We start from the raw sequence: 144,179 nt of genomic DNA on the forward strand, positions 1-144,179 counted from the left end.
AAAGTTGAACTTTTCAGATTATTGTTTTTCCAAAAACTAAAAATAAAGATTGACCATCGCTGAAATGCGCGTAACTGCACATTTACGCCGCAAACTGAATTTTCACCTCCATAATAGTGAGCGTGCCAAACAACTTGTTAATTTTCAACATTTTGCAGCAGCTGCGGTGCCACAATGCGTTCTACTCAAACACGAAGGCAAAGGTTTGAAAATTTCAAATGGCAATTTAGTGGCAATAACTTTTGTGCAGCTGGCAAGGGGTTTTTTGTTTATTTTTCCATCACACCTGCAAGCTCAACCCAGTAAACAAAAATATTTCCGAAAACAAGAGAATATGGGAAAGCAATTTTTTGCTCTATTGACGGCTATATGAGTCCCAGATAAAAATCTCAAAAAAAGTATTCCAAAGTACTTCAGCATCCCGTCGCTGTTGACCGTCCAAATTTTTAAGAGATATACTACCGAGCGCAATTCAATCCTGACTTCCATGTAGAATCCCTAGAGAAGGCCAGTTCCGCCAAATGGATGTAAGCTTCTCTGCTCTGAATATACTTATATAATCTGTTTCGATTGATGGTAATAGAGGCAGAAGAAGGCTTCCTCTCCGCTGGAAAGGCATGTGATCGCTGGACTTGATCCCAATTTAATGTGAATTTGTTGTTAAATTGCGTAAGAGAGAACGAATTAACGCCTTTGGTGGGTTTATCCTTATATCGGTAAGGCGGTCACAAAACCGGTTACATTTCGGTTACGTGGACGCGACTGTGGTTGAAACTGTTTACTGGTTGTTATTATTTCTAAGTTCAATTTCTTTTTTGTTTATTTTCACTTTGTTACTACTCTTTCTAACCACATTGTTTCTTCTATTGTTTACATTCACTTTGGCGCAAACTGCATTTCAAATTGCCATTTATTCTGTTTGCTTGGCTGTGAACTTTGTAGCTAGAGGAGTCAATACAAAACTTATCATTCGAACAATGGCAAAGGTTAAGTTCACGTGAGTTCAATATTCACGCCAGTTGAATATCAATTTTGCTTTCAACTATTGGAAAAGAACATACGTACCTATTTATTTGTATTGATATTTTTAATGGCTGAGTGCCACCATGGTTTAAAGAAGAGCTTACACTTGAAAATAAGGTAAAATCAGGCTCGTAAGTTTTTTGGGAAATCCAAACCTCGGAAGCATTTAAGACCTTTCTGATTTCAATGACAAAGAAAGTAGTACACATGTCTCACGCCAGAAATTAACTAAAAAGTGAGAAATCACAAGGGCCCTATTATTGAAAATCGCGAATTCCGCAATCCGCAGATGTTTTTTCTTTTATAATGGAGGCACTAGACTCCAACAGCTCCGATTGGCATTCGTGCAACAAGTTCTTCCATCGCTCAATATACTACCTCAAATGCAATTCTTTAACACCCCTTGCAGACGAATTGTTGAATTATTATTCAATAAGGTCAAAAATTTAAACTTTTTAAATATTAGACACCATTTTTTCTTTATTCACATTTATTTTTATAACAATTTAAAAGATTTGCTTTGAGCCAGCTCTCACAATATGTTATAAAAAAAATTACAATATTTATTTAATTATAGTTAAGCGGTTTCTTAGACACAATATTTATTGGCCTGAGGGCCCGCTTCATCAATGTTATTGCCTGCTATAATCGAGTTTGGTTTTAGGTAGGTAGGTGTTTAACCTGCTACAATATCCAGACTAAAGTAGCGTTAGGGTCACTCTAATTTCACGCGGCAACCCGTCGTCATTCACTGGAATATAATCGACGATGGTGTTGCTGGCTACACTGAGATGTGTGCTCACTACTCGTCTGAAGTTGATCGCTTCGGAAAAAAGTTAATGTTCCTAGGATGTGACTCCGCTTCAAGCAGACGACTTCAAGCATGATTTTTGTTGTTCACCTTTCTGCTAGGCCCGTGCGATACCTGGGTTTTGCTTAGAGAACGACATGTAATATTGAAGCTGTTGCTAAGTAAATTTTTCCCTAGTAATAAATAGAAAATAATATTATATATACGTAGTTTGGTAACTAAGTATATTTATACTCACACTTTTATCTTTCCGCTGACGCCATATTTAACATAGAGACATCGGAAAGGAAGCTTTTAATGTGGGATATAAAAAATTAAGTATTTGCCTTACTACATCATTTATTACTTAATTACTATTGAATATAAAATCACACATAAAGGAAAAAAATTCTGCTTTTCAACGCGGAGGCAGCGCTCAAATGTAAACAATGCAAACAGCTGTTGCAACAAATTGAACGACGAAGACTGATTGCCAAAATTGTCAATGAAATACATTAATTTGCATCAAGAATGATAGATACTCTATCATTCTTGAATTTGCATCACGTTCCGTTTTTATTCCTTGCACACAGTACATAATTAAGAGGAAAAATAGTTTCAATAATATACATTTGTTTTGTTAACTACTTTAGCCTTGGCTTATCCAAATATGAGTGGTATGACAGTGACATTACAAAGTTAATCGATAAGTATACTTCGTTATCGTTAGCTTTTACGGCATACAATTTTGCAAAAGTTTCATGGTTTATTCTTCTCATTATCATTACATAACAAAAAAACATTTATGATAATAGAGGCCTTGTGTACAATTTAAGTAAAATTTTTACAAAAATTACTGGGAATATTAACAACAACAACGCAGGCTGCAAATATAAAATTCTTATTGGGAATGGTTTGAAACCTAACTAAATCACTTTTAATTTACATTATTGGGCACTAATGTTATCTGTATTACATGGCTTGAAGGCTGCTATTTACAAAATTTTAATCATTAAAGATAAAGTATTTTTAATTACGAAAGCAAAAAATGTTTCGCCGAATGTGTGTGAATTGGATGGCTAAACATTTGTTAAATGCCAGATGCAACTCTGCGGAAACTTTCGTTCTATTTTTGTTTTGGTTCAGTTTTCAAGAAGAAGACTGCGGTGTAGGGTTTCTGCAGCTACTGCTTAAAATTTTTTTATTTTATTGGCTCTTATAATATAATTAATTGATAAAGAAAAAAATTTACGATTTTAATCGAAGCGTAGTAGAAACATTTTCGGTGTTACAGCCCTTTTCTGTATCAAAATTTTGTGTGATTTTAGTGAATTCAATCAAGCAATTTCGTGCGCATGCAACCCTTCAGTAGCAATTAACCAATCAGCTGTAAGTTAATAAGAATTTTCGTTTAGTTGGCTTTATTTGCAATTTTTGTTTTGTTGCTGCCTTTTCAATCGAACCTCAGCAACTAGCATGTAAAACGCGTATGACTTGTGACAGCATTGTGTGGTGATAAAGAAAAATTTGTGGTTGCGCATGTGAAATTTCTTAGCGTTACGTATGCATATTTCACGAATTACTTTCTGGACAATTGGTTTTTTTCGAAATTTGAATTTGAATTGCATGTAAAGAATAGCGGAAGTAGCACAACGCAACGGACATTGTGCATTACAGCGGATGCATTTAAAGCAAAACAAGGTAGCTGCGTCAAAATGATAAAATTTTCTTGAAATCTATAATATATACATTTATATTTAGGAAATTGTGAGCTAAAAAATTAATAAAATGCTTCAAACTGGCGCACCCGCCAACGGACCAGCAAGAATGATGAACCAAATACCGACGCCCATGGGGCCGCAAACGCCAACACAGTCTGCAGCAGCACAACCCAACAACCAACGGCGCATTGCGGAACCTCTGCATATACAACGACTGGAGGCGGCTTTAAATATGCGACCCTTCATGGAACACGCAAAAAAGGTGTTATCACAACCGCTCAGCAGTGGTGATGATTCGAACGCTACAGAAGAAGACGTACACCAAGGTACGGGCGGTACGGACAATTCTGATGATGAGGGTGGTGGTGCACGCAAAAAACGCAACCGGCGACTTGGCACCAAAGAAGGTATGATAGTAAGAAATAATGATAAATGTTCCACAGTAAGCATTATTAATATATATTTTAGAGCGCCAAAGTGTCAAAACGCATTTATTCAACTTCAATGACATTACAAATGATAGGGAGTGGTTGTACGATGTGTTGCTCAGCGATACTGATACTGAGACGGAAATAAGTGACGAAGATGATTATGTAAAAGAATTATTGAAAACGCATATATTCGAACAGAGACATCGCGAAAACTTCTACAAAAAGACAACGGTAAGGCCAAAAAATTATATCCTGAATAGGATATATATATTTTTTTTCATAACACCTCTCAGACCCTATAAAATATATTGCGGGCTGAGTTATTTTACACAACTGTCTGTCCGTTTGTATATACGGGAACTCAGTTTTTGAGATGTCGATGTAAAATTTTGCACACGTTCTTTTCTCTACAGCATATGAAAATCCTCCTTTAGTATGAAAAACTTTTTTATTAATAATAAAAAAATATCCCCATATTTGAAATGGATTATTGTCCAAAATAACGATATAATCTTCGAAAAAGATTTTTCTGATCGGACCATGTGTCAACTCGGCACCATCCTTCGAAATTACTTTAGGAATGTTTTGGTACTGCTACAACAGATGAAAATCAACTTTGTGTATGGAATTATTAGTATTTGTATTATAACTTCGGTGATATCGAAGTTAATGTTTTTTCTTGTTTCTTAATTATTTGTGCGCTCTTATAAAGTAATTTATATTATAGAATACTCAATACGCATATTACGGTGCTGGTATGCTCTCCAACCATGACATGTTTCCCGAACATCAACAATCCATAGTGGGCGTGCGTAAACGTAGGCGGCGTACTAAGAAGGAGAAACCCATAAAGCCGCCGAAGTTGCCGAAAGAGCCCAAAGTGCGTAAGCCACGCAAACCAAAGGTCGAACAACCTGAGCCTGGTGAAATCCCACCGTCCGAGTTGAATAATTATGCCTTTGGTGACACTTCTGCAGTTAATGATGAGGATGACAATATAACCGATGAAATGGATAGCACTTTAGATGCTAACTTATCACTACTACCACCTAGTGGTGTGCCACATAGCGGACGTGGACGTCGTCGTAAGAGTCAGCAAGCACGTACACCCGAAGTAATGGCAGCACGGCGACGACGTGTCTGGCAATTGATGGCCAAAAAGGAGCTTGGCCGCTGTCAGCGCGGCAAGGCCAACAATCACAAGGAAGTGCTGCAAAATTGCAAACGTGTGGCCACTATGTGCTCGAAGGTTGTGCGCCAACGCGCTATGATTTCACAAAAAGTCATGAAGGAGACCGTGTGGCGCGCCAAACGCCTCACGCGCGAAATGATGGGCTACTGGAAGCGCTATGAGCGTGTGGAGCGCGATACGCGCCGGCGCATGGAACGAGAAGCCGAGGAGCAGCGCAAGATGGATGTAGAAATCATAGAGGCCAAGCGGCAGCAAAGAAAACTAAACTTCCTCATCACGCAAACGGAGCTTTACGCGCATTTTATGTCGAAGAAGTTGGGTCAGGGCACTGAAGAGGAGCAGCTGCGTATACTAAATCAATTGGATGAGGAAATCAATCCGCGTCTCGCCGCTTATGACGACTATGATGCTGATCACTACAAGTCGTTGGCGCAGAAGAACGCTGAACTGGCTTTCTCTGCCGATCGCGATAAGACGCGGCGTTTCGATGTGGCGGCGCATTTGAAGCAGGAGAACGAGTCTACAGACAGCAGTGCCATGGAGAAAATTAAAAAAGAAGAGGATGATGCGGAGTCGTCCCTGCCAGTGACGCCGGCGAAGGCCGATGTGCCGCAGCCAGAAATGTTTAAAGGCACACTCAAGACCTACCAAATTAAGGGTGCGTATTTTTATAAGTTTTTTGACGAGAAATATTTTATAATATCGAACTATAAATAATTCCAGGTGTAACCTGGCTCGCTAATCTCTATGACCAGGGCATTAGCGGCATACTCGCCGACGAAATGGGTCTCGGCAAAACTGTGCAGTCCATTGCATTTCTCTGCCATGTGGCCGAGCGCTACGGTGTCTGGGGTCCATTTCTAATCATCTCGCCGGCGTCGACGCTGCACAACTGGCAGCAGGAGATGCAACGTTTCGTGCCCGACTTCAATGTCGTACCCTATTGGGGTTCGCCGAATGAGCGCAAAATTCTCCGTCAATTTTGGGAGCAAAAGGATCTGCACACGCGTGACGCCAGCTTTCATGTGGTCATCACATCGTATCAACTGATCGTATCCGACTACAAATACTTCAATCGCATCAAGTGGCAATACATGGTGTTGGATGAGGCACAGGCCATAAAGAGCGCCTCCTCCATGCGCTGGAAGCTGTTGCTCGGCTTCAATTGCCGCAATCGGCTGCTGCTCAGCGGCACGCCCATACAAAACAGCATGGCTGAGCTGTGGGCGCTCTTGCATTTCATTATGCCCACCCTCTTCGACTCGCACGATGAGTTTAACGAATGGTTCTCGAAGGATATTGAATCGCATGCGGAGAATAAGACGGGCATCGATGAGAAGCAAATATCACGTCTGCACATGATACTCAAGCCGTTCATGTTGCGACGCATCAAAAAGGATGTGGAGAATGAGCTGTCCGATAAGATTGAGATTATGGTCTACTGCCCGCTGACCATACGCCAGAAACTGCTCTACATGGCGTTAAAGAAGAAAATACGCATCGAGGATTTGTTGCATTTCACTGGAGGTGGCGCGGGTAGCGCCGGTGATGGGCATCATTTCGATAAGAATTTCACATCAAATCTCATGAACTTGGTCATGCAGTTTCGTAAGGTATGCAACCATCCCGAGCTCTTCGAGCGACGCGACGCAAAAAGTCCGTTTGCAATGCGCTGTGAGGAGTATGTGCTGCCGCGTTTGGTCTACTCCGAATGCTTGCTGCAACGCGCCTTGCCCAGCAAGCGGCATTTGCTGTACAACAGGTGTCCATCTTACTTAATCACTAAAACCCTTTTTTTAAAACTATATTTTTTTTACGCGCCAGTTACTCCATCTTCAAGGCGGCCTACGTGCATCGAACGCTCTTCAGTGAACCGCTTACCGGTAGGACCAAAAAGACCAGTGAGCACTATGCGCGCTATGTGGACTTGAACGCCAGCGGCAGTTGCTGTTTCAGTTTCGCGCGTTTGTGTGATCTCTCGCCGCTTGATTTGGAGGATGTTACCATCAACGGACTGATTGCCTAGTGAGTGCGGTGCTCTTTCCTTAACTGTTTTTAATTCACTCTACTTTTATTAATTCACCATAATTTAACTAATTCACCATACCTTTATTAATTCACCATACTTTTTTTAATTCACCATACCTTTGTTAATTCACCATACCTTTGTTAATTCACCATACCTTTTGTTAATTCACCATACCTTTGTTAATTCACCACATTTCAGCATATTACACTATCGCCGCCGATTGCTGCAATATGCTTTGCTCGCTTACCGCCGTCAATGGTGGCCGCATTATAAGTCCACGCGCTTTCAGCTCTTGGAACCGACGCTGGAGCAACCACTGCAGCCTAGTTTTATGCTGCAACAAAGTGTTTTGCGTAATTTCCTCTTCACTGGTGTGGTGAGTATATGAAAATTCATATTTGGACAGTCAATAAAACGGTAACTCAACTCTGAAAACCAATAGACGAGCCGCGAGAGCAACGTTTACGCCTTCGGTGGTTACAAAACAGTCAATATACAGGAAACGATCGAACACCGCGTTATACGCAGCAAATGCATTGGTGATCCGACGCAAAAAATGGCTCACTTGCGTTTCAGTGAAGATCTGGACATAAAAACGGAATATGATTTGGAGAGCAGCGTAGACGCCAGCAGCACGCCAGCCAAGTCACATAAGTCCACATCAAAGCACAAAGATGATGTCAGTAGCAACGCCAAGTTGCTGCCCGAATTTCCGCACGTGCCACGCACGCCCACCGTATACCAGTGCGAGGCGCTCGAAATGCCGCGCTTTCTCTACGGACTCAGTCAGCGCGTGCAGGCCGTCAAGCGAAACTTATAGTAAATATCTTAACATGTTTAGTGTACTAAAGTAATAATCCTCTTATCAAATTGTTTACAGTTGTGAGAGCCGCGACGCTGCTTGGGCTCAAATACGTCACCTGCAGTGTGAGAACGCTGTTGGTTTGCAGTTGGTTAACACTGCGCTGGAACTGTGTCGTCCGCGCTATGGCTGGTCGTCGATTGTTGTGCCGGATAAGCAAACGCTCGTGTCCGATGCCGGCAAACTGGCGGTGCTGGATAGCTTGCTGACGCGCCTCAAAGCGCAGGGTCACCGTGTGCTTATCTACTCACAAATGACGAAAATGATTGATTTGTTGGAGGTGCGTAGTGCCATAATTACTGCTAAGGATTGTGTCATTCAAAGCATTTTATGTTCTTTTAGGAGTACATGTGGCATCGCAAACATCGCTACATGCGCCTGGATGGTTCGAGCAAGATTTCGGCGCGTCGTGACATGGTGGCCGATTTCCAGACAAGGGAAGATATTTTTGTTTTTCTGCTATCCACACGCGCTGGCGGTTTGGGTATTAATTTAACGGCTGCTGATACGGTGAGTGCTGTTTTATTATTATTATATATTAGAGCAATTCACAATCTGGTGCAAATGGTCTTGCATAATGTTTTGTTTCTGTGAACTTAGTAAATTACTAATTGATAAGAATCGTTTGATTACTCATGTCCTCGTGTCCACATAAATTACATATGTTCATTTGGTATCTCGTAAATATTTTTGAGATGTCAGCCTTTAAATAAGCAATATTCTTTCTAACTAAGTGCTACAAACTTCGTGGCAAACTTAATATACCTTGTTCAGGGAATAATAATTAAAACAAATTGTAAAAATGTTCTCCTGATGTTTCTCGAGTGCAGTTCCGCCGCAATCAAGCTGCTACAAAGATGGATTCTACGTAAACATTTGGCAGACACTTCTCGGTGAGGAGTTCGCTTAGCTCCATAACTAAAAGCATGCAGACCTCATTATACCGTTGCATTTGAGGAGACAGCAAGAAGTATACCATAATTATGGTGAATTATTTGGTCAGGCTAAGAGCTTTGTCAACTCTGTCCACAGACCCTATCCAGAGCCACTATATTGGAACTGTCTAGTTTAGACCCTTACATTGGATTGTATGTAACCAACAACTAATCTTTGCCTTTTCTCAACTGCTGTCGAATAGCGATTTCAAGAACTTGTTGAGGGTCTGTACTTCGGTTGTTGTTATACCTAATACCGCTTGAGTGGAAAGTTTAAGTTTATTTTCATCGAAGTTTTCTGACGGCAGGCCCAGGAATCGTTCTGTTTCGAGACATCGGAACATAGGAAGGGGAATGTTAGATGAGTAACGATCGCTGGACAAGCAAAGAGGCACTCTTTATACGCTGGACATGCATTTGGTATGTCGTGGTCGATTTTGATTAGGAGTGAGTTTAATCTGCGTTAGTATCCAAAACCATATTTCTCTAGGGTCGCTCCGGTTTCTCGGCGTTACTCGAACTATTCCCTCTGCTATAGATGGTGATTTGGATCAAGTACACAATTCACTGGGAGAGTTGGTGAAGGTGTGGATGAATCCACTGTGAATGTCGGTCAGTGCGTGTCTAAAGTTTGTTGCGTCTGTAGTCTGGGCGACGTACTGTTCGAAGTCCTTGACAAAATCAAGTAAATATCTCTTTGGTGCGCCCAAGAGGCAGCTACACTTTAGGCAGACGACTGCAGGGATGGTTTCTGCAAGTTTTAACGACAGCTCTCTGCTCTGTTCTCCTTCGTCCAGTTAGTGAATATGGTCGCTGTAGACTTATTGGGGGAGAGTATTACCATCGATTCCATTGCCATTTTCCCTAATGTTGCGGGAGTTTAGCAATATAGCAGTTAAACAGTAAGTAGTAGACACCACCCCTTTTTAAATTCTCCTTAACTTAGAATTTTGATCTCGAAATAGTACGTATGATTTCCGACCGCTCAGATGGTCCACCTTCTGAAGCCCTGTATGGAGCTTCCATTGGTCGATGCCTTCTAGTAGCCTTCTATGATTGGCTGTGTCAAGTCCAACGAGATCGTCCTGTCACACAGTAGTGTTTAATTTAAACCCTGATCTTTCTGGGCGTTTATGACGCTAAATTCCGAAAACAATGTTGATAGTTTGTAGGACTCAAGTGATGAGGAAAGCCCGGCAGTAACATGGACTCAAGTGTCTTCACAACTGAGGAAGAACAGTTAACGAACTTAGCGGATTCTAGTTAACGGGATTCCCAAGTTTCAGTATTGAGACCACACTCCGACTTTCCACACGTCGCGTGTACTATGAATAGTAATCGACGACATGTTGAGGACCAAGTTAGGTAACTTACTCCCATCGGGCCTAGCTGCTTTAACATCAACATGTTTATCCCATCTAGGTCAATGGATGTCTGCGATTTTGTCTTCCTGAAGACACTCTAAAACTCCTCATCAGTGAAAGTAAGTTTCGCGCAGTCTTTTGGTATTTTTCGCCGCCGGGTGAAGAGTGCAAACTGTCAGCTAAAAGCTCGTGCATTTCGTGGAATTGCCGAATCTCCAAATTGTTTTCTCTTATGCGGGGATCGGCTTGGCGTAACTTTTATTAAAACTGCTGCTTCCCCTGGGAAATTGTACGGAGGTCCGAGATTTCACGTACTTCTTCGGGTCCGATAAGGTATAACCATCGAATTGAAATTCAACAAGGTCGCTGTGAGTCACTACTCGTTTATTTTTGAAATATGTGCAATTTTACACTCCAGAGGTCTAGAAGGCTGTTCTGAATGGCAATGACTTAGTGAAAGAAACAAAAATTTTAGACTTATAGAACACCTCAAAGGGAGTAGGCAACCATGATTCGTACAAACAAAACAAATTCGAAAATTATTTCCTCCGTAAATGTTCATACACAACAAAACAAGTGAAATTTGTTATTGTCAAAATGTGTTTATTCTTGCCTTGAACATAAGAATTTATTTACATGAAATAAACCGTATTAGTCAAAATTTTCTTCAAAATGCGTTCCTTTCGAACGGCAAGTAAAGAGGCCGATCGGCGTAAAGATCAACCAACCACCAGTCGTCGCTTTTCGCCCGAATGCCCTGTTGAAGTGCACAAGAACATTAAGAAACAACCGAAATTTCTACCCATGGGGAAGAGCGTGCCGTTAGCACCGCTACACTGCCGCTTAGCACACAAGTTGCGACTCGCCATCTACGAAGGCAACTCGGCAAATCAGCGACAAAATAGATTTTTGAAGACAGCAGTGCGCCGAGTGACCGAACAGGGTCTCTCCATGCATGAAGCGGAGCAAATCATCAACACTTACGCCGATACGCGCACCACGCTACACCGTCAACTGCTGCAAATACGCTGCAATCGTAGGATATTTCTCATCTGCACGTTGCGCTCGGTGCTTACGGCCGAACTGAAGTTACGTTTGTTGCCGTTGATGCGGAACTATAATGCCAGCTTCGTGCACGTCATGCACAACTTCTTCAGCAGCGCCACCATCGAGGCGATCATCTCGCTGCAGACCTCGTTGGATTTCAGCGATCTCGAGGGTTCGATAACGCGTGACGCGATCGCTTGCAAAGCGCAAGGCATTGAAATGGTCGACTACGAGACGGGCGCTGTCAACTTTAAGTGCAATCCGAGCGAATTGGAAACTGTGCTGAAGGCAGTCACTGCCAAGGGCTATACGGTGCTACACACCGAATACAGTTTCAAGGCGAAGAGGTGCATAAAGCTTGATGAACGCGAACGTGAGGAGTACAGAAGGTTTCGCACAAAGCTTTCCAAGGCGCACGATTTCGATAAGTTCTTCGATAATGTAGCGCCGCAGGAGATCATGGTTGAGGATGAGTCGGACGTCATAAGCGCCGACGCGATAGTTAAGCCGTTGTAGTGTGGATTTTTTGGGAACCGCGTTTTACTTGCTGTTCTATGTATTGACTAAATTTTCGCGAATATGTAGACTTTCTCAATTTCTCTCTCTCTCTCTCTCCAAATTATGGCATTAGTAGAATTTTGACAATTTTTTTTTATCGTGTAAGGTGTATCAAAAACGCGTTACAAATTTTATGTGAACAAAATTTTGAGAAAATGCATTGAAAAACGATATTAAATTTAATCAAAAAATTAAAAACAATAAATGTCTAAAAGCTATTGTACAACCGATTTTTCATAAATGAGGTTTTCTTTTATAACCTCCAATTAACTCGCTATTTCAGTTCTTGCTCTGTCGCAAGATCCTTTTGGCCCGAGGTCGATTTAGTGAGACCTTTGTCCTCAGTAAGGCAAGCCACTACCTAGTTGTCGGGTTTTAACAGGTCATTGCCATATCGGCGACCAAACTGATCCGAATGATCAAATCTAACCTCACTTAATCATTCGTTATGAATATTTGATGAACCGTGAAATATAAAAAAGAGATTTTGTATTATCCAATCTCGACTTAAGTATTTATAAATTCAATAGGTATCTTGTAAATACAAGGTTGACAGTGAAAACCGTCCATTTTGAGGTTCCCTACTTTTCTAAAGAAAAAAACAGAAACTTCAAATTTCTTGAGGAAAGAACATTCTTTGGTATTTTTTTTTTTTTGTAAAGATTATCCCTTTCAAATCGAAAAATTTGGCTCGAAAACTTCTTTTTGAAACTTTTCAAGAACCCATAAAGCGAGGCGACGTCGCTTGGGAAGGTCGAGCGTCTTCAGTTCTCGTTTCAGTTTAGATCTCGACGTAAAATGCGCCAAGTCGTTCTATACGTCAGTCCGAGTTGATGGCAGCGGCGCCAAATCGTCTGTAAACGGTCTACGGTCTTTGCAGCTACGGCTGCTATATTTTCTTCACTGCGTGCTGGACATGGTCTATTCGGTCGAATTTTATCCAATAATGAATGCTGGTTCTCAATATGGCTGATGGTATTGCGAATAAGTTGAGCGAAGCGCACGAAAAACATTCTTTACAGAAAATGAATTTTCGTAATCCTAAACAAAAATAACATGACAGCTTGACACGATTCACACGTTGTCAAAAAACATTGAAAAAGTCTATTTGACCGTTAAAAGCAAAGAGGACAGTGAGAATTATCAAAATCGGTTGACTATAACATGTATATGTACAGGGTTTGTCCGGAAAGTCATAAGACTGATTTTCTTTCGCCGCGAATTCGGAGCGTGCGCCCACCGTGGCTGATTGGTCAGTTGTCAGTTGCAGTGATGAAAATGCAGTTTGTTAGAGTAGAGGTACGCGATTAAATTCTGTGTGAAACTCGGTAAATCTGCATATCTACTGGTCAGAAAATGAATTTTCGTAATTCCTTTTTGGAGGGCTAAACAAAAATAACATTTTGAACAAGTATTCAATTTGTTAAATTTATCAAAATCTGTGGTCAAGTCCTATTACTTTTCGAAAATGTAGATATCCTGCAAATTGTTATGATAAACTTTTTCCGAATTTTTTTCAATCCATTTATATTTAAAAATTTTCCTATCAATGAAAATACGAAATCAATAACAATAATCCATTTATATTTCACTCTATCAAGCGAATCAAATCAGAAAGTCAAAATATTGTCACAATAATGTTTCAGAATTAAATATGTGTTATTGCTATTGATTGCCGTTTGGCATTCGTAGGCATTTCTACGCGTCGGCCAACCATTGACCCACCAACTCGGCTAGCTTCTCCTTTGAGGCACGCATCTCTGCTGTGTCGGCGCTGCTAATCGAACTGAAATCGGTGCAATGCGATGCTTGTGGTAAGATGGTGGCGCCATACTCGGCTGTATGGCCGACGGCACTCCATGGGTCGAGTTCGCCGTGTGTCTGATAAATATTTGTCACATCCGGTGCATAGCCGCCGAAATCCACATTGGTCTGCGCAACTTTGGCGTTGATATTTTCGTTGGTGTATTCATCGCCGAACACGTCTTTGCACAGTGTGGTCGAGAGTAGTGGGGGGAATTTGGTGCCGAAGGGTTGCTCAAGTGAAGTGGACGATTGATACCAACCGTATTCATTGCAGGTCTGATAGTACCAGGGACGGCCTGAGGGGCAAATAGTAGAAGTGCGATATTGATATGATATTTTAAAATTTATTTTATATAGAGTCATATATTATTTCAATTGATCTGAAGCTTTGGAAATCACTCTTCTAGATTCTCATTTATGTAAAATTAATATAATTGACTTATTTTTGTCAACAAATTTAGTTATTTTGTTTATAGTAATATTTAAAATAAAATAAAAAAATGTATTTTTTATTAATTATATATTTATAAAAATACTTTATGGAAAGTCTCAGTCAGTTTGATTTAACTGAATATACTAATATGCTGAGATTTCTTGGAAAAAATTAAATTTTGTTTTGAATTGTAATTACAGTCTAACAAATAGAGTTTTATTTTGATTATAATAGTTTTATTTTATTTAGCTTTAATATCCCTTATTTCTTTAATATTAATATTAAATCTTGTATAATTTTATTTAATCCGAAATTATTATTAAAATAATTTAATGCCGTCTGCTTTACTTTTTTAAACCAATGTTTGCTCTTAGTTATAATTGAATTCAAGTGGTTATTTTTTACTAATAATATATATAATAATTTTTTCTTTTATTATTTTTTTGTAATTTTATTAATTTTTTTTTTAATTTATTAACTAATTTTTATTATTTTATTTCTTAATATTATTATTTTTTATGTTTCAATTTATAATTTCTGTTTTGTTTTATTTTATTATAATTATGTTTTAAATTAATTTTTTTTTATTTATTGAAATTTTTTTTTATTAATTTTATTATTTTTTTAATTTTATTTTCTCAATTTTTTGTTTTAATTTAATTTTAATTTGAATATTAATATTTTTTATTAATTCATTTATGTCTTTTTAAATTTTTCTATTTTATTTTTTTATCTTTTTTTAATTTTTTTTATAAATTTATCTTATTTTGTAATTTTTTTTTATTTTTTTAATTACTTACATTTTTTACTTTTATTTTTTTTTATTGTTTTATTTTTTAATTTATTTTTTTTGTTTTCTTTTTAATTTTTGTTTCTATTTTTTTAATTAATTTTTTAAGTTATTTTTTTTTATTTTTTTTAATTTCTTATATTTACTTTTTCTATGTTATATTAGTTTACTATAATTTAAATTTGTTCGTACATTTTTATTAATTTATTATGAATAAAATCAGTTAAGCAGTTTAATTTCATGATTTTTGGTTGTATATCAAATTTATTATTTTTATTTTGAAAATACATATTTTATAATGTTGTTTATTTTTTTATTTTTAAATGAATTTAATTTTATTTTGAGTGGTTCAAGTACCTAGTATACTTTCTAATTTTACGGTTTTTATAAGATTAAAAAAATACTTTAATTTAATTTCGACATTTTTTATTTTTATTGCTTAATTAATTTAACGTATCTCATTTAACTAATTATTATATTAATTTCACCATTACAATTTTTATTTTAATTAATAATTTTTATATTTTGTTTTAATAAATTTAATTATTGCTTAAATTTGTATCATTAGTAATTTTTTGATTCATTGAAATTAATATACTTTGATTAATTTACCAAATTAATTAAAATTTCGGACATAATTAGTTAGATTTTTGAAAAGTATTCAATAAAAATAATTGAAAATTTTGATTCATTAAAATTAATATAATTTTATTAAATTGCCAGATCAATTAATTAAATAATTTTCATTAAAATTAATATAATTTCGTAAAATTATTGAATCAATTAGCATAAGACAACGTGATTAAAATTTAACAACATAATTAATTAAAAGAAATTAAAAGAAATTTAATTAATTTATTAAAATAAAAAATTTATTGAAATTATTATTAATTGAATTAGTTATTTTATTAAAAGCTTAATTAAAATAAAATTATTAGCCTAATTAAAACGGATATAAAAAATTAAAATTTCATTAATGTTTAAATGTTTTATTTTATTTTCATTAATTTTTAAATAATTATCTGATTTTCATTAATTGTTTAATAATTTTCTGATTTTCATTATTTATTTTTTTATAGTTTTACTATTTAATTTTATTAATCATTTAAATTAAAAAAAATATATTGAAAAAAGAAGAAAAATAAATTAAAAATTAACTTAATTAAAACGGATATAAAAAATTAAAATTTCACTAATTGTTAAATAATTTTTTTATTTTCACTAATTTTTAAATTATATTTTTATTTTCACTAATTTTTAAATAATTTTCTGATTTTCGCTAATTTTTTAATAATTTTCTGATTTTCATTATTTATTTTTTTGTATTTTTTCTTTTTAATTTTATTAATTATTTAAATTCAAAAGAAAATTGGAAAGACGAAGAAAAATAAATTGAAAATTAACTTAATTAAAACAGATACAAAAAATTAAAATTTCAATTGTTTTTGAATAATTTTTTTTTCATTAATTTTTAAATAATTTTTTATTTTCACTAATTTTTAAATAATTTTCTGATTTTCATTAATTATTATTTTTTATTATTATTATTTTTTATTATTTATTTAATTTTATTAATTAATTATTTATTTTCATTATTATTTTTTTTCGTTTTCATTTATAAATTGCAAATAAAGTTAATTAAATAATTAAAAATGTATTATTTTATTTACTATTTTTTATATTTTGACTTAATTAAAACGCATATTAAAAATTGACTTAATTAATAATATATTAAATATATAAAATATATATTAAATAATTACCTTTAGTTTTATTTAATACTCTTTTTTTAATATTATTTATAAATTTTTTTTGAATTTTTCCATTTTGTAATTTAGTGTATATTATGCAATTAAATTATGAATTAATTATTTAATTTATATTATGCTGCATATTTTTTTATTATTATTTTGTATTATTTCCATCTGTGAGATTACCTCTTTATCAACAACTTTGTTTAAAATATCTCTTCATATTTAATATGAATAATTATTCATGTGTACTCACTTGCTCCTTGTGCATAAGTGGAGTCCATGTAATAGGTCAGCGTGTCCTTATAGCTGAGGTCAACACAGCCTGAGCCGACATATAACAAAAGAAATTTCGCTATGGCTACCACATCATCCTCCTGAGCAAGCAAATAGTCACAAAGAACCGGCACATCGTCGTCGCTAGAAACAATGATTATGATCTTAAACACAATAACAATTTTCATAATGCTCCTCCCCCATATAAATGACCCACTCAACCTACGTCTGGTATTGTACGATTCCAGAGAAGAGATTCGATATGCTTGAAAATAGCGTCCACACATCCAAATCGTTATGTTCGTCGAAATTGTTGCAAATCTTCATCATGGCCTTTACCTCGGCAGCGCGACCATCCTGTATCATGGTCTCCAAAGTTTTTGTGCCATTCTGCACACGATTGTAGCACTGCTCGCTACCCAATTCGCGTAGTGCCCGACCGACGACCTCTTTGTACTCTATATGGTTAAGCAAATATTTTTGTTTTATATCAAAATTCATTGCTTGGCAATTTGTTGCATTGAATACCTTTGAAGTCTACCTGAGCCAAAAGTGGCGCGCTCGAAGCCCAGCCACCGGTTAAGAGCTCTGGATACAGGCGCTTGAACCACACAACCATGGTCGCTGCATATGAGCCGCCAGCCATTATGACCTTTGAATTCGCCAAACCCGGATAGTTCTCACGTTGATATGTAATGAAGTGTGCCAAATCGGCGAGCGCCTGCTTGACGTGCAAATACTTCAAGTTATCGACCGTGATGTCACTAAAGAGATTACCAAAGTCCGATGTTTTTGTTTTTGCATAAAAGTGATATATGTATAGAGCGCTGTCACTCACCTTGTTGGACGACTTGTGCCGTAGTAACGGTGCTCAGTATAGAAAAGTATGCCGTTATGCTCCTTTGCCATGTCGACAAAGTGACCACGTGTTATGGAGCCCGATGATATGGTCCATTCGCCGCCGACGTAAATGAATATCGGTCCACCCTCCGTAAAGTATTCATCGTTCTCCATATAACGCTACACAAAGGGAGAGAAGAAATCTCCATAATTAAATATTCTGAACAAGCACGTTTTCATTTCATCAATTCTTTACCATTTGCCATGTCTTTTCGTTGGTCTCATCGAAATGATCCAATTTCTGTTCGATCGTGTTGGTGCTCAAGGCTCGAGGGCTAGCTTCGCGGTTGAGCGCCCCACCTACGGGCGGCTCACGTTGCAAATATTTTAAACTTTGCACATAAAGGCTGCCCTTGGAACCGGTCGCATTGAAGAAGTCCGCTCGCAGTTTATCCAAATTGAATTTGGCCGTGGCCGTGGACGCGCACAGCGCGAAAACCAACACTAAAACTATTTGTAGCGACCTCATTTTGTCAAATGACCGCCCCTGACTAATAATCCAGCTATAAATACCTTCGGTTATCGATGTGTCCACCATTACGATTATACTTTGTATTTCCTCGTAAGCATTTCGGTAACTTTATTGCCCCCACTCTGATAAGAGGGGGCTGATTATTCTTGTGCTTAACTATTTTTTATGGCCAGCAGTTATCGTTTTCAGGTAACATTGTTGTTCCCCCCGGTAATACCCGAATTAATATATATTTGAATTATCATTTCTGGATTATGTAAAAGAAAAAAATTATGTGTTTTAACGATACTAATGGTTTATTCTGTCTTTAATACATACCGGTGTCAGCTGATAAGTAAAACTTCGGGTGATTGTACCATGATATTAAAGGCTGGTTGGTCGTCGGAAATTGTAAATAAATTCCAAAATATTTAATTATTCATCAATATTTATTTTGTCGTCTTCAAAGTTAAAGTTTGTAATACACTCATGCCAACAATTTTTCCAGTCCTCGAAACACTTTTCATAAGCACTTTTTGGTATGGCCTTCAGCTCCTTCAGCGAATTTGGTTTTATCTCTTCGATCGACAGAAAACGGGTTTCTCGAAGCGATAATTTCAATTTGGGGAACAAGAAAAATCACACGGAACCAAATCTGGTATATCTGCGTTTTTTGGTCACAATACTGGCTCGATGCTTTGGTGCATTATCATCGTGTAAAATCCATGAATTGTTTTTCCACAATTCCGTCCCTTTTCTACGGATGTTCTCACGCAAACGCCTCAATACGACCGTATATCGAAAAAAAAAACAATAGATGTGGGATCGGAATTCGCACGATCAAGCCTGTCCAAAGAGACTTGTTTACGATACTCTTTTTGAAAAAATCAGCTTTATTGGGACGAGTCGAGCAAGAACACATCTCATACCTAAAATATCCACCAAAATCATTCAAACGGACTCGCGAGGGATGTCGAGCTCTCTTGCCCTCTCTCCAATACTTGCCAGACGATTTTCAAACACCATATCATTCACTTTTTAATATTTGATAATTGTACATATATTAGGTATGGAGTCTAAGGGACCAATTTTAGCTATTTTTGGCAATACCACATACAATTTTGGCCGATATATGCGGTATAAAGTAAATCGGAAGCTCAAAAATCTTTGTATTAGGTATACGACGGCGAAGAGACGCCTTCATCCGATACAATTCATTTTTGACATACAGGCATACTGTGCTCCGAATTTCAATAACATGCCTCACAGACCGATAAAATGTTCGCTGTAGGAACTCGGGTCCACATGTAGTCCGATTGTGACAATTCTTAGTCATAAGGGGGCTTACTTTAAGCGTGGTTGTAGTCCGATTTTTCGCACTAAAATATAAGAATCTAAAGTTAACATTGCGAACGACATTTACTCGATATCGGTTGAGTAGGTCCTGAGATATGTGTTTCTCTAAATGTGGGTGGTGCCACTAATATCGTCTTATTTTGACCGAGGCTTCAAGAAAACCCTCTTGTATCATCTCTTGTGTAAAATTAAATGTCTCTGACGTATTTATTTGATTTATTGTGCCTGCAGTCGTTTTTAAGAGAATTGTTATATTTGGAGTGGGCAGGGTTATCATCCGATTTCATCCATTTTCATAATGCTTGTATTTGGTCTAAACGAATTTGGTTACTATAACTTGAATGGTTTGGGAGATATGTACATTAAACCTTTGAGAGGGCGGGGCCAAGCCCATTTTTTAAAAAAATTTTACCTACGTGTTTCTCGCTACGTTCATCTCCTGTGTCAAATTATAGTTCTATATCCTAATTTAGTGCTTAGTAATGACACTTTATAAGTTTTCAGTTAATGGCATCTTCTGGGCGTGGCAGTGGTCCGACAACGCCCATCTACGCTCTCGTCCCCCATTATTTTTTTGCCAAGGAACACTTGTACCAATTTTCATTACTATATCTCAATTTTACTCCAGTTACAGCTTGCACGTGCAAAGGGACGTCACATCGACAGTTACACGGGCTTCAGCTTGTGTTATCATTCTGATCATTTACATACATACATATATAAAGAGTGATCCATTTCGAGGTTCCCTACTTTTGTAAAGAAAAAGCACAGAAACTTCAAATTTAATGGAGAATATTCATTATTATTTGAAAAACCCTAATTTGGCACTTGTTTTTCAAAGATTATCTCTTTAAAATGTTGGCCGCGACTACGTCTCAGTTGGTCCATCCGCTGAGTCCAATTTTCGATCGAATCGATGCGCACAATGCATAGACTTTAGATTTTACATATCCCCACAATAAAAGGTCTAACGGTGTGATATCACACGATCTTGGTGGTTAATCGACCGGCCCAAAACGTGAAATTATCTGCTCACCGAAGTGTTCTCTCAATAAATCCATTGATTGATGCGATGTGTGGGAAGTGGCACCGTCTTGTTGAAATCAAATGTCACCGAGATCACGAGCTTCAATTTCAGGCATCAAATATCTAATAAAACGTTTCAAGAGCACATAGAGCGAAGCGATGTCGCTTGGGAAGGTCGAACGGTTTCAGCTTTTGTACAAGCTGTATTTTGTACGCTTTCCATTTAAGATCTCGATGGAAAATGCGCTAAGTCGTTCCATACGTCAATCCGGTTTGCAGCGAGCGGCGCAGAATCGACTTTTCACGGTCTTCGCGTATTCTCAGCTATGGCTGCTATATTTGGTCTATTCGGTCGAATAATGAATGCTGGGTCTCAAGATGGGTGATGGTGTTTCGAATAGTACGCTCAGCAGGCCTATTATGTTGACCATAAGTGGAGTGAAACGCGCGAAACACATTCTTTACGGAATGTGAATTTTCGCAATAAAGTTGAACGATTTGTAACTGTTGTTCAGTGGTAAGTGACTTGACAGCTTGACACGACTCACGCGTGGTCTTTCAAAAAAATGCTATTGAAAAAAGTACCTCGACTTGGTCCACCCATTAGGTTTAAGCAAGATCTCTATCAGAGTTATTTTTGGCAGAGATTGCCAGCTGCTATAGTCAAGCACTAGATGAGATAAAGGCACACTACAGATTGAAGAAGTCTAAGAAAGCTGTCAGTTTCTAAGGAGACTTATGAAATTCAATATATTCCTTAGATTTTAGTGTATAAATTAATTTTTCCGTGCGAAGCAAAAATTTCTACTAAAATACGATTAAAATATTACTCCTGTAGAAGTTGAACCAGTGGCTATGTACTTATCGTAAAAGTAGTGTCGATATATTCGAATACACCTATAGAGTTATCATAGTCATAAATTAAAAAAAAAAAGTCTGAATTTCATTGTATTAAATTTTATTGACACACGTCGCCTTCGTATTACGACAATCAGTCCATTAACTAACAATGTTTTCAAAATACCGCAATTAATTACGTAATTAGAAATTAGTAAGCTCCGTTAGCCACGCTATCGCTGCCGAGCCATTCGCGCACCAACTGGGCGAATTTTTCCTTTGACGCACGCATTTCGGCGCTGTCATTGTCGCTGAGCGCGCCAAAGTCTTTGCAATGCGCGTAGACTGGGAGGAAAAAGCAAAAATATGTATTATTATTCCAAAATAAATAAATAATTTTACTTACGCGGTACAATCGTGGCCTCGGTCGCATTCTGTATGCCCATTGCGCGCCACGGATCCAGTTGGCCGTGTGTGAAGTAAACATTCTCGACATTAGGTTCCAATCCACCGAAGAGTTCATTGGTGGCCGCCACCTGGCTGACTACGTATTCGATGGAGAAGCGTTCGCCATAGATATCCTCGCACATTTGCAAGTAGAGATACACAGGGAACTTGGTGCCGAAAGGTTGTTGGCTAGAAGCGGACGTCTGATACCAACCGAACTCATTGCAGGTCTGATAAATCCACTGACGCACTGGAAGCAAACCCATTGCCATTAAAATTAAGTTTGAAAAAAGTTGTCTTGCACCATTTACTTATGTTATTATCGAAGGTGGAGTCCATCATGCTGGCTATAATGGCTTTATAGGTTAGTTGATTGCAAGAAGCGCTACCGAATTGCGTTAGTAAATACCCAGCAACGCCGCTGATGTCAGTTTCACCCTCCATGATTTTACTGCAGACACGCTCGATTTGACCAGTGCTAGGTGGGGTAGAAAGAGAGCGAAAATTTGCAATATTATTATATTTCTTTAGCTATTCCTCTTGTCATTTCGGCACTCACTTGTGTGTCTGCACAACACCTGCAAAGATGTCGGAAATCTCGCTGAACAAGGTCCACAAATCTAAATCGTTGTACTCATCGAAGGCATCGCAAAGTTTGAGTATTGATTTCACTTCGGCACCGCGCTTGTTAGCGAACAGGCTCTCCATTTCGGCAATACCATTTTCAATTCGGTTATAGCAGGCTTCGCCACCGACTAAGCGTATGGACTGGCCGGTAACCTCCTTATATTCTATGGCAAAAAAAAAAATAATTGAAAGACTGATAGATAAAACCTTAAAAAGTCAACGGTCTTTAAGAGCATTTAACGGTGCGCCTTCAAAACGAGTGCTTTTAAAACAGATTGCTCTGATAGAATAGTTACAGGGAGTGCTAAATCTAGTCGGCTAAAGCATCTGCACCAAATTAATCGGAAACTGTTTCCTTTTCAGCCGCTTACGATTTTACTCTCCGGATTTATTTGGTAACTAATTGTAAAACAGTTCCAAAAAGAGCTCGTTTAAGAAAACATGTGATTATTGGCGAACGCTGAGAAAACCAATCCTTTAGCCCAGACCACACACGCTTTTCTGACTTATATCACCAACCGATTTTTAAATGCTATTCTTCGATCCGGTTCACTTACCGAAAAAATTGACCTTAGCAAAGAGTGGCGCACTCGAAGCCCAAGCACCTGTCGCCAATTCAGGATACAATTTCTTGAACCATGTCACCATTGTAGCCGAATAGGAGCCACCGGCTAGTATAACCTTCGCATTGCTGGCGCCAGGTATGGTTGCACGCATATGCTCAATGAAATGCGCCAAATCTGCCAAAGCTTGGCGTACGTCCAGGTATCTGATGTTCTCATTGTCCATATTGCTGAAAAGAGTAAATCGAAATTTCGGTAAATACACGTCTTCCATTCCTTATCATTACATGTATTTAATAGCCAACGACCCACCTTGTCGGCCAGCTTTTGCCATAGTAACGGTGTTCGGTGTAGAAAAGATAACCATTATGCTCTTTGGCTACGTTGTAGAAATGTCCGCCGGTGACATAACCAGTAGAGATTTCCCATTCACCGCCGACAAATATGAAGAAGGGACTGCCCTCTTGGTAGAATTCATCATTAGATATGTAGCGCTGTAGAATGACAAGAAAAATATGCATAAGAATTTCAACCCATACATCACTAACTATGCTCCCACACCATTTGCCATGTGCGCGTTTCGCTTTCATTGAAATTATCCAATTTTTGTTCGATCTCCAAGTACTCTATATTGGCGCGACTCTGTGACTCCGGTTCAGGTGGTGGCGGTTCCTGATGCAGCTGTCTAAAGGTACGCTCGAAAATTGTTTCATCCTTAGTGGCGGTGACGGCGCTGACCAAGGCAAACGCCGCAACCAAGAGTGTAAATCCTCGTGTCCAACTCATGGCTTCTTTTCTTGTCTGCCTTCCGCCGTTGTCGATATACGACTACTAAAGTGCTAGTTTTACTTCTTCGAGCATGTACTTAGATTAACACTGGTAACGGTATATTATTTATGGCCTACATTACATCTTATCACCATATTGTGCCGATTTTGTTTTACGTATTTCCCATGCTGAAGTGCCTTGCTAATCGCTTTCATGTGGCGTTTTAGCCCACTATTTCAGCTGGAAGCAACGTCTAGCGTATTTAAAGTCTCATTTAGCCTAGTATGTTTGCATTTAGTGTGGCCTTTATTCGTAATTTATTTCACATTAATTAATCTAGCCACTTCAGTCATATCATACTAGACTTACACTTACAGGGTGATTCCTATGACTGTGTCTTTTTCTAATGTATTTCATTTTCCTCGACAATATTGAGGCATTTCGTACAAGTCCAAACATGTTTTTTGAAGATTTCTGGATGGATCCAACAGATATCTCCCTTGATATTTCTCAAAACTTAGCGGATTGTTCGTTCTTCACGTCAATACAGCATAATCAATCAAATCTTGATTTCAAACTGTACAGAACTTAACGTGAAAAAGATCTTTTGTAGTGTGGCATTCTGCGGTATTTGAATCTCGTCCTGTCTCTATAGAATAATTGTGTCCAAGTTACCAATCTCTAACTTCGTATCTGATTTTCGCACAAGTTAGGCCGCATCTATTTCCCCAGATAAGTCAGAAAGCCTATTGATTTATAAGCCTTGTAGTGGTGAGTCAGTTGAGGCTAGTTAGTAAATAATACAGGGTGTCTGTAAAAAAAGTCGATGTTTCCTGGTTTCATTGTGGTTATTATAGCGCCAGAAAAGATTTCTTAAATAGTTTGGAGAATGCTGTCGTGTAGGCAGTCCTTGAACGGAGAACAATTCAGTATAGTTCTGGTTACGTAGACCCGATTGTCGTGGTACCGGTTTCTGAATTGAGTCTCACACATTCGGCTAGGTCAGCCACGTTGTATGTTAGTTTGTGTGCACCATAGAACGACGAGGACCCGGTATGTTATCCACTAAAATATCAATCTTTGTGGAAATGCTCGTTCTTTGCTTAATTTCGACCTTTTGCTTACTAAAAATCACTTATCGTCCACACTTATTTCTCGAGCTGAATACTTCTTCATTTCAAGCGATTTTATCACAAAGTTATGCTATATTCGGTTTTTAAACAATTTAACACTTCATAAATTCAAGTTCAGTCCTTATCTCATGGTTATTAACCATACGCACCAAACTGTTGGAGTTTATTCAACATATTAGTTGTAATCTATTGTTTTTTGTTATCACTTTTCTATAAGATATACAGCTTAATAAGGGGTAGCGCTATCAGTACTCAATACGTGATTATAAGTGGTTCCACATGCTTACTAACTAACTAACTAATCATGTTCTGTTTATATCAATTAGGTTATCTAAACAGTAATATATTGCGCTATTAGCTCCGATACTAGCAATTGTGAATCTTTACGTATACTAGTAGCCGGTATCTAACGAGTGATCCAAGCAGACTTACTTTTTTCAATGGCCTTTTTTTGACAGATCACACGTGAATCGTGTCAGGGTTTCATTTTTGTGTTGTAGGCATTTCATCATGGAACGTACGCCTTAAAAACGTATACAAATTGTGTTTCGCGCGCTTCGCTCAACTTATGGTCAACACATTCGGCGTATTCGCAACACCATCACCCATATTCAGACCCAGCATTCATTATTGGATATTATTCGATCGAACTGACCATGTCCAGTGTGCAATGAAGAAAATATAGCAGCCGTGGGTGAGAGTGTAGACGAAGACCGTGGAGTGTCGATTCGTCGCCGTCCCCAGCAACTCGGCCTGACGTAAGAAGTGACTTGGAGTATTTTACGTCGGGATCTGGAAGTGAAAGCGTACAAAATACAAAACTGAAGCCCTTCGACCTTACCAAGCGACATCGCCTCGCTCTAAGGGATCTTGAATTTTTCACAGACCCGACGTTTTCGAGCCAAATTTGCAGCATTTGGGACGAAGAGCAACCTGTAGAGATTCAAGAGCTGCCATTTCATCCAGAAAAAACAACGGTTTGGTGTGGATTGTGGGCCGGTGGAAGCATCGGTCCATATTTCTTATATTGTGTTTACATTTTTACAATAGTTTCATAATCTTTTCGCAATAACCACTCCCTGTTTCTTTTATTATTTGAAGTGAGATCGGAATGACTTTACCTATTGTAAGGTTAGCATGCTAATCAAACTTAATCATAACATCCACCAAAAATATGAATGAGATACTCCTGGAAAATTGCTAATAAATCAAATTGTGTTCTCTTTTTTCGATTACAACAGAGATTGAGAGTGTTGTGAACTCTACGGTGTTCATATTAATTGAACCTCCCCTGATATTCTAGGAAACTATATTATGATAACTAAAAACACTAAGAACTCAAACTATATTAAGTTTTAAGAAAATGTTGGGCTTCGGTTGAGAATTAGTGTTTCTAAAATCTATAGTGACATTTTCTAACGGTACTTCAGCAAGAAAATCATAATGACTTTAACAATGCGAACAATAGTTTTTCTTGAAACTCGATCCTTGACACCAAATGTGATTTTCCAAAGATTAAAAAAATTGTACTATGTTAGATATCACCTTGAGAACTATACATATAAATATGCATTTTATTTTAAAAAGTAAATATTTTTCGATATTCTCAAATCTCTTCTGAGATACAGCTGACTAAAGGGTTAAAAGGTTAAGATATTAACTTATTTATAGGACTGAAATATTGTAGATGATCGTTGTGGGAAAAAATGAGCAAATCTTCGCTTGCATTGCTTTCTGTCATAAATTTGCATTTTTGTGAACAGAATTGATTAGGATACCATTCTGAATGGAAGTCTGCGTAATGCGCTGAATAATAATATAGTCTCTAATGCACTCTTCGGTACTTCAAATGCGCCCGCTTTATGTGAATCCCAAGCAAACGAAGAACACGTGTTTAAGCATGCAAAACACGGCTTGCAATGCGAATGAAAATCAAAACTACCGAATTGGGGCGTCTTCCAACTAATTATTCGTGTAACAGATAATAAAGGAAAATTATAATTTCTGAGGAAATGCAGCCAGATATAAAGAGCAACAGGAAGCGCAGTGAATGAACGAAAGAAGGAAATTCCTCCAAGATCACATTGAACGTTTATTGAATATTAAAATATTATTGAATCATTACAACCCTTTAAAGATTTCACTCACACAAGCACAAACACACACACACACACAAGTGCGTACGCCGTTTGCCAGCCACTTGGCTGCTATGAAGCGGAAGTAATGCTACTACAAAGTGCCGGAGTACTTACAACTCGCATGAAGTGAGGGATTAAGCGAATTTTCAAAAGGACTGCTGCAAGGAAGTAGATACATATGCATAACTACTTATAATATACTTGTATTTATGTACATACCTACACATATATTGTTTGGTACGCTGCAGTCATTTCATATTTTTCTACTTACTCCATTTCCGCTTCCTTTTTCTCTCTACTATCGCATTCATGATTTGCTAGTCTTGAAATTTGTGTCTTCAACGTGGTTTGGATATTATTTTTTTATCCTAACTTGCAGCTCCTGTATAATTCCGATGTTTTGAGAAGTTTGAATTTTCAACTCAAAATTATATATTGATAGATACAAGTAGATTTAACGAGGGCTACTGCCAGTTGGATAGAGGCACCTTTGCTATAGGGTTTCGGGGCATTCTAGGTGCATTTTCTTAAATCGTTAGTCATTTTTCATACAGGGTCCGGCACTCGAAGTGTTAACTTCAGACCGTTCGCGCGGCTGTCGCACTGGAATCAGCTGTTTATAAATTTGCTGAATGACAGTTCGGAGTATTGTTCACAAGTGTACAAAAGCGTTTTGCCAAAAGTGAATAGTGTGATTGCTTTATATTTAGCTGGAAAATCCCAGCCATCAATTGTTCGTGAGTCAAACACCTTAATGTGAATGAAGACTTTTTTATCGCACCATCACTCGTTACAATGATACTGGTAGCATCGCAAAACGCCATGGAGGTGGTCATCAAAAGACTGCAACGTCACGTGAGGTGTTTCGGAAAGTGAAGAAGCGACTTGAGCGAAATGACAAAGTGCCAATCAAATGGCTAAAGAACTGAAAATATCCGACCGCAGCATCCGACGCATATTGAAAAATGAGCTCAAGGTTAAGCCTTACAAGTTCCAAAAGGCCCATGATCTCACACCGAAGCAGCAACAAGTAAGACTTGAGAGAGCGAAGCAGTTGCTTCGCTTGACCGAAAGCGGTCAAATTCCGAACATTTTGTTTTCTGACGAAAAAATTTTTCCGATTCGTAAACTCTCAAAACAATAGGGTTTACTTGGCCGGCCGTTCATACGAGAATCTAAGTCGGTTGGCCACCACTAGGCAGCACCCGCCACAAGTAATGGTTTGGGCCGCTGTAACCGCAGATGGGCGCTCTCCAATCGTTTTCATCGAGACTGGCGTCAAAGTAATTGCGACATACATATTATCGGAAAAGCGTTTTGGAGGCTGCTTTGAAGCCGTGGGCAAACAAACATTTCGGTCACAAACCATGGACGTTTCAACAAGACACAGCACCGTTTCGTTTTTTGACCGCCTCAAGGCCATAGTTAAGGCAAAAGGTGGTCATATCGAGCAAAAGTGAACTGGTCCTGAATTTATGATTATTTTCGCACATCTTGTACTTTAAAATAAATGAAAATATTTTTCCAAACCGAATTTATGGCTTTTTTAATTGGTTACACTTGCCGGGCCCTGTATAGCGATTGTCGTCAACGTATAGTTCCATTTCCGTGGCATTTTTGTAGACTTTCAGATGTATTAGATATTATCAAAATCAGAGATTTTACTTTGTTTGTTACTCCGGGCCAAGCCAGTTTAAACCGCTGCCTGTCGAACTGGGCTATGCTGATGTTTCGGAACTACATTAGTTGGAAATAGTGAAAGTATTTTGTCTCCTCAGTTTGAGTTATTGGTCAGCATGTTGTGTTTTGCTGCTGGCACCCTAGTAAACCAACGACATTGCTATATGCTTATGGTACTATACTCTCTTAGTACACTTTGAATCGCAGTATGCGCGACTCATCTTTTATCTGTTCAAGTTTTATCGGAGTAAATGTAACCAAAATATATTTAAAGTTATTTTTACTTATTTCGAAAAGAACAAGATGAGATACGAATTTAATTGCAGCGCTCCGATCTTCCCTCTGTTGATACGAGAGATAACTTAAAATTTACAGTTTGAAATGGCCGAAATCGATCCAAAAATAATTCCATCAGATTCTTTAAAATCACAATATATAAATGAATCACCATATAAAATATCGGAATGAAATTTGCATAAATAACGCCCTCAGGTTATGGAACCTAAAAATGGTCGAAATTGCACTTAAATCACATTTATTTTATTTTTAGTTGTTAAGTATTAGTACATACCAAATATTAGGCCCAATTACATTTTGTTGATTTAATACGGGAAATATCGTGGCTCGATGCTATGGTGCATTATCATCGTGTAAAATCCATGTATTGTTTTTCCACAATTCCGGCCGTTTTCGACGGATGTTTCACCGCAAACGCCTCAATACTGCCAAATAGAGCTCCTTACTAAACGTCAGTCCCTCTGGAGCAAATGAATGATGCACCAATCCACGAATATCGAAGAAAACAATGAGCATCACCTTGATTTTTTAGCGGCTTTGGCTTGGTTTTTTTTGGTTTCGGCTCGTTTTTTCCCCTCCATTCCGATGAATGTTGGCGTGTTTGCATGTCGAACTCAAAAACTCATGTCTCATCGGCAGTTATAATGCTCTCCATGAATGTGGGATCGGAATTCGCACGATCAAGCATGTCCAAAGAGACCAGCCCTATCGGGACGAGTCAATTAAGAACGCGTTGTTTCATACCCAAAATATCCATCAAAATCATTCGAAAGGACTACCGAGAGATGTCGAGCTCTCTTGCCATGTCAAGCACACTTGCCTAATGATTTGCAATCCACATTTCCTTCAATCTTTTTCCAGTATTTTCAAACATCTCTAGACGATCGTTGAAGGCTTTGTACTGATAGGCTTGTGTTTTCGATAAAAGTGAAACACCGTAAGTCTTCTCCAATATTCACAACGATTTCGCAGGCAGTGCATTTGGTTAGAAATACGAAATTAGAGAACAATTGTGTTTTCAATATTTTTATCCATTGTAAAAATGCAACTCAATACTGAGGTGTACCGTTTTAAGCAGCTGCTGTAAACAAACTAGTTGACAGATCGCGCTCATATTCGGCATAGTAATTAATGACAGTTTTACCAACTTAGAAAAATACATTTTTTCGAAATATCATTTACTCAGAGAACTTAAATTACAAAATCCGGTTACAGATATGTACTTCATGATCTACTTCATATAACTTTTTCGTTATTCTAGTTCTTATAGACCGAAGATATCGGAGATGTGTAAATATTTTCTCAAACATACCTTCGCTTAATGCCGAAATATCTTAATTCAACTTAAAATTTTTAACTACCCAAAATGTTCATAGAATTATATCTATACAATATTCCACAAATAACTGTGAATTTTTTGCTGGAGGAGCATTCTTCCTAAAAATAGGTTTAAAATATTAAACTTTGTATGTAAAAGTTCAAAACTTGCTAAAGTAAACATAAGCTATTTTAACAAAATTCCACAGTACTCGTAAAACCACTTAATCGCTCGTTTCGCATTGTAATTAGTAATTTTATCCTTAGCGCCTTCGATTTTCCAAAAACAGTTTTATCATCCAAATCTCTCATTAATATGCTGGCAACGTTTCGGAATATTGAGCTCCCTTTTTTATCTGTTTTTTTTTTTTCAATTTGTTGTTTTTTGGTGATAAAAATCGCTAGCAATCAGAGCTGCCTCAAAAGTACATACAGTTTAACTTGTATGTGTGTTTATCATCATTTACTACTTCCTGATTCGTTTGAAGTGACCGCTCTAAAACTTCTTAAAATAAATACGATTCACTTCCTTCCTGCCTCCCCAGCACTTCTCTCATTTGAATTCCCAACAACATCGGCGTACATTCCAGCACACTTTGTCACATAAATTGAATTTGTATGTATGTATGCCTGTGAAAACACATGTTTATCCACACAATCAACTAATATTTACTTCACGCTTTGTCTCGCCGGCTAGCCGCCCCCTAACGCAGGCTCACAGGCTCCTTGCGCCTTGCCGCCTGCATGCGAGCGTTTCGGCTGCAAAGATTGCACTCTGCCTGGGCTGGCAGTGGTTTTGCCATTGACATTGATAAATTATTCCGCAAGTGTTCATGCATAAATCACAAGCGGCTTGCATTACCAACAGCAGTGGCCAGTGCCAGCTGGAGCCGAATCCACTGGCAGCTCATCCAGCCGTTGAGTAAACTCTCTGGCGTTAGAAGTGCCAATTGTGGCGTCTACGGAGCTTACATTACTTGCAAATATGTATGTATGTAATGTTGTTGCAATAATTTCACATTTCTTTGCCATTTCCACACATTTAATTTGTGTTTTTTATTTCTCTTTCAAACTGTCTGCATTTGTAAGTGGTGGCATTTGTTGGCATTAGTTGCTGCTAATTGACAATGGATTCAGCGGAAATTCGCTTTTATTTACTCGCGCGCACTTTATATTGTCTCCGAGTTATGCGAAAGGACATCAATCCCGTTGCTTTTGTTGTAACTCCTTCGTAGTTAACTTTGCAAGGCGGCTCGTTGTCTCCAATAAAGACAGGAGAGAGTGTGAGCGCAAATGCCGCTATTAATTACTGTAATTTTAATGATATTGTGAGTCAATGTTTTATATTTATTGTCAGAAAATACATACCTACCTCGTGCTTGAGCGAACAAAAGTCCGCACTTCTTTTGGAATCTATTTTCCGATAGAAGAATTGATGACTATTTCATACACTCGAGACCTTAACTTCTTTTACATTTGTCCAATCGAAATGTCGAAGTTATATTTAGAATATTGAAAAAACCTTCGACATGGATGTAAACATATCTTAATTCCAGTTAGTTACTTTGAATTCTTTCAAATTAATATTATCATTAAATATTTGTTTAAGTTCTAATAAATCAGAACAAGAGGTAATATCAACAGAAGGATTTATTTGTATCCAATCTGAGTTTCTTAATCATAGGTTAGTTTAGATAATAGGCTTATTTTCGCGAGGTGAGGTCACGAATAATCCCACTTGGACAGCTAGAGACGCCTAAGACGGCTAAGAAGACCAGCCACAAATTTCTTGCCGGTTCTATAATATCTACTCCGGCCGATTCGCCAAATTCACAGAAAGTACGGAAAGAGTGATGCTTCAACCATACCTCCGAGGAAACCTGGACAATGGAGGAGAAAGTGTCTGAATGTTTCCCACTCGCCTTCCTTCATGCAACTTTGACAAGTCGTGTCGTTCAAAATCTTTATCCTTATCGCGTGAGTGTCAATGAAACAGTCGCCAGTTGGAAAACCCATGTGAACATAGCTAAGAGCTGGTAGTTCCAAGGAACTTTTATGTTCCACTCTTTCCAGCGTTTGAGTACACGAATACGTAGGTGCTCGTTCCCATCCTGACATGATTTGGGTAAGGATGTCCTTTCCTGCAAGCTCATCGGCTTTACATTTTTCGACAATTCCGCTGTACAATACATGTCTGAGGTGTAATATGGAAGTAGCTTGTTGTTAACAACCGTTAAGGTCAGGCACTCCTTGACTAGCTATGTCTAGCTCATTGTTTGCTAGTTCAAGGCCTGTATAGCAGCTCTGCTATTGGAATAGATGCATACTTCCCTAAAAGAAGCAGCACTTCATAGAAGCATGGCTGCCACTTTTGCTTGAAAGATACTACAGTGGTCTGGTAGTCTGGAACAATAGTTGATTGAGAACTTCCGACAGAATAATTCCCCTTCAACCTTCTCCTAGAACTAATAGCGCCTTTTCTTCAGCTATTTCACTCCACCCACATATCCTTCGTAGATATGTACGCGGAGTATGCTCCGCAGCGACCCAAGTTTTCAGGGATTCAGTGGAAGTGAGAGGGGATTTCGGCAAGGGCTGGGATCCTTATTTTTTTTGTTTTTAATAATATTTCCAAAGTTTTTCAAATATACATATATAGTATTTCATATTTCTGATCAGGAAAATATTTTATACATGGGTTTAGGATTCTAACTGACATGCAGTTCCCTTTACATCTCCACAAATGTAGGCAACATAATTGCTACACAACAAAACGTTGCCTACGTTTAGGAGATTTATTCAAGATTAATTTGATTTAAAATCTAAACACAGCTCCTAAAGTGAAATACACCATTTACCATTCAATTTTTCGTAGATTATGTAGAGCCCCTTAATAAAACATTTGCTTGCAATAATAATACTTTAACTGTAAACAATTAATAATTAAAATTAGTTAAGGTAATGGTTAGTTAAAAATATTATTTAATCATATTTCTTAATTTCAGGTGATTTTCTATGACTCCGACTGGAATCCCACCGTCGACCAGCAGGCAATGGATCGTGCACATCGCCTTGGACAAACCAAACAGGTGACCGTGTACCGGCTAATCTGCAAGGGCACCATTGAAGAGCGCATTTTGCAGCGTGCACGGGAGAAGAGTGAGGTGAGTGCTGTTTTTTCGACTCAAACATTGCACAAACTTGTTAAAGCATTAAGCACTTGCGATCGGTGCCCAGAACTTGCCACTTATACCCTTGTATATACATACATATGTATATAGCACTTAGTTCCCTTTTGGTAACCGCAAAACGTTTCAAATTGCCAGCACACAAAAACAATTGAAATCACTTAAAAGACACACTTGCTTCCACACATACCATACTTACAAGATCGTAGTGTTTCGGGCTGCGGGATGTGCGCGCCCGCATTCATTGTCTTGCGTGGCACGTGCGTTTTAGCGTGTCGCCACTAGCCCTTCTTCCGCTTCGTGCCACAAAAGCGAGTTGCGCTTGTTGTGTAGCACATGTGTTTAGATTTTGGTTGCATGCAACACGGCTTGCGATCACTTGTGCGATCAGTAGTAAAATGATCTGCTCTTCTTTCATGAAATGTTGTCGCTTTATATTGTGTGCGCGTTGTTGTTGTCCATTCAATCTATTCGGTATTCTTGTTGCAACCTTTGTTGTTGCATTGAGTTGTAGTTTTGTTTTTCGGTTTGCCGCACCGGAAACTAATTATTCAATTTAAATGTTGTCGAAGGCGATACCGCTGTTACGCCTTCCTCCATTAAGCGAGTAGAGTTTCAGAGTTTTTGGTTTTGCTTTGTAGGAGTTGCTCATTTTTTAATGGAAATTGTATGTTTTTGTAAATGGGGTAGGCGCTTTTGTTGGACAATGTAAGCCGGCATTCATACAGTCTTTAAATATTCAGAATTGTCTTTCGATATCGAATTGAAGAGTGAATTTGATCTGTTCTCAGTAATAAATTACACGCATGGGTGGTTCCTAAAATAGCCTCTCTTTTTCTGCTATTTTACCGATCTGATTTAAGTAAATTGCCTGGAAATAAAAATACATTTATTGTTATTCAATACTTTCATATTATTTTTGTATTACTTTTCAATTTACAGATTCAACGTATGGTCATAAGTGGTGGCAACTTCAAACCCGACACTCTCAAGCCAAAAGAAGTAGTCTCATTGCTGCTGGATGATGAAGAAATTGAACTGAAGTGTAAGTACCATTCGTAAATTTACAGCAGAATATATTTAAAATATTAATACTTCATATTTATTAAAATATACAATATATTTTTTGATTTGCCTAGAGGGAGAGAAACTTCTTTGTTTGCTAACCACAATAAAATGTCAAAGGCCCTAAAAGTACATAAATGATTAGGGTGACAAGCTGGGTTGATTTAGTCATGCCCGTCCGTCTGTCTCTATACTATATGCGAACTAGTCTCTCAATTTTTGAGATATCATTCTGCAATTTTGCTTGTGTTCTTTTTTTTTATCAATAAACTGCTCAATGTCGGAACGGCCGATATCGTACCACTATAGCATATAGCTGCCATCCAAACTGAACGATGCGAAAAAAGTGCTCTTATGGAAAGAGATATCTTAACCAAATGTGGCATGGGTTACTGTCCAAAGAGACGAAGCAAACTCTGCAAAGGACCATAAATCTTCCGCAGAACCTTTCTCTCAAAAACTCGTAACGTCAACTCATCAGATGTTGTCATCGTCCATGCATCTGCACCATATAACAGGACGGGAATAATGAGACACTTTTAGAATTTTGTCTTTGTTCGTCGATAAAGGACTTTACTTCTCAATTGCCTCCGAAGTAGCACCTTTTGGATAGAGTTATGTTGCGTTGGATTTCGACGCTGACATTGTTGTTACTGTTAATACTGGTTCCAAGATAGGTGAAATTATCTACGACTTCGAAATTATGACTGTCTACAGTGACGTGGGAGCCAAGTCGCGAATACGACGACTATTTGTTTGATGACAAGAGATATTTCGTCTTGCCCTCGTTACTACCAGACCCATTTGCTTCGCTAGGAAGAAGTTAGAAAGATTTGCTTTAAATAATCTGGTTTGTTGTCAAAAGCTGCTCTTTTTACGAGTTTGTGAAAGCTATTCGTCGTTGAAATTTTTTTAAAGTAGGCTTAGATGGAGCGGTTTCTCATGCTACCCCAGGAATTGTGTTGTCTGATAATTCGAAAAGACAAGCTTGCTGGAAGCTTTAAAATTTCTGTTTTCATAAACCGCCGGAATTGCCCATTACCACTATAGTCGGGTTTACTTAACCGGAATAGACACGGCCAAAGACTGTGAACTCGGCAGCATTGCACGAATATGTGAGTGTGTCCAGTACAGCCACAACAACAATCGCCAGAACTGAACCGACTTTTATAGGTTCCCACCATGGTTGCTTCTTCATCGGAAAATGTCGTCTGTCCTGATTAATCTAATTGTAAGATACCAGGATGCAAAAATCAACTCTCATCGAAATCAATTGGCGGTTGGTCCAGGAAACGGTCTACTTCGATGGATTTGTACCAAAGGAGGAGGGGTGTTAAGTTAGCGAGGCATTCAAGGAGATAGTTCGTGTGATACGCAGACTTTTGCGCGTTTTGTATGTCGGGGTCTATTTTGGACAGGTGGGAGTTTAACCCAGTATAACATCCAAAACAATGTTGCGTTGGGATCACTCTGGTTTCACGTGACAGCTCTAGCTCACGATCTGCGATGGGTGGCATTTAGAATTCATTCACTGAAAGCGCGTAATGATAGCTTCACTCTGAATGGCGTTCATTGCGCGACTGAACTTGGTCGCGTCTGAAATCGCGTCGGTATATAGTTGCTGTTGTGCGATGTATTTCTACGAAAACATACAAGCATAAACTGCTTTGGGCGGCGTCCATTATGTTCTATCAACCGAAAACATGCAAGTCTCAGTATGGAGTTGGTCGACGGCTTAAGATATATTCTGTGATAGTCCGGACTGCGGTATACTGACTTCTCTGTGTGTTCTTCAGCTGCGTCCTGCTGCATACAGGCGAAGACATTGGGGCTGTCTAATTAATGATTTCTAGTAGTTAAAGCACTGCCCTTTAGTTTGCAAATCGAATTTTCCTCAAACGTTCAGCAACTGCTGGACTCGGGTCTTGTTCCAAATTTTTACTGTCACATATATGACATTGCGAGATCTCTTTAAACGCTTATCACTGTTTTGCTTTGTCGGTGTCGCTGAAAACAGCGACAAAATGTCCAGCATTTGGAATTTTGATTCTGATTTTCGCTTTGGCGGCAGGCAAGTAACCTAATCCTGCTATATAACACCCTATAATGGATCCGAGCAAGGTCAATCTCCATTTCATGTCATCAAGTACTTTGCTTATTAAAGTGGAATTGTACTAAATTTATCTAAAGATTAAGATGTTCATCTGGTGTCTAGTTTTTGCTCATTTCCGCCTATTGCGAAATTATCTCTCCTTTATCCTTTACCCCAAATTAAGCAAATTAAATTACTCTAAAATCAACAAGCAGAAATTGAATTAACTTTTGTAATATTTTTTTCTTGCAGATCGCCAAAAAGTTGATCCGGATGCACCGTCCACCAGCCAAAATAGAGATGTACCCGGTGTAAGCAACGATAAGAAACGCCAACGCAATCCAAATAAGGTGCGTACCAAAAGTCACTTAAAAAAAAGTGTAGCAAGTAAATTGAAATGGAACTACGCACACTTTAAATGGCTTTGGACTGCGTAGAAGATAGCGCGCGTCTGCACGCTTGCGGCCCACACGGAGTGGCTATCTCCAAATCAATCTGAACGCTTTAGAAACTGTAATCTAGCTAAATAGCTGCATTTATGCATATGCGTATGTATGTCTAAGAGCAGACCGTAAGCGTAGCGCAGTGTAAGCTATAGTCTCCACTTGCCATCCACTTGCCGCGATCGCTGCGCTGTGATAATGTTAATAGCATTAAAGCGGTGAAAAATAGTGTGGCGCATGCGCAACGAATGCCATCATGGTGCAGCAATTCGAAGTGTTGCACTTACTATGTCATAGTGCCACTTAAGTAGCGCACGCGGCTCTCGGTGGTCCAATGCACTTGCCGCGACTGGGAACACCGCGTGGCGTCGTTAGAAATGTTTATTTGCACTTACTCTCTTTCGCCTCCATTTTCTCTCTAAGCTGCTATTATATAGCGCTTGTGGCAGCTTAATTCAAGTACAATTTCGCTTAACAATTTCATCTGTGTCTGAAGCCGTTCTTCCGACTTTATTACTATTATTATTTATTGTTGTTCTGTTGCTCGATTCATTCTTGATTTTCCGCTTTAGCTTTTAATGAAAACAAAGTGTACATGCAACTACTTTGCTGATTCCTGCACTTGTTCATGTTTTGCTCTCTTTTTCATTGTCACTTCTTCGTAACCCCTTTGCAAACAAAGCCAACGTCATGGTCACGTGATTCGCAAATAGTGTAAATAGCCGCAGCACTTCAAGATGTATCACTTTAAAGTGCGTAAACCATTTCTGTGGTTGCACCAGTTATGTTCTTTATGCAGTCTTCGTCTCGCATTCTATCACTTATTATGCTTCCAAGTGTTCGACATTGCCATGCACCGCGCATACAACAAGTTATTTTAATGATTTCCGAGAAATATCAAATAGAAGTTCTTATTCGAGATTCCTTGGATCTAATTTTTGCGAATGTTGCATTAGTATTCTCTCCCAAGTTGCGAAGAGCTAATAGATACCTCAAAAGTTTGCTGGTTTGACTTTTTCTAAAACACATATTCAGAACTTATTACTTCATCTCCTACTTTAGTATTTTGGTTATATTTGAAATGGATCCGTTATTTCACATAGAGATTTTTGGAGCAGATATTGTAGAATACTTCATCAGCAAACTCGTTTGGGTGCCTAGCCATAGCAGAATCGCTGGAAACTGCAAAGCCGATGAGCTAGTAGAGCGGGGCATTCTTACCCCACTCACATCGGAGTGGGAACGTGTCGGATCTCATATTGCGCTCTAGTATTGGGCCCATAAACATCACGTGCGCTTAGCAGGTGTTGGTCGATTATCACTTTTACGGCCCCCAGATTCTTATAGGATATTTAATGTTCAATAGGCATTTATATTGTAAGGCCAAAACTCTAGTCATACGCAATGCTGAAGCATCTTGACAGTCATACCTTCGGTTAACCAGCAGATATAGCCGAAGCTGACATTGGCTACCTCAAAAAATTTCTGGTTGGTTGTAGTTGTTGTTGTAATGGGTACCTGCTCCTCGTTAGGATGGCAAGAATTAGATAAGTTGTCATCGGCGTGATCCAACGGTAGGCCCAGGAAACATGCTGTTTCGACGGGGTCAGACCAAAGAGAGGAGGGTGTGAGATTGGATTAGCAGGGCATTCGAAGACTTAGTGCACGCTTAACATATGCAATGCTCTGTATCCTCCTGACTCGTTGGGCACAATCCCGGGCCCGAAGGAATTTTTCTGCTGCGTATGCAGGGAAAGGCTTCATCAAAACTCCACCTCGGTTAGGTGTAATACATGCAATGGGTGGAGCCATATTAAGACCTGCTCAGGCCTTAAGATACACAAGGAATATACTCCTGATGCCAACGCACTACTGCGACCTTAGCCTCTACGACTGTGTAATCTGCATCTAGTTTCCGCTCTGCGCCCACACTCCACCATCTTGGCCAACAGAGGACTGTACGGTCCATAGGAGCTAAAATAGGCAGTATGACTCCCATTCTGATCAATCCCCCCCAACATTCGTCCCCACTCCAAGAACCAGTCTGTCTTGTCGAGAACTTTGCAAGTCAGCAACTGACTGGTTCCTTTACGACGTGTACAGTCTGCACCACCCGTGTGTCAGACCGTCATACAATTGCGTCAGCCAACACCACCGTCAAGTGCGGGTTCTTGCAACCCACGGACACCCGAGACATAAACTCGGATTATTTTCGTTTAAAGCCGAAATGAGGGTATTCGTGATATATATTTATAGGATTTCTAGGTACCACATAGGAACGGCGTTCTAAAGTGGCAAGTGATATCCACTTTTTAGGATCGACCATCTAGGCTAACCTAACAAAAATAAAATAAAATTTTACAATTTTATTTACAAATGAGACTACAAACTTTCAATAAAGTCCATGGGAATGGCTTAAGATCACATCAAAAAAATTAATTTATTCATTATTTACCGTAATTTTGGACAAAAAGGCGACGTTAGAGAATTCTATTGGCTACCATATACTGTGGTTTAATCATGCCGAAACTATTCTAGTTAAAATCACTAAAACCATCCATGAGCTTTTCTTATTTTACATAATTAATCACTAACGTTATCTTTTCAAATATTTTTTTTTTTTAAATGCCACTCCATTTCCAACTAGGCAGCTTTTTATTATAATTGCTTTTAAACTTTTTTACCTTTAAATCTTCTATTTGTTCTTTTAAATGGTCTGCCCTTGTCTCTATTTTAGTCAGGTATACCATCATATATGTATACCCCTTTTTAGTTCTGACCGGAAAACGTTTCAAGTTTTGTTTATTCCACTTCCATCTAAATTTTTTCTACTCTGGTCTATACTACTATATATTGAGCAACTTATTCTTGAGCGTTTTTCTTCAACTCTTTCCTGTTTTTTTACTCATCCGTTTCGGTAAATGATTTTGTGCCTTCAATGGAACACTGATTATACTATAAACTGGCCTTAACTGACAATGACTCTACGGTTTCTGCCACTGGCGAAGTCAAGTTGGGGTAACCGCCAACGAGTGTCTGTCACTGTGCCATATTCATTTGTGTGGCGATTTTGAATGCCAAAGGGAATAAGTATCATAAGAAACAGAAATTTCCGTTTGTATACAGAACTTAGTGTTGTTGTTTTTTTGTGGAAGGCAAAACCATGAATGAGTGTTCGATATGTACGCCCCATGTATCATAGGACCGTGTAAGAAATAGAGCACCTACTCTTGCTGATTCTGCTAAGAAGAAACTAAACACGCATTGCACCAAATCTACTTTCGCAACTTGTAGAAATATAGAGGTCATGAAATTATGTAGTACTAAGGATATTGGATTAGTGGTTAGCCGAACCCAATTTTGGATTTGTGTAACCTCAAGTTAAGGGAAAAGTCAAAATCTTTCGGTTTTTGTCTGTGTTATCTAATGAAAAAATATATCAACAAAAAAGCGTTCAATCTTGCGCTTTAAATACATTTGAAATGGAAGAAGAAATCTATCTTCAGAAATCACAAATATTTCCTGCAGGGTATTTTCTTCTTTTAGTAAACGCCACGTCAAATTATAGTGTCTTAACTTCTTTAACATAATAATATATAAATCAATGCTAACATTAAAATATACCGCTAACAACTGTATATTTCGGTTAGTATTTATATTAGAGGTCATTTGCTGACAAAACTCAACGGATATGAGAGATATACTATTCACTATTTGAATTTGATATTTGATATTTAGCTATCTGCTTCCAATGCAATCTGCTTCTTCCTAGTCTTGAAATTTTTTAACTAAATATAATTCGAAGAGGTCGTTGTGTCCATTAATCAACTAACAAAAGCGACGTTTACGATAATATTCAAATTAATGGAAGCTGACCAGTTAATATGAGCTCGGTTCAGCATTTAGTTTCTTTGACTCCTAAAAGCTTAGACTCCAAATCCAAAACTTGCCCAAACTCCAATTCGAAATAAATCAAACAGCTCATTAGAAACTGCCTTCACTCAAAGCCGGGCAAAAATTGTTCAGATCCCGAACTCTATCCGGTCAAAACTTTATAGCTGTTGGTCGACAACTAATATTTTAGTAAGACTTCAAGCATTCCAGTTCTCCTCCACACTGATAAAGCAAAGGTGAAGTCATTGATAGCGGTTCCGTAGTACTCAGGTTAAATGGCCGATCAAAGATCACACGTAGACTAATAATGTAGTCCTTTGTGATGCCATTGAAAAAGAACTCCCTTGTTCGGACTTACAGATTGGCGAAGCGCTTTGTAGCCAATGCATAATTACACAGACGCTTAACTTCAATTCCCGCCAGAGGATACAGGAGCACCGATCCGTTCCCATTCTACCGATAATGATTCTAGGGTGCCCTTCTTTGCTAACTCATCAGCTTTGCAATTGCCTGCAATTCCGCTGTGGCCCGGCACCCATACCAGTCTAATCACGAAAACTCTAGCTGCTAGAGATAGCGACGTTAGACATTCTTCGACCAACCCTGAACGCCCTGTGAATGAGTTCAAGGCTAGTATTGCCGCTCTGCTATCTGAGTGAATGGTCACTTCTCTGAAGGTGGATGCACCCCGTAGCAGCAAATCTGCTGCTACTTTGATGGCTGCGACCTCAGCCTGAAATGCACTGCTGTAGTCGTGAAGCCTGAAACAGGAATTTATGGAGAGCTCCCGACAGTAGATCCCTCCACCGACCTTCCCCCAAGTTTTGACCCATCCGTGAAGAAGCTTGCTGCCCCTCTCCTCCAACGGCTTCTTCCCACCCATATCTCCCTCGCCGGTATATGGGCAAAGAAGGAGCCGCCAGAGTTCGATAAGGCGACTCCATGATCCATGATCCGGTATGCAGTCAAAGTTTGTGAGGATATTCGAATGTCCAGATACGCGTTCCTTTAAGAATCCAGATTCTCTGAGTCTGATAGCCACCTTCGCGGCTATGCACCTACCGGCAATGTCCACCGGCGTTATGTTCAAAATTGCATTAAGTGCCATGGTTGGGGTGGATCTTAATGCACCGCATATGCTAATTAGCGCAGCCCGTTGAACGCTTTCGAGTTTCTTGGCAAGTGTGGTCTTCCCTAAAGCCCTCCACCACATAAAGACACCATAGAACAAGATGGGCTTGACTATGGTGTCATAGAGCCAGAGGACCACTTTTGGTAAGAGGTTCCATCTTTTGCCAATAGCTCCTCTACAGCAGTATAAGGCAATAGATGCCTTTTTTGCTCTCTCCTCGATATTCGGCCTCCATGAAAGCTTCCTATCCAGGATATACCCTAGATATTTCACTGTATCCGCCGGTTGCAGGCGAATACCTCCCATTTGCGGCAGCGGTGCCAACGGGATCTTATATTTTCTGCTGAATAAAACCATTTTCGTTTTATTTGGGTTAATGGCGAGTCCACTTCCGATCGCCCATTTTGTTGCAACGCTGAGATATCCCTGCGTCAACTCGTACACGGTGCTAAGGAACTTTCCTTTGACCATAAGTGCTACATCGTCTGCATAGGCAATCACCCGACAGCCGCGATCCTCTAGTTTTTTGAGCAATTCGTTAACGACTAGGATCCATAGAAGAGGAGAGAGAACTCCACCTTGTGGTGTTCCCCTACTAACGCTTCGCCTCGCACGCGCGCTGCCCCATTCTGTTTCGATTACTCTGTCGCACAGAAGATTGAGAATGAGGTGTTTGAAGTTCGATTCAACCCCAAGACCGTCAAGAGCAGTTACTACTGCCTCAGGCAGGACATTGTTGAAAGCTCCCTCAATATCAAGTAAGGTCCCAACAGTGAAGTCCTTGGTTTCAATGGCTTCCTCGAGCCATGACACGATAGTATGCAGCGCAGTATCTATTGACCTGTCTTTACGATAAGCATGTTGTGCTCCTGACAGATAGTCTCTCGGAATGCGCCTCCTTATTTACCAGTCCATCAGCCTCTCCAGAGTCTTAAGCAGAAAGGAGGAGACGCTGATTGGCCTGAAATCCTTGGCCGTGACATGAGAGCCCCTGCCAGCCTTCGGGATGAACGTAACCTTGACTCGTCTCCAGGCCCCGGGATGTAACCTAATCTAATGCAGTTCGCATAGATAGGTGCCAACCAGCTGCATGACACCTTAACAGCCTGTTGCAGCTGCGCTGGTATGATGCCGTCTGGTCCCGGGGACTTGAACGGTTTGAACGAATTAATCGCCCACGTCAAGTGTCGCTCATCCAGAATGCCGACAAAGGCCGCACAATCGTCATCCAGCACCCCGAGAGATCCCCTCGCAGAGGACGTGTTGCTCGGGAAGTGAGCGTCGAGAAGCATCTGAAGTGTTTCTTCACTGCTGTGGGCCCACTTCCCATTTGCGTCCTTGAGATACCCCAGGGACACTGGGTTTTTTAAAAAAATTATACGAAATATTGAATATACATATTAAACAGTTATCTTAAACTAAAGTATTACAAGTATGTTAGAAGCTCTTGCTTCAACATAAACCTAAGGCAGTTTATCAGCTTGTTTTCTTCTGTAAGTACTCTGTTCTGAAATTATTATTAACAGTTATGAAAACTGCATTTAATAAACTCAATTTTTTCGTTATTTCTATTTATTATCACATCACCCACACTCCACTCCAGAATCCTCGTTTTCCATAATTGCAAATTCATTTAATTTTTTTCTCACATTTCCTCCTATTTTTCAATTATTTACTCGACTCTACGACTCTTTTTATGTCAATTTTGTGCTCACTCATAGCTGCAATGGCTATTGTTCCGACTCCTTAGGCTTTGACACGTTCTAGGCGACCAACAGCCACGCTTGGCTGGGCTTGAATGACAGAGAGCCTCCAACAGCTTTTTAGAAAACGCAAATTGGCGGAAAGCATTGTTACAATTACAAATTTACTCAATAAGGAAAACAAAAAAATCGATGAAAATATAATATAAATGTGTATGTGTAGATATGTACTGAGAAAATAGGTCTTAGAGTGTTTTGTACGCGAGCCAGCATTCAAAGCAGGCAATCAAGTAATTTAATGTGTGCTGGGAAGTTACAGCAGAGCCACTTATGAATATTGTGAAAACAATTTAATAGCAGCTTATTGCCATTACTAAACTTCTATGTATTACTTACATTTATTATCGTTACAGCAATCACAACCAGGTGGCATCACCATACCGGCAACAGGTAGCGGCATTGAATCCGGCATTCGTGGCGACTCGCCGGCCATGAAGCGCTCCAAGCTGGATGCCAGCGCCACAAATGATGATGACTCCATCGATGTGGCTGCCACGTCGGGCACTTCGAGTCCCAGCACCAGCGCTGCCACAGCAACGGGCGGCAATATGGAACCATTTGTGCCCGGCGCCACCACCATTATGCACCACGACGACTCCGACAACGAGGCACTGATCGTGGACTGCGAGAGTCCGCTGCATGGTGCCGAATCGCCCAGTGAGTACCGAATCATAATTTGCTTGTTTTTGCTGACATTCCTTAAATTTTACAAGAATTTACAACAAACAAACAACAGAAACAAATAATCTTACAAATGACATCCATTATGATACAAACTTACATATTTACACATACATATATAAAAGTCTTATGGCCCACCGTTTGGCGTTTGTCGTCGGATTTGCACAAGAATGCCAACAGCTTGTGGCAAGTTTTTCTTCAATTCGGTTTTCATGTGATTTTTTTATAATATTCTAGCGCTCAGCGTCGTTTTGCTGCACGCTCGCAGTCATTTTACCTGCTTGCAACAGTGGCACATTTGCTGGCAACACAAAAAAATTCAAATGAATTCAATATTTTTAAGATTTATTTCAGTTAGTGGGTCTGTGGGTTGCCACCGCAACTTGCTACTTACAAACATTATACTCACATTGTTGCTATTGTTGCCATTGTATTCCGATTACCTATTCTTGTTGTTGCTATGCTGCTCGTACGCGACATTTTGTATCGAAATGGTACATCATGAAAAACTGTGTGATTTCGCTTTAGTTCGACGCAAGCATGGAGGCTGTGGCCCAAACCGCAGTGCGTGCAATAAAGTGACCAGCTGAAAAGAATACAACTTTCCGACAATTGGATTTTTTTTGTTTAATTTAGAATAATTTTTGTTTGTAAAGTTCGTAAACAAAGAATATGTAGTTCTTCAGAGAAAATCTAACGGCATGGAATTTAATGAGAGTCTCTCTAATATGAAGTTCTAGTTATGTTTGGATTTGTAAAACTGGAATTTTCTCGACTTCGACCACGGAAATATTAAACATTTTAGACGGAGGAAATTTTGTTATTGAAATTATGTTCCTAGACCGGAAGCATGCGGACCTCGCTATTTAAGTGTTCAACAAGAGACATCAAAAGACATCCAATATTCGTTCGTAGTACAGTATTTCGACACGTCTGAAGCTTTTTCGGCTGTGTTTCACTACATCCAAGTGGCCATATCGGTGCAGCGGAGTTTAAGCTCTGACTGGCCGGCGCATTGCCTTGTATGTTGGCAACAACGTTTCGTTGTCCTTACCCTATAAGCTGCCGGCTAACGTCTTAAACGTTTTGTTGTGGCTCTGTTCTTTGGCAGTAATCGGTCTTATGAGAAGTGAAAGAGCACAGGCTGTCGTATATAAAATCACAGGTGGAATGTGAATGCTATCTATAAATCTTGTAAGATTTAATGAGGGTGGAACAGAAGCACATGATCGATCAATATCGTCAGAATCGTAGAATCGTATGAGGTACTGGAAATTCCCTCTTCCCTCGAAACATTACGTATGATTGCCGATCCCTCAGATAGTTCAAGGTCTATCTCTTCAGCCCTGGAGGGAGTGTTGATTGTTCGATGTTCTCTAGTGGACTTGTATGATTGACTGTGTCAAAAAATTTTGACAAGTCGAAAGTTACGAGAAGTGAGTTAGTTTTGGAGATTGTACATTTGCCTTGAGAAATGATCCCCGCCAAATTTCGGGAAGATATCTCTCAAATACAAAAATTTTCATATAAGGACTTAAATTTGATCGTTCAGTTTGTATGGTAGCTGAATGTTATGGTGGTCCGATATAGACCGATCCGACAAATGAGCAACTTTTGGTCAGAAAGGACGGGTGCAAAATTTCAGATCGATATCTCGTCACGCTGTTCATTTATATATCTTCTTCTTCTTTTTTATTGGCGTAGACACCCCTTACTCGATTATAGCCGAGTTTACAATAGCGCTATTCGTTCTTCCTTTTCGCTGTTTGGCGCGAATTAAAGATTCCCAGGATTGCCAGGTCCTTCTGCACATGGTCTTTCCAACGGAGTGGAGGTCTTCCTCTTCCTGCTTCCCCCGTCGGGTACTGCGTCGAATGCTCTCAGAGCTCAGCAGAATAGAAGACATCTTTGGTCACATAGTCCTCGTTTCAGTCCTCTCCTGCCCATCGCACTTCTTGAACGGCGGTGATATCTGCCTTAACTCTACGAACTCTCTACGAACCTGCTTGGTAGCGGCACCTGCCCAATTAAAAGACCCGGATATTCCAGGTGCATTCTCTTAAATCGTAATGCTTAATACTTTTGCGGTGGTCGTCATTTAAATTTACGTGGCGAGTCCTAAACCCAGCGCACAACCCTGGGGAGGGATGTTTCGCCTTCTCACTTTAGCTTGCCTTCAAACGGATTCTTTTTTCGTTTCTGGCCACTTCCAAGTGAATGGCGCTCAGAGAACTTTCCTGAGTTGTACAGTTACTTAATGGGGTCTTTGACGTTATCTTTTGGGTGTTACAAACAGCGTGGTTAATGATGGCGATTTAATTTTTTTTTTATTTTTTCTAACCTTCACGACGGGAATGCACCAATTTGTACCATTCATGAAAATTTGGTGCGGTCACCTTATCCAATGAAAACTTAAGCCACATTGCAATTCAAATGTATGCCGTTCTAACTTATGTTTTCCCATTTATTCACCATTTTTGTTGCACTCGATTTATGCTCAGCTGTCGATGTTTAAGCGAGCATGTGCTTGTTGTTGCATTAAATTGATTTCTCAATTGCCACACAAAAATTGTTCAATAAAATTTGTCATACACACACAACCACACACACAGCCTAAAGCTTGTAAGCAGCAAACCGATGTCAGCAACAACAACATTACACACATATACTTATCTGCAATTGGACCTGCCACAACGAGTAGGCTGACAACAACTGCCATACACAAAATCACCGATCTGGCAACACTGTTGCGCCCAAATCGCTGTAGTAACATATTAAATATGTTTGACAATTAACAACATGTTGCATACAACTACTATAGCAACAACAATAACAACAACATGTGAACTATCCAAAATTATATTTAAATGGCACATCTGCATTTATGTTATGTTGTTGTTGTTGGCTCCTTCTTTACATACATTTTTTGTGGGCTAAGCCATTCGCAGCCACATTTGCTGCCAACAAAAGCAACAACTTATTGTTTGTGTCAATATTTTGCTGATATTGTCATCAATATTTTATTCTGCTAAATTTACCGAGAAATTTGTCCCATTTCGCTTCTTGTACCCGAGCAAATCATCATGATCGCGCGCCTCAGAGATTTCTATGTACCGAGAGTACTACGAGTGTCCTCACGGCCTTATCTATTTGTGTTTCTAGCAACCTGGTTTCATTTTTGTTTGCTGGTTAGCTTAGTATGAGTATTATTGTCAATTGATTTGGTGGAACAAGTTGACTTTCACTTACACTGAAATCATCACTTTGGATAGTGAAGGATTTTTTACATTTAATTTGTTGTAACTGAGAAGAGACTGTAGGAACATGATCGGATTACTAACTGGTCACTGTCTGGTTGCGGCACACGCCCGCAGAATGGAACTCACAAATCAAGAAGACTGCAGGAAATGTTTAGAGCAGGGCACCAAGAAAGCAATGGATCATCTATTGTGCACTTGTCCCGCATTGGCAAGACTACACTGTACGCATCTGGGGTATCGATAGTGAGGCCGCAGAGTCTGCTAAAATTCGCGTCAAGTGCAGGCATTCTAAAGGATGATTACTTTTCTTTTACCTAGGAACTGAACTCCATCTGGTAGGGTAAAGGAACAAAACTAGTCTCACTGGCCTGCCAGACTAACCTAACCTAACTTTTGTTGTAACTGAGCCACATTTGTTATTGGAACGTACGATTATGGGTTGACTTCTTGGTTACATCTAAAAAGAAAAAGAGAAGATTGCGCTGTTTCTTATGCTTGATTATTCTGGTTGATTTCTATGGACGACTGAGAGAGAGAAATAGAAAGATAAATAGGGCGAGAGATATTGGAAATAGATAAACATAGATATAGACAGACTCCTAGAAGAGACTGATATATAATACAAGTATGAGAAACATTTAATGGGTATTTCCGGACATGTGGATTACAAAAAAAAAAATGAAACGTTTATAATTTAATGATATGACCAAGAATTTAGCTTCATTATAAATATAAGGGTTTGCCATTATGTTTTAAGAAAGATTTCGAGCAAGTGCCTGCCGCGATTGGCTCGAATAAATTTCATCTAATATCACTTTTTGCAGTAATTTGCATAGCCTGTCAGCAATAATGCGCCGAAACTCTCTTCCAAGGCGTCATTTGCCTCGGGCTTATCTACGTAGGCAAGCGACTAGTCCAATGTATTTCTTACAACACTGAGCCCAAAAGCTTCTACTATTTCCTTACGCTTCTCATTCGAAAAATACCTTTTACTTTTGTGTAAAAATGCGTGTATTAAATCAGGCATTACTCCGTGTTCAAAAATCACTGGACCTTATAGCTCCAGCAAGTACTACTGCAGTGCTCCTACTTCAATGGGTCGGGTCCAGTATGACTTGTGCTGTTTGTTGTCGAATTAGTATCCACTTTGCTCTCGAGGGTGAGTTTGCTTTGGTTATCGAGCTAAACAGAAGCTGTCGTATCGTTAGTCTCGACGGCACCCGAATTGTCGTGTACTTGCAGTAATGAAAGAATACGATGTGGCGCAGGTAAAGTTCGTGTAACGCACTGGCAAGCTGAGTTCTCTTGTTTTTTTGTGGTTATTGTTTTTACCACCACTGATATTCGCGTTCTTTAATGTCAGCGAGTAATCAGCGTGGATTTTTAGCAGCTAACTTAGCTAAGATTTTTATGCTTTTACTGTGACTGCGCATAAATACTTTTCAGAAATTCTGTGTTTTGTTTTCAGTTTTTTGTTTTTTGTTTTTCATTTATATTACTTAGGCTGCACGTAAACCTAAAAATGTTGGCCACTGCATGCCTTTAACCAAGTAAGAAACATATTTTTGTTGTTTTCACTTATTTGCATACAATAAATATTACCAAAGAAATTTGAGAAAAACGCGTTTAAAGTTTAGGAGACAATTCTAGTGAACACGGACGCCACGTCACAAAATCAGCTGTATCTCCCAAAATAAGTCGAATTTTGAAAAATCCTTCCAAGGTCATATTTTTGAAAGTCTAAACTATCAAGATATTCAAAAAAATCGATTTTTTCAAAATCCTAGACAAGAATACCCCCGTAATACCAGGTGCACTCGGTTGGGTCAGCGTGACCCGAAATCAAACCAAGCTCCACTACCTAAACTTTGTTAGCCTCAACATTTTCCCTATAAAATGGGTCGCGCTGTGGACATGATGACAATCGCACAAAATCCACTTTATATATTATACGGTACTCGTAGTACTTTTGATAGAACTTGATGTAGATGCTGATTATCTGCTTTAGGATTAGCAACATCAACATTATATAGTTTAGTTTCATTGCACAGACTCATCAAATCACTTGACTTGAGGGCCCATAACTACTCTTCGAAAACTACTATTTTTGTCATTGAGTTGTATGTCTATTTTTTTAAGTAGGGGAAGCATTAAACGCCCGAGTGCGGAACTTCAATCCGCTAAACCTAACCTACTCCCAACTCCAGACTCTAAAACGGAATCGCCTGATTATGTATTACTTCGCGCGAGTGATAAGACCTCTATGGCATGGACTGACGGACACCTAATCTGCTCTATATGTTTCAGTTTTGTCATGATTGAGGCTGCCGCTTTGCTGACAGCTTTCCAGTTTTTCCCTTTTACTTAAAACGCGAAGGCAATAAAAGAACGCATTTTCAGAGTCTTCTAAACGCTCTGAACACGTTGGAAAATTCGGACTAATGGCGCGCTGGAATCTCACACTCCCCTATAGTGAGAGATGTACTTTCCTCTTTTTATACCCTGAACAGGGTATATTAAGTTTGTCACGAAGTTTGTAACACCCAGAAGGAATCGTCGGAGACCCTATAAAGTATATATCGTCACCTGAAATGCAAAATAACGTAACAACATTTTCGGAAATTTACAGTGGCATGAATGAAACATGAAATAAAATGGAACAAGAGTAAAACAAAATTTTAATATTGGTTAAAACTAGTTTATATTTGATCGGAGAACCGGAAAATGTTGAACATATGTAATATTATGTATGTAATTTGAAGTAGTGAAGCGTAATCTATAAGACATTCAATTTCGAATTTTTTGATGATACGTTATTTTGCATTTCAGGTGACGATATGTACATATATCAATGATCAGAGTGACGAGCTGAGTCGATTTAGCCATGTCCGTCTGTCTGTGTGTATATATACGAACTAGTCCCTCAGTGTTTAAGATATCGATTTGAAATTTTGCAAAAGTCATTTTCTCTTCAAGAAGCTGCTCATTTGTCGGATCGGCCGATATCGGACCACTATAACATATAGCTGTCATACAAACTGAACGATCGGAATCAAGTTCTTGTATGGACAACTTTCACATTTGACAAGATATATTCACGAAATTTGGTATATATTATTTCCTAAAGCAACAATGTAATCTCTGAAGAAATTGATCAGATCGGTTGACTATAGCATATAGCTGCCATACAAACTGAACGATCGGAATCAAGTTCTTGTATGGACAACTTTCACATTTGACAAGATATATTCACGAAGCATATAGCTGCCATACAAACTGAACGATCGGAATCAAGTTCTTGTATGGACAACTTTCACATTTGACAAGATATATTCACGAAATTTGGTATATATTATTTCCTAAAGCAACAATGTAATCTCCGAAGAAATTGATCAGATCGGTTGACTATAGCATATAGCTTCCATATAAACTAAACACATAGTTACTAACAGAAATGCACCTGTGAAGGGTATTTAGCTTCGGTGCAACCGAAGTGAACGTTTTTTCTTGTTTTCTAGTACTTTTGAGCCAGACTTCCGTATTTTGCTCAGCCAGTTCTAAACTCATTGAGGTGAATCATTTGCGCAAACCATTTATGCACTCACTGTATGTGGTCCAGAGGCCATCTAGGTGTTTGGCCACTGTTACCACAATAAGGTCGTCTGTGTATGCAAGTAATTTAACAGCTTTTGGTTGGTGTTTCCTTAGCACTATCGTACATTAGGTTCCATAGTAAGGTAAAAGTAAAACCGAGCCTTGCGGTACTCCTCTCGAATAAAGGTAGCACTTGATGCCTTTGTCAGTATCGAATAATAGTCGCCTGTTTTCAAAATAACTCAACAATTTTCATAAGATATTTAGGGGCGTGTTTTCATAAATAGCCTTGATTATGTGTGGCCACTTCGCTGAGTTGAAGGCATACTTCCCATCCAGGGTGATCGGCGTGCAATATTTTTTATGTCTGTTTTTTTTTTGTATTATTATTTTGCCACTTTTAATTTATTATTAATTAATGTTTGCCATTCTTTATTTTACGCATTACGCATTTTCAAAGTGTGTCATTCGCTCGTTCACTCACGCACTCACGTGCAGTCACTCACCCGGCTATGCATTTTTCAGAGCTGACGCTTTTCACAGCTGGAGCACTAATATACAACTGTAAATATGTATGCATTGGGCCACAACGGTTTTCTGCGTCGATGGTCTCCGCTACTTCTTTCTTGCCGTAACTTATTTAAGCGCATAGTGCTGCCAGAGAACGCTGTTTCCGAGCTGTGAAATGCTCTTGGATGCAAATTTTTGTGTTTCCACATTTTTATTTTTTGTTTTTGCATAATTCTATTTGTTTTTCATTATATATATGTGTAAATATACATTTTTAATTTTTTTACCGTTGCTTGCCTATTGCAATTATGTGAGAAATGCATCTGCACAACAAATGGCAATGGCAAATAATGCAAATGTAAACAAAACAAACTCGCAAATGCATACCTACTTATGTACATATGTATATACAGTGACTCACAAATTGATCACGATATCAAAACGTTCCTAATTGATGCTAAAAAAATTTTAAATTTTCCTAACCCTTTTTATTTTGCTATAAAGATATAAGATGAAAGATCAAACACAAGTAATATTTCACTAAACAACAACAAATAAAAGCAAAAACGAAGCTAAATATAAAATATTTCAGTGTGATCAACTCGATCGATTTCGCTTGCAACCGATATTTTACATACTCCGCAGTTTCTCGATGGTGTTAAGGTCTGGACATTGCGGAGGCCAATTACGTATAATAATATCAATGTCCTGAAGCCGTTTGTGGGATTCCCCTGATGTGTGTTTCGGATCATTATCCTGTTGGCAGATAATGTTCGACCCATTTTCACCTAAATCTCCTACAGTGCCAAGCAAATGACTGCTCAAAATCTCAATATAAGACTCTGCCGTCGTTCGCTCTTCGTTTTTCGCCAACCTACTAACACCATTAAGAAGCCTCCTCCAAACTTCAGCGTAGATTAAACGTGGCGTATCTATAATTTTGCACCCTTGCTTTTCCAGATCCCAAACGAATTATAATATTTTAGTCTCCTATGCCCACAGGATGATCTTCCAGTTCTTACATTCTAGGTTTTGTATTTTTTCGCAAAATTTTGCCGCAACTTCCTGTCTCTATCAGTGAATAAAGGTTCTTTGACTTTTGCTGGGCCTTTTAGATTAGCATTTCATAAATTCTGCGGATTATCTCTGCACAAACCTTTAAATTAGTATTAAGTATTTCAAAGACCAGCCAACCTAAATATAAATATTTAGTCGGGTTTGTGTTTGACGTATGAAAAAGAATGGATTTTCAATTGAAGCGTGTTTACCTTTGTGAGTCACTGTATATGCATTTAAATATATATTCATGCAGATGATTCCAGCAGTCGCACGTTGTTGCATTGAAATGAAGTGTTTAAACGTGCGTTCGCTGCTTAAGTCTTTCGTTTCGATGCGCTGCACAGTGGTCGAAAATGCGTTCATGGATACCATCCATGTCCAAAAAACAATTTCTTACATTAGCTTTGATCACTTATCATCTTCTTCTTCTTTATTGGCGTAGACACCGCTTACGCGATTATAGCCAAGTTAACAACAGCGCGCCAGTCGTTTCTTCTTTTCGCTACGTGGCGCCAATTGGATATTCCAAGCGAAGCCAGGTCCTTCTCCATTTGGTCTTTCCAACGGAGTGGAGGTCTTCCTCTTCCTCTGCTTCCCTCGGCGGGTACTGCGTCGAACACTTTCAGAGCTGGAGTGTTTTCGACCATTCAACATGACCTAGCCAGCGTAGCTGTCGTCTCTTAATTCGCTGAACTATGTCAATGTCGTCGTATATCTCGTACAGCTCATCGTTCCATCTCGATATTCGCCGAACTCTTTCGCAAACTTTTCTCTCGAAACCTCGACTCATCAGTTGTTGTCATCGTCCAAGCCTCTGCACCATATAGCAAGACGGGAATTATGAGCGACTTATAGAGTTTGGTTTTTGTTTGTCGAGAGAGGACTTTGATTCTCTATTGCCTACTCAGTGCGAAGTAGCACCTGTTGGCAAGAATTATCCTGCGTTGGATATCCAGGCTGACATTGTTGGTGGTGTTTACATTGGTTCTAAGATAGACGAAATTATTTACTAATTCAACCTTAAGACTGTCAACAGTAACGTGGGACCCAAGTCGCGATGACTATGAGGACAGGAGATATTTCGTCTTGCCCTCGTTCACTGCCAGGCCCATTTGCTTTGCTTCCTTGTCTAGTCTGGAGAATGTCTGGTCTGGAGTCTGGAGGCCGATGATATCAATATCACTTATCACCATGCAACGATGCTTGATAACAGTACTTTGTGTGGACGACTTTGCCCCGGACGACTTTTGAACGGAAAGTGATGCTGAAACTGTTCATGGAAGGAAAAAGTATAAAGGAAATAACCAACATCGTCAACGGTATTAAAATTATGATAATAATTTTTTTCAAAACTTGAAAAAACCAGTCACTAGAGGAAGGAAAGACAAACCCTTAACCAGTTTTAGCTAGAACGTTGCGCCCAGAAAAATCACTTTAAAAAGGTCGCTCTGGTAGGCCAATGAGGCACGCATAGACCAGTTTGGTCATTTGCGATGCAAATGGAGTTCAGTTCCTAGACCCAAGAGGAGTAGTCATCCTTTGGGATGCCTGCGCTTGACGTGAATTTTAACAGCACTCTGTGGCGTCACTATCGATACCTCTTCCAGTGTATCATACCGTGGGGACCCCAGATGATTGCAGCGTAGTCTTGCCAATGCCAAGGAATTTTGTGTACTTCCGATCTTCCGTTTTACACATGACTTGCAGTTTTGTACCCAGTTAGCTCGTTTCGCCGGTTTTTGTTATACTCCCGTTTTGTTTTAGTTTTGTTCACATATGTTTCTGTCCAAATCGTCATATAGATATATACGTGATGCAGTGGTTGTCCTTCCCAATGTTGATAACGTTTTCTTGGTTTGAAGATGGGAAAAATCGGCCCACTAACTGTACACCATTCTTAATAATTTCGTTCACTATTATTTGGAAGAAGTGCTAGAAAGATATAATCTTTAAGCGAAGTGCAATATACTGCGATGGATAAACTTTTTTCCTTCAGGATCCATGACAGAAAAATGGAAGATGGATATTAGGCACGTCCTGATGGACAATCAGTTTAACCCTAAAAAAAACAACTAAGACGGAAGAAATTGCAGAAGGAAGCTGCAAAGGCTTTTTTCAAAAATTGAAAATGGGCGTGGCCTCGCCCACTTATGGACCAAAAACCATATCTCAGAGGTTGACCGATTTCAATCATTTTAATAATGAATTAGAGAGTATAGGTGGTAGATCTATTTAAACATTTTAGCTATTTTGAATGTTAATCCTTTTCTGTATAATACGAGTATATACGTTAGGAGATGATAGTAATAGACTTGTAAAAAATACGGTATTTGAAAAATATGTAAATGACGAGTTTTATCACTTAATCATGCGAGAGTGAAGAACATAAAATATGTTTTGCAATATAGTGCGATGGATAAACTTTTTTGGATCTGAGAAAAGGTTATGTTAGGCGTCCTGAGGGACAATAGTTTAACCCTAAATACACAATTAAGACAGTTAAGCAAAATGGTGGTTCGCTTATGGTATGAGGTTGCTTCTCGTCATTTTAATAAGAATTAGAGAGTGCGTGGTAGACTATTTAAACATATTAGGAATGTTAATCCCGAGCTGTAAGACTTGTAATTGGATCTGTACTTACGAGTTTTTCCACGTGGTGAAGAGCATAAAATATGTTTTTGGAGTAGTCCAGGATATCCCAATTATGTATGCCACCAGCCAATTTTAAAATAAATTTCGATTTCCAAAAGAACTGACTTAGATGTGTTGAAATATCAATGAAATTTTACGAAAACATTTATATATTTCGAAAAAACTCTAATTTCTGCGAAAAATGCAAAAATAATTAATAATTGAAATTATTCAAATTTTTTGTCGCCCATTTGCACAATCCAAACCACTGTGCACTGTCGTCTTCGCCAAGCATCTTGCGTTCAACGCTTTCCGCCTCTTTTGCACGTCGCTTCCATTACGCGCCCGCTTTAATTTGGGTTGTTGTTGCCACCGCAGTTGCAAGTATGCTCTTGTTATGATGATTGTCGCTTTGCGCATGCAATTTTCTTCCACCTGTTGTTGCATTTACGCAACACTCATTGTGCATTGTCTCGTTGTTTGTTTGTTTAAATTATTTTTTAATTTACTACCGTGGCTTCTGCTGTGACTGCGTCGCGTTTTAGCACGCCTCTTTGTCAAATTGCTTCATACTTCTGCGAAAGAGAATCTCAATTGTTCAACTTGCAACACGGCGCTGTTTGTGCCGCAATTGCTGGTGGCAGTGCAAAGTGGCGTTGTTAGAACGTGTTAATTTGTTTATGGAATTGCAGTTATTTATTAGAGAACAGCTCCATAAACTTTTATGATATCGGAAAAGTTTATGTTGTTTTTTTCTTGAGTTGAGTGAGGTTAGATTTATCATGCATCATGATTCCCTTATATAGTAAGAATTGAGTTTTGTAGTAAGAGTTAAATTATCTGTGGAAAGTTCAATATGAAGTCGGCAGAGAAACAGTTATTAATTTTCTATAAAACTAAAGAGATAACTCTAAGAATATGTGAATATCTGATCTTTTCCCGAAAAGGCACTTTCGTTCGCTTTTATTTAATATTTCGAAGCAATATATCTAACAAATGTCTGTTAAAACATAGTTAGAACTTACCAATACCTGAACCAATCCTCTGTCCTAATAGTAACAATAGAGTTGCCACACTTACACAAATAATGGGTTGTCAAAAAAGTCTTACGGTATTTTTATTTATCGCAATTTTCGACGACAGGCCTTCCGGAGCGTGGCGCATCTTCGACCACCTCTACACCAGAACGAAAACGTTAAAACCATCGTTGTGCGGTGGAAATGGAAACTGTATCGGGTCCATAAACTGCACAAATTTTATTGGCGGCTTGAGATGCATTTTTGCCTTTATCGCGGTAGTACTGTAAAATATGTATTTTCTCTTTATTTTGCTCCATGTTTGCGACGCTATAACTCACGAACGACTTAAAAAGAAAAGACAATCAATCAAACACGTGTTAGCGCGTGAAATGATCTTTCCAAAAAAGTATAGCATGACCCGATGCGAACTAGAACTACGCGCTTTCAGCGCCAACTAGCGAAAATACCGCAAGACTTTTTTGACAACCTATTATAAACTCAAAAATAATAGAGCTAAATAAGCACAAAACAGCACTAAAGAAAATTTTGTCAAGAAATTTATTGGGAATCGGCTGACTAGGTTCTTTCTCGAAATGCCTGCAGAACACTTTATGAAATCCCCTGAACAATGTCACCAGTAATATTATTTGGTAAGCATCGCATGTTGTTTTAATTGGTCATCCGTTAGTTTATATAATTCATGACCCGGTAACATAACAACCATTCCTTAAGACATACATATATCTCACAAAACTCCAGGCATAAACTGGATTCTGCAAATATAAAAAAATATAACTGAAAAAAAGTGCCAACCAGGTTTAAATAATACAGTGAGGATGCCGTTCTTAATCCAGCATATGCATCCTTTTATTTATTCCATTCGGGAATATAACTAAGTCAACCTCGTTTGTTGCTCTACAAAATTTATTTTCGTCTGTGCCTTGGTCGTTTTTCTATCTTGATGTATCCGAATTTCTCACACGAAACGAGTCAGAGTCTTATCTGATTTGCGAACATTTCATTCGTTTGTCACAAGAGCATGTAATTCTCAAATGGTTTATATAATATTTTATTCGAATACCTCAAGACTGATTAATAATATCTCATACAAAGTTTGCTCTTTTTAACCTAGTAAGGTCGAAGTGGGAGAATACAAAATCGTATATGTGGGAAGTGTAAAGAAAAGTGTTCGTTCTGAACAACTTTGCCTCAGAGACTGTGGATCCAACACATACACTCAGTCCTTTTTTTACGCGATTTTTGGTTCTGCCACAAATCGCGTAAAAAAAAAATCGCGTAAAAGTGGTTAGTTTTCCATTATTAACTGACAAATTGGATCCGAATATAAAAAATATCGCGTATAACAAAATATACGCGCAAAAAAATATTCAAAAACAATACAATAAGTTTCAAATTTCAGACTTATGATTTATTCATTCATAACGAAATAAAAAATACAAAACAAAAAACATATATAAAAGAGAAGAAAATAGAAAATAGGTAGATTTATTGAAAAAACCGTTGCTGTTTAATCACTGTCATTATCCGTAGTTTAAATTATTCTTAGCCTCTTATGTTGATGGCCGGCAAAGATATCACTAGAATTTGTATCAGAATCAATAGTAAGAGCTATGGATTGATGTTCTGATTAACTTAGCATCTCCGACTGAGTTTGCACCATAAATTCACTTAATTTTGTTTGAATGCTTCGTTTTGGACCCAATAAATTCCGATGTAGTTCTTTATATCTTAACTTGCAGAGACTCAATTCTATTTAAAAAATTCGTGCACGTTCGGCATCAGTATCATTTGCTACAAAATAATTTTCCAATTCTGCTGCAAGTTTAAGATCAAGCAAAAAACCAAAAAAAGCAATCGCGTTAAAGTGAGAAATTCGCGTAAAAAAGGGAATTTGCGCTGCAAAAATAACCGCGTTAAAGTGAAATAGCGTAAAAAGAGGTCGCGTAAAAAAAGGACTGAGTGTATTTCGAGCCAGTGATTTTAAGGCGAAGTTTAAAAAATTCTGTTAATCGGTTGAATTGGAGATACATGTTATAATTGACCGCTCTGGCCGATTCCGATTAATGATGAATATCAAAATGGTCTACGTATTAAAGTTCGAATATCTCAAAAACTGATGAACAAGTTTTTATGATGCCTAAAACATTTCGCAAGACTCATAGTCGCTGATGCAAAGTTGTTCACAAACATCCGTAGAACATTTCCCGCATACGCGATTTTTCCGTTTTTTGACACCCTGTAAAGTGACCCGCTCTAATATACATACATACTCCGCTACAATTTTTTTTACCAAGTCAATTTATATTCGAACATTATTCTTTTTGGCTAAGCTTTATAATGTAAACTGTCCTTGTATGCTTCACATCCCATTCTCATATATCTTGTCAAGTCGAAATAGTTGTATCTAAATCACTACTAAAGTGACCGCTGAATTTATTTGGTTTACTAAATATTCGAAATTTTTTTGCTTAAGTTTTAGGAAGGCTGACACATAATTTAAACTGGCAAAATATAGCAAGAAAGGTAGCTGGTACAATAATGAAAAAAACTTTATTAAATATACTTTAAATTGAAACCAGGTGGCAACACAAATATTCTTACAAAGCAAAGTAAATGTCTACAAGCGAGTAAGTTTTCACGTTGTTATTGTTGTTGGCAGCAGTTACGCGTATGTCAAAGATCCTCGCCTACTTTTGTTGTTTGACACGTTAATTTGGTATAAATTACAAGCCCAGTGACAAGCAGAGTCTATGACAGCGTAAAATAGTTAGCCGTTGCAGTGGAAGAGAGAAGGAAAAAGAGAGAGAGAAAAAAATAAAATTGAACAAATTTTTAAGCAGTTTTTGAAAAGCTCTAGTACACATCTATACGTATGTATATTAGGGCGCGCCAAAAACTACCCAATGGAATTCAAGGGTTTAAATCAACGCACGCAGACAATATCACAAAGCTTTGAAATGTACAGTTTGTTAAAGTGAAAAAAAAGAGTTTTGGGTGCTTTTTTTAGATTTTATAGTTGCCTCCGGAAACCAGCTGCTAATGGCTGAATTTCCAAATATTTTTATGAAAATGTCAAAAAAAATTATTCAAATATTTCTCTTGGCTCAAAGGTTGTAATAAATTACTTCATTTATTATATGAAGAAAAATTTAGGGGTTTCCATAGTCTCATAAACTTATTTTAGCATGCAATCCAACAATAAAATTTTTTAAACTAGTATAAAAATTTATGATTTTATGATTTTACGATGCTTTTATGACACGTTGTGAGAACCACAATTGTGAAAATTGGAATTTATGTCGGCCTTAAAACACCATTAAACCCTTAAAATTGAGCTGAAAATCCTGTCTATTTTTCATTGCTTAAATTTGATATCCGATTTTTTGTTGTTCACCCTAATATATAAATACATATGTACAGTATTGTGCAAAATATTGGTGGTGATTATTTTTGGTGTGCATATATTATTTTGTAAAATGTGTCATCATAATAATTTCTCCAAAGTATAATAGTCTCTTCCAAGCTTCTAAACAAAAAATACTTTTATTCAACCGAAAAACAGCTCATATCAGACCCAATCCAAGGGGGCTTGTTATACCTTTCTAAACATTCATGTTTTTTTGGTATCCAACCAAATTAACTTTCATAATTTCGAATTAATTGAGTTTATTATTCTTTTACGTGCTCTTGGACAATATTTTGAGTTCTGGTATAATCTTTGGGAGGTAAATGCTCTTAAAATTACAGAAACCACTCAGTTGCATATATTTTTCACAACACCATGTGCACACGTACCTCTGCAGAAAGACAAATTAAAACATTTGACCAAAGTAAACACAAAAAGAAACCAAAAAAATTAACAACAAATGTCAACAACCACAAATTAAAGACACACAATTAGTATTTATGAGATACTTATACAGCAATTATAACAATATTTATAATTTCAAGCACAACACATACATATGTATGTACATGCATATATGTATATGTATGTCTGTATATAAACCAAATGTAACCACTCTTGTTGGACACGACTGAATTTTGTGCTGTTGGCCATGATTGTAGTGAGAACGCCCAGAAACACCTTACACAGATGTCTAACAAATTTATGCATAGACTTTGGTTTTGTACATACATACATACATATGTATGGACTCATAGTACATGCCTAGTTGCTGACTTATGTCACGAAAAATGCAACTTTTGATTAAAAATGCGCGAATGCGCGAATTGCGTACACGAGAATTGTGGAAATTAACAATGCATTAATGAGCTCAAGTTTTCGGTATTCATACTAAAATAATACGGTATATTTTATATACTAAGTATATATGTACATTAGAGTGATTCAAAAAAAAATTTTTTTTTTTTTTTTCGTTTGGTACTCGGAAAAATAGGTTCCCAGACACCTCTAAGAAAGCCTCTCCAAACATGAGTTTTTAATTGTAACAGGAAGGTCCTCCTACATACAGTTTTCTATTTTTTCTTATTATCAGATAGAAAAATTTATGTATATCTCGCTTCCAACTACTTAAAAAAATATCTTGCTCCTTAGATTTTGTAGGAAATTGAATGCTCTACAAAAAAGTTCTATCATGATTTTTTCGTATACCCAACGGTTAACGGTTGAAGTTTGATTATTTATTTTATTTCTTATGAATTTTATAACTCAATGAAAAAAAAATTATTATGTTACAAGTAAAAACTCATGTTTGGAGAGGCTTTCTTAGAGGCGTCTAGGAACCTATTTTTCCGAGTACCAAACGAAAAAAAAATTTTTTTTTTTGAATCACTCTAATATACATATAGTATATGTACTATATAGAACCATCTTTTTGTGACATAGTTGTTGCTGAAATAGAATTACACATCTCCATACATACATATACATATATATAAACTCTAATTCACACACATGTAAGCATATACTCTATATAAACACTGTATATATGACATATATTATATGTATATGTATATGCCTACACTTGACACACAACCAATTATATACACAGCCCGCCAGTCGTACGCTCTGACGCATTGGGTCGCACACTTATGCACATAAATTTACACCTTATTGGCCCCCATACCGAGGGAAAATGCCAATTAGGAAACAGCAAACAAAAAATCCAGCCATAACAACAACAATTGCTGCATCGCTCCAAAGTGGTTATTGCCTCAAATGGTTGATATATTTTTTAGTAATTAACAGTTTTTATTTAGTATTTGCAACAGTTTACGTCCAATTTATGACTCCTGCTAAAATTCCTCAAATTAAAACGCACAATTAAGCGATCTTGAGATTTTATATGCGTATATTTTTTTAGCGGAATCGAGCTTTTTTGATTCGTGTTCTTTCCAATATTTGCACTCATAATATATGAATTTATGCTGGAAAATGTAGACGCGTGTTTCTAAAATACAGGTACTTATAGATTCAAAACTTAATACTGCGGAAAGTTTAAGTTTTTTCGCTTTTGAACATTATGAATCACTGTGAAATTTTTAACGGTTTAGAGCAATTTGGAGCCCTCAAAGAAGACCAATATTTGTTAATCAATCGAGTTAAATTTAATCCTACAGTTTCCGAGTACCATCGTCACTCGATTTGAAAAAATTAAGTTTCGAAAAAAGTGCTTTTTTAACAATTGTTTGTGCTGACCGGCTTCCAAAAACCTTTCACTATGTTTGCTATTTATAATAGGTTTACATGCCAAAATACTGAGTTCACACACGAACTCTTTTATCACTCATTATCAGCAAATTCTCTTTTGGTGTCGCTCATAGCAATCACACGAACGACACAGGTTCGACAACTTCAGTCGAACAATTCCCTTTCACACACAAACCTAAACCTATTTTCAGTCGCTTCCTGTAGACCTTATTTCTATTGCTTTTTATATTTATCTATAAACTGAATATTGTAAGACATGAGCTTCCTCCGTTTTTATAGTAGAAAATTTCTGCAATACTTTCGAATAATGGTCTTAGGTGCTTTGTAAAAGGTGTAACAAGTAAAAGTTCACCTTTCTATTTTCTAACATAGAGATAAGAACTCCAAATGTTCTTCTCACATTTATTCATAGCCGAAAAGAGGTAAATGTGGAATCGAACATTAAAAGAGGACATTTTGTTTGAATGTATTATTTGACGATTATGTTTTATAACATAGTAAATTTTGTTTTTTAATTTTTATCCATTTTTTTTGTTTTTATCAAATTCTTTTTTTTTTTTAATTTTTATCAAAAATGTTTTGTTTATTATATTTTTTACAATTTAATTATTTTAAAATTAAAAACAAATTTAAAAAATAAGTTTTTTAATAAAATTTTTTTTAAATTTATTTAAAATATTAATTAAAATATTTTAATTTAATTTAATATCTCTAATTTTAATTCAAAAAAATTTTAATTTAAATTATTTAGTTCTAAAATTATAATTTTTTTAACTGTTTTTAATGTTTTTTTTAATTTGTTTTCTTTTATAAAGTTTTTAATTTTAAAATTTTAATTTTTATTATTATTTTATTTTTTTTTTTTAATTTTTAAATTTTAAATTTAATTTTTTACATTTTTTAGTTTCAAAGCTTTATTTTCCTTCACAGTTTCTTTTCTTTTCTATACCCAAAAATTATTAAAAAAAAAAAATTTATTTAAATTTGTGAATTAAACAATTAAAATACATATATTATAAATATGTATTTAGTTTTAAAATTATAATTTTTTATTATTTATTATATTTTAATTTTAAATTGTTTTAATTTTAATATATAAACTTTAATTTTATAAATTTTGTTTTTAAAGCATTATTTTTTTTGATTATGTTTTTAATTTTAATTTGTTTTTTTTTTTTTAATTTGTTTTCTTTTAAAAAGTTTTTAATTTAAAAATTTTCATTTTTATTATTATTTTATGTTTTTTTTTTAATTTTAAATTTAATTTTTTACATTTTTTAGTTTCAAAATTTTTTTTCTTTCACAGCTTTTTTTCTTTTCTATACCTTAAAATTATTTAAAAAAATTTTATTTTCAATTTTTGAATTAAACAATTTAAATAAATTATAAATATTGAGTTTTAAAATTATAATTTTTTATTATTTGTTATATTTTAATTTTAAATTGTTTTAATTTTAATTTATAAATTTTAATTTTATAAATTTTGTTTTTAAATCATTATTTTTCTTAATTATGTTTTTAATTTTAATTTGAAATTTAAAAATTTTTAATTTTAAAAATTTAATTCTTTTAATTAATTAATTTTAATAATTAATTTTAATTAATTTTTTAATACTAATTTTAATATTTCTTAGTTTTAAAATCTAAATTTTTACGCCTACATATTCGATTTGTTATTATTTTTAAACTTTTGCCGTTGGATTATCCTCTTTGTATTTCATTTTAATTTAAGCTCAAGTTTTTATTTATTTTTTTCATAAAAAGTAGGCTAAACTTTATGCATAGACACTTCCCCAAAGATTTGCAAACACACCTACACCAAGTAGTCCCACTAGCAGCCACCTACTTTACCTATATACATACATGTATGTGTAGACGTTGCATTGAGCATCCCAATTCATGTCTTTCTCCTTCCTCGTTCCACGCCATTTTAGGGCAAAAGAATCTCAATTTCATATCTGATGGCATGATGTGCTATATGCAACAACAAAAGCAGCAACAATCAAGTCAAAGCAAACGCGACACCCAAACAAATCTGCAAGCAAAATCGAAGCTCAAGATCGCTCAAGTGGCATGCCACCACCGTCACCGCCATCACCGCCATCGCCACCACCGACATCGGCATCGCAAGCGCAGCAATGCAAGTGTCAGCGCTGCTGGCGTACAACCATAAGATCCATACTGCAACAACAAGAACCATGCAACGTGCTTGTGTGCCGCAAAGGTTGCAGCTGAAAAGCAAAAAAATATTTGATTTGAAATGCAAACGAAATGAAAAAATCTTTATTATCGCCAGCGAAAACAGCAATAACAACAACAACAAACACAAAAACAATATGGCAACGCTAATACGGACGGTGACATTCGCTGATAGAGTTGCAAGTAAGAAGTGTTGCTGCTGGCACGATGCAAGGTTTCTTCCAACGCCGTGCATCAGCTGCATGTGGCATGCCACGAAATGTATGCAATATCGCCGTATATATTTATTGCCAGTATATAAATATATAGTACACTAGTGTTTTTTGTATGTAGTTGTAGTTGTTGCTTGCAATATTTCTAAGCTATTGTTGCTGCTGTTGTTGTTGTTGTTGTTGTGCCACCACCATACTTGGCCATAGTTGGTTGGGTGCGCGGCGCACGCGCAACACGCATTCGAGGTCATAACCCAATTCCTCTTGGCTGTCGCCAACAGCAGTAATCACAATAATATATACATTGAGCGGAGGATGTCACCAGCAAATCACAACAACAATAAAATATTTAGTAGCAGTTGGCCTCAGCTGCCGTTATTGCTGCATTAGCCATACACTGTTTTCCACATCCACTCAACCGGTCGGCATTTATCCCAGCCATCCAAGCAAGCATACATCCATCCATCCAGCGCGATCGCCGATCGAGAGCGTGTTTCGTTGCTGATGGCGGCATCGGCGGCTGGCAGCAACAAGCGCGATAGCATTGAAAGCGCATCAGCGGAGTTTTCCAATTTCCAATTGGCAATTTTCGTGGACACTGATGTCAGTGTCATCGCCATTTCCACTATCGTCGCATTAACATCAGCCGCATTTGGCCGCCGCGTGCAGCTTGCTACTTGCAACATTTGATGCCACCAACGCCGCTTGACTTGTTTGGTGCGTTTTTTCGGTGGGTTTTCCCGTTGACCATTTGAGATAATGCCATCGCAGCTTTATTCTTCTGAAGAGTTTCGAATTTCTTTTGTATGTTTTTGCTATTTTTGCCTTTAATGGTGACATATTTTCGCTTAGTGTCCATTTCCAAGCGGAAAACTCGTTATTAGTGTTAACTTCGTATGAAATACGCCTTTTCCTTATTAATTTGTTAGACAGTTCATATTCATTATTATATTATAATTTTATTCTTGAGCCTTATCGAAGATTATTTTATTGAATTCAGTTAAATTTTTTTCTTTATACAATTTTGTTATTTTAACTTTATCTGAATTATCAAAATAAACAAACTTCATTAAATATTTTTAGTTAATTAAACAAATATCTAATTTTACTTTAAATGGGCGCGGTAGTGTTGCATTAGGAAATCTGCAAGACTTAGACTCCTATAAGAAGCTATTTGAAAGGTGTACATTGTACCCGAAAATTGTAAATAAAACGGAAATTATTCAATTATTCATCAATATTTATTTTGTCGCCTTCAAGGTCTTCTTCGAAACACTTTTCATAAGCATTTTTTGGGATGGCCTTCAGTTCCTTCAGCGAATTTTGTTTTATCTCCTCGATCGACTGAAAACGGTTTCCTCGGACCAACGAATTCAGTTTGGGGAACAAAAAGAAATCACACGGAGCCATGATGAATAAGATGTCTGATCGATGGTATTCATTGTGTTTTTGGCCTTAAATTCGGTCACAATCGTGGTTCGATGCGATGGCGCATTATCATCGTGTTAAAAGCATGAATTGTTCGTCCATAATTCCGGCCGTTTTCGACGGATGGCTCAGCAAACGCATCAATAGAACTCCTTATTGACCGTCTGTCCATCCGGAAAAAATTCATAACGCATCAAACCACGAAAACAATGAGCATTACATTGTTTTTTTAGCGGCTTTGGCGTTTTTTTTGGTTTCGACTCGTTTTTTTCCACCCCTTCCGATGAATGTTGACTTGCTTGCATGCTAAACTCATAAACCCAAGCCTCGTCAGCAGTTATAATGCTTCCCATGAATGTGGAATCGGGATTCGTACGATCAAGTATGTCCAAAGAGACCTGATAACGGTAATATTTTTGAAAGAAGTTCAGCTTAATCGAGACGAGCCCAGAAAGAACGTGTTTCATACCCAAAATATCCACCAAAATCTTTTGAACGGACTCGCGAGAGATGTCGAGCTCTCTTGCCACCATCCTTCACTTTTTATATTTTCATCAGTTGAAAATTTCGAAGGTCGTCCAGAATGAGGCTGTCTTCAACGATCTCTCCACCGTCTTTGAAGACTTTATACCACAAAACAAATTGGTTGACAAATTGTTTTTATATTTGGCATAGTAATTAAGGGCCGTTCTACTAACTTTGCAAATATCATTTACCCGGGGAATTTAATTACAATTTTCGGTTGCTTTTTTGTCACAATGTTAAGGCTCAGCATGACGAGCTAAGTCAATTTAACTATATCGCATGTCATCATCCCTCTGATTTTGAGATATCGATCTGAAATACTAAGTATTGAACTTGGCCAGAGTGGTATACGCCAGGCAATTTATTTCGTATAGACTCGGAGAGTTCTAACAGTAGTACCAACATTCACTGAAAAATCATTGTTCCTAAAGGTTTAGCAAACTTTGCCTACATTTTGGCGCATTGCAACAATTGCCTAGTTTTAGGAGAACATATGAAAGAAATTTTAAAATAATGTTATGGTCGTCAATTGTATGCTGTAATAATTAGATGAAAATGTTTTAAAAATCAAAAGGGCTATATGTGACTCACTGGCTCTTTTATATACGTTATATATGTATATACGGTATAATAATGTACCGATACAAATGAGTTAAGCTTCGAAATATAATTTTTGTAAATATTCTCGTGAAGACATTTACAAAAATCCCCAACTAATTGCTGTTAAATGTATATTATATTTCCCGTTGCCACAAGATTTTCCCTTCCCTTGTTGATAATTCGAAAAAAGCACATATTCCATCATTTTTAAATCAAAAAGTTTTTGAAAAGTGTAAAAAATTATTTTTAAATTTAAAAAATATTGAACAAGAATTGGCATTAGAACTGTGCATACGCATAGAATTTTGAACCAAAACACAAATAACCAAAGCGGTTTTTTCGATTCGAAATTTCTGTGCTGAAATTTTGGCGTAAAACTACCTAAAATCCGAAAATCGTACAATAGCAGCTTAAAACCACCAACCAACCCTAGAAAACAACAACAACAAACTACAATTCAGCAATATCTTGGCACCAACAGCAATAACTAAACACCAATATTTTGTGTGCAATAAGCCTAACGGTACTAACTGCAGTATAGAACAGAAGTTCAAGCTGTTAACTGGAGGAAGCTTAACGCGAAGACGCGCTGAGTTGAACCGCTAACTGCGCTTATATGCGCCCATCTACAACAACAATCACAGCCAAAGGAGATCACATCAACTGCGTACGCTACAACAACAACAACTGCAGCAACAGTTACCGTAAGTAGTTGTTGTTAGAGTAGCTCAATTAGCTAACCTCAAAACCACAAGCCAAACGCCAGCCGAAGACATTTAATCGCAAAAACAACAATTCAAATTTGTACGCTCCAACGTAAATACAAGTACAAGAAAAATATACAAGCACTACCCCAACAACAACAACTCCATCGTATAAAATGTCTCTAGCAACACGTCAGACCGCCACCGAATCGGTGGCTGAGGAGGAGAAACCACACCCACGCTGGTTCGATTGGGTCGAGAGAAATGCCGTGCCGAAGCGCTTCGACTTTCCGCGGCCCAAACGTGAAGTGACGCGCTGGCAGAAACGCGGTCCGATGACGCGACGTGATTGGGTGCGCTTCTATCGCTGGGCAGCAAAGAATGCCACGCCACGTGAAATACCGCCACCACATTGCCCCGAGCAGCCACCCGCCAAGGCCGAAGATGGCCAGAAAAAGAAAAAGGAGAAGAAGAAAAAAACTTATACGCTGGCTGAACTGCTCGAGCATGCGGCACAGATCAGTGAGCCACGCGAACCACGTGACAAGTACGTCTTTCCACCAACGCCCGACTATCCATACGCGCCGAAAATCTCGCTGAAAGAGCCAGCCAAAAAGGATCCGGGACGACCATTTCAGCCGATCAAAGTACCGAAGTGGTTTCATCATCTCGAGAACGAGACCGAGTTTTGGTCGACGTTGCGGTTTCCCATCTTCCGTCCGGCGTTAAACTATAAACCGACTGCGAATATGCTGCGACTGGCGTTGCCGCGCATGGTGCCACCGCTACGGCAACACTGTCCGATACCCGAGCCGCCGATCGAGTTCGTGGCGCCACGCCGACGCATGACCTATCGGCAATGGCGCGAGCACCTGAGACGGCTGGAGTATCTCGCAAAGCCGACAGCGCGGCCGTACTACGTGGAAATGTATGATTACGTGTACTAGTGTCGTGCGATGTTAACGTTCATTAGTTTATAGTCGGAAATTTAGTTGGGTATTTATTCTCATTTATTATTATTTTATAATGATTATAGAGCGTTAAGTTGTTCAGTGAAACAGTTAAAAAATAATGCAAATGATATTACAGATGATATTAAGGGAGTTAGATAACGGGTTATTTTCAAGCGCATGGAAAGTGGCGACGTTGAAGGAAGGAGATTTGCAAGTGTTGACATTGAGAAGTTTCTTTTTTAACGAAATGTGTGTTGAGTTGTGAAGGGCGGGTTTGGGGCGCATCTCTTCCGAATGCGTCGTTCACTTTGTGCAGCACAATAGCTGTGTGAGCGTAAATGGCAGCTCTGCTCAGAAGATTTGCGCTGCTATTGTCAACCTTTTTTAGATCCAGTGTACTCGAATGTAGTTTTCATACTCATGTTTTTGGTACAAATTGTATATTATACACATATATTTCTATAAAAATTATTTCCTGTAAAAAATTCATCTGAAAAAATTATCACATTGAAAATATATTCAAGATATGGTTTTGAAAAAACTGTAAATTAAATCAAATTAAAAGTTTTTACTCTAAGTTGGCAATAGATAGTGAAGAGACTCGTCAAGCTCTGAATTGAAACTCCCAAGAAAGTCGTAAGAGAGGCCGCCCTAAGAATATGTGAAGAAAATCCTTACAAAAAGATACAACAATCAGGAACAAGTGGAAATGCTTTATTAGAGCCCCGTGCTGCGGGGTTAGATGCTAAAGTTTAAAGAGTTTTCACATATGATGAGAATATATTACTGAGCTCAGTTCCAAAATATGCTCCTGATTTTGCCGACAACTTTTCATCGAAAACTTTTATCAATACTTACGTGGTCTTTTTGATAAAATTAAAGGACCAGACATTCCAGGTGCATGCCCTTAAATTGTAATCCTCAATCGTTCCTGGTTGTGAATGAGGGCAAGACGAAATATATGTTGTCATTAACCAAATAGTCGTCGCAATCGCGACTTGGCTTCCATGTCACTGTTGACAGTCATAACTGTGAAGTCGTAGATAATTTCGTCTATCTTGGAACCGGTATTAACACCAACAACAACGTCAGCCTCGAAATCCAACGCAGAATAACTCTTGCCAACAGGTGCCACTTCGGACCGAGTAGGCAATTGAGAAGTAAAGGCTTCACTCGACGAACAAAGACCAAACTCTATAAGTCACTCATCATCCCCGACTTGCCATATGGTGCAGAGGCATGCACGATGACAACACTGATGAGTGAGTCGAAGATTTACGAGTCGAATACCGGAACGATGAGCTGTATGAAATATACGACGACATTGACATAGTTCAACGAATTTAGAGACAGCGGCTATGCTGACTAGGTCATGTCGTCCGAATGTATTAAACCGCTACAGCTCTGAGAGTACTCGACGCAATACCCGCCGGGAAAAGCAGAGGAAGAGGAAGACCTCCATTCCGTTGGAAAGGATAGGTGGAGAAGGAACTCGGCTATAATAGCTTAAGCGGTGTCTCTGCTAATAGATAAACATATATACATATGTAATAATTGCTTGGATTCCGAACCTCTGGTTGACGTTTTGCAACTTGAGGTACTTCCCTAACTTTGGTTCTGACAAGTTGCAAGAGTATGAAATATTCGGTTACACCCAAACTTGTTGAGATTAGATTTGTTTTTTATTTTTGAGTTTTATTTTTTTACTTAAGGTTAGGTTCACTGTCTTAAGTGCCTTCATGTGTGTTTAAGAAATACTCTCCTCTTAGGTGCATGTTACTTTATTTCCAAAAAAATTCCAGAAATATAATCAAGGATCAAATAGGGAGTGAAGAAATCCAACTATTTGTGGCAAATATTGGAAAGAGAAATCGAAGCAATGGCATTATTTGTATTTTAGATAACTTACAATAACAACAACAATAAATATAACTCTTATACAACAAAAACAACAATACATAAATAGCAAAGTGTTCGGTTATGCGCTTGCTGTTGTCTTTTTTTTTTTGCTTTTCTTCAAACTGCTAGTGTCTCCATTGAAAGTAGGTGCACCACCGAACGCGGCAAACGAATTGAATTTATTTCGAAGTATTTTGTAACCGTAATATTGATAAAACTTATGACAATGCCGCTACCGAAATGAAATTGTTGCAACTTTTAGCAAAAGTCTATACATGTATGTATGTATGTGTGCTTATATATTTCGGTGTGGCAAGTTGAACTCTGAACGCGCTTAGCTTGCCACACCGCGCGGCTTAACGACAGAGGCGGCTGGGCGGCAAGGCGAGCTAAACAGTAGCGCCAATCAAACGGTAAACGCGGCTAAAGCAAAGTGCCAGGCTTACAAATATACCCGTCAAACAGCCATTGCCAGTCAGCCAGTCAGCCAAGTGGCCAAATGGCCTAGTCTGTCATTCAGGCGGCGAGGCGACAGCAATAAATACTCGTAAAATCAAATGTCGTAGCGGCGCATCGTTGCTTTTGTTATTTTACGGTTGCCATTTGCATTTAATATTTTATTTTATTCTTATTTGTTGTACTTGTTGTTGTAGTTGCCGTTGTTATTATTGATGGTGTTGTTGCTGGTTGTGTATTTCACTTGCCTTGCGAATGGCAGAAATCGAATTGTGGTAGGCTATGGAAACTTTCGGGCAAACTTTTCACACACACACACACTCATACAAAGCCCAATATTAAAGTGTATAACCACAATTTGCCTCGATAAGGATAACCAAAGCATACAAAATGCATAAATTTATTTGAATTTATAGATGTGTTTGTGTGTGTGTGTGTTTAACGCGGCTTTGCTTACCTTTTATTGTTAGATTCGCTCATCGTGCATTTCTCTGCATGTGTTTGCGCGTGTGTGTGTGTGTGTGTTGCCTGGTATTTGGGGCATTGCATTTGCATTTTGAATTGCAGAAGACACGAATAATCAATTTATTTTGGCCAAGAATTTATTTATATATGTATGTATGTGTGTATGTAGCTATGTATGTTGCGCGTAACGGCAATGTACGAAAGAATTACAATACGACACGGACATTAAAGTCATACTGTTGTTTCAATAATTAACACAAATAAAATATGCTCATGAATAATGTTCGATGCTCCAATGCTTCCTTATTGATTGTTATATTAAATAATAGTTTCATTGACTATAAATTTCTGCGAATTTATGGCTTCTGATAACACAAACATCAATGAAACAAAAAAAAAAATCATTAACTTCGTCCGCAACGAAGCTTTCATACCGTTCACAGGTGCCTTTCTTGCGGGTATAAAAGGATCTTTATCTTGATTTTAATTGATCAGTTTGTATGACAGCTATATCCTATAGTGGTCCGTTATCGCCGGTTCCCATAAATGTGCAGCTTCTTAGGAAGAAAAGGGCGTATGCAAAATTTCAGAGCCATATCTCATACACTAAGGGACAATTCAACATATACCAGAAGTGCTGCGCTTTGTTGCTCGAAATACTAAAAGTTTTGGTATTCAAAATGCTTTAATCACGAACTTATTGCCCGACCGTTGTGAAATATATACATGTGGTTAGATTTCATTATAAAATAGTTACAAGCAGGTGTATTAACTTACTTTAGTAGAATCCTGACGATGTTTTCAGCGTCTCTGGTAAGTTTTATAATAATTCTTGTAGAGTTCCTCCATGAACGAGCGTCCTGGTTAACTAACCCGCCTACACTTTTCTTACCTTTGATAACTAAAATCAACTTGTAAATAATCTTGAAGGTTACCGATGTTTTTATTGCAACCAACACAGTTCAAAGTAAGGTCCAAAATAGCCTTATATTTCATAATTAAAGTTTTAGTAGGGTAGTACATGTTTTTTTTTCGAAAAATTAATAAAATATGGAAAAATTATATCTATATACATATATATATAAAAGAAAGTAGTGTTAGTTACACCATTTATAACTCAAGAACGGCTGAACCGATTTGGCTGAAAATTGGTGGAGAGGTAGTTTAGAACCAGGGTAAGGACATATGATACTTTTCACTTCTTTACATAAAAAACAAAAATTATATTTCAAATTATAAACATTTGTTAAAAATTCATATTTGTAGGAATCATTTGAATATATGCGTACAATTTTAAACAGATTCTTCCTCGAACATAATACAATTGCTTAGTATTTGGAATAGTAGAAAAGAACTGCAACCAAATACGCAGTGAAATAGATTACAACTGTCTCAGTAATTAGTCGTTGAGTATGTCTTATACCACGTGCATCCCAAAAGACTGATGTCATAACCTTTCCAGCCGACTTTTTCGTCTTTCCACGCCTGAGAACCGCTTCATCATGTGCAGTCGACTAGAATGACTGTCGATTGGACTCCAGTGGGAAATGATGGAGATATGTTTCTATTGTCACACACCGACGCAAAAGTTCGGTTTTATTACGATTAAAGAACACTCAAACACTTCTCAGAATCAGTTATTCGTTGTTTTGTTGGATTATGAACTTGCGAGGCACCCACTTTGCACAGAGCTTTCGCCTCTTTAGAGCATCATTGTCCTCGGTGCTCATTTCGCCTGTTTCCAGCTTAGAAAATATCTTTTCAACGGTGGATTTCCCTGAGACCATATTCAACATTATTTTCCCCCAAAGAGCAATGCTTAATTAACACACGAAATGCTTTATGAGCAATCTTTTTTAAACTAGTTGCTTCACAAAAATACTATATCTCATTTACTAATAGTTATAATCCAACTAATAGAAATCACATTGATGGTAGCAGTAGTATTATCTATGTGTCAGCCACAGTGAAGCGTGGACGGGTCCTCTAGTATTTTATAAGAAACAATTTTACAAGAGTAACTAGAGATTCCAATTTTTGTTAGGATCAAACATTTTGTAGCAGGCTCTGGACGTAACAGATCTTCTAATTGTGTTATGTGTTAAAATCATCTCTATAAATAGTTTGTCCGAATTGGTCAATTGAATTTGTCGTTCTGGATATAAGTTTTTACACGGAGATGATTCAGAGACTAACCAGTAGTTAGCTAAACAGAGAATGTGCTCATTCTTCTTCTTCTTGATTGTCGTAGACACCGCGGTTATAGCCGAGTTAACAACAGTGCGCCAGTCGTTTCTTCTTTTCGCTACGTGGCGCCAATTGGATATTCCAAGCGAAGCCAGGTCCTTCTCCACATGTTCTTTACAACAAAGTGGAGATCTTCCCGTTCCTCTTCTTCCCCTGGCTGGTACTGCGTCGAATACTTTCAGAACTGGAGAGTTTTCGTTCATTCGGACAACATGACCTAGCCAGCGTAGCCGCTGTCTTTTAATTCGCTGAACTATGTCCACGTCGTCATAGATCTCATACAGCTCATCGTTCCATCGAATTCGATATTCGGCGTGGCCAACGCGCAAAGGACCATAAATCTTTCGCAGAACTTTTCTCTCGGAAAATCGTAACGTCGACTCATCAGATGTTGTCATCGTCCAAGCCTCTCCACCATATAGCAGGGCGAAGATGATGAGTGGCTTATAGAGTTTGGTTTTTGTTCGTCGAGAGAGGACTTTGCTTCTCAATTGCCTACTCAGTCCGAAGTAGCACCTGTTGGTAAAAGTTATTCTGCGTTGGATTTCGAGGCTTTCGTTGTTGTTGGTGTTAATGCTGGTTTTAAGGTAGACGAAATTATCTACGACTTCGAAGTTATGACTGTCAACAGTGACTTGAGAGACAAGTCACGAGTGCGACGGCTGTTTGCTTGCCCTCATTCACTACCAGACTCAATTGCTCCGCAAATGCCGAGAATTAACGGCACGAATGTTAAGGCCAATGATATCACACCATCATCGGCAAGTACGCTGGTTGCTATACCAGAACCATTAAAAGAACTAACGGCACGAATGTTAAGGCCAATGATATCATATCATCATCAAGAGCAGCTATACACTTTAAAAAAGATTGTGCCGAATTATTTTCTTAGATGTTGGATAAAAATTCCGCTTCGTACCGATTCCGTGGCTGAATTGTGGAAACAGACTGGACATCATAAGAGATATTTCCATTTCTATAAAATTTGTTAATTAAAAGTAAATTTCTGAAGATATCAACCGTTGTGTCTTTCAAAAACAAGGACTTAGAAGTACCCCAATGGATGCTGGGGTCGACGATCGTATCTGAGTTAAGTTATTAGTGCTATTATCCTCAGATGGTACACTCTGAAAGCTGTCGATGGAATTTCTTGACTACTTAGAGTTTTAATCATCAAACTTAAATTGACTGGATTCTGGATTTAAAAATCGTTTGTTTTAAGTATAAACAGGACAAAGTATGCCTTGAGTTACATTCGATAACATATAGTATTTGTGGTCCTAATACGTCCGATAGGCGTCATAAGGCATTTTTATATCTCCAGCACACAAATGAAAAGTGAAAATAGAATTTCTTCCCTCGCAGCGTATTTCCTTTGAATCGATTTTTTTACAATAGTCAAAACCATTATTCTACACCGTGCAACAAAATATTTAATCTTATAAAAAATTTAATGGATCATATCAATTTGCAGCTTAAGGCAATTATTACACAAAAGTTGAGCACAAAACAGCAACAACATAATAGAGAGGATGCCAAAGATTAAACGAGAAGCAACCAATACCCACACACACACACACACACGCTCAATACACTAAGACGTGCCATTTCTTCATGCGCTCAGCGGCAGCTGATCGTCTTGCAGCCGCTAGCCAGCGCGCCGCTCGGAGGGGAGGCGAAACCAAAACGCTCACAAAGATGACGTTGCAAAGCGATTGTTTGCCGGTGGCAATTGCATTTTTTAATCCGCTTCAACATTTTCTATATGAAAAGCGTAAAAAATGTGCGTCATTGCGCCGGAGCGTTTAAGTAATAAGCGTAAGAAAAGACATTTTTGTATAAAACTCAGGCATTTGATGCGCCCCCATTGACTTACGTGCATATGCGCTTGTGTCTTGGCAGCGGCTAGCGCGTTTCTATTCAGCAACCATCAAATTAGTAGTTCAATAAGATGATTGATGCTTTAAAGCCGATTAGAGTGGTAATTCACTCACGTTGTTGTTGTTTTATAGCCTAGTAGACTTCCATGCGACTAGATTGTAAGGAAAGACTAAATCCTAAAAAAGAATATCAGCTACAAAGATTGGCAACTACGAGGCTTCTAAATTTAAACTCTATAGATGCTTGGATGCGCTCACGACTTGGCTCCCACGTCACTGTTGACAGTCATAACTTCGAAGTCGTAAATAACAACCTTGGAACCAGTATTAACACCAACAACAAAGTCAGCCTCGAAATCGGACGCAGAATAACTCTTACCAACAGGTGCTACTTCGGACTGAGTAGGCAATTGAAAAGTAAAGCCCTCTCTCCACGAACAAAGACCAAGCTCTACAAGTCCCTTATCATTCCTGTCCTGCTCTATGGTGCAGAGGCATGGACGATGACAACATCTGATGAGTCGAAGTTACGAGTTTTCGTGATAAAGGTTCTGCGTAAGATTAATGGTCCTTTGGTTATTGGCAACGGCGAATATCACATTCGTTGGAACGATGAGCTGTATGAGTTACACGACGACGCTGTGCTGGCTAGATCATGTCATACGAATGGACAAAAACGCTCCGGCCCTGAGGATAGTCGACGCAGTATCCGCCCGGGGGAAGCAAAGGAAGAGAAAGACCAATTTTAGAAGAACCTGGCTACACTTGCAGCAATTGGGGCCGTATGTCAGTAATAACGCACTGAATATTCTCCTCCAAGGCGTCGGTCGTCTCGGGCTAATCTGTGTAGAAAAGCAACTTCACACAACCCTAAAAAAATAATCCAGCGGCGTTAAATCGCTCGATCTTGGAGGGCACGCCACAAATCTACTACACGAGGTAAACGCTCACCAAAAGTTTTCTTCAATCAATTGATTGTTTCGTTGGCTGTATGTGAATTAATGCCGTCTACCACATAAAGATACTCAAGTTAAAACATGAAAAAGTCGTGAATCCTGCTTCTGTAGCGTTCCACATTGACTGGAACATTATCGAGGACAGCTTCATTTTTGAAGAAGTATTGACCAATGATTCCCTCTGCCCATAGAGCATAGCAAACAGTTGCATCTCAGCAATGACCTATGGATTAGCATTACTCCAAATACAACAATTTTCTAACGCATCCATCAAAATAGAGCTTCGTTGCTGAACAAAATTTTCTTGTGAAAATCCGGATCGGTAGCTAACTTGTGCGGCGCTCTTGATGATCATGAAGCCATGATGTTTGACCTAGCTTTTTCATTTATGTTTAATTTATGTAGACATTATCATGGTCAAATCGGAACTTGATAACGCGTCGGAGTTCGTCACTCATTTGGAAGCTGAGGCGTTGAGTTACTTTATCGAAGATTGAGTGTTAATCCTTCCAGCATGAGGAGTGAGAGTGTCACCATGAAAAACATCGCACTCAACGAGGTGTTATTGCCATTTTCGACGCTATGTATACGCCGAGTATACACCGTTAGCAATGCCGCTCGTCTGTGTACGAGTAGCTGAAATAATACTCACAGCTTCGTGTCGAATCAAGTTCACACAGCGCCGACGCCTTGAATCGGGTCGCGTTTTATAACATATGTATAATTAATTAATAAAAATTAATTGCACCGACTAACACAAGTTTTAATGAGCATAAATTAATATATCTCAGCGGTAGCAGCTGTCGTTAATGATCGTATGAATGCGCGAGTTAGTGCAGGAGAATCGTCAAACGCGACATTTGTCATGTCACATGCGATGATTTAAAGTCATAAAGCACTAACTCACTTAATGACACATATACACACGCACACACACAAACACTTCGGGCCACCTAAATGACATGAGTAGCTGGTGAAAAGTCACTCGGGCATGCCAAAGCCAACGGCAAATCTGGTGGCGCACACGCAAGCATGTGCAACAGTGTGGCAAGCTAACTGATTTCGCTGATGAGCTAACGAACCGCGGGACAAGCGAGGCGAATGGCTGCCCAACGCGCCGAAGACAGCGCAGATGTGTGCACATGAAGTTTCAGAAGTCGTTGAAGCTGAGGCGAGCTGAAGTAGGGTACTCTGTTTAGAGTAGAGTGGGGAGAGACAATGACAACATGAATGACATGAAGAGTGCGCTGGCAGATAGCTTCGTACTTTTTCTTATTCTTATTGTGTTTTGGTGGTGCTCAACTGTGACTTGGTCAATGAGTTGCACTCTGCGTCAGCGCGCACCTTCTGTTGTTGTTCTTCCTAAGGTTTTTGTTGTTGTATACGTTCATGTCGATGATGAGCTTGCACTTGCACTTGCACTTGACTTCTGGGAAGGTTGCATAAATGCATGAATGACTACTTGACTAAGCTACAGGGAGCTGCGTCTGGCCCTAGCCGCGCTGTTCTAGGCTTCGTCTCCAGCACGCTACTCGCTATTCAGCTATCTTGGTCCACTTGCGTTGACGTGCGCACCATCGAATGGTAGCGCTGGTAAAAGTTTAACTGTTGCTCACTGCTGCACCAATGGCTCGGGACGCGGCAAGGGGTCCCCAGTCGCATGCGCAAAGTCGTTGTATTTATATAATTTTTACAGTTAACTTGCAATTACACACTTGCTGACTGTGCTCAGATATGTGTGTATGTGTGCATGTGTCTCTGCTTACGCGAATAAGAAATTGAGAAAATGGGGGAAAATTGAAAAACACTTGAAATGCAGTAGTCACTCTCGGTGGGTTGGCGCACATATGAACGTTGAACCCCAACTTCCGCGGTGCAAACAACAGTAATTTTTACAATCAGTAGCCCAACGGCTGGGAAGTTGCCGCCATACTTTTTATGGCTATTTGAATATTTAAAATTGATGAAAGCCGTTAAAAGTCAATAATGTGCTCAATGATCTATGTGCTTATGTACATATATATACATATATATATGTATATGTGATTGTGTGTGTATGTCAAGTAGGGAAAGTAGACAGTACACGTGATTGCCAGACTTTAGAGGTTACACATGAGGTCTCTTCAACATGTCGTTAAATTTGTTTTAAAATCAAAATTTTGCGTTCGCCGAAGCGGGTTTGCTGGCATCTTCATAGAAGCCATGAGCTTTTCGGGAGCTTTTTAAACTTATAAGAGTATTTATTTAAAATAGTAGTATTTATACAGTTTAATATCATGGTAGAAAATTTTCAAATCGACCTTCTAATATCAAATCCTACCAAATTGAAAAAACACATTATAAATCGTAGACGTGCGGGTGACCTACTTCATTGCGATGTAAAATACTGTAGTCAGTTCTTGTATTGAATAGAAACAAGAAAAACGTTAACTTCGGCTGCACCGAAGCTAATATACCCTTCACAGGTGCATTTCTTTTAGTAATTATGTGTTTTCAGTTTGTATGTAAGCTATACGCTATAGTAATCCGATCTGAACAATTTTTTTGGAGATTATATTATTATCTTAAGCAGTAATCCATGTCAAATTTCGTGAAGATACCACGTCAAATGCAAAAGTTTTTCATACAAGTCCTTAATTCCGATCGTTCAGTTTGTATGGCAGCTATATGCTATAGTGAGCCGATATGAACAATTTCTTCGGAGATTACATTGTTGCCTTAGAAAACAATCTATACCAAATTTCGTGAAGATACCACCTCAAATGTGAAAGTTTTCCATACAAGCACTTGATTCCGATCGTTCAGTTTATATGGCATCTATATGTTATAGTGGTCCGATATCGGAAGTTCCGACAAATAAGCAGCTTCTTGAAGAGAAAATGACGTTTGCAAAATTTCAAAACGATATCTTAAAAACTGAGGGACTAGTTCGTATATATACAGACGGACATGGCTACAGACAGACAATTAAAATATATGCTTTATAGGGTCTCCGACGCTTCCTTCTGGGTGTTACAAACTTCGTGACAAACTTAATATACCCTGTTCAGGGTATAAAAATGCAATGACACCGCCAGTGATCAAGTTCACCTTTGAACTCCAAATGTCGCACGACGTTGTCATTACCCAAAAGTCCTTTAAATCTATCTATCAAGCAGTCAATAAGATTTTCCATGTCTTTTGTTTTCAAAGCACATACTTTTTCTGGAAGCAACAAACTCAGTTGAAATCCATCCAATACTTCTCGAGAAAAACGCGTCTTCAAATCTTCGCCGATTGTATCCAACAGAGGAATGTACACTGAGACCCTGTAGTATTCTTCGCAAGTTCTCACGCAGAAATTTTATCGTTTTGTTTGTCGACCGCAGATTCTTGGGTTTCCTTCGTCAACTTTCAGTTTTGCCGATATTTCTCTCGTGTCCAAATAAATGGATCGAAAATGTTCGTCAGCTTTTTGTCTTCGATTTCGAAACGTTACAAGCCGTGTATCTATCATATTTGATGCCTTTGCCAGATCGATCGACTTTTTCTGAAGAATAACGCTGAGTGAATGAGTTAGAGATAGAATATCATCACTGCGATGGGTATCAACGATGATCGTTGACGATCAGCAACAATTTCGCGGCAAATTGGATAACTGCATCATGCCGTTGAACCCATTTTGTTTCACAAAGATTGCCACAGTAAAAACCACGTTCCCCCATATCCCTTCTCTTAATTCGCCACTGGTCTAGTTTTCCGCCATTACAAGAGAATCTGATGGCATTGAGTGAAAGATATTTCACGGAAAGCCTCCCTTTTTAAGAGGCATATTCGAGATAATTCATGATGATTTCATAGGTTAGTCGTACGGAAGCATTTATTGTGATTTGACCATTAGATTTGACCAATCACACCATTTCAAGATGGCGACGGTCATCATAGCAACTCGTGATATCTGAAAAATATATAAAGTGCGAAAAAATCAAATAAAATTCGTGTCTAAGTGCAACCGTCTCTGAATATCATCGTTCCACCACTTCCAAAATTCATTTTCGACATATACGAGTTGAACCAAAATCCCAAAATAAAACTCCTTGAGGCTTCTGAGAGGCTGTTTAAGACTACTGTGCAAAGTTTTTTTTACTTGTGGCGAAGTAAATAGCTCTTAAAGTTCAGGCCGCTGACTCCGAATTTCGGTAGAAATTTTAATAATTTCAACTCGTTGTTGTATCGTATTTCTTTCGATGATGAAATGACAAATCTTACTAAAGAGAAATGTCAAAAGAGCAGGAAAAAATATGGTATACTTTTGTAGTGCACAATTGAAAACCCCTGTACATAACCCCTATAGCATAATTTAATTTGTAAATAACTTTTTCGGACGACAAATTGAAATTTAGTTAAGATGTTCGTCGACGACTTCGACTGTAAACGTTACAGGGACGCATCTCTATTACAATCGATTTTAACTGTTTATAGTCATGACTACCGACCAATAGTCTGACTGCTTTTCGGTGACATAATATATACTATCTTATCAAAGCTCACCCTTTGTAATTATGTTCCTAATACTAATTTACTGTACTCGAAATCCAGACAATTTTTAACTTCGTGCTTCGCCAGGTATCAGCTGCTTTTTATTTTTTTATCATTTTTTGCTTCCATTAGATTTCTGCCCCATATGCGTTCTGTGGTCTAAACATATAATTTACTTGTACTCTTCATCCATTCTACACGTCCTTCTTGTACGCTACCGCGTGTCCTTCGAAATTGAGATTAATTGCTTTCAACAAACGAAATTTTTAATCTTTATGATGTGTAAGTCTATATCCAATGGTCATGCGCTAAATTAGCTATTATTTGGTGCGCTCAGTTTTTCCGGCAGTTTTTCCACTGTTGGCGCCTTTTCAATATTTAATTGCCTCTATGTACGGTAATTACTCTTTTTAATGTTTGATGTTTTTATGGAAGAACTGACCTACCCACTCACATATGTAGTCCAATGTCTCGGACACCATGTGGCTTTCACTTTTACGCTATATTTATTATAATCATGCAGTGAAACAATTGTCGAAGTTAAAAAATGCGCGTCGAACAATTTAATCCAAAAAATTGGATTGTCTTTAAGGCTCATTCCGTATTGGCTCCCTCCTTAACTTTTGTAAGCTACAATCGAAATTATTATTATTTTTAATTGTCAGTTTTATATCCATTTCCTCTTGCATAAGTCGTCTATCACTATTGAGACACAACTCTGTTATAGTCCATATCTCACCATATGTTTCTGTGGCAATCTTCCATAGCTCGTGAGTACTCCACTTCTGCAATTTTTATGGTTTATTATATTGATTGCTGTTATTTATTATTTATTTTCCTCTCATTCTGTATCTTTTCAGCGCTCTTTGGTGACTATGGCAATATTGGACGCATTCGTCGGCGCCATCATCCGCGTGGCACGAAGCGTGGCCGGCCACGAGGCAGCACAAGGCGTGGCGGCGGCAATGGCTCTATGGGACGTTCAATCTCATCACCGGGTAATGCAAATGTAACAATGCCCGGTACGCCAGGTGGAGAAGGTGGGTTATGGTCATTAAGAAAATGTAAATATTTTTTTTTTATTCAAAGGAAGCAAATGGGTGTTAAAAGTCGTTGGCTAACGCAATAAATTTAAACAAGAAAAACGTTAACTTCGTTTGCACAGAAGCATTTATATGATACCGTGGGGCTAGTGAGGGACTAGTTCGCGTTATATAGACAGATAGACGGACATGGCTAAATCAAATTCAGCTCGTCAAGCTGTTCATTCATAAATACTCTTGATAGAGTCCCCGACGTTCCTTCAGTGTTACAGATTTCGGAATGAGCTTAATACTTCCTGTTCAGGGTATAATATTTTAATTTATGGCTGAGCCGGCTTCAATGAACTCTGATTTGTTGAATTCTCGCATCGAAATGTTAAGGAATATGAAAAGGAAACATTTACCAAATAGAATGGTCTCAAATATTGCTTTGCCAAATATCATGTTCGGTGCTGTTTCGATTCTAGCATTTTTTAGCTCCGTTTACGAAGCTAAGAACTCGACGAATCACAATCGTCCAATGATATAATAATAAGAAGATATTCTCCGTACAATGACCCACGATACAAATAAATTCTGACAAAATGGCAGCGTTTTTTTAAATTATACCTCAAATTTTGATCGTTTTGGGCCTGGAAAATTTCGATTTTGGATCAGATCAAAGAACCGATTCAGTCATTGTATATTCAAATACAGAAAAAATAGTTAGACTTTATTCATAATTTTAAAATACTAATTTTATTCTTCAAAATCCTAAGTCATACCCCTCAAAGTAATCCCCTTGAACTCAATACACTTGTGCCAACGTTTTTTCTTCGCCTTACCTTTGTCACAATATTCGGCCGACTGACTGTCTGTTTCCGGGTCGTAAGCATAGATCCAAGACTCATTGCCAGTAATAAGGACATATTGGTAGTCGGAAAGCATTGTATCACAGACGTTAACGCGACCCTGTTTTCGAATCGAACTTTCACTTTTCTTCGGCCCAAATGATTTTCCAAATATTTTTCACTGATCCTTCCGATGTTTCAACGACGCCAGTAAGTTCTCTGACTGTTAATCGTCGATTCTCAAGCACCAAGTCCTTCATTTTATTGACGTGTTGATCATCAGTTGATGTTGATTGCCTTCCTGGACGTGGTTCGTCGTTCCCGACCTTCAATGAATAATTTGTACCAATCAAAAACACTTGTTGGCGACAAACAATTGTCACCAAAGACCTTTTCCGACATTATAAATGTTCCGGCACCAAAAATTTGGCTCCGCACACAAAATTTATTGGACTTTGGATGTGTCACTTGGCACAGATGTAACTGAAAGTCATACCGATTTATCCGTTTTCATAGTAAACCTACAAATCGCATATGCTTGCGAACAATCAGATAAATGTTGCTTTACAGAAGGCTTTACAATTATTGAGTTACCGTTACTTGCTTGATTAGGACGACCGGGAATTACTGAGCTATAACTACTTTCCAAGCCGGAATATATCTTCCTCAAGGCTCAATGTAATCGTTGAAGTACATTGCTTGAATGTAACACTCCTGCTTGCTTATATGCAACTCTACTATTGCCCGACACTTCAAGCTAATCCTTCTCAAAATCACGTTTTACACCGCTCTTATCTTTTGGCACGCCCGAAATTAATTAAACGGCCTGTTTTTCAGGATTTTTAAATGTACTTGTGGTTTTTACGAAATTCTTGAACGCCCTCTTTCCTATACCACTTCCGTTATGCTTATATATTTTAATCCTTACTTCCCTTTGCCTTGACAAATGTGGTTTCGTTCCAGCGCTTCCGCTGTTCCTTTGCATGCCCGCTTTACCGTGCTTTGGTTGTACTTAAGTACGCGCCTAAGTGGCACTTAAGTTAATGAGTCACACTCAAACACTCGCGAATGAAGGCGGGGAGGGGGATAATGCTGCCAGAAAAAATTAAATGTTTAATAGAGTGTAATAAGTGTGAGTATTGAATGCGCGTCAGCAGGCAGTGGTTAGATATCAAGTTTAAGTAGGGTGGGTGGCTCAATACGTGACATATTTTACAGTTATTTTGTGTACTCACACTTGCCGCATATCTGATATGCCTTTGGGGTATATTATTACAATCTGATGACTACCCTTTCCCTTATCGGGCGGAGTCAAAGCAAATATTTTCTTTTAGATTTTTGATATGCAGCAATCAATGACATTACAAAAGTGATAAAATTGAAATTGTTATTATATTATCAAAGATACGCAAGTATATGGAATAAAATATATTAAATAACTTCCTTTAATTGCTCAGTTTGCTTGACTTTGGGTTGCTCTGAGGCATATCCGGGCAACAGAGTGCATTCTGCGAGGTGCATAATTAGTGTAACCGCTTTTGCGTGCCATTTCTGGCTCGGAAATATAATTGATTGCAAGCAGTGAGTCATTGCAGAGTCACGGATTGCCCCATCATAATGGGTTGTCAAAAAAGTCTTGCGGTATTTTTATTGAATTTTTTTTTATTGAAATTGAAATGAATTTTTGATGACTCATGCCCAGCTCTTGACCGATGCTACGGCTGCTACTATGCCGGTCTCTTTCGACCAATTCAGCGATTTTATCGCAATTTTCGACGACAGGCCTTCCGGAGCGTGGCACATCTTCGACCACCTCTACACCAGAACGAAAACGTTGAAACCATCGTTGTGCGGTGGAAATGGAAACTGTATCGGGTCCATAAACTGCACAAATTTTATTGGCGGCTTGAGTTGCATTTTTGCCTTTATCGCGGTAGTACTGTAAAATATGTATTTTCTCTTTATTTTGCTCCATTTTAGCGACGCTATAACTCACGAACGACTTAAAAGAAACGACAATCAATCAAACGCGTGTTAGCGCGTGAAATGAGCTTTCCAAAAAGGTATAGCATGACCCGATGCGACGAATAAAACTAGAGAACTACGCGCTTTCAGCGACAACTAGCGAAAATACCGCAAGACTTTTTTGACAACCTAATACTTATACCACATTCTCTGTACCTAAAATTTTGCCGGTTCATATATCTATTTGATGAGGGGAAGTTGTCGAAGAAAAACTATTTTGAGGCTTTAAATCTTATGTCATATGATTTTCTAGTGGGATATTTACAGATAATGTGGATCGGACGTATTTTTGAAGCCTCAAGTTAGTCGAATTCTAACCAGGAAACGTATAACGTGGATATAAGAACATTTTACACCAAACTAATAAGTATTTCGCTTTTGATGATTTTTCTGCTATATTTGCTTACTGAGTCCTCATCGATTTAGAGTAGATCCAAATCGGTATGAAACTTGACAATTCACAGGAACTTAATTTTTCTATTTCATTCTCCAAAAGTAAACACATAGCATCATTAATAAAAGATTTCGAGTTGATTTGACGGACAATTAAAAAATAAATGAATAATTTGGCGGAATGTGTTGATCCAGTTCGAACCGGAGCTCCTCGCGACGATTATCACTAATCCTTAGAGATTCATCTCAAATCATTAAAAAAAATTAGTTTTCTTAACAGCCGAGCGGCTTTCGAAATATAGTTAATTGAATATATGTAAGTGTTAAAATTAATAGTTAATTGTTTATAAAAAATCGTTATTACAAAATATCTTTCGATCAGTCGAGTTTTCCAAAAATTTCATTGAATCGCTACAGAGCGGTTTTCAAACTACAGTGGTCATTAGTTTAAAAACCAACACGCATTTTTGGTTGCAGCTGCAGCTGGTTACCTGCTCTCGAAGGTTCCAAGGTTCCGATAACCCTTTTCTAATTATCGGTTAACTCGAAAAGTATTTGTCGCATTTACATTAAATTTCCAGAGAATATTCCGATATATTATACTAACAAATGGAATCGAAAATATATATTGTGACAAAAAAGTACCCAGGATGATCATCAATATTTATTTTTTCGCCTTCACAGTAATCCTCACCAGATAAAAGTCCTCGAAACACTTTCCGTAGGTACTTTTTGGGAAGACTTTCCGCTCCTTCAGCGTATTTGGTTTTATCTCTTCGATCGATTGAATGCAGGTTTCACGGAGCGGCAATTTTAGTTTAGGTAATAAGGAAAAATCACACGGAGCCAAATCTGGTGAATATGATGGTTGATCGATGGCATTCATTGCATTTTAGCTTTAAATTCAGTCACAATTATACTCTTTTTGAAAAAAAAAAACTCACCTTTATCGGGACGTGTCGAGCCCAAAATATTCACAAAAATCATTCGAACGGACTCGCGAGAGATGTCGAACTTTCTATCCTTCACTTATTTAATATTTTCATCAGTTGAAGAGGTCGAAGGTTGTCCAGAACTAGGCACATCTTCAACGAAATGTCGAGCTTCTTTGAAGGCGTTGTACCAATCGTAGGTTTGTGATTTTGATAAAATGGAATCACCGTAAGCCTTTTTAATTACAATTTCCGTGCGCTTTTTGTCCCAATGTAGTATGATGACAACTTCGTCATTATGTCATGACACGAATTAAAACTATTTCATAATTTAGAAATAGGAAAATCGCTAACATTTATGCTCAACATTCGCTTCGAATCACGTCCAGTAAAATCTATTAAGCGTTGCGACATGTTAAGCGTTCGAGCAACGCGGCACTTAGTGCCACCACCACACAGCCATTTACTTGTCACTACGTAGTAGCCTCGATTTCGCCAGCGTTCACCGCTTGACATGTGGCACATGCCACTCCTCGCCGTTGGGAATGCTACATGGTAACTAATTTCGTATGCAGACACACTCGTTGCCTCGCTTCCGCTTTCTTCCACACGTGATTTGTCAACAAAGCCAGTCGCCGGCGGCGGCATCATCATTAGCGGCGCTTTTGTCAAACACCCGTCGGCTTCCAGACGTGGTCCCCTATTTACATATGGAATGTCCGTCCGCAAACGCGTACCATTTTCCCGACTCCTGCCCAAATTATGCCATGACGCAACCTGGATTAACCAGCGACAACATGCCTATCGATGATTTTACGTAATTTTCGGTGGAAAAACCTTGAAATCAATGCCGCGGTGATCCCAACTCCTGTCCGACAAGCAGCAGAGTCATGCACATGTTTGTATGTAAATACATACAAACTCGGTTGTAATTGTAGTCCTGCACGTAGCGCGTAGGGGGAAGCGCTGCCAGCGCCGTTTAACGCATAAGCCGCTTAGTGCAATTAGCATTGTTGTAAGCGCATTGTCGGCTTGTTGCATTGTGGTACGTGCCACTGGGCCGATAGCAGCGGATATTAATGTGAAATATTCAGTATTTGCGAAAGGGATATCGATACAGGCGCGCTTACCGGAGCGCAGCATAGCTAATCTCCTTCGTTGTATAAGAGCCATAATGTGTCTCCGAGTTATGTGCAAATGCACAGTTTACAGCAAATATAAATAATAAATAAATTCATTGGAAAAAATCATAATTCTTCAATTTCTTCTAAAAAATACTTTGTGTCTAATACAATACTTTCTCTCCTCTCTTCCGTACAGATGGCGCGCACTCAACGTTACTCACGAATTTAGGCGCTGCCGAAACCAGCTTCACTTCCACCGTGCCAACGCCGGTGAAACGCGGTCCTGGGCGTCCACGGCTCAAGACAGCCGGCCCAACATATGCGGGTACACGCGGCGCCCCACGCACACGCAAGCCCATCGGCCCATTGGTCGTGCCACTCGGCCACAGCCCCGGCGCCACACCAATGACACGCAGCCCGGCTGTCAGCCGCGCACCTAGCCCCAGCTTTTCGGAGCGCAGCAGCTACAGCGCCACCGGTGCTGGGATTAGCACGTCGCAAGCTAGCGGCAGCAGTGGCGCAACTAACAAGGATGTGGGCAGCAGCTGAGCACCGGCAGTTAACTAGTTTCATTTATGTTAAGAAGTTTATTTAACGAACAACTAATTAATTTATTACACACACACACACACACACACAAACACATACCTAAAATAATTTTTCATTTTTATATTTTATATCCTTTTTGCTGATACTTGGATTTCGCAAACTATTGTGCTTTTATTAATTTAAGTCCAACAGTGTTCATTACGCATTATTCACTAACTAAGAAAAAATTAAAAAAATATTTATATTAATGTATTAGTAGTATTTTAAGCTGTATTATTAAAAATATTGAGCAATTGCATAAAGTCAAACAAATTTTAAAAAAATCTTATTTTGGCAAAATTTTTCTATTACCTAAAAAATACTTTTATTTTGTTAAACAGTGTATTTGCTTTTAGGCTTTTTTAAGCTGTCTACAGCAGCGCATTACTCTAATTATTGTATTACAATTTGTTTTCAAATGAGAACTCAATATTATTGCTGAATGTCAAAACTAAAAAAAATTAAATAAGTAAACGAAAATTCAAATAAATAAAAAATTCTAAAACTATATACACTTTGTACACAATAACTCACATAACATTTTCACGCTGCACGAGCTCTTTTTATACTTTTTGGCATTTTTCCTTACATACACTATACTTTTGCTTACAGTTTTTAGGTTATATTATATTTAATTCTAAAATTTTGTTTAAAAATGCAATCAATAAGCAATAATTGATAAGCAGAAAAAGTTAAATAATGTACTCAGTCATAAATCAACTACACTTGCGACACTTTCCTCATTTAGTTCATTAAAATTGCATTTGCGAAATGTTGTCGATAGAAGAAATCGAAAAGAAAAATATTTTGAAAAAAAAATTAATTAGAAAAAAGCATACTCTGTAAACACACGCCCACACACAGCCAATGAAGAAATATTTATTTACCCTGTATTAAAATATTAAGTAAATAAATTGCTCACCCTAATAAAATAAGAAAACGCAAGCCAAATATACTTCTTATTTCTGCTCGGAAATGAATGGTTTGAAAGCAGCGTAGAAATGTATGTACATATCGTCACCTAAAAAGCAAAATAACGTATAATCAAAACAATCGAAATGGAGTTTTTTATTGCTTAGGATTTACTACATCATGCTACATATATGTATGTATGCACGTATGTAACATAAAATTTTCAACTTCCGCTGTCAGATATAACCAATATATAACCAAAACTCAAATTTTCTTTCAATATGAGTGGCTTTTTTTATTATCGTTTTTCCTCGCCCGTAAACTTATGAAAATGGATGTTCGTAATTTTACATTTTAGGTGACGATATACAATTCTTGAATTTAGGGGACCGAAATTTTTAGCGGTTATATTTATTTCATGTAACGAGCAGGCTTTGAAATATAATACCGGTAAATTGGTTATTACCCAGAGTATCAAAAATTTGTAAAAGTTCAAATATTTTCGATACAATTCAAGCTACGGTCAGTATTTTTTTCAGTCAGTGTTTTTTAAATCTTCTTTTTTTTTTGGGGCGTTTCTCTTCCGAGGCTTGTTGTTCCTTTTCATTGGCGGGGCGTTTTATGTGGCGGGTCCCAAACCCAGCGCACAACCCTAAGCAGGGGATGTTTTGCCTTCGAACGGATGTTCTTAGGCTACCCAGAGGATACTTGGTCAAAGACCGGAAGTTGTGAGCTGCTTGAGCCATGTGTAAAAGAATAGTTTCTGGCCACTCCCAAGTGAATGGCGATCAGAGAACTTTCCTCACTTGCGTGAACTTCTACACATGACTCCATCCTTCCCCATTTTGTTGTTAACTCGGCTATAATCGCGTAAGCGGTGTCAACGCCAATTAAGAAGAAGTTTTTTAAATCTTCTTAATGTGGTCTGAAGCGTTTTGAAACAGCCGAAGCATTCTAAAGCTCCCAAATGGACTATTACAAACTGCAAAGTACACATTTGAATACAAATTGTACGTTTGTGAAGACTGCTCTGACCATTATGAAGAAACCGAAAACGTAGACGACAACCCTTGAAGAGGAAGGAATCAGGTGACATCTAATAGTGAGAACAAAACTACCATGCTATTCCCGTTGTCTTTGTCGTCTTAATTGTTATTTCCCAGTTGTTATCGTTTTTATCTTCGATTCGTTTCTAAATTCGTATTCTTCTAGAATATCGAAAGGTCAAACAAAAGTCATTAAAATTTTATATATAGGGCCGATCCTCCTTAATTTTGAGAAGAACCCATTGATCTGTCAAGCGAAGCTAAAAAAACATATTTAATAAGTGATTACATCAGAGATCTGGTATTAAACGCATACAGAGGTGCATTTATAAAATGTTTCTCCGGTAATGAATTTGCGGTCTTGAGGTGTTTCACGGAAAACCTGAATGCCGTTAAAATGGTAAAATTGTATAAATAGATTTTACTGAAGTCAGCTGAAAAACCGTTTGGATAACGCAAGAAGGTAATGATCGGAAACATAGGAGCTAACTCTGTATAATGGAAACAAGAAAACATAATTTTAGAACTTCAAGTCACCTAAAAATCAGTTAACATCTAAATGTGAGAACAAAACTAACATTTTCCCGTTGTTTTTGTCGGGTCTTAACATACCTGTCGTTTCCTGTAGAATTGTAGAAAATTTTTAAGTTGCATCAAAGATTTTGCTAAAATAGACAATTCGTGAAAAATATCGAGCAAGTAAATAAAAGTCATTTAACAAAACAATATAGTTTCTATAATTACAACATTTTCTTCATAAATAACGCAGATACTTTAAAAAAAGCGAAAATGTTATATTTTGAACTCGGTGCATTTACTTACATTTGATAAGTAGATTCAAAAACAATTTTAAATTCAAACCAGCTCCTTTGTTGAAATACACCTACGACTCTTAATTTATTAAATTCGAAGTTTAGTTGAAAGTATAAATATGATTGACTTATAACTTCTGGTATCGTCAAGTTTTTTTTAACCAGAGCTTTTTTTAAGATAAGACTAAACATTGTTAAGTGATATTGTTGTCTTTGGTTTACCTACCATCAGCTGTTTTATTGTGCCTAAAATTATACATATTTCTGTTTCGCGCGAAAACCCATTCATCGAAATATTTTTTTCTAGCTTGGTATGACTGTCAGATCAAATAATCATTAGTGTTAAGTATACGCTTGTCTTTCTGAAGTACATAAACTGCATTCGGCGATTTTTACGAAAAGTAAAATTATTCAACAAATAAGTTCCATTAAATTGTGTGTGTAGAATCGATTTTTTGGTGGCGAAACGTTTAAAATGTCGGAAAAGGCTTTCGGTGGTCATGTTTGTTGGGAGCAAGTGTTTTTGTTTGATACAAATTATTTAACGAGGGTCGAAAACGCGTTGATGATGTCCAATAACATCAACTGATGATCAACACGTCAATAAAATAAAGGAATTCGTGCTTGAGAATCGACGACTAATAGTCAGAGATTTTACTGGCAACATTGGTATATTGGAAGGATCAGCGAATACTATTTTAAGTATTCGTAATCCGTATTCTTCATTGGGTCTAAGCAAAGTGAAAGCACGATTAGTTCCAAATTCACTAAATTTTTTCGAAAAACAGCGTCGAGTTAACGTCTGTGAAACAATGCTTTTTGACTACCAGGATGGCATGGAACGAAATGTTACTGGATTCATCTTGGAACTTTGCTCACGACCCGGCGACAGAGATCAATAGACCGAACAAAGGTGAGTCGAAGATGAGAAAAACACGTCAAAGTAGGTCAAAAATCAAGGTTAACCTGACAGTTTTCTTCGATTATCGAGGTGTGGTGCACTCCGAATTCCTTCCGACCGGCCAAACTGTCAACAAGGAATACTATTTGAGTGTTATGCGTCATTTGCGCGAAGCTATTCGTAAAAAGAGGACGGAATTATGGGTTGAAAGCTCTGAGTTTTTGCACCACGATAGTGCACCGTAGCATCTTGCATTGATTTTTCGTGAGTCAGCATAATCCTAAATCACGACATTTGTGTGAAAGAACTTTAAGAAATTGGTAAATGCTGATCTAAGGTATTTCCATACTTTAAAAAAATAATATGTACATTAGAGTGATTCAAAAAAAAATTTTTTTTTCGTTTCGTACTCGAAAAATAGGTTCCTAGACACCTCTAAGAAAGCCTCTCCAAACATGAGTTTTTAATTGTAACGGGAAGGTCCTCCGCCTAACGGTTTTCTATTTTTTATTATTATCAGATAGAAAAATTTATATCTCGCTTCCAACTACTTAAAAAAATATCTTGTTAATTAGGTTTTGTAGGAAATTGAATGCTCTAAAATATGGTCTAATGTTTATAATATTAGTTGAGCCTTTAGCCTTCGACACACAAAAGAAATTTTGCACGAATTTACATTGTGTTCATTATCCACCGCCATTTTGCAAATATGAGCGTTTGGGGAATCTCGAGCCAATTATTACGGGGAATGTCGGGCCACATAGTTTTTTACATTTGACATGCTAACTTCATATATTTGACGTGTATAAGTGATTTTTCGTGCAGAATTTCAACAACACAATAGTTTTTCAACATTTCCTGATAGTTTCGTGCTTCGAAAATTTTTTTTTAGTCATTATGCCGCGGTACTATCCCAAACAAGAGAAAATTGTTGATTTCGACAACATTTTGGAGGCGATCAAGTCGGTGAAAATACATCACAACAGCGTTCGACAATCTGCGACGGCACACAAAATTCCGAGGACCAACCTGATGCGTTATATTGCAGCATTTGATGGTGCGAGCATCGACGTTACTACTGCCAATGCCGATGTAATGAAGAATTTGCTGGCTGAAAGCACGACGATGGGCACAAAAACAGTGAGTTCTGCTGGTTTCTTTCTTTTTCTTTCATCGAATAATAAATAATTTTTGCCGCTCCTTGTCGATCAGTGCCTCGATGTTATGTTAACGCCGAAAATCAAATCCGGCTTCCGAACAACTGGCATCTACCCGTTCAACCTGCAAATTTTCACTGAAGTTGACTTTATCGCTTCGGAACTGAGCGGCGAAAATTTGTTCGGTGACGAAGAGAAAGACGCCGACAATCAACGTCGAGTTCTTGCCCCTGGTGATGCCATTGTGACTGCTGCGAATGAGGAGGTGTCAACGTCGGAGGCATCGACAAGTGCCCCAGCTTCAACAAGTGGTGCTGCATCATCGTCGTTGTCTCTTGTTTCGGCTCCACAGCTCCGTGATGCATTGAAATCGGTTGGTCCGTTGAAATTGGGCACACCTGCGCCGAAATCAAAACGTGGTCGCAAGACAATGGAGTCAACGATTTTGACATCGCCTGAGGTTGTCGCAGATCTGCGTGACAAGGCCGAAAAAAGCGGCAAAAATTGACGAAGGCAGCAGATGAACCAGCAGCCAAGAAGCAAAATCGAAGACGCCACGGAAGAGAAGCCCGTCTCCGACCGAAACCGACATCGAAGAGGACTTCGATTTTTGCACGATTTGCAAGAAAAAGATGCCGAAGCACGAGAATCGTCAAAACACGGCCCATTGCATCGTTTGTGATCGAGGGGTTCACATGAAATGTGCCGGACCGAACCCGAACACTTACACCTGCATCCACTGCGAGTCGGAATAATTTTTTCGCCAATTCCTATTTTTCTTATTATTTATGAATCTCTCTTTCATTTCCATTGATAAATAAACGTTTTTCATCGGTAACAATCATGTTTTAATCAATTTACATTCCCCACCTTTTTTCAAAATACAAAACCAACCCTGTTCAGGGTATAAAAATTGGTAAATGCTGATTTAAGGTCTTTCCATACTCTTCAGCATAAAATGTATGGTTTTGGAAATGAAAAAAGAATACATACTCTGAAGGGTCCCTCGTTAAGAAATATTATTATTATTATAAATAAGAATTTCAGCAAAATTGTATTTCTAAAATATGTCTTAAATTATTCTAATTTTATATCGAACCCCTTTAATCAAACCATCTCGCTACAGATCCCAAAAAATCACACCTTGGGTTCCGAAAGAACATAAGTTGTCTTATTTAATATTTTCTGCATACTATGGCACATTTAAAAATTTTTCTGAACCGATTCCTTGGGGAAATTGTAGCACAGCGTTCTTCATATTTAGAACCTTATCTTATCTAGTACGATCTTAATACTAAGCAGTTTAAACTTCTGCTTATCTCAACATGATTCCGACATACCGAACGCATTGCTCGAACAATTCTCTTATATTCCATTTGGTATGTTCGGACCCTATAACCCCGTTGATGGCGCTGGTTTCCTGGAACTACATTTGACAATAGCGATAGCAAGGGTTTAAGTAGGCGCTACAACAACAAAGCATAAGTAACCAAAAAATATCCGGTAAAATACCGTCAACTTCACGTTATTTCGAAAAACAATTTGAAAATTGTTTATACCAACACAACAACAGCTCTAAAGTCATTCTACTATTTAATCAAAGCTATGACAATTCAGTCAAAACGTTCCCGTTAGATTGGCAGAGGAAAGTGAAGCTCGTAACAGTTCATAAAAATGTTAGAATTATCGAAACGAAGAACATAAAATGTACATGTTTCCTTACTTGTGTGCAAATGTAAATATGTGTGAGTGTATGTATGTATGTGGGAAGACAGAAGACTGTCTGTGCCGCTAGTACTTGTATATGCTGATCTTAACAAGTGCACTGCCAATAAAGCGTACAATAACAGCAACAACCATCGTAGATGAAATATGTGGAATTAACCAATAAAACCGTTATGTGCAACAGCAGATTGCCACTCTAGCGCTTGTCTTGTGCACTGCATTGCTGACATGCCAGTGATTTCGCACCGCTGAAGACACTCTGCAGGCACACACACACACACACGCTACCGCATTGATTTGCCTGCCACTCAGCTTCATTGTTGCAACATGCAACATGCCAACATTTTCGCGCATTTAATTGAAAGTTTTGTTAATATTTTTCCGATTTGTGTTATTATTGAGCGCGATATGCGCTGCCTATACACACACATATACACATGTACTTGCGCCTCTCACTCGCTGCAAGCGCTGCCGGTGCGCCACTTTAGTCGCCGCCAGGCGCAAACGCATTAAAAGCGACAATCCGCGTCTGATTTTAATTGAATTTGAATTTTTAATTGATATGACAAGGAGCCGCGCGTCCAGCGCTGAGAGCCAGAGCGCCGCAGAGCCACTAACAGCTGCTCGGACGGTTTGTTTTGGTTGTTGTTGGCACTTTGATCACTATAACTGTCGGCTTTACCGTTTCTATTGCCACTATGCGTGTTTGCAGGCATCTCCGCACATTGCGGCAATCTCGAAACTGGCAGGCACATAAATTTTTGGAAATATGAGTTGCGGCGAGTGGATTTCGTGGCTCGTTAAATACGCAAATATTTGATTGTCTTTTTATGCTCCGTATTTTTGATTAAACGTACATAAATGCATATTTGTTTGACACTTGACAGCTAATCCGTTGATTATCAATGCTGCTTGATGAGTGTTTCGTAACTTGTAAGCCGTTAAAATTTCGAATTGTGCCAATCTAAATATTTGTTCGAGCGATTTCGAAAACAAATTGTTGCGAAACAAAAAAGTGAAAGCGTTTTAGCTTTTTCTTCAATTTGTGCCATAACCATCTTAAAATGTTGGTCTAATCGAAGCATCAAGTGAAGTCAGTTTATTCTTTCATATGATTCGAAGGCATATGGACTTTTATCACGTTAGAACCATCCCAAGCGACATCGCTTCGCTCTATGGGCCTTGAAAAGTTCCAAGGAGATCTGACGTTTTCGAGCCAAATTTTGTTCAGCGAAGAGGCCCATTTCTAGCCGAATCGGTATGGAAACAAGTTAATTGGTCGCATTTGGGACGAAGACCTCAATTTGTCGATTCCAAGATATTTTCAATAATTGGGACAGTTTTATACCACATTCTGGCGGATTTCGAGAAAGGAAATTTCGTATCAAATTGTTCTCACTCAAAAACTGAAGCCATTGGTTCATCATAAATGTCATAAATTTGCTGATTTCGCCGCGGAACAACTTGAAAAACGATTTCTTAAAGAAAATCATCTTCTCCGATGAAGCTCACTTCTATCTGAGTGTTGAGGCAAATAAACAAAACTGTCGATTTTCGTGCGAAGAAAATCCACAAATTATTTATAAACAACCTTTACATTCACCTAAATTGACAGTTTGGTGTGGTTTTGGTCTGGTGGAATAATCGGACCGTGCTTCTTTCGAAATGAAGCAGGTGAATCCATTACCATCAATGAGAGCGGTATAGATCGATGATAGCCAACTGTTATGGCCGCAATTGGAAGAAGTTGATCTTGACAAGATCTGTGCCAACAAGACGGGGCAATGTGCACCACAGCACATGCAACATCCGGATTATTGCGTGAAAAGTTTGGGAATTCGATTATTTTAAGAAATTGTGACATTGAATGGTTTTCAAGAAGTTGTGATTTTACTCTATTTGACGACTTCTTGTGGGGTTATTTGAAGTCATTGCTCCTTAGCAATAAACCAGACTGTCTTTAAGCTTTGGAAGCCATATGACATACGGCTCGATTTAGTGGAAAAGACACTCGAAAATTGGGTTCATCGAATTCGTTCCTGCAAAAGAAGTCGAAAAGTTCATTTCAATAATGTTTCATTCAGAACTTGATTGTATCGATTGTACATCACATTAAATAAAAAATATTTGAATTTCTTTATCAATTAGTGTCTTTTTCGAAAGGAAATCATATCACTCTTATTGGAAAACCCTGTATTAAAACAATAATGAAGAGCGATTTGTAAAAGGTTTATTATGTTCTTTGAGAAAAAAGTTTGAAGAGAACTCAATTATCGGCGGTCCACAGAATCAAGGGGGATGTTAGAATTCAATGATGATATTAGGTTAGGTTACAAGCCTATTGAGGAAGACAAACGTATATCTCTTTAGTTGCACTACATTTAAAAAACCTCCAACGTTTCCGTCTAAGCCGTTCGGTAAGAAGTATTATTTCCTCAATTAAATAATAAAAAGATGTAATTTTATTGTTTTTAAAGAAATTTAATGTGTTTCGTACAGCCTGTTTGTGTACAGCAACTTTCCTACTGACCGAAGCTACCGCGTGTGGGCGATTGCTTTCGGCAGACGGTCCAATAGCGGACAGTACAAATGCGAATTATGAGTTTGATCGAAGGGGAGTAGCTCATAGTAGATAATGCCCTGCAAACCCCACGAAAAACGTAGAAAAATCATGCATGATCATCAATCCCGGCTTGGGCACCATTTGTGTTGGCCTACCGCTATTCGATAACTTTGCTGTTGTCGATAGTAACCTACTTTTCATCCACAGCAACCTTATCTAATATATTGCAAAAATACTGGATTTCTTTTTACTTCTTCTTTATTGGCGTAGACACCGCTTACGCGGTTATAGGTGAGTTTACAATAGTACACCAGTCGTTCTTCCTTTAAAGATTCCAAGTGGAGCCAGATCCTTCTCCACCTGATGTTTCCAGCGGAGTGGAGGTCTTCCGGCGGGTGCTGCGTCGAATACTCTCAGAGCTGGAGTGTTTTCGTTCATTCGAACGACATGAGCCAGCCAGCGTATCCGCTGTCTCTTAATTTGCTGAGCTATGTTAATGTCGTCGTATATCTCGTACAGCTCATCGTTTTAACGCTGCCAATGCGCAAAGGACCATAAATCTTTCGCAGAACCTTTCTGAATCTTCTCGATTCAGCTCTGCATCATGAACTATTTCCTCCAGCAGATTGAAGAGGTCGCACGATAGGGAGTCGCCTTGTCTGAAACCTCACTGGGTATCGAACGGCGAGAGGCCCTTTCCGATTCTGAGGTCCTTTTGGTATTGCTTAAAGTCAGTTTAATTCTTCTTACTAGACGTCTTATTCGTGGTTTGAAAAATTATGGAAAATAGTTTTTATACCGAATTATTGAAAGGGTTATATTACTTCCAAAAACTAGTATAGGAGTTATCTGACCAACTAGTTTGGTAAAATGCAATCAAGGTAGCAAATCGTCTTCCACAGTCAATTCTTCTTCCTGCTACAAAATTTAAAAGTAAAGATATACTATACAACTGATATAACAGATGCGCTCTGTAAACGGGGCAACATTAGAAGAGCTTGTACAACTTTTATGACTAATTTTGCTCCGCTTTGCGCTAGACATTTCTTTTGACAAAAAAACAAGAAAAAACGTTAACTTCGGCTACACCGAAGCTAATATACCCTTCACAGGTGCATTTCTTTTAGTAACTATGTGTTCAGTTTGTATGGAAGCTATATGCTATAGTAATCCGATCTGAACAATTTTTTCGGAGATTACATTATTGCTTTAGAAAATAATCTGTACCAAATTTGGTGAAGATACATTGTCAAATGTGAAAGTTTTCCATACAAGAACTTGATTCCGATCGTTCAGTTTATATGGCAGCTATATGTTATAGTGGACCGATATCGGCCGTTCCGACAAATGAGCAGCTTCTTGAAGAGAAAATGACGTTTGCAAAATTTCAAAAGGATATCTTAAAAACTGAGGGACTAGTTCGTATATATACGGACAGACGGACAGACAGACAGACGGACATGGTTAAATCGACTCAGCTCAACATACTGATCATTTATATATATGCTTTATAGGGTCTCCGACGCTTCTTTCTGGGTGTTACAAACATCGTGACAAACTTAATATACGCTGTTCAGGGTATAAAAATGTAAAATTCGATGTATGCTTTTGTATGAGAGAAACACTGAAAGCAAAGTGTCAACTGTAGGGCTGTAGTGCAGGTCGCCTCCAATTTTTAGTGCTATGTATATTTATATTATCAAATATTTGTGAATTCCATTTTTATGCCCGAATCATCACAATTTTTTATATGCAAATGGTACCGCTATAATTTTATGAAAATTCTGAAAACTAATTTCCGAATTAATTACACGATTGGCTGTATGTCTCTGTGTTTGTATTTTACTTGTAGTGCCAACTCACTCTAGCGTGAATTATTAATAGGACAATAATATTCAGTATTACATAATAGAACTGACTTAACATTGTTATTGTTGTTGCCGTCGCTTCATTACAGGGCATATCTTCAAGTTAGTTGGAATTAAATTTCTTAATTTGTATATCATAGCAACACACTGGCGGACATACAATACTGATATAAATATTTATGTACTCACACACACACACACACAAACACAAACAAATATTGCTTAGCTTCTGTCTGCCAGCATTTCTTCATTCAAATGAGGTAGCTTAATGGGCAAAACCATCAACCACCAATACACCTACAACCTTTATTGCGAGCGTGCCACCCGCACAAATTGTTGTTGTTGCTTTTGTTGCTACCGTCAGCGTGTGTAGTTGGAAGGTAAAACGATGGACACGACTTCACCGCAGGATTCGGTCGCGCTTTTCAACTTTTTTAGATTTTTATCATTTTAACTATTTTACAAATTTTCGATGAAGCGTTGTTGTTTTTGTGTGTTTATTGTTGTTAATGCCATAATGTGTATATTTGCTGCTGTTTCTTGTACATATTTTGGTATGATTTGAGTACTTGGGGGGCGGTTTGCTGTTGCTACTGCATTACTTTTTGTGATAGCTGCCTGTCAGTGGCGGAGTAAAAATATACAGTGTGCGAAATAATTATGAACCTATGCTGCAACGTAGACTTCTGTTATATATGTTATATTTGTATAAACTTAGAATATTATTAACGCGAGAGAGACAAAAAAATTCCATGGTAATAGTTGCCATGATTAGTCCTATTCTTATATTATTATACACTGAACACGGTACATTAAGTTTTTCACGGAGTTTGTAATACAGTGAGGGAAAGTAGGGAGACTCTATAAAATATATTCATAATGATCAGCATGCTCATTGTATCATGTGTACCAGTTCATGCAAGTGAGGAAAGTTTTCTGAGCGCCCTTTAGTTGGGAGTAATCAGAAACGATTCTTTTACTTATGGCTCAAGCAACTTACGACTTCCAGTTTTAAACCAAGTATCCTCTGGGTAGCCAAAAAACATCCGTTTAAAGGCGTGTTGGAGGGAGAAGGCGAAACATCCTTCCCCAGGGTTGTGCGCTGGGTTTGGGACCCCGCCACATAAAAAACGTTCCCAATGAAAAGGGAAAAACAGCCTCGGATGAGAGACCTTCTTTTGATGACGACCACTGCAAAACTGTTAAGGTCCTGTCCGGTCCTTTAATTGCCGCTCCCAGTTGGTTAATGTCTAAATGTCTTTGCAAGAATAACGGCCGACATCACCGCCGTCAAAAAAGTGCGATAGACGGTATAAGGACTGATACGAGAAGACCTTGTGATATTTACTTCAGTGGCCATATAAACGAGCGCAAATTCGGTGTGTGCACCCACGCCCCAACGAAAGAGAAGGACAATGTGACCGCCTCCACGACGTCTAAATCGTACTTGGCAATTTTAACGCCAGGGTGGACACAAAAGATATATTTGATACAACGGTCGGTACATACAACCTCCATGACGAAACATCCCCAAATGGGTTGGAGCTGATCGACTTCGCCGAGGTCCGAAATTTGATTATCTGTAGTATTTGAGTATCTGTGTCCAGCATAGGAAAATTCATCAAGCTACTTGGTTGTCTCGGGATCGAAATGCCGCCAACCAGATCGATTATGTTGTGATAGACGGAAGTCACGTCTCCAGTGTTTTAGAGTTCCTAACATTGGCTCGGACCACGATCTTGTCGCAGCCACCTCTGTGCAGCAATAAATGCACGTCAACAAACTCAAGGAAGGTTCGATGTCGAGAAGCTACAATCATAACAGAAAGCCGAACGATTTTCGACTCAACTTACACTCCTGCTCTCTGAGAGCACTCATCAGCAACTCGGTATAAAAGAACTGTGGGACGGCATTTCAAAGGCCTTATGTACAGCTGCAGACGAAACCATTGGTTTTCAGAAAAGGCAAAAGAACAGCTGGTACGATGACAGTATTAAATTCTGATATTCTGATGCATTTTATTACCTTTTTTTCACTTGATGAACTGAATTTAAATATGACGTCATTTTTCTAGCTGTGTATTTTACCGGATGGTAACCTCAAACAATTTTAGACTTTCAAGTTTTTGTCACAACGGGGCTAGCATAAACTTCAGTGAAAACTCTTAATTAGAATTTTCGTCTTTTAGGTTATTAACTGATCTATTTTAGTCTACAATATCCGAAATTATATGCGATATTTATAACAATAATACATAAGTTCTCAGAGAAATAACTGACAGAATCACCAATATATTACTAACGGTTCTGTCAAAGGAAATACATAGGGAAACATTTTTTATTAAAGGTGTATACATAATTATGTCCTGTACCGTATATGTTTATTTGCATATATTTTAATGAAAACAAAAACAAAGCAGCATATGAGTCTTTGCTGTTTTTTGTTCTTTTTTTTGCCTGTTGTAGCAAAGCCTGTCTCTGTTATGTTAGTTTCAGTGGTCGGCTTTCATGTGACTCGATGCGTTTTTTATGCAAATTAATTGTGTCTGCGCGCTGTGGCAAGTTGATGCCTTTTTCACCCACTAACTTCGGTTATTGTGGTTGGTCTGCTTGCCACCGCGGTGGCTTCTTCAATTTACTGGTATATATTTGTTATTTGTATGTTGTTATTGTACTCATCGTTTGTCTATTAGTGCTGCTAAATTTGTTGTACTTTGTAACGCTGATTAATATCTAACTAAATGCTTGTTGCGATAGGCGTAAAGCGTTCGTCTATTTGTTTCCATTTAACCACCAGCGACCAGAGGCTCGAGGTTTGCTATGTGGCTTGTGGTGTTAAGTTGTTGTCGCAGGTGTAATTTTTCTATTTTTATCCCTCCTACGGTTATTTGCTTTGGAAAATCTAGGAAAGGGTAAATTGGTTTTGCTTTCGTTGAATTAGCTCGTCTTCGAAGGCTCCCAATACTTTTCAGCTGGCTGTGCGGCTTGATTTTGAATAATGCCAAGTGAACAGAGCTTGCATATGCGAGCTGCAATGAAGGTTACTGTTTTGAAGGATTGTCTAAATATTTAATACTCGATGAGACATTCTTTCGAAACTCGATACTACTTTTTGGTATATAAAATGGCCCAAGTTAATTTTGTATAAAAATTGTCCAAATTTTTTTGAATATTTGGCATTGGGAATTATTTTATTGGGATTAAGTTATCTTTTACTGCAAAAGTAAATTTTGTGAATTTAAGTCTAAAAGCCTCCCTTAGCTTTTAATACAATTGTGTTAAATGAAACAGTTTTGGAAAATACTTGTATAAGGATATATATACTGAAAAATTAGTAAACTTATACTAGCGCAAAATGTTGCTTTAAACTTTCAAAAATGGCTGGTGATGCTTTCAGACCGTAGGGTTCTTGAAAGTGTCCTTCCTGGGTCATGAAACCGGTCTTTTTTCTATTATCGATTCTTAACGGAATAGACCAGAAAGCTGAATTAATGTCCAGTTTCAGAAAATATGTTTATTGTCTTGTCTTAGTCACCAAGTCGGCGATTAGTGGAAATGGTTGAGCTCCACGATTTTATTTAAGTCTCTAAAATCTAGATTTTTTTGTTTGCTATTTGATCTTCTATACTCTTGTAGAATCCCCAAAGGTGATCTAGTACCCGATGTCCAGAGCATACTTAAATTATGGAGGGAACACTTCTCCAGCCTGCTGAATGACAGTGAACGTACAACACCAGGAGACGGAGAACCCGATTCCCCAATCGATGACGATGGAGCAGACGTTCCATTACCCGACCATGAAGAAGTTCGAATAGCAATTGCCCGCCTGAAGAACAACAAAGCGACAGGGGCCGACGGATTGCCGGCCGAGCTATTCAAATACGGCGGCGAAGAACTGATAAGGAACATGCACCAGCTTCTTTGTAAAATATGGTCGGATGAATCAGAATGCCCAACGATTGGAATTTTAATATGCTCTGCCCAATCCATAAAAAGGGAGACCCCACAATCTGCGCCAACTACCGTGGGATAAGCGTCCTCAACATCGCATATAAGGTTCTATCGAGCGTATTGTGAGAAAGATTAAAGCCCACCGTCAACAAACTGATTGGACATTATCAGTGTGGCTTCAGACCTGGAAAATCAACAACCGACCAGATATTCACCATGCGCCAAATCTTGGAAAAGACCCGTGAAAGAAGAATCGACACACACCACCTCTTCGTCGATTTCAAAGCTGCTTTCGACAGCACGAAAAGGAGCTGCATTTATGCCGCGATGTCTGAATTTGGTATCCCCGCAAAACTAATACGGCTGTGTAAACTGACGTTGAGAAATACCAAAAGCTCCGTCATGATCAGGGAGGACCTCTCCGAGCCGTTCGATACCAAACGAGGTTTCAGACAAGGCGATTCTCTATGCTGCGACTTTTTCAACCTGCTTTTGGAGAAAATAGTTCGAGCTGCAGAACTAAACAGAGATGGTACCATCTTCTATAAGAGTGTACAGCTGCTGGCGTATGCCGACGATATTGATATCATCGGCCTCAACACCCGCGCCGTTAGTTCTGCTTTCTCCAGGCTGGACAAGGAAGCAATGCAAATGGGTCTGGTAGTGAACGAGGGTAAGACGAAATATCTCCTGTCATCAAACAAACAGTCGTCGCACTCGCGACTTGGCTCTCACGTCACTGTTGACAGTCATAACTTTGAAGTTGTAGATAATTTCGTCTATCTGGAACCAGCGTAAACACCACCAACAATGTCAGCCTGGAAATCCAACGCAGGACAACTCTTGCCAACAGGTGCTACTTCGGACTGAGTAGGCAATTGAGAAGTAAAGTCCTCTCGACGAATAAAAAGCAAACTCTATAAGTAACTCATAATTCCCGTCTTGCTATATGGTGCAGAGGCTTGGACGATGACAACAACTGATGAGTCGACGTTGCGAGTTTCCGAGAGAAAAGTTCTGCGAAAGATTTATGGTCCTTTGCGCGTTGGCCACGGCGAATATCGCATTCGATGGAACGATGAGCTGTACGAGATATACGACGACATTGACATAGTTCAGCGAATTAAACAGCGGCTACGATAGAGGTCATGTTGTCCGGATGGACGAAAAAACTCCAGCTCTGAAAGTATTCGACGCAGTACCCGTCGAGTGAAGCAGAGGAAGAGGAAGAGTTGGAAGGACCAAGTGGAGAAGGACCTGGCTTCGCTTGGAATATCCAATTGGCGCCACGTAGCGAAAGGAAGAAACGACTGGCGCGCTGTTGTTAACTCGGCTATAATCGCGTAAGCGGTGTCTACGCCAATAAAGAAGAAGATTTGATCTTCTATTTCCTTTTGTCTGTTTGCTGGTATATTTCTGATTTTTGTTGAATACTTAAGTTTCCCATATTCATCTGGAAATATTCCTAGATTTGTGTGTTAATTAAAATTTGTTTTTATCCCATTTATGAGACATATTTTCTTCTTGAACCAGTCTGAATTGTCTTATAATGACTAGTCCTATTAGAAAGTCATATTTAAACTCACCAATTATATAAACATCAGCGCTTTCGTCCATTTAAAAATTGGAGGGTGGGCACCATTTTGAACCCATATCTTGGGACCCGACAGAACATTTTGTAATGACATTAGCTACTTCCCACTTAGAAAGTTTAAACTGCATATTGATAATTTTACTTTCCCTTACACAAATCAAGAAGCAATTAATATAACGGGATACAACTCTCCACGAAAAATACTTTTAGTGTATGCATTTAGTGCGAGCCACTTAATGACCAAAATTGTTCAAATCCAACCAAAACTGTTCAAGCCCCTAGGTACCGAATATTTGTACCCCAGTACCTATAGTTGACTTTTGGATGAAAATATCGGTCAAGATGTGAGATATATAATTTAAAATCAGGGATAATCCTTCCCTGAAAATGGTATGTCTGTGCGTTAAAAATGGGTTGAATCGGACCAATACTTTTCTTAGACCCTATATGCCTAATATTAAGAAAATCGAACTTCCAGTTGAGTTTGTACCGCATATATCGGCTGTGTAACTTTGTGAAAAAAATAGATAAATTTGAGCGAAAACTTGACTTACCGCCCATATAACTAATATCAGGATTTTGAACATTCAGCTGACTTTACTCTATATGATTCGTGTTTTAGTATGTGGCATGCTAATAGTATGTGGTTGTGACATGTTAATGGGAAAAATAGATAAAATCTGGTCGATACTACTTCAACTGCTATATACTACACATAATAGTTTTCGTTTTTCTAACACACCTTACGTGGCTACCAGCATAAGAGTTATATATAGTATATGTATTGTATATATACATACATAGAATTGCTTGGTTTTCAATCCTCAGGTTGACGTTTTACACCATAAAGTATTAGCCTGGCTTTGATTCTAGTAAGTTGCAAGAGTACAAAATGTTCGGTTGCATCCGAGCTTAGCCCTTCCTTATTTGTATTTTTATTTTATTTGTTGTTATCATCAGTAACAGAGATGGGTAGTTCTCCACTTAAACAAATTTCTGATGACTTCACGACCGTCACTGAATGCTTCGTGCCAACAGATGTATTTGTCCGTGATAAAGAAGACTCTCCACAACAATTCTGCAACATTTTCATCGATTCCATAGACATGTTTCCATTTGAAACAAGACCAAAAACATTCCAAACTTTCGCAACGTAAATCAACATATGCCAAACTCATATTAATTGACATATAGACATTTTATGGGAAAAAGTTTGTTATCGATTCGGTTTTTGAACTCGGGTCAGATTTGATCTGATGGTATATACATACTTGTATGTAGCTTTTTGGTATATAATTTCTAGTAATCCATTGAAAATGATTTTAGTAAGGCGAGATTATAAGTTGTTAGATTAATAGTAACAAGGGCGAGCTTAGTCGAGTGAGTTGTACGCATTGAAAATTTTCTGTCGGTTGACAATGAGATATAACATATTCCTCAAAACTGAGGCTTCTTTTAAGTTTAAACAAAACTAAAAAATAATGTTTTTCTGATCACCAAACATCTGGCTGACATCAGTTGACATTTTTAGAACAATACGCATTTTACTGCTAGGTCATGGCACTACACATCTGTGCATACCTAACACTTCAATGTGTCAGATATAATAGACACAGCTAGTCTAAAATGAAAATTATGTTATGGTACACGCTAAAAAACGGATATCTTAGAGACGCAGCTGCTCGCCAACTACAAACACAACAACAGCATGATCCCCAAAAATGTCCTGTGCCACTAAAAGCCGCTGCCCGAAACAATACCAGCACTCGATCATCCATTATGCTGGCAGCGCGCTGAAGAAGAAGCGCTGATGGCCACGAAAGTTGATGATAAATTGTATTAAAACGCAACGCAGTTGTCCTGTACGCGGTGTGAGCTGTGAGAGGCGAAGGAGAAGCAGCGTTAAGCGGAGCGGCAAGCGAAGAAATCGTACTTGAATGGCAAGAAGTCTAAATAAAGACGCACATTCATCATTCCGCCAAGGTAATCAAATAGAAAGGACTACGCGCGTTCCATAAAGACACTCAAAATAGGGTGGATCCCGCGCTATTAATATAGTAGGTGTGGACGTGAAATTTCTTACACTCCACTAGAGTTGAAAGAGCGAAAAAAACAACAAAAACATTCGAGAAATAGATAAAAGCGGGCGTTGCTAGTCTGATTCCACGCATCACCGGGCATAATGCTGAGAAATATTTTTTAAAGAATGCTGTGTAAAATTTTTAAAGATATTTTTAAGCGCGCCTGCGCACAAATATACGCACATCCAGCAGAGAATGTGTGCATGTGATGACACAATAGCTCAAGTTGCGCCACAAAAAACTCGAATTCAACCAGTTTCTTTAAACCTTTCTTTAAAATATAAAGCCAGGATATGCTGCAACATTCCAACCCTGAAGAAACACGAAATCCCTTGACTGGCGGAATGTGTAGGCTCGGCTCTTTATATGTATCACAAATACATATAAAGTATTAATAAAGAAGCGACTAGAAAGAGGTTAATCTCCAAAACAATTATTATCTATTGTGCGCGCTTGACAATGGAGGTCACACAAAGCCGGCTATTATCCCATTTGCTTTGCACTGAAACGCATATCAGCCACAAAGGTTTCGAAAGGATTAATCTTCTTATAGTTGCGGGGAAGAGTCAACACAATGCAGCGCTTATTTCTAGCTGCATTGCCGTTGAGTTTTTTAAAGAACTTTCCAAAAAGGATTCTAATCCTTTGCATCTTGCAAGACGTTTTCAAGGTTAAGCAGGATGCAACGGCAGGATATCATTGGCTATTGTTGGGGTGTTGTAACTGTGTGTGTATTTGCGAGTTTATATGTTTTGTGGTAGAGTCCTTAGGTTTTTGTGCCCTGGATGTAGCCTTTGTGGGCATTTGCAATAATGATCCGCTTAATTGTGGTTTATTAGTTGCGCTAGATGAAATGTTCTTTGGATTAGTGGGGAGAAGCTGTTGCAGCAAGCAATAATAGCGTTTTGGAGTATTAAAAGCAGATGCAGCAGATGCTTCTCCCTCAGCATCAAAGTCCTCAGCGCCACAAAACAAATTTAAAATTAATTACCCGACGTGGTTGTAATTTTTAGGTCATACTGTTAAAATGGGTGAAATTGCTAAAATCATAGAAGTTTTCTTGAATTTCGTCAAGTCAGCGTTGGAACAATTTCCAAGATTCAAAAGTTTTATATACAGTAGGGGAAAAACAAACTGGATACTTAGTGGTTGTGACTTTAAATAGGTGTAGTATTGAGGAAGCGAAGCAAATGGGTCTAGTAGTGAACGAGGGCAAGACGAAATATCTCCTGTCATCAAACAAACAGTCATCGCACTCGCGATTTGGCTCCCACGTTACTATTGACAGTCATAACTTCGAAGTCATAGAAAATTTCTTCTATCTTGGAACCAGCACTAACACCAACAACAACGTCAGCCTCGAAATCCAAAGCAGAATAACTCTTGCCAACACGTGCTATTTCAGACTGAGTAGGCAACTGAGAAGCAAAGTACTCTCTCGACGAACAAAGACCAAATTCCGCAATCACAACGCAGTTCTTATCGGGCCATGGCTATTTTTGGAAATACCTGCACAAATTTGGCCACGATGACGAAACCACCATAGAAGAAGCAACAAACGAAACGATGACGCCGGACAAAATAGTGAGTCACATACTGCGAACTGAGCTGATGTGGGCTAAAATGAAAGAGTGGGCCGCAATAGCGCTCCAAGAACTCCGAATGAAAGAAAGGCAATGGAGAAGCATAAGACCACATGAATAGCCCTGGAGGTAGGATGTGAAGTGACATTTATCGCACAGTTTGGTCCTGCGACGTCCCGAAAAGGAGAAACGGACAATATCAATCGTGCATACTGCCAGTTTCCCTCTGGCAGTATGTATGGAAGATTCCCCTTTCGGAAACAAAAAAACCGGATATCATGAAAAACCGAGTCATTACTGCCGATAAGTGTTGGATCTATGCTTACGACTCGGAAACAGATAATCAATCGGTCAAGGTTATGTTGACACTTTTATTTGATTATGGAGGTGTGGTACACTCCGAATTCCTTCCGACCGGTCAAACTGTCAACGAGGAATACTGTGCGTCATATGCGCGAAGCTTTTCGTAAAAAGAGGCCGGATTTATGGACCGACAACTCTTGGTTTTTGCACTACGATAATGCACCGTCGCATACTGCATTGATTCTACGTGAGTTTTTCGCCACATTTTCACCAATGACTTCTGGCTATTCAGCAAACTCAAACGACAGGGAAATCGTTTTGATCCAATTGAAGGCATTAAACGTGAATCGCCACGCGCATTGAAGGTTGTTCCGGAAATTGGCTTTAATAACTGTTTCGAGCATTGATAAAAACGTTGGCATAAGTGTATTGGAGCCAAGGGATAATACTTTGAGGGGGACGACATAGATTTTGAAGAATAAAGTCTGTGAACAAAGTCTTACTATTTTTTGCTTATAATAGTGTGTAGCAAATATTTGGGTGCTGACAATGGCAAATAGTAAAATTGTGGAAGGTGGAGTTAAGTACCGCTATAGTTTGGAATTACTTGATTTCTTAATCCGTATTGGATAGCTTAGTCACTTAAGAATTCAAGCCATAATTTTTGTGCTGTTCTGTCCAGAAAGTTGTGATATAGACAGTCTCAAAAAGGAAAAATTGGTCTTGCCATAGTCGGTCATTATTAATATTCATTATTACTATAACTTATTATTTAATCAAAGCGTTAAGAATTTGTAAAGGTAATTACATACAGTTGTATCTGTGTGTATTGTAGTTTCATAATTATACATATATACAAATATTTATCATAATTAAGTTTTGCCTTCGTACCACCCTTCTACTTCTCATCAGCATAATGAAAATGTACGTAAGCACCTGAAATTATAATAATATTCACATATTAGTGGCAACTTTAGCTCAGAACAGGCAGTTAAGTGCACACACATACATACGCATTCATAACTGCTGTCCAAACAAATTAAAATTTTGTTACTACAGCCCTTTATTCGTCAAATTTGACATTAATATGCGGCGTATAATTGAATTTGTAACTCAGCCGTGGGTACTCCAAGCCTAGCTTTGTAGTTATGTCTGAACTTTTGTAACGACTTTCACACATTTACTCACACAAATAGTATGTTTGTGCGCGAAGAAGTGTTTGAGTCCGCTCTACATTTGTTAGTGAAATTCCGTTGTGGAAAAGAGTCGTAATTTAATCAAAGACAAATCAAATTAACAAAATGAAATGCACACCCCAGTATTAAGAAAACCGGAGGGGCAGAAAGGTAAGCATGAACTGACAAAATAATCGAGGGAACACTTATGTTATGATGGAAAGACATATTCAGAAATGATACCCAGTCAACAAAAAGTATTAGATTAGAATAGGTGAGACAATTAGTGGGTTGCAAATGCTCTGAGGCACTTGGTCATGCATTTTTGGGAAGCTTTTTCATAGCAGTAATGAATTTATAGGTTGCCTTTATTCGGTCAAGATGCTGACACTAATAGAAACAAATTTCCGACTTCATAGATCATGTGATCAGGCTGATGTATCGACTATATAAATTTTCTTAAATTTTGTCTGGCTTCGTTTTTTTACATTTCGTAAACATCGACTTGAGTTATTATTAGAACTTATAATACCTTTTTGCGGTGGGTTTTTTGATAGAATGTCCAAGTTGTTTATTTGATATCAAGAATGTCCAAAATTGTTTATTTTAAATCGTTATCAAACGAATACAAAAAGTATTTTAAATTTATTATTGTACGAATACAAAAATATTGAAAAGAAAATTAAATTTATTTTCGAGCGCCTGCTTGCGACTGCTCCGTTTGCTTGCTAACGAACGAATGCCTTTCACTTGTTAAAACTGTCTGTGACAAGAAGTTCACACCAAAAGCATCAATAAGAGATTGGAAACAGCGGAGTGACCTCGGTAATATTAGCGCCAACTATATTAGTTTACTCAAAGATATGCAGAGTTTATTGTAAAATGCAAACTTGCTCATAAACTCGAGTTCATAGAGGTCCAATAAAACCAGTTAAAAAGCCGTTCCCACGATAGTCGGGTCTACGTAACCGGAACGGATCGGGATTTTTTATCCGGTCAAGGACTGTCCACTCAGCAGAATTCTGCCGTTAAAACAACAACAACCAATTAAAAATCATGTCTTAGCAGTTTTTCAACAACTTCAGAACCACGTAAACCTCTGCGCATCTGCTAAATAGAACCCGGCGGATGTCCACGAATCGCATAACATAACTTTGGTATATAAGATAAAAAAAAAGAAAGATCGAAAAAGAAAAAAATTACATCTTTCGTTCAACAGTTCTTCAGCTGAAGCTTTTTTCCAGAAAGAGTTAGAAGGTCGGTTAATGGAGGGAGCTTCAGGTGTATAAACCAAGGATTTTTCCGATTTCAGTTAAGCGAATACAAGTATATAAAGGGAAGTAGTAAGCTTAGTTCTCATGCTCGAATAAAGCTATGCATTGGCGAACACCAAAGCAGTAAAACACGGCAATATTGCTATATACTTGGTGCCCACAAAGTTTAACTTAGAAAGCTTAGCCCATATGTATATTGGCTGTACAACTTTTTAGGTTAGATGGCTGGGTGTCACGCCATACATAAACCTACAGGACCTTTATAATGTCAGATGGAGGTTCATTATTAACACGCGCTGAAGCTTACGTCGGGCAGGACGTCAAAAATTTTTTCGAAGTTTAATAGATTCTTGATATCTAATTATGAGACTTCATCCCGTAACTTGAACTGCGAATCTAATCCGCTCCTTTGCAGATGATCTTGGTAATCCTGCATGCCACTAAGGCATTCTATCTCACCCTAAACCGTTTGTCAGCGCTTTCAAAAATTTCAGGTTTTAGTGAGTTATATAATATATTTCCTGAATTGGTTCGATAGCAAAGCGGATGGCCTTTGGGAAATCTTTTCAGCTATTTCGTTTCCTGGAAAGCCCTTGTGATCTGGACTCCAGTATAGATGTAGCCGCCAGCTGAGGAAATTCTCTGACGCAATGCAATGTGATATTATCGCTTTGCAATTAAAGCTTAGCTATCGAGGTATTTAACGAAAAAAGTTAATATTTTGACACTTATATATACATATATCATTTCAACAGAGACCTGAGCAACAACAGAGAGTAGCTTTAACAATAAAAATCCTACAAGATTCAGAATAGGTCGACAAGAAACTCACTGGATTAATAAATACAAGGTTTGTCTGGAAAGAAAAGGACTGAGTTTCTTCCGCCGCGATTGTACCTCGGAGCATGTGCGCACCGACTGGATTCGGTAGAAGGTGTTCCCAGCTAACGACCCAGCGACTGGTCAGTTGTCTCCGAGCACCTGGAGAGTCGGGACAAACATTTTCGCGCGACGTGAGTGGTGCGAGCCAAAAATGCAGCGTTCGTTAGAGCAGAGGTATGCGATTAAATTCTGTGTGAAACTCGGTAAATCTGTGACAGAGACAAAATAGAATCCGAAGAGAAAACGATGCTCATTGTCTTTTTTGACATCAAACGCAACGTCCACCATGAATTTGTTCCTCCTGAATAAACCGTCAACGCCAAATTTTACATGGAAGTCCTCAAGAGACTCAAACGAAGGGTCAATCGTGTCCGACAAGACATCGCAGCCGATTGACAACACAAAATGTCCCGACTCACACCGCCTTTCTTGTGAACAGCTACCAAGGCCGGCATCCCAGTGCTTCCGCAGCCGCCCTACAGCACAGATGTGACCCCCCACCACCCTCCCCCCTCGGACTTTTATGTTTTCTACCGATGAAATGCAAGAATTTTAAGACGACAGAGGGGATCCAAGCACGCTCGGCTCTCAAGGCTTTCCGGAGAATGCCTTCCGTGACGCCTTCAATGCTTGTAAATCGCGCTGGCAGCGCTGCATCGACGCAGAAGATTGGTTGAATAAATTTTTTTAAATCGACTCAGTCCTATTACTTTCCGGACCAACCCTGTAACACAAGTACTCTTTAAATACCATAGAAAATAACTGTCCTTCCCATGACATGTTAGGCCTTAGGACATGTTAGAACAATGAGGGAGCTGGCTAAAGGTTTTTATAATACATATGATGAGGTTATACGTAACTGATGAGGTCAGCAATATATGAAGCTATAACACACATGGGATTTCGTCATTCAGTCATACATATAAGCACCTCACATATAGATGACGTGTGATACCATCACAGTCGTTTAAATGAAACCCCGATCGCGCTTAACATACACTTATGTATAATATACGGACAAGCTGTAGTGACATCAACCGCTTGCACTAAAGCTTATCGACAAATTACATATCGTCACCTAAAATGTAAAATATTGTAACATATTATAACTTTTCATAAGTTCACACAATTTCGATTTTTTTTGATGGTACGTAGTTTTACATTTCAGGTGACGATATGTTACGAAGCCCTACCAGAAACCACACAATCTTATGCGCCTCCTAAGTTTTGCTACCGGGGTTAGGACAAACTCCAATTCAATTACCACACAGGGTAGAACCAATTAAGTTGGTCATCAAATGCTCGACTTCGAGGTGGTCAAATGAGCACAAATGAGCGCGTCCCAATTAGTCACGAGCGAGTGACCAGATGTTGAAGGTAGAAAAGTAAGAACACCGAAAAGTAATTGATAAAAGAAGGAAACTGGGAAAAATTCGGCGCATATTTATATAAAACGCACTCTCTGGTGTTGTTGTTGCAGTAATTAACACAAAATTTACCAGCGAGAATGTCAACGATAAAGCGCGCAAGTTAATGTGGCACAACAGGTGCGGCAACTGGTGGTTGCTGCCGCAAGAAATCATATTTTTTATCTTCAATATGAGTAACTTCACGTTGTAGTTGTTGTTGTAGTTGGTGCATCATCTACACAACTGCACACTGACATTTTGATTTGTTGCTATATTTTTATATTTTTGTAATTTTAATTTGGAATTTTTATTACTTGCGTGGCTGCTTTGTTGTTGTTGTAGTTGTGGTATTACCACTCATGCAATATTATTGTTGCCGCTGCGTAGTCAGTCAGTAATTTCCACTACTTTCCTGCTCGCTGCTCTTCCGCTTCTTACTGGCTGTTGTTGCCAGCCACCAGATGTGCCACTTGCCACACGGTGTACTTAAATACTCGCTGTCGTCTTGCCACTTTTTCATTGCATGCATAAATCAAAGCGGCAGCAACAAGTGTGCAAGTGCAAATTTGCTGCGACGTTGCTTGGCTGCCACCGATCACAATCTCAGCTGCAGCAGCGGCGGCTCCGCCAGCAGTGTGGCACCAACAAACGGCAGACACTGGAATGTCAACAACTGCCATGACAATTACAACAATAAGTACACGCATTAAACGCAGAGGTGTACGGAGGTGAGTAGCTGCTTGCTGGGCTGTTGCCGATGAAAGTTAGTCAGCCGCCTCTTTGCGCAGATGTTGCCGACGCACGCTGTGGCTTGAAGATTTCTGTGCGTTGCACGTCGTGGACTTGCTTCGCGGCCGCAAATATTCTTGTGCAAAAAGTATTTCCTACTTCTTGCCATTATTTGGTTTTCATAATTCTTGGCATTTTTCGCTTACTTATCAGTTGAATATCGCCATTAAGTGAGGACTTGGCCATTTCTGGCATTCCGAAAATTCATCATTTTAAGCGAATGAGCTTGTGTGTGGCATGAATATTGCAAGTTTGCTTCCAAACGTAGTTGGGACATAATTTTGAAACTGGGCAAGCTATGGAGTTAATATATAGTATAGTATACATATGTAGCATGTGAAGTCTAGTATATGGATTTCTTTCAACATCACAAGTGTTCCCAAGTGTGTATCCTTGGAACGGTACTTAGACAGGGAAAAACTTTAGACAAATCCTTTCAAGTGTAGTCAGGTAACAGCACAAAAAACATATAATCTTCCTTCAGCGATTTAAGGGATTATGTCTCTGGTATGCAAGCACTAAGATAATACGTCACAAATATTTGGTATTGATGTTCCGCTGAAAGCATCCATCAATAAGCAACATTCCAGACATTTCTCCAACATTTTTTTTTGTAACTTACGTCCTTGGGATCCTTTCGGAAAGTTATGAATCAAAAAGGCGTAAGAAGCACAATCATAATTTATTTCTCTGCCGCTTCTTCACACCTTACAATTGAAGCAAGAATTAGAAAATTGGCAACGTGTTGACGCATATTTCAAATATAAGGGTTTTATTCGTAGACTCGGAAACTGCCAACAAATTTATAAGGAATATTATGTCTTTGAAGTAATAATCTTATGCAGAGCATATATTTTTGAGGTAGAGAACTTCCAACCAGCTGTCAAGGTAAACACTTGCGTGTGATATTTGTGTTCGGTTAACTTTGACAACTCAACATATTAATACTTTTAACAAAACTGATTTAAAAGGACTTACAAACATACAGTACTTCGCATATAGCTACCAACAATACACATTTATGACTGCACGGATACCTAAAATAGATAAGTGGCCATATGTAGAAGCGAACAATCCTGAAGAGTTCAGTTACAGTATACTATGATTTGCATACCAAAGTACGGTACCGGCAAATTCGCTACTTTCCTGTTCCATCTGTATCAGTTCTCTGGGTGCTAAGTAGAAGGACAATGCAAAAATCCATACAGTCGTCATTTTATTGGGACACATTTTAGATGACGGTTCAGATCCTCCCAGTTGAAAAGGTTGGTCACATCCCTCAATTGTGGTAAATGTATACTTTGAATAAGCAAACATAAAAAACGCATACGCATGACAACTTACTCAAGAAATGAGCCTACCTAGGTCAGCTGAATAAACAGTAAGCCGATGGTCTGGGTTGATAAACTGTGGCTAACTACTCGAAAACTAAAAACCGTCGGGTTTTGCCGAGATCTACTGGAAAACGAGAACTAACCGAATAGGAGAAACTCATACTTGATGAATTCATTCATCGACTTCCGGAAGGTGGATAAAAAAATCAGCAACTTGATAGAAAGGAAGTTTCAGCATACATACTATAGATTCAAAGAACTGCAGCCAACTTCTCCCAAAATCCAAATCAATTAAGTAACATTAAATTTTTAAATAAATGATAATAAAAAAACAGCCCTTGGAGTATTTAACGCAGTCCCCGCTAGGGGAAAAAGGAAGAGGAATACATCCACTCTGTTGGAAAGACCAGGTGGTAGGACCTGACCACACTTGGAATCTCCAATTGGCGCCAAAGAAAGAACGACTGGCGGGCTGGTGTAAGCTTGAGAAGGACCGCAGAAGAACACTCCTACTCTTGGACTACTAGTAACACAGTGCTGTGGTATGTAACTTTGTAGTAGTGTTGATGGTAGACAAACCAAAAAGTAAATACTTCTATCCAAAGAGAGTTAAGTGATATTTTAGGGGGTTATACCAGTTGTTTCTTAGGTCAATGTGGCATACCATCTCACGGAGCAGGAAAGATATTAGGTGAAAAGAGTCAAATCTCATTTATTTAAGCGTTGGCCGTAAATAACAAAAATAAGGAAGAACAACTTTATGTATGCCTGCTTCGATTCATAATGTTCAATTTATATATCGGTTAGTTATTTCGAAAGACGCTTGCCGTCTCATATTTGTGTTACTAGAAGCTTTTAATTGGATATGAAACTAAGCTTTAGACTAGGTACTTGCCAGACATACAAGCGACAGTGTTACTGCTTGAATGTGACATTTAACTCATTAACGGCTTATGGAATAGTGAGTACTAGAGTCAAAGTCAACGCTTTGTTCTAAAGGAATGCAGTTTCTTGAATCAAATTATAATGTATTCCGCTAAACTCATTTCAACGCAGAGAAGAGCAAGACAAAAGCGAAAATGGTTCTAGTAGAAGTTTGGCACTTCATTATGGACTAACTGTAAGCCGAACGTCAAAATGTCAACGCCTTCCGCTCCAAGTTCAGGCATTTCTCAATTGTAAATCGAAATTTGCATAAAGTTGCAGCGGAAAGAATACGGCTATAAAAACACTTGCGAATAAAGAGCATATAAAGAAATAAAAATAAAAAATAGTTAAATACAAAATTAAACTGCAAAATTTTCCAATTTCAGTGCAATCTTAGCCTCCTCCTGTATATTTCGGTTCTCTCCACAAGGGAAGGCAATCGGCGATTTCACAAGATTTTATGTGGAAAATGGGAAATTTCGTTACACTCCAGAAAATATGCAATTGGAGCGAAAGCAAAAATTAAAGTAACAAAATATTTAATAAATTACCAAAATAATAAATAAAAAGATGGCATAATAAAGTAAATCAAAAATATTTCATACTTCATATCTTCGAATTTAATCTGCCGTTTGCTTTGGAAAAAAGTTCACATTCAACTGATTTGCATAGGAAATAAATAAACATTCCGATTTGGCCGCAGTAAGTTTGAGTAAAACAAAGGTTCACATGCAAACAGAAAGCGCCAAGTTTCTTACATAAGCGCTGGGGAGAAAGCGCCCAACGCTGAAAATAATGCTTCATACCGTTAGGTGAGACATTTCTATGATAATTGAGGGTAGCAGCTGTCAAAATAACTGCTCTGCCCATACTTTTGAGTTGTAAAAATGTTGCTGTTGTTGTATTTATTTTCAGTTCTTCGGGTATCAGCTACTGCTTGAGTTTGAGATTTTCTATTCACATTCATTGTAATTTTGTTGATTTATATTCGCAATGCCATTTCCCCTTGTGAAAAAATCTAAATTTCATATTTCGACCCCAAACAGTGAAATTTAAAAACTAAAATTTATAGTGTTTCAAATTAACTTATTACTTTTTATTTCAGTGTAAGAGCTGAAGAAATATAATTTACAAATAAAGAAAATTAAATGATAAATTCTAAAAAAACTAGGTCAAAGTGTTAGGACTGCTTCTTGCCTGAATTAATGTTTCCTCTCTTCGCTAAGTTTTGGCTCACTACGAAATAAGAAGAAGTGCATGGAAGATTTCCATTTTACTTTCTTCATTGTCCAACTTCAATAGTTCTAAAATTGTATTGCTGAGTTGATAGGTCTAGATTTGTAGCTCTTACTCCATTAGTCACGATATCTAAGATCAAATTCAGTCGGAAAAAGTATGGAAGGAACATGATATAATTTGTGTGCGTCGACCTTAAGTGTCCTTAAACCTTCAAATCAACTATAGATATTATGGAACTTAAATTGACAATTTTTTTATTAACATTTTGGATTCAGCCAATAAAGCAGTTGAAAAGTGTTAAAATAATGGTTTGGTTGATTGATTGAATGGCAGGCGCAGGAGCATCTGACCGCAAGCGATCGCACTTAAGTCATCTTTAAGCTTATTGCGCTTCGGTATGGGAACCTATTAAGTTCGGTTGGGTTATTTCTTAAGCAATGAGAGCAGTGGAATATGTCCCGTCTCATTTTGCTGAACGCTTGGCACTCGCATAGATAATGTGCCAGCATCTCATCATCTTACGCACATGCTATGCATTTCGTCGAATTAACTTTTCTAATGTACTGAAGGTGGCGTTAAGTTAGATTAAAAGGCCTACCCAGTTCTTTGGGTTTTTGAACAATATTGGGGAACGTGTTGTTTTCATCTCAGTTGTCTTCATACAACTTTGACAATTTGCGTTTGATAACATATTTAACATGAGGTCCACTGGTCAAAGCTGTTTAGTTATTTTGAAAATTATATCATTTTCGTTTTGCTAAATAATTTAAAGTTTCATATTTTATCTCAAAGAGAAGCTCATGCACCTCTTAGGACATAGCGGCACAAAGTAAAGCATGATGTTAAAATCTGCAAGCAGAATAGTTACTTCACGAGCTCGCTATTTGATTATCCTTTGGAAAATTCCAAATTCTAAACTAGATTAGATGATGAAGGTGTCTCCTTTTGCTTTCCCTTTATGTCTAAATGGTTTCATGGAAGTAATATTCTTCCTATGGCTAAACCGATGAAAAATAATTATAAATCAAATTCATCGAAATCACTCTTATATTGCTACAAATGCTTATTGAAGATCTTTTATAACTTTTGCTTGTTATGTTTCAGTGATACGAAAGACTTAAGCGACAAACTTGCTCTCCATCAGCAACCTCAGCGCACAGTCACGTGCATCGTTATAAAAGGCAGCTTTCATTTTGTTCCAATTCTGATTCAAGAGACATAAACTGCTTTGGTAAGCGAGCTACGACGTGAAAGTGTGCATGTGTTAAATGTAATTGGCCTTAAACTGATCCTTTCAGAAATACTCAAGAATATAATACCCATCTTCTCTCTATCGTAGGTAAATAGATTTATCAACATATTTTAACTTAAAATGCCAACGAAATGTCATAAGCACAAGTGCTCTAAACACGAAAGAATTGGACCTGATTGCTATAGTTTTCTGAATTTTCTGATTTAGAGCATTCTAAAGATTTGAAGAAATAAAACAACATATTTTAAAAGCTTACTCTAAGTTTATGAGACAAATTCAATAATGTGAGGCTGTACTTGGAGTTAGAGTCCAAGCTGATTGAGCGAAATGAAGAAAAATAGAAAACTAGTTAGAATGTATTAAAACAAGAGAAAACGTTAATTTTGCTTGCAACGAAGTAGTAATGTCCACAAAATAAAAAGGTTTTAAATACAAAAACTTGACTTTAATCGTTCAGTTGGTATGGTAACTATTAAAAAGCCTTATGTTTATGTCGAAAATAAATGACTATTTCAAATAAGCCTAAACCAAATGAACAAATAACTTATATACCGAATTACCAAAAGATGACTTAATAATAACTAATCAAGCAATAATAAAAATTGCGGCCTGAAGGATGTTTAGATCGAAAATTCAAACATAAAGCATAATTAAAAAAAATCATATTTAGAAGGTGTAAGTACCAGCTTTATTTTCAAAATATCGACCCATTAGAGAAATTATTGTATTTTAGGTTTCTTAAAATTCATAATAATCCACCATTTCTGTTAGCAGTATTTTGGATGAGGATATCTCAATGAGGATCGTCAAAGCTCCTACGATTATGAAGTTTCTGCTGAAGAGCTATTGCGTAAAGATAGCAGCACTATCCCCAAATTATGTTCAGATTAGAGTTGCAAGTCTAGTTCACATTCTTTTATTTATATGGAAGGCGAATTTCAAGATAAAAAGTAAATTAAAAACTTGAAGTAGGAATAATGAAATTCTTTCATGGTTATTGACGGCTTTGGCGTGTGAAAAAGTCATTTACCGAAAACCAAGATACATTTATTATAGCACCTTGAGCCGACCATATCAAAGTCTTACTAAAAGACGGGATCGCATGAAAACATCTACACGTTTTAAGCTTTGACCAATGGTTTTTAATTCGAAGAGCCCCTGTTATACTGGACACTATCTTCAAAATAAAACTGTCAAAGTTGGTTTACCCTTCAACCTTGTCTCGCAGAGGAAGTTTTGCCGAGGATAAATTTCAGATATATTCATACATAAATAATATTTTTTCAGATATATTATATAATTCTTATTTCTCAGTGATACTAGCGAGATCTGGCTTGGAGTCCCTGGAGAACAAGTTACAACGAAAAAGTAACCGTGACATTAACTAAGAAATAGGGAAACTCACTTAAAATGAGGAAGAGCCATTGAGAACTAGTAGCTATCAGTGCAAACCAGTGAGATTAAGTGAGAAACATTGAGAACCACTGAAAACCATGGAGAACCTGTGAAATCCACTGAGAACTACTGAGATCCAGGGAGAACCATTGAAAAATAGTGGACGCTAGGGAGTACCAGGAAGAAATCGGTAGAAGGAGGAAGATCCGCTGAGAACTTGTGAAAACTACTGAGAGACAGAGAGTAATAGAGAAGACCACTGAGAACCAGGAGGATCCCAGAAAACCACTGAGAAATTGTAAGTACCAATGAAAATAAGGGAGACTGAATATTAGGGACAATAAACGAGATCAAGTAAAAACCATTGAGACCAGTGAGCACAAAAGAGAACCAGGAAGAAACCGGCAGGACATCTGAGAACCACTGAGGACAAGAGAGAAACAGAGAAAGGCAATGAGAGTTACTCAGTGGCTATTAGTGCAAGCCAGTAAGAAACAGAACTAGTGACAACCAGGGAGAGCCACCGAAAACCAGTGGGTACCATAGAGAATCTCTAATAAAAAGCGAGAAATAGGGAAAACCATTGAGAAATCGAGAGAACTAAAGGACTACTGACTACTGATAACCAGTTGGAATTATTGAGAACAATAGAGAGCAAGGGATAATCCCGGAGAACCAGAGAGAATCAGTAAGAACCAGTGAGAAAAAGTAAGCGACACTGAGAGACAGTTAGAACCGAGAGAGGTAGGGAGAGCCACTGGAAACTAGTGAGAACTACTGAGAACCAGTTGGAATTAAAGAAAACCATTGAGAATCAAGGAAAAACATAGAGAATCTATAAGAATCAGAAAGAACTATAAAGAATTCCGAAGAACCACTGAGGACCAATGATAACTAATGGGTTTCATGGGCGAAAATATTAAATTAAAAATAAAAGTGGAGGCCATTCTTCGAACACGAGGTGAACTTTACTCTGTCGTTTGATGTTCTCAGCTATAGCTTCCACGTTAAGCTTGAACCCGAAGCGCATCCGTAATGCTGGAACTCTGGAGAAGGCTTTAGTTAAGGGCCACTAGCCGTCTGCTAATCTTCTAACAGTCAAGACAAAGTTTTAAACAGCAAAAATTCGAAAAAATCACAACGGTGATGTGCTGCACTTGTACATGACAACCGGCTGTTATGGTATCCCATAAAGACGCGCTGAGAATGCTGCCAGAAGCAGTTTTTATTACAAACAAGCAAATGAGAACAAGTGCAAAGACAATAAATACATACATTCAGACATTTCCACAGACAAGATTTTACTATGATTCTATTAAGAGAAGTCTAAGTTTATATACAAGTTTGTGCCAATGCCTGGGCTGGACTTGTTTCCAAGTTTTTTTTTTCATTTTTGTCAACTAAAATTGGTTTGTTTCTTTTTTCCGTTTCTGCGCTTCCACGTAGCTGTTGTGACGGGATGCTGAGCTGCGCTTGCAACTCATTACGTTGGCTGCGCATGCGCAGGTACGATTTAATGAGCACTAACTATTACGCCACTTTTTATTGCCGACGAAATGAGTCGCCATGCCACTGCTGCCGCACTTTTATTTATAACCGTGGTTTCGCTGCAGCTTATACGTACCATACGTGTGAGTGTGCGAGTGCTTGTGTGTGTGCACATGAAAATAGAGCAACAAGCTGATGGCGATAAGTAAAGAAAGGAGCAAATAGAAAAACTTATTCACAAGATGCGCGTTGCTCGCGCTAAAGAATGACAGCCAGTGTTGCGGCCGACAAGTGCAAGAACAACAACAAATATATGGGCTCATAAAATATGACAACAACAGCAAATGAAGCGCATTTTCACCATTTTCCGCGTTCTTGCCCTCCACTTCACTTGCTGTGTGCTGTTGGAGGCGCCGCGCAGGCATTCAGCGGCAGCAGCACTAGTTTGTATGTATGTATAGGTATGTATGTGTTTACGTGCAAGTTTATGTTTGCGTAAAGAAGTTGGAGAAAAACCCATGCTATCTGCTGTTTGCTTGCGGCGCAGTCATGGAAAAAATATTAAAAGAAATTGTTCGGAAAAAACTCACCGAAAACATTTTTATGAATCAATTAAGTTTTTGTGTTTTAATTTGTTGTTACTGTTGCGGCAGTGTTGCCAACATACTTTTGCAAGCAGCAGTGGCACTGCTATTGATACTGTTGCAACAACAACATCGGCGCTCAGCTCATTGTTGCTGCTTAGCGGCTTCATTATACACTCGTGTGTAGTTAGGTATTGTTGTTGTTGAAAAAAACAAACAAATTTATGCTCAAGCAACTTGCTGCATAGGGTATAATGTCTATTACAAGTAAGTGAAGTATGAGCGCAAATCAGCTTGCTTTTTGTAAATCTTTTGAGGTGGAAATATATTTTGCGTGTGTAATATAAGACAGAGTTGCCACTGTATGAAAAAAAATTAAATTGAACTATACTAACTAAAACATATCGAAAATGTATATGAAACGTAAAATTCTTAAGAAAGCTTTTCAGAAAGGACAATTTTTGAATAGAGTTGCCACCTATCCAAAAAATTTAAACTGATTCAAATATCAAAATAATACTTAATACATGAACTTCACTCTATTCTGAAAATAGTCGTTTGGTTTAAAATTGAGTTGCCACCTTTTGAAAAAAAAAGTATTTGAACTTAACAAACGTAAAATGTTTAAGAAAGCTAATCAGGAAGAATGATTTTTAAATAGAATTGCCACCTATTTAACAAATAATGGATGAGTTAACTATTCTTAAAATAATCACAAATACTTTAATTTAAACTAATTTTGGCATAGAGTTGCCACCTGTAGAATGAATTTTTATATTGAAACTGCATTGCAAAATACGCGGCTTTTAAGAAAGAATTAGATAACGTATAAGACAGTGTTTTATTTTAAAAACATCTTAAAAAAGGTTGCCACCTTTCGAAAAAAACACATCACATCACAGTGATGTGATATTACGAACTTTATTGAAAGCGCAAGCTGTTCATCATAGTTTTTCAATTTAATTCTCTATTTTTAAATTTAAAATTTATTTTAGATACAATAAAATAGAGTTGCCATTTATACGAAAATATAAATTTAGTAAAACCTTACAATGACCATCATCCACAAAAAGTGTGCTTAAAAAGACATTTAAAAATAACATGCTGAATAATTTCTATATACTTCAACTCAAAAATCTTATTTAATAGAGTTGCCAAAATTTAAAAAAAGGAATTTGAATACAATGTTTAAAATTTCTGTCAAATGCATTGCCACCAAAAACGCAAGATGGAATCTTCAGTGGGGCAGATTTGCTGTGTAATGCGTACATTCATAAATATTGTTTTTAAATAGTAGAAATTAGAATAAAATTTGAAAAATTGGAAAGTAGAATAGAGTTGCCATATATATAAAAAATAATATTAAAAATTATTTAAAAATATTGATAAACAAGAAAACGTTTAAGGAACTATCCAAAAATAATTCAGGAATCACTTATTAAGGCGTACATATGTATATAGAGTTGCCACCTTTGGAAAAAAAAGTTGAACTGAAAATTTTACAAAATGTGTTAGATGCATGTTCCTCTTTCGAATCCTTTCAGGAAGACATTAAATTAACCATATCTGAGAATAGAGTTGCCACCTATGTGTGTCAAAAATAAAACCGAGTAGAACTAAGTAAAACCAGCAACACCTGTAACTTTAGCTGCACCGAAGCTACAATATCCCTTACAAGCGTTTTCTTATAGCACCTAAGGGTATAAACCGATCTTTATCTTACTTTTCATCGATCAGTTTGTATGGCAGCTATATGCTATAGTGATCTATCTGAACATCTCTGACGAAAATTCTAGCTTTGTTTCAGGAAATAATCTTTTCAAATTTCGTGAAGATATCTTGTAAAATAAATAATTTAATGCGTTTGAGCGGCTTGTAGTATGAAATAAAACTCATATAATATCACGACAGCGTCGATGGATGGAGTAGACGTGTGCAAAGTTTCATATAGAAATCTCAAAGCTAAGGAACTACTTCGCGAATATTCATGCAAACATATCTCAAACGACTCAGCTCGTCATGCCGATCCTTAATACATATACTTTGTATATATACTTCCTTCTGAGTGTTATAAACTTCGTGGCAACCCTATTCATAGTATACTTAAATATGTACATATGTGTATGCCAAAAATATGGGTCATATCAGCAAATAATTTTGATTAACATTTTCATTCGAAAAAATATTTGAATAAAGAATTTAAAGTTTTTCTTCATATTACTGGCATATGCAGTTAGGTTCATTACATTGAATGCCCTTTATATTCTAACAAATATCAAGAACCTCTCTGTTCGGTTCTGACCGTGCATACGCCACACTTACTTGTTCCTTTTTACCGCCGTTCTCACCTGAAATTTTTGCTATTCCGCAGTCGCAGTTGTTGCTTACCTATTTCCACGGCCGTTGGTGCCTTGTCGCTGCTGGCAATTACAATCTTGTTAAATGTCGCTGTTTAACTGACTGAGCCTGTGATTTCATGCTCCATGCTCCCCTCACTGCCCATGTAGTTGTTGTGTTGTTGTGGCGAAAGGCAACAATGTTGTCAAGCACATATAAACACATAATGATAATAATATTGTAACTGCAACATGCTGCATTCGAAGCACCGGCCAACAACATTTAAGATTGTTACAATTTTTTATTAAATTAGCTGAAAATGCTGTTCACATGAAATTTATACCATTCTCCGAATCGCTGCCAAACTACTGCCAGCAATTTCCCAGTTAAATAGCTGAATGCATAGCGACTGGCGTGTTGCTCGCCTAGCTGCCTGGCTGGCTGGCCGGCCGGCAGATCGCCTGTGGCACAGATTTTTCGTAAAATGTGAAATTGTATAACACGAAGTGATTAATCACTCGGCCGTGGCGTGCGGCCATTGTTCGCCGATAGCAAGATTGACTGCACATTATAGGTATTTAGATTTTATAATGGACCGTTTACTGTAAAATTAGAAAAATTAGACGGTTTTTTCGAAGTAGTTCAAATTGCGAACAGTATTTGTTTAATTAGATTATAGACTCCATAAGGACATGCATGGTTTGCAAAAACTAAGTGGCAACTCTGGCGGAAATTGAATGTATGAGCCTGAACATATCACAAATCTGCTTAAATGTTTTATTTATATTTCAGTTACTTAACCTGGATGTCTAAATCTTATATTTTATTTTTCTTGATCTTACAAAAGCAAGATATTCGAGGAAGAATGCGTTGAGATGAATGATTGATGATGATCTCATAATCTTTTCAATCAGTGTCCAGTTAGAACTCCTGCAGCCATTGAAAGGAAACTCCAACACTGTAGATTTTCGCTTAACTAAGTTTGCATTTACTGATCTTGAACAAGGAAGTTTTCTTCTATACATGTGACGTTGTTAAAGAGATGTCTTCTGTTGGTAGGTTGGCCTGTCATAATCCATTTGCTTTAGAGATCTACTTGAGAGAAAGATTTTCATTTATACAAGGTCTGTCGCAAAAGAAACAGAACTTTTTAAATATAACTGCTTCTGGTGGCGCCACCTATTGGTGGGTATATGAAATAAAAAGTTTGATCTCTTGTTGACATTTGGATAACTACAATCAATGTTATCGGTCAAAAAGTGACAGCAGCTTTTGGTCATCGGTCATTGCAAAGAGCAAATATTAAATTTTGTTTTAAACTTGGGAAAACGTTTACTGAAACATTTCAAATGATGAAAAAAGTTAATGGTGATCAGTGCCTATCCAGTAGTAGTGTGCATGAGTGGTTTAAGCGATTCCAAGAAGGTCGTGAGGACCTCTGTGACGATCAGAAGTCGGTCGTCTTCAGAAGTCAAAAATAAAGACAATGCTGATTTGTTTTTACGATCCCGATGGTATTGTGCACCGAGAGTTCGTCCCACCTGGCCAAACGATTAATGCTGTGTTTTACCTTGGTGTTATGAAGCGTCTTTTGTCACGCATTCGTCGTGCTCGACCACAATACCGTGAGGCAGGGTCCTGGCACCCTGTGATTTTTATTTGGAAAACTTCATTTGCCCATGAAAGGACAATGGTCTCAGAACATTTCAGCTATCCAAAAGGCGACGACGGATATTCTCAAGAGCATTCCGAAAAATGACATTAAACACTCATTTGAAATGCTAATTGACCGGGCTAGGCGCTGTATCGAAGCACAAGGAAACTATGTACTTTGAATAAAAAAATATAACTTTTGAAAAATATTAATTTTTTTTTGTTTTTTTTTAACAGTCCTGTTTCTTTTGCGACAGACCTTGTATGTACCTATTACTAGTGTGAGTGCTTTTTACCTTTTTATATATTGCACTAAGCTTTGTCTATCTCAGTCATTGCTTTAGAAGTTTAATTCCTTAAAACGGCACATAGAACTTTCTCAGAAACATTTCTCAGACAAGTATACCATCTAAACGGTTACTGCTAAAGCTATCGGTGGTGGAATGAGCTTATGAATCATTTGTAAGTGGTTCGTTAAATTCCGTTCAGGCCATTTAAAGATCGAAATGGACGAAAATGTTCGCAAAATTCTCAAATTTAGTTGAGTGACCGGAAAAAGAAGCCGGTCAAGATAACTAGCTCAATAGATTTATCGAAGAAACGCATTGGTCATATCGTTCATAAATATTTAGGTATTGAATGCTCTGCCCAAAGTTGGTGCGGCGCAAGCTCATATTCGATCAAAACAAAAAACAGATTGAGAAACGAGGTTCCACAATTCCACTTTGGAGTTTCATTCCACTTTCTTGAGTCCAAATCGTAAAAATTCGCAACAGTCAGCTAGCAAAGTTCTCATATTTTGGGAAGCTCATGGTATTGGTTTCATCAACCATTTTGAAAAGGAGGAAATATTACCATGATATTGAAAAGTGTAAAGGTCAAAATAACGGATAAGCGATTCATACTTAAAATGGTACTTAGGACAGCGAATTGTTTCCAGAGGTCAGAAGAATAATTGCAAGAATTAAATCGTTGAGGTTAAGGTATATTTCGAATTTTGCTTTGAAGAATCATTCTACCCAAATAGAAGTGAATTTATATTGCTGCAAAAGTCATACTTGCATAATCGGATGTTTTACGTTAGGTGTCGTGTTGTTAAGGCGGATCTGAGACCCATATATACTGATGTACCTTAAAGCAGCGTTCTTACCCCTGTGCGCTACATTACCTAGCAGGCTCTTTATGCTCTGACTATACAGTTAGGCAACCTATGCGGCTGGCACAGCACTGTCGGTGTCAAGTGGCTATGCTTTGCCGCCTCCAGGAAACTGCAAACGTAATTTACCGCAATGGAACCGCGGCCCACTGAATTATACATATATACTAATACCAAAAATTTCTTACAACTAATGCACAAAATATCGGAGGTTTACAATAGACAAGAGGCGGACATGGTCAGACCACGTGAAAGTCAATCGAACCAAGCTCCGTACAAGGTTGCAGCCGTACTGGTTACTTAGCTCAAGATCGCGCCTAGGACTAAATAATTACTTGAAGAGATTTGGTAATATGGAATTCAAACCTTAGACGCTGAGCTGTCAAATTTAGAGTTATTCCCATTACCTTTTTATGTGAGAAACGACGTCCTCCATTGAGACTAAAAGGTGCACATTGTAAAAGAAACTATGAATTTAGTAGTCGTTATCCATCTCAAAAGGAGTTTCATGATAATAAACCAACAGCTGAATGGTTAAGACTAAAAAGACGTCAACCATTAGACATGCCCTTTCGATAAAATTACCGTCAAACTCAATGGTTTTGCCCACAAATTTATTTACTGTCATGTTAGTAATAGAACAGTTTCTAAATAAAATAAAATAAAATATCTATTAAAAAAGTATATGTATATAAAACCGAATTTTGTAAAAAAAAATAAATTGTCCATCAAACCACTCGAAATGTTTGGTCTCGCTGTAAAACTTCGCACCTTCGCTTCTGTAATTATAGACTTTAAGCCGGCAGAGCAAGGAACTCATGATCCTACAGATAGCGGTCACACACTGGGTGCCGCCAGTCCGTTATTTTTATTCATAAGTTAATTATTTCGTTTACAGAAAGCAGAAGCATATTAGCTTCAGCGAAAGCCATGCATAAGTTGACTTTTGAAGCAGACCTAAGCGAAGGTGGTTTCTCACAGCGCGTTTAGTGAAAGGGTTGCTTGTAAATTAAGCGAGAAAAAAAGTACGAATTTTTTTAAATGTGTTTGCTCGCAATATGGGAGAAATTTGGCACTTCAGTAGCCCCGTTGTACAGGGCCTTGAAGTTTATATCTCAGCCAAGGTAAATGAAGGTGGCAGTTTGGGAGTCATCTGTGGTTGCTGTTGTTGTCTATGGTTATTGAGCATGATGCGCTTAATGTTACTGTTGTTGCGGCTTTTTGTGACTTTCAAAATGTTGCACGCGTTTTTGCAGCTTTGTGTTTCGTCTTCTTTTGCACTGAGCTGAACTTAACAATGTCTTAATTTTAGTTTTAGTTTTTCATGTTTTCATTTATGATGTTAAGGAACTTTTTTCATATTTTTGTTGTGATTTTTTCATGTTTTTGTTGTTACTGCTAGTGTGTAAACACCACGTTTTACGACTTCAATTAGCTGTTCGACATAACTATGAGAAAATTTTTTACACGCTCAGCGCTGAAAGCGGATGCTGTGTTAGGGAACTGAAAACTCTGTTAAAGCGACCGCGCTTTGACAGTTTTGGAGCACAAAAAAGCGATAAAAATATAAAGTGAAATTACTTGCGTACATACACACCTCAGTACTCAAGAAGTATATGACTTCAAATGCCGCCAAAGCTCCGCGTCGTCGCCCTGCTCATCTTTCGTTTATAGTTCGTTACCTTTGTGGCACCCAGCGCACGGCTGTCGAAAGTCCAAAGTGTTAATTATGTTCGCGTATGAGTTTTTCGAACTCGCACAGCAACAACAACCATGCAAAAAACAACAAGTAAATCTTGAAATGCTTCACTTCACCCCTCGAACTCCGAAAATATTCAAGTGCGGTATATTTGTTGCTGCACCTTCGGCAAGTGTAACACTCCATGGGGTCAAGTTGTAGTTTGACAGCAGTTACTCGGTTGCTTGGAAGGTTTATGAAGATGCTTCACTTTGTGTTGTCCTCTATTAACGCTTCAAATGAATATAAAATGATTTAGCGGTAAAATTAATTGTAACATCTAAACTGAATTAGTGAAAATTATTGTTCTTTATGCCTTTTTAATTACATACATTTAATGGAAGATTTGCTTCGTAGTCTCCGTTGTTGTTATTACTGTTTGCTTTTCTTAATAACCCTTTCTTTTCTAGTTTAATAAGAAACCGTTCAATAAAAACTTTTATTTTTTTTAATGAAATATGTATCTTCATATGGCTTTTTTTAGACGAGGGTTTACTTTAATATATTCCCTCGGTGAACAGCTCAAATGCTCGACGGTAGTTTGTTTGCAAGATCTTTTTTAAAAAATATTTGTATTTCTTCCAAACTAAATTTATTTCCAATATCATCTTTCTCCCATTGTCATTGTTGTGTAGGAGGAAATTGTCGCAGCTAAAATGTTCGTTCAGAAATACTGTCTCTCTGTCAACATAGTCTGCTGACTGTCGAAATTTCCTAACCTCAGTTTACTTTGAGAGCACGGCAGCTTGACTAAATATGCAAGCGGGAAAGAGCAACTGCCGGAGTACATCCCTCCATTAATAAGCGCTCTTTTAGATCGGTTACTGACTAAAAACCTACAAATGCTGGATATAAAAATTTGAGGTTGCTAATGTTTATATATTTGTACTATATATTGAAAGTCCCAGTCTAACATAGTAAAGCACGTTTTTTGGTAAAATACGTTTTTTATTCCACATTGTTCCTTCAAGGGTTTGCCGTCATTTTCACTGATTTGTGAAACGGCGCATTGGCTTAGTGAAATAGGACTTTCTTTTTCTTCAAAAGCGGACATTTTTCGGCGAGTTTGTCCTTCAAACGGTCCAATAACGCTTTGTAATAATCGCTGTTGATGGTTCTTCCTTGTTCAAGGTAGTCAATAAAAATTATTCCATAATACAGATACCTCAAACTTGCCAACCGACTGTTGCGTTTTTCCATGTTTTGAAGCGGGTTCATCGTGTGCAGTCCACTCGGATGACTGTCGATTGGACTTCGGAGTGAAGTGATGCTGCCGTGTTTCATCCATTGTCAAATATCTTCGAATCATCAATCCCTCGTTATTTTTGGTAAAAAGGTAGCTTAAGCGGCACCCACTTTGTACAGAGCTTTCTCATACCCAAATATTCGTGAATTATATTATGTAAACGTCCAGTTGATATCTAAAGAGTGCATGCTATATGGAATACCTTCACTTTATGGGCATCCAAAATTATTCATCTGACTGTTTTGATGTTTTCTTAGGTAACAACCTCTTTTGGGTATTCCCTGAGTTCACCGTGCTCATTCCACCATGTCTAAACTTAGCATACCAATCCTTGTCTAGAAACTTGCTGTCAAGCCAAGTTCTTGCTTCAACTGCATTTTTGCCATTCTAAAAGCCATATTTGATCAAGTCGCGAAATTCCCTTTTATTCATTTTTTCACAATAACTAAAGTTGCTTCATACAAAATAATATAACTCATAAACTTATGATCTGACAGTGCAAATTTATACACGCGCCTTTCAAAATTTAGGACTTACTAAAGATAATATGAATTTAGTTCTAGTAGGGCTGTTTATGTATCAGGGTGGAGAATTTTCAATTGATATATTATTATTAACATCAATACCATCAGAATAATCACACTACTATTTTAAAGGCGAAATTTCGTGAGTGTGTATGTTTGTTACTTCTTCACGGCTAAACAGCTGGATCGACCTTAATAATTTGGTGTGGGGTTAGCTGACACCCTGGATATACGTAGGCTACGCTTACTGCGAAAGATATCTTATTCCCATGGAAAAATTGACGAAAATGAATTCGCCGATAATGTATGTGGAACTTTGTAATAACTTTTTCGAATTGACACAGCTTTACGGTGCCGCAACAAATGCCACATTATGGCATCAAGAATATTAGAGAAGCAGTTAAATTCTGTCGAAGAATTGCTCTAAACTCAGCCTTCACAACAAAGTGCTTTTATACAATGCGACCATAAAGGCGATTTGGATGCAAGGGGTACGACCTATGCAACTAATGCTGATATAATACAAAGGTGCCAATAAAAATGCTTACAACAAACACGTGTTCACCACGATACATGCATAATGAAAATATCCACAAAGATCTTGGCATTCCTATGGTAAAAAAGGTTGTAAAGGACAGCGGAATGAAATATATAAATAAACTCCGAGATAATCCAAATCCATTCGCTAATGGTTTAGGATTTTCTGCTATCAAACACTCCTAAAAAGAAGAAATATTCCTCCGTACTAGTTGTCTACTTTTTAAATAGATTTAAGATTAAAAAACAGATCCAATAAATCAAGAAATATTTGCAAAAAAAGTAATCAAATTATATCATTCCCTCCTTTGCTTTAGTCTTCATAAACAGATTATATTAATATCATATTTTTTTAACATAATTTATATCGCTCGAATAAATACTCTCGCATAAATAAAAACAAACTAAAATTGGGCAAAAACTGTTCATTCCAAAGAAAAAAATCGAAAGGGTTAAATAATTTACTTATCTTCTAAACTTTCCATTTTTAATGAATCGAGAGAAATGTTCTGCGCAAGATTTGTGGTCTGCGGTCCTTCGCGCATTAGCCACGGCGAATATTGCATTCGATGGAACGATGAGCTGTATGAGATATAGAACATTGACATAGTTCAGCAAATTAAGAGACAGCGACTACGCAGACTAGGTCATGTTGTCCGGATGGACGAAAACACTCCCGCTCTGAAAGTATTCGACGCAGTAACTGCTGGTGGAAGTAGAGGAAGAGGAAGATATCCACGCCGTTGGAATGATCTGGTGGAGAAGAACCTGGCTTCGATTGGAATCTGCAATTGTCGTCAAGCAGCAAAAAGGAAGAACGAGAAGGAACGATGTCTACACCAATAAAGAAGAAGAAGTGATAGATCTGTATATAGGCTATATATAACCTATTTTCTAAATTTTTCTTTCTTTAGTGAGACAGATATTTTCTCTCTGATTTTTTTTTTTTATCAAAACCTAGAAATACATACTGTTTTTCGTTAATCGCCAGCAAGTTCGTTGCTTAAGTCTTTTGATTGCCGCTAAATGCGCTGACATTCCATCATAACTCACCTTCCATTATGTAAAATGGTTAAATAGCAATAAATTATAAAAATACTTAAAATGAAAATGTAGACAATTAAGATTGCCTAATCTAGATAAAAGTAACTAGTTATTACATACACACACACTGAGCCAACAAAATTTCAATTTATGCGCTTGCAAATTAAAGAACATTAAATAACTAGCTAATTAGCGTACAAAAGGCCGCATATCGTATTAAAGTTTATGAAAAGGCGCGCTTGAGCACTAATAAACAAATAAAAATAAAAGAAAAATATGCGAAATTATTCAAAAAGCAGCAATACTAATTAAAACGTAGGCAAAATTAATTGGGTGAACGTCACGGAGGGCGCAGCGGCCGCAACAGGTGGCAACTACGAACTAAGATGTATGTGAGTGTGAACGCGGAAAGCCGCATCACTCCAATTCAAGGCGACTCCGGTGCCAAGTGCGGTCAGCGAGGCGAATTGGCTTGGCGTTTGAACTGGGACGCGCGCGGCGGGCAACTGCTCGAGTTAATGACTTCGGTGGCAAATTCAGTTAGCGCGGCAAATTCGGCAATTAGCTGATGTACATAAACGAATATGCGCGTGTGTGTGTGCGCAAAAATGAAATAATTATGCACTCAAATTTAAGCCAACACAATGGGGGCCCAAAATCAGCGAAATAATAAAGAAATTTCATATTCCAGCTTCACAGCGCGCAGCGCTTACATAAATGCCGCAAAAACTCGAACATAAATATGAAATAAAAAATTAAATTAAATTAAATTAAATTTTCCTTCAGCATTGCGGTGGAAATGGTGAGCGGCTTCATTTGCGAAAAGACTACATCATTAAAAATTAAAACAATAACATTTATAATTGAGTCATTGCATGGCGCAGACGTGCCGAGCGCCAGCCAGTGCCAAGTTTGGGAGTCGCCGCCATGAGCGCCTGCGCCGCGGTTGCCACACCAATTTGGAGCTGCCGCTGAGTTATTGCAGGCGCGAGCGATTACGCTAGCTGCGGGACCGCAACTGCGGCACTTTTGTTTTGGCGCGGCCCACACGCAACGCCACGGCGCTGTGCTTGTGCGATAGCGCTCGCTGTTCTTTCCACTTAACCGCCGGTTTTTGTTTTTTCGTTGCACATTGCATGGCCCGGCGCACGCGTAGCAACTAATGGAGGCTGAATTTTTTTCACTTTTTTGCATTTTGTTTCAATTTTGTTTGGCATTTTGAAAATTTCGGCAAATTGAATTAAAGCAAGTGCGCGTTCCCATTATTTGCGGGCTGTGGGAATCGTTTCGGGGCTGCTAAGCCCACAACAACTACACACAAAAGCATGTATGTGTGTGTTGTATTGAAAACAAATATAAATATATGCAAAAAAATTAGCTTCTCTCAAGGCCTATGTGGGTTGCTGAAAAGCGGATGAAGTAAAAGAAGTGAAGAAAAGTTTGTTTTGGGAATCCCTGAAGTTAAGGAATGTATGTATTAGTACTTAGACAATGTAATAGAAACTCCTTTTTTCCTCAAACATATTTTGTAACTGGTGAAAATTCCTGAGATTTACGAAGATATTGAGCTGGTAACACATTGTGGAACTGTTAAATCGAGACACTTCCGACTTTATCAAATCATGGCTTCAAAGAAAAATCTCACACCCAAATAATCTCATGTTGGGGAACTGAAAATTCATTCGTTATCCATGAAAGCAAATTCTAGGAGTCTGTAACAAGTGAAAGCGATAACTTCGGCTGCATTGAAGCTATAATTTATAATAAAAGAGGGTTTCCAAAAAGATCTTTATGTGTATTTGGATTAATCAATTGGTGTGGCAGCCACATGCTATAATGGCTCGACATCGGCGGCTTCGACAAATCAGCAGCTTCTTTGAGAGAAAAGGACATGTGCAACATTTATTTCAAGCTGAATTTACGATAATGATGGCTGTAGACTTATTCTGGCCAGCTTTTATTGTTATGAAAGTTTCTAGTTTAGGGATTTTGATAAGAAACTGATCAGGGCTGTCTTTTGTTACCCAAATCTGAACCAGATCTGCTTTACTCTCCGGGTGCGCGAAAAACTTATGGAAAACGAAAAATAGAGTTCTTTTGAAGTGGCGAATTATTGAATAATATATTTGAACATTCCAATTATATTCGAGATTTACAGCCATACAAACCTTGTCGATATGGTTAGCCAATCTAAACAATGGTCAATTCCATCCGGTACTGACTAAAACTTTCGCCTTCAGTATAGGTGCAAATTTTATATAAGATTGTGCTTGCGGCTTGCATTTTTCTTACTTTTATGCTCTGTTACTTGTTGCACACAAATGTTCACCTAACGGGTTTTCAAAATCCAGCATATAATTGTAAAGAGTGTAGAGTTGTATATCTTCTTCTTCTTCTTAATTGGCGTAGAAACCGCTTAAGCGATTATAGCCGAGTTAACAACAGCGCGCCAGTCGTTTCTTCTTTTCGCGACGTGGCGCCAATTGGATATTCCAAGCGAAGCCAGGTCCTTCTCCACTTGGTCCTTCCAACGGAGTGGAGGTCTTCCTCTTCCTCTGCTTCCCCCGGCGGGTACTGCGTCGAATATTTTCAGAGCTGGAGTGTTTTCGTCCATCCGGACAACATGACCTAGCCAGCGTAGCCGCTGTCTTTTAATTCGCTGAACTATGTCGATGTCGTCGTTATCTCGTACCTCATCGTTCCATCGAATGCGGTATTCGCCGTAGCTAACGCGCAAAGGACCATAAATCTTTCGCAGAACTTTTCTCTCGAAAACTCGCAACGTCGACTCATCCGTTGTTGACATCGTCCAAGACTCTGCACCATACAGCAGGACGGGAATTATGAGTGACTTATAGAGTTTGGTTTTGTTTGTCGAGAGAGGACTTTGCTTCTCAATTGCCTACTCAGTCCGAAGTAGCACCTGTTGGCAAGAGTTATCCTGCGTTGGATTTCTAGGCTGACATTGTTGGTGGTGTTTACGCTGGTTCCAAGATAGACGAAATTATCTACGACTTCAAAGTTATGACTGTCAACAGTGACGTGAGAGCCAAGTCGCGAATGCGACGACTGTTTGTTTGATGACAGGAGATATTTCGTCTTGCCCTCATATATACGAAAAACAAATGGAGTGCCGTTGAGCTCCACATGAGGGGTCGTCATCCCTAAAATGCCTGCACTTGACGCCAAGTTCAATAGGCTCTTTGGTCTCTCAAACGATACCACTTTCAAGGTCATACCGCGGGGTCTCCAAACGGCTGAAGCGTTGCCTTGCTAAAGCGCGAAAGGTGTTTAAGAGGTAATCCATTTCATTCCAAGTGCGTTGCTGTAGACATTCTTATCAAGTTTGTACAATCCCTTTTATCCTGTGCTAGTAGAAACTTTGTATATTGCTGATATACCGCTTTACACATGACTTTTGCATTTTTGCACCTCGGTAGATCGTTCCATCGCATTGCCACCTCCCTTGCCATGCTCCCGTTCAATGTCGATGATGATTTCGGATGACATCCGCAAACCGCTCTTGGCAATGTAGTTGACTATTACATTGCTCTCGATGCCTATGTGACCTGCCAACCACTAGAAGCGAAGTCGCTTGTGCCTGGCGTCACTGTACAGTGCTACCCTGCTTCCGAAGGCACTTCTGACCTGGTTGTCAATGCCGTCTCTCTTTTGGCTCCCCGAGTAAGAGTGGTGGTTTGGTCCGTTTGTTTTGCCATCTCAGCTCTGTAATACTTTACCTAGTGCGCATATGTATGAAAGGCACACCAATTTCGAGTTTGAACTTGTGGAAAGGTACCCCTGGCAGGAACGATTTGCAACTCTTTTGAAATCTTGTATGTTGTTAGCCCCTCACTATCTCCAGTGCAAATGTGAGATCATTCTGGCCTAGAGCTGAACGCAGAAGATGGTCTGCGTTAATTGCTCAAAAGAAAGGTTCATCTTGCCGCAATCGGTGTAGTTCTTACTCGAGTATGGAAAATTTTCTTTATTAGCATTTGCATTATGATAAGTGGCTGAAAAAATTTAACAAAAACTTATTATTATTGATTTTAAGAGTTCATGATACGATGTCGCGAAGCATATTTTTAGGCGAAAAACGCAATTCACACAATATTTCAATTCCTATATCTTTTCAGTACAGATTTTATTGCCAGCATTAGTTTTCCTATATAATTTTAATAATTCGCAATTCTCCCACATCGAGTTCATTGCTTAAATCTTTTGGTTGGCCAGCTTTGCGTTTGCCACTGCTGCCGGTTGCGCTGTGAGCTTGTTGTTGTCGGTTTATCACCACTTTCAGGCAATAGCGCAACGTGTGCCTACTTGATCTCTTTGCTGCTACTTTGCATCACAACAACAAAAATAACCACAACAACAGCAACGCTGGCAACAAGTATGCGCCAAAGTACAGCTATAAATGTTGAGAAAATATTGCGAAATTTCTTTTTTCCCTCAGTCCACGAATATTTTACACATTCGAACGCATCAACACCATAATTCATGGCAATTGCATGACTTTACTAAATCAGATAAATGTCACAGAAAAACGACAGCGCTGGCCAAACAATGACGAAGACAAACAACAACAACAACAATAGGTGCTACCAAATCATGCCGCAGCAGTAGCAACTGTTAGATGCCCACAGTAGCGGCAAATGCCAGCTTATGTGCATGTATGTGTGTGTGTGATGTGTATGTGTGCGGGTAAATGCCAACCAAGTACTGGAGCGTGTGGCGGCGGTTGGGGAGCGAAATTCATAAAAATATGCTTTACAGCAATCGGCGAGTAAATTGAAAATTGCTGTTTGTTGTTGGCAAACAGCGGCAGTTGACACCTTCGGCAGCCAGGCAATGCGCCACAACAACAACAACGCCAATAATAATAGCAAATGCTTGTTGGCATTGCGCTGAGTACTGAGAATGTGTCGCCGAGCGATAGCTGGAGCAGCACACGAAACTGCCGAGATGCACCGATACAAACACCAAGGTGCTGCTACCGCTGCGCGTTGCTCTTTGCTGGCATGTGTGTGTGTGTGTGTGTGCATTTGCGTTGCAGACAATGGCGCAATGCGTATGTGTTGGCAGCGTGTTTACAAACATTTCTTTCGAATGCTTTCTTATAGCCACTTTGTTTTGTTTTTGTGTTTGTTTTTATTTCTATAGAAAGCAACAAGACCGATGGTGTGTCTAGAAAAGCAAAACGTAATATTTTACAATAAAAACAATGTAAATATTAAATAAAGCGAAAAATCAGCGCCAACGGCAGTTGCTGGCCTCTCCAAGTGTGTGTGTGTGTGTGTGTGTGTCGGCCGTGTCATGAATTACTGTTCGCCATGCTGAAGCAGCATGACTCCGTCACTTCGCTGGAATGCGGCATGCATTACACACACACACGCACAGACACATGCACGAAAAGACATTATTCAATTTTCAGTTTACTCAATGATTTGTTTGGCATTTCCACTGAGCACTTTTATTTTATGTTTTGGCATCAAGAATTCAGAAGTATTTCTTTGTTGAAAATACCTTTCATAGCTGTTTTTTTGAGTACACGTCTCCGTGTTGTAAAGGATGAAGTGAATGGAGGTGGACCCAAAACAATTTCCTTTCAAGTTCCTTGAAAATTACTTTTTAGTTTTACTTCTTTGTTATTATTTTACGATTTTTACAAGCACACAATAATTCTTAAAAGCCTTTATACAAACAAACTCGTTTGCTTACATATTTTTAATGTTCATAAATCTGAAAAATTTCTCCGAAATATTGATAAAACTAATAGCTTCAGAGATTTGAGCGAATTTGTAAAAAATCTTAAGTTAGCTTAATCGGCTTCCAAACTTAAAATCGTTTTTTGCGAAAAAAATTACTCTGTAAAGTGGCTTAAAAATTGTACTTGTTGTCAAAAATTTTTTGCTTCGAACTTTGCTTGTCGAGCAAAAAACGATTTTTTTGAAGCCGGCTTTGATTTTTTTTAATCGGACCACTGCCATGCTTACAAACCACCATTAAAGGAAAATCTATTAAGTACCAAAACTTAGAACTTAATTAAGCTATAGAAAGCCAAAATTTTGGAAAAAGTGAACTTGGCCCTGCCCTCTATTATTATAGATTGAATGCACATATCTCTCAAACTGTTAAAGCAAATATAACCAAATTAGTCCAAGGTAAATCCTATAAGAAACGATAATGTAAAAATAAATGAAATGGACTTTACTGAATGGACTCACTTCTCATATAACGGTGCTGTTAAAAATGATTAAAAAGAGATAAATCAATAACTAAATACACCAGAGACATAACATTTTACACTCTAGAAGGTATGAACGTGCTCATAACGGCATAAAAACTATAAGCGGACAACGCCCACTTTTGAATGAAATTATATATCTCGGGATCCGCCAGATTGTATATGGTAATAGTATATACTTAGCATTGACAAATAAAATCAGATTGAGACTACCTCGAACTCCAGTATACTACATACATATGTACCATATGTTATAATGATTTTCGTTTTTCTAACAAAGGCATTTCCCTGGCGTTGATTTTTGCTTGTTTTTATTATTTTGCAATCAGTTGCCATATCAGAAAAGTTGAAATCCGGTTGACTGTATGTTCGTCCGTCCGTGCAAGCAATAACTTGAGTAAAAATTGAGATATCTCGTTGAAACTTGTTATGTGGGTTTCTTAGTACAAAAAAAGTTCGTAGATGGGCGTAATCGGACCACTGCCACGCCCGCAAATCGCCATTAACCGAAAACATACTAAAAAGCGCGATAAATCAATAACTAAATACGCCTGAGACCTTAAATTTTACCACCGAGATGGTATAGGGGAGCCTTATGATATCTGGTTTGAAAATTGAACAATGGGCGTGGCACCGCCCACTTTTTGGTGAAATTCTATATCTCCTAACCTGACTACGATAAAATTTAGCATGTGGCATTCTCCTTACATTTTTAAGTCACATTGTGAAAATGGATGAAATCGGACAACAACCACGCCTACTTCCTTATAGCACAATTTTATATTCCACTTGACTCGTTCAGTTTCCACTACAAAAATCAAAAAGCAATTTATATAACGGAATTAAACTTTACACGAATAATGTCTTTAGTGCGCCACCTTATGATCAAAAATTGTTTAAATCTAATAAAAATTGTTCAAGCCCATTTACCGAATATTTAGACCCCGGGGCCTATAGTTGACCTTTGATCGAAATGTCGGTCAATGTGTGATATATATAACTGAAAATAAGGGATAATCCTTTTCTTATAATGGTATGTGTGTATGTCAAAAATATGTTGAATCGAGACAATACTTCCCTAGCCCCCATACACTTAATATAAAGATTTTCGATCTTCGGGGTGATTTTGTACCGCATATATCGCCCAATATGTGAGTTATCCCAATGAAAATTAGAGAGCATGGTTTACTCATAACAGTCTATCTTTGAACCTAAAATAGATAAATTTGAGCGAAAACTTGGTCTAGCTCCTATATAGCTAATATCAGTACTTTCGAACATCCGGCCGACTTTACTCTATATGAATTTCCCTAGCTTTGATTCTTACAAGTTGCAAGAGTATAAAATGTTCAGTGGCACCCGAACTTAGCCCTTCCTTACTTTTTTTTTTGTTTTTGGCTTATGTAAAATTTTTTCTGACAGACCACCGCCTTTTATCGAAAGTTATCCTGGAGATCGGCTACGAGAACGAGGATGCGAAATTTTTTCAAAATGGATAGTCGATTAATAAAGTATATTGAATTCTATAAATATATATTTATACCTTGAACACGACCAGTTAAATTAAGTTTCCCATGATGTTTGTAACACTCAAGAGGAAATATAGGAAACCCTATAAAATATATGTTTATCTAAATGGTCAGCAGAACAAGATGAGTCGATTTAGCCAGACCCGTCTGTCTGTTCTTTCGTCTGTATATATACATAAGAACTATTCCTTCAGTTTCTTAGATATCAATCTATAATATTGCACACGTTCTTTTCTCCCCAAGAAGCTTGTCATTTGTGGGTGCCGCCGGTATCGGACCACTTTGACATACAAACTGTATGAACAGAATAAAGTTCTTGTAACAAGTTTTTGTTTATTTCTGAGTAATTTATATTAACGTTTTCTTTGCATTGTTAATTTATTTATTAAATAACAAAAAAAAAATAAATAAACGCATTGTTCTGACTTCAAGGTGGATATAACCTCACAAGAGATTGTATTGGTTACATGCATACGACTATTCATTGAAATTCCCCGGCTAAATGATATTAAAAAAAAACATGTATTTTGCTAATTTGGTAGACTGCCAAATATGAGCCCGATTTGTATACCATTTGTTTTCAATAGCTGCTTAAGCAGTGGCGGATCAAGAGACGGTTCTTGGGGGAGAAATTGAATTTATCCTTCGATTTGGGTTTCAAACTTATTATTGCGAGAGAAATACAGTACAAATTAAGAAAGAAAAATTATCAATTCCAATTTTTAGGTAAACAAAGTGGTTATAATCGAAAAGTCAACCATATGCAGGCATTACATAGTGGCTCATTTTATTAAAAATTCAAACAGAAAACTCCTTTTACATTGCGTGTTTCATAACGCAAAACAATGGCTGCCAAGTTTTGTGAATCTTTCGATGACTTCTTCGGCGGTGATTTCGAAGTCATGATGCGTATGAAGCAACGCTAATCCAACTAGTCTTTCTTGAAGCATGGTCGTCCTAAGCCATGTTTTGATGCGGCGAAGATAAGAGAAAGAACGTTCAGAGCTCGCGTTTGTTACGGGAGGTGTACAGAATACTCGGAGATAGGTGTGGATTGTTGGGAATATGTCGACATCACATTTTCTTAATGTTTCCAGTGCAGAAGTTGGAATTTTGCTGCCTTCAATTTTTTGTTGCTGCTGCCAGTGACATTGCCAGTAGCTTAATTCCCCTTTGAATTTCAATTTTTGTACGCTTTTTTCATCATCCAGAAGATTCCCGAATCTTTCTATCAAGCATCCGATTAGATCATTGATTTCGTTTTCTTTTAAAAGACTTGCTTTTTCTGGGAGCAACACACTCAATTGGTAACCATCCAAAACATCTTGTGAAAAACAAGCTTCCAAATCTTCTTTGATGGTATCCAGCAGAGGTATGCAGACAGAGACCCTGTAGTAATCTTCGCAAGTTTTCACTTCGTAATTTTCGCGTTTCGTTTGCCGACCACTGTTCTCGGTGTCGCTTCGTCAACATCGAGTTTTTCCGCCATTTTCTTGGCTTCTGAATAAATCAAGCGGACTATTTCATCAACTTTTTCCCTCTTTTTTCCAACATGGCAAGCAACGTCCCAATCATTTTTGATGCCTTCGCCAAATCAATTGCTTCCTTTTGAAGAACTACGCTGAGCGAATGGGTGAGCGATAGAATGTCGCTGAGACAGAAGAGCCCGACGTAGGAAAGAATTTGCCTCATATTTTGTATTTCTAACCAAATTTCGTGTGCGGTATCGTTGCGAGTATCGGAAAAGGCTAAACTGATTAGCCTCAAATTTTAACATGAGCTTCTTAAATATATTTTTTAAGTAATTAAACGAAGATTTTTTCTCACCGATAAATATTTTTTTATAAACAATTTAAGGCCGAAATTTTGGTCAAAAATCGATTTTTTTTAGAAACCGCCATTTTGTCAAAAAATTTTATTTTGTTTATTCCTTCGATTTGGTTTACTAGATTTAACATTATTTTAACTGAATCTGTTTGGTTTTCTAATTTCAAAGGCTCCAGTTCAGAGATATAGTGATCACCTCAAAACGAGTGTTTTGAGAGGAGATCCCGGAGATCAGCTGTAGCTCCTTCCCAAATAACTAGTTTTACTAATGCTAAGTCTTGAAATACTGCTAAAAGATATCGTAATATGTGAGTAAATTTTTGGATGAATAAACTTAAAAGTTGTCACAGAAAAAAAATTTGGAAAATTCGCTTTTTTCGGCTTTCTAATTGTGAACGTGAGTGTGGTCGCTGTGTCACTCCCTCGCTCTTATATTTTTGATTAAACTGGCCTGCAGAAACAAAATTAACTAAATTATTATCACTACGTAAAAGCTTACTTTGCACAGCGCTGGCTGCTGCCCGTCATTGTGAGAATGTTCGTTGCCAAATTTTTCGCGGCACAAAAATATGCATAATTCATAATTTTCAATATAAGTGGAGCGAAAGTAAATAAAAAAACAAAAAAAAAAAAAAACAATTAACTGCCAACACGTCCGAATGGCAATCAAAAATATATTAAAACAGCAGCAACAACAACAACAGTTGACGAGCAATAAAACGAAATGAATGCACTCATTCATCAAGTCAGCACAACTCAGCTGCCACTGCCACTGGTCGCTGCCACACAGGCACTTGATGTGCCACCGCAGCAGACAGAGCATTGACAATGAGCTTGGACTGTTGCATGTTGCAATTAACAGAACGCTATGTATGCCCGGTAGCTTACGAGTATGTATGTGTGAGTGTGTGTGTGCTGTATTAATTTGGCATTTTCGTGTTAATGCTAATGACTTAACTTGCACCGTTGCACAAACGAAACGAAAAGCTTTCGCTGGTTGGCTGCCACAGCATTAATTGCCACGACAGCGACGGCGCAGATCGAAAAAATTATATTTGTGCATGTGTGTGTGTGCTATCATTTCGGCTGCATGTCACTAATTTATGAAGAGCCAACAACAATAATAAGAGACATCAAAATGGATTGCAACAAAAATCGAAACAAAATGACGATGAAGGAGCTCCATGCACTTGCCGCCGTCGGCTCGGTAAACGTAAAAAGATTGAGTAAACAAACAACAACAACAAAAGCACAACAGCGTCAACAGTCGCCGCGGCCAATGTCACGCGGATTTTTTGTTTTGTTTGCTTTGTGGTCCTACAATCACGCTTCGCTCACCTCCTCCTGCTTTACCTTCTACTCCTGTTGCACCTGAAGCGGCAGCATTCGCATTGTGCGGCAACTAAAGCGCGACACACGCGAAATGTGAACAAATTTCTACTTTTACCGTTACAGTTGATTCTGACGATTTTTACAAGCAGCTTACAGAATCGAAATATTCATGCTTTTTTGAATATTTTTTGGAAAAAAGTTTATTTTTATAT

At 38.0% G+C, this 144,179-nt stretch overlaps 5 protein-coding genes and 1 long non-coding RNA gene across 7 annotated transcripts; 3 read left to right on the forward strand and 3 right to left on the reverse strand.

The window, feature by feature from the left end:
• Nucleotides 1-980: 980 nt before the first annotated feature.
• Nucleotides 981-89,496, forward strand: LOC126759545 (chromatin-remodeling ATPase INO80). 2 transcript variants are annotated; one of them, XM_050474421.1, is made up of 17 exons: nt 981-997; nt 3,282-3,514; nt 3,575-3,941; nt 4,003-4,196; nt 4,693-5,815; nt 5,881-6,919; nt 6,982-7,182; nt 7,385-7,562; nt 7,629-8,005; nt 8,067-8,328; nt 8,391-8,558; nt 33,554-33,712; nt 34,679-34,781; nt 37,146-37,243; nt 44,479-44,782; nt 82,477-82,656; nt 88,160-89,496. In XM_050474421.1, the coding sequence occupies exons 3-17, from the start codon at nt 3,602-3,604 to the stop codon at nt 88,510-88,512; spliced, it is 5,079 nt and encodes a 1,692-aa protein (XP_050330378.1). In that variant the 5' UTR covers nt 981-997; nt 3,282-3,514; nt 3,575-3,601; the 3' UTR covers nt 88,513-89,496. The 2 variants fall into 2 exon arrangements, with proteins under 2 accessions (XP_050330378.1, XP_050330370.1); XM_050474413.1 differs by lacking the exon at nt 981-997 and having other exon boundaries at nt 3,239-3,514.
• LOC126759665 (uncharacterized) lies at nt 1,484-2,562 on the reverse strand. The gene is made up of 2 exons (XR_007667039.1): nt 2,073-2,562; nt 1,484-2,007 (listed from the first exon to the last, which is right to left on the reverse strand). It is a non-coding gene; the product is annotated as an uncharacterized LOC126759665 (long non-coding RNA).
• LOC126759637 (uncharacterized) lies at nt 10,861-11,922 on the forward strand. The gene has a single exon (XM_050474587.1). The coding sequence runs from the start codon at nt 11,020-11,022 to the stop codon at nt 11,908-11,910; it is 891 nt and encodes a 296-aa protein (XP_050330544.1). The 5' UTR covers nt 10,861-11,019; the 3' UTR covers nt 11,911-11,922.
• LOC126759588 (putative serine protease K12H4.7) lies at nt 13,565-18,377 on the reverse strand. Its single transcript, XM_050474464.1, has 6 exons — nt 18,105-18,377; nt 17,847-18,028; nt 17,537-17,772; nt 17,235-17,466; nt 16,989-17,152; nt 13,565-14,054 (listed from the first exon to the last, which is right to left on the reverse strand). Exons 1-6 carry the CDS (start codon nt 18,375-18,377, stop codon nt 13,651-13,653), a joined length of 1,491 nt encoding a protein of 496 aa, XP_050330421.1. The 3' UTR covers nt 13,565-13,650.
• LOC126759598 (putative serine protease K12H4.7) lies at nt 21,683-24,072 on the reverse strand. Its single transcript, XM_050474476.1, has 7 exons — nt 23,777-24,072; nt 23,528-23,709; nt 23,210-23,445; nt 22,585-22,816; nt 22,337-22,503; nt 21,985-22,275; nt 21,683-21,923 (listed from the first exon to the last, which is right to left on the reverse strand). The coding sequence occupies exons 1-7, from the start codon at nt 23,999-24,001 to the stop codon at nt 21,790-21,792; spliced, it is 1,467 nt and encodes a 488-aa protein (XP_050330433.1). The 5' UTR covers nt 24,002-24,072; the 3' UTR covers nt 21,683-21,789.
• Nucleotides 67,761-69,675, forward strand: LOC126759643 (uncharacterized). The gene has a single exon (XM_050474601.1). The coding sequence runs from the start codon at nt 68,419-68,421 to the stop codon at nt 69,187-69,189; it is 771 nt and encodes a 256-aa protein (XP_050330558.1). The 5' UTR covers nt 67,761-68,418; the 3' UTR covers nt 69,190-69,675.
• Nucleotides 89,497-144,179: the final 54,683 nt, after the last annotated feature.

This window comes from Bactrocera neohumeralis, chromosome 2, assembly GCF_024586455.1.
Source record: "Bactrocera neohumeralis isolate Rockhampton chromosome 2, APGP_CSIRO_Bneo_wtdbg2-racon-allhic-juicebox.fasta_v2, whole genome shotgun sequence".
Taxonomy (NCBI): Eukaryota; Metazoa; Arthropoda; class Insecta; order Diptera; family Tephritidae; genus Bactrocera; species Bactrocera neohumeralis.

Excerpts from the sequence above, each read along its gene's own strand:
- LOC126759545 (XM_050474421.1), top strand. The coding sequence starts at position 3,602 with ATGCTTCAAACTGGCGCACCCGCCAACGGACCAGCAAGAATGATGAAC. Across the intron at positions 5,816-5,880 it reads CAAGACCTACCAAATTAAGG|GTGTAACCTGGCTCGCTAAT; the intron begins GTGCGTATTTTT and ends AAATAATTCCAG. Across the intron at positions 7,183-7,384 it reads ATCAACGGACTGATTGCCTA|CATATTACACTATCGCCGCC; the intron begins GTGAGTGCGGTG and ends ACCACATTTCAG.
- LOC126759637 (XM_050474587.1), top strand. The coding sequence starts at position 11,020 with ATGCGTTCCTTTCGAACGGCAAGTAAAGAGGCCGATCGGCGTAAAGAT.
- LOC126759588 (XM_050474464.1), bottom strand. The coding sequence starts at position 18,377 with ATGAGGTCGCTACAAATAGTTTTAGTGTTGGTTTTCGCGCTGTGCGCG. Across the intron at positions 17,467-17,536 it reads GGCTCAGGTAGACTTCAAAG|AGTACAAAGAGGTCGTCGGT; the intron begins GTATTCAATGCA and ends TTAACCATATAG. Across the intron at positions 17,153-17,234 it reads GGAATCGTACAATACCAGAC|CGACGACGATGTGCCGGTTC; the intron begins GTAGGTTGAGTG and ends CATTGTTTCTAG.
- LOC126759598 (XM_050474476.1), bottom strand. The coding sequence starts at position 24,001 with ATGAGTTGGACACGAGGATTTACACTCTTGGTTGCGGCGTTTGCCTTG. Across the intron at positions 23,710-23,776 it reads AAACGCGCACATGGCAAATG|CGCTACATATCTAATGATGA; the intron begins GTGTGGGAGCAT and ends GTCATTCTACAG. Across the intron at positions 22,276-22,336 it reads CACCTTCGATAATAACATAA|TGCGTCAGTGGATTTATCAG; the intron begins GTAAATGGTGCA and ends GTTTGCTTCCAG.
- LOC126759643 (XM_050474601.1), top strand. The coding sequence starts at position 68,419 with ATGTCTCTAGCAACACGTCAGACCGCCACCGAATCGGTGGCTGAGGAG.